The 144,179-nt window shown below is 37.8% G+C and overlaps 9 protein-coding genes, 1 long non-coding RNA gene and 1 other non-coding gene across 19 annotated transcripts in view; 6 read left to right on the plus strand and 5 right to left on the minus strand.

Moving 5' to 3' along the window:
• Positions 1-3,992: 3,992 nt before the first annotated feature.
• LOC136255621 (uncharacterized) lies at positions 3,993-8,584 on the plus strand. The gene is made up of 7 exons (XM_066048434.1): positions 3,993-4,110; positions 5,773-6,093; positions 6,293-6,407; positions 6,579-6,864; positions 7,147-7,310; positions 7,362-7,473; positions 8,433-8,584. The coding sequence occupies exons 1-6, from the start codon at positions 4,053-4,055 to the stop codon at positions 7,471-7,473; spliced, it is 1,056 nt and encodes a 351-aa protein (XP_065904506.1). The 5' UTR covers positions 3,993-4,052; the 3' UTR covers positions 8,433-8,584.
• Positions 8,585-25,170: 16,586 nt separating this feature from the next.
• On the minus strand, positions 25,171-85,101 carry LOC136255606 (ubiquitin carboxyl-terminal hydrolase 24-like). Of its 2 annotated transcripts, none has more exons than XM_066048409.1 (64): positions 84,977-85,101; positions 84,424-84,658; positions 84,179-84,370; positions 83,558-83,878; positions 79,719-79,862; positions 78,655-78,777; positions 78,145-78,180; positions 77,984-78,052; positions 77,636-77,776; positions 75,895-76,056; positions 75,722-75,842; positions 73,460-73,563; positions 72,377-72,484; positions 63,377-63,634; positions 62,911-63,000; positions 58,249-58,357; positions 57,850-57,890; positions 56,515-56,646; positions 53,943-54,054; positions 52,776-52,861; positions 51,608-51,652; positions 44,129-44,224; positions 44,018-44,071; positions 43,356-43,417; positions 42,757-42,937; positions 42,015-42,113; positions 41,839-41,952; positions 41,751-41,777; positions 41,569-41,690; positions 41,354-41,435; positions 40,688-41,007; positions 40,298-40,544; positions 39,936-40,148; positions 39,780-39,849; positions 39,652-39,722; positions 34,419-34,482; positions 34,325-34,363; positions 34,015-34,185; positions 33,529-33,708; positions 33,014-33,270; positions 32,786-32,905; positions 32,696-32,736; positions 31,860-32,040; positions 31,454-31,536; positions 31,262-31,400; positions 31,089-31,208; positions 30,861-31,036; positions 30,609-30,742; positions 29,492-29,633; positions 29,312-29,438; positions 29,038-29,130; positions 28,874-28,986; positions 28,677-28,790; positions 28,246-28,348; positions 28,071-28,187; positions 27,582-27,674; positions 27,421-27,529; positions 27,060-27,196; positions 26,771-26,887; positions 26,568-26,715; positions 26,416-26,494; positions 25,741-25,819; positions 25,594-25,686; positions 25,171-25,442 (listed from the first exon to the last, which is right to left on the minus strand). In XM_066048409.1, the coding sequence occupies exons 2-64, from the start codon at positions 84,631-84,633 to the stop codon at positions 25,251-25,253; spliced, it is 7,923 nt and encodes a 2,640-aa protein (XP_065904481.1). In that variant the 5' UTR covers positions 84,634-84,658; positions 84,977-85,101; the 3' UTR covers positions 25,171-25,250. The 2 variants fall into 2 exon arrangements, with proteins under 2 accessions (XP_065904481.1, XP_065904480.1); XM_066048408.1 differs by having other exon boundaries at positions 28,071-28,190.
• Positions 85,050-89,896, plus strand: LOC136255634 (intraflagellar transport protein 25 homolog). Of its 2 annotated transcripts, XR_010700992.1 has the most exons (6): positions 85,050-85,209; positions 85,292-85,398; positions 88,274-88,342; positions 88,392-88,435; positions 88,509-88,658; positions 89,465-89,896. XR_010700992.1 is itself a non-coding variant. In XM_066048450.1 (5 exons), exons 1-5 carry the CDS (start codon positions 85,118-85,120, stop codon positions 89,573-89,575), a joined length of 423 nt encoding a protein of 140 aa, XP_065904522.1. In that variant the 5' UTR covers positions 85,050-85,117; the 3' UTR covers positions 89,576-89,896. The 2 variants fall into 2 exon arrangements, 1 of the variants encoding a protein (XP_065904522.1); XM_066048450.1 differs by lacking the exon at positions 88,509-88,658.
• On the minus strand, positions 89,615-91,675 carry LOC136255611 (late secretory pathway protein AVL9 homolog). The gene has a single exon (XM_066048416.1). It carries the CDS (start codon positions 91,212-91,214, stop codon positions 89,700-89,702), a length of 1,515 nt encoding a protein of 504 aa, XP_065904488.1. The 5' UTR covers positions 91,215-91,675; the 3' UTR covers positions 89,615-89,699.
• A 2,995-nt stretch (positions 91,676-94,670) lies between these two features.
• On the plus strand, positions 94,671-95,890 carry LOC136255625 (transcription factor Jun-like). The gene has a single exon (XM_066048437.1). It carries the CDS (start codon positions 94,794-94,796, stop codon positions 95,733-95,735), a length of 942 nt encoding a protein of 313 aa, XP_065904509.1. The 5' UTR covers positions 94,671-94,793; the 3' UTR covers positions 95,736-95,890.
• Positions 95,891-96,788: 898 nt separating this feature from the next.
• Positions 96,789-98,836, plus strand: LOC136255620 (mediator of RNA polymerase II transcription subunit 26-like). The gene is made up of 3 exons (XM_066048433.1): positions 96,789-97,230; positions 97,421-97,495; positions 97,582-98,836. The coding sequence occupies exons 1-3, from the start codon at positions 97,168-97,170 to the stop codon at positions 98,500-98,502; spliced, it is 1,059 nt and encodes a 352-aa protein (XP_065904505.1). The 5' UTR covers positions 96,789-97,167; the 3' UTR covers positions 98,503-98,836.
• On the minus strand, positions 98,745-116,070 carry LOC136255629 (UMP-CMP kinase-like). 3 transcript variants are annotated; one of them, XM_066048444.1, is made up of 6 exons: positions 115,548-115,808; positions 115,346-115,489; positions 115,151-115,288; positions 104,664-104,740; positions 102,092-102,188; positions 98,745-98,900 (listed from the first exon to the last, which is right to left on the minus strand). In XM_066048444.1, the coding sequence occupies exons 1-6, from the start codon at positions 115,629-115,631 to the stop codon at positions 98,862-98,864; spliced, it is 579 nt and encodes a 192-aa protein (XP_065904516.1). In that variant the 5' UTR covers positions 115,632-115,808; the 3' UTR covers positions 98,745-98,861. The 3 variants fall into 3 exon arrangements, with proteins under 3 accessions (XP_065904516.1, XP_065904515.1, XP_065904517.1); XM_066048443.1 differs by having other exon boundaries at positions 115,151-115,489; positions 115,548-116,043; XM_066048445.1 differs by lacking the exon at positions 102,092-102,188 and having other exon boundaries at positions 115,151-115,489; positions 115,548-116,070.
• Positions 116,071-121,360: 5,290 nt separating this feature from the next.
• LOC136255609 (succinyl-CoA:3-ketoacid coenzyme A transferase 1, mitochondrial-like) lies at positions 121,361-132,618 on the minus strand. The gene is made up of 15 exons (XM_066048414.1): positions 132,397-132,618; positions 130,812-130,923; positions 130,437-130,570; positions 130,060-130,152; positions 129,444-129,593; positions 128,794-128,900; positions 127,662-127,830; positions 127,084-127,296; positions 126,982-127,030; positions 126,278-126,350; positions 123,800-123,875; positions 123,638-123,727; positions 123,507-123,587; positions 121,589-121,690; positions 121,361-121,533 (listed from the first exon to the last, which is right to left on the minus strand). Exons 1-15 carry the CDS (start codon positions 132,472-132,474, stop codon positions 121,498-121,500), a joined length of 1,563 nt encoding a protein of 520 aa, XP_065904486.1. The 5' UTR covers positions 132,475-132,618; the 3' UTR covers positions 121,361-121,497.
• Positions 132,619-132,854: 236 nt separating this feature from the next.
• LOC136255644 (uncharacterized) lies at positions 132,855-138,626 on the plus strand. Of its 5 annotated transcripts, none has more exons than XR_010701022.1 (5): positions 132,855-132,948; positions 133,004-133,644; positions 136,337-137,300; positions 137,350-137,633; positions 137,997-138,626. It is a non-coding gene; the product is annotated as an uncharacterized lncRNA (long non-coding RNA). The 5 variants fall into 5 exon arrangements; XR_010701020.1 differs by having other exon boundaries at positions 132,861-133,644; positions 136,337-136,386; positions 137,202-137,300; XR_010701018.1 differs by having other exon boundaries at positions 132,861-133,644.
• A 491-nt stretch (positions 138,627-139,117) lies between these two features.
• Positions 139,118-144,179, minus strand: part of LOC136255610 (succinyl-CoA:3-ketoacid coenzyme A transferase 1, mitochondrial-like) — a 6,467-nt gene continuing 1,405 nt past the window's right edge. The window contains exons 3-15 of the mRNA XM_066048415.1: positions 143,520-143,653; positions 143,384-143,476; positions 142,822-142,971; positions 142,515-142,621; positions 142,224-142,392; positions 141,431-141,643; positions 141,058-141,106; positions 140,725-140,797; positions 140,562-140,637; positions 140,424-140,513; positions 140,293-140,373; positions 139,298-139,399; positions 139,118-139,243 (exon numbers count right to left, since the gene is read on the minus strand). Coding sequence (XP_065904487.1) covers positions 139,208-139,243; positions 139,298-139,399; positions 140,293-140,373; positions 140,424-140,513; positions 140,562-140,637; positions 140,725-140,797; positions 141,058-141,106; positions 141,431-141,643; positions 142,224-142,392; positions 142,515-142,621; positions 142,822-142,971; positions 143,384-143,476; positions 143,520-143,653 — 1,373 coding nt within the window. The 3' untranslated portion in view covers positions 139,118-139,207. The remainder of the gene's footprint in view (positions 139,244-139,297; positions 139,400-140,292; positions 140,374-140,423; positions 140,514-140,561; positions 140,638-140,724; positions 140,798-141,057; positions 141,107-141,430; positions 141,644-142,223; positions 142,393-142,514; positions 142,622-142,821; positions 142,972-143,383; positions 143,477-143,519; positions 143,654-144,179) is intronic.
• Trnas-aga (transfer RNA serine (anticodon AGA)) lies at positions 143,812-143,894 on the plus strand. Its single transcript has one exon. It is a non-coding gene; the product is annotated as a tRNA-Ser (tRNA).

Raw genomic sequence — 144,179 nt, forward strand, 5'->3', positions numbered from 1 at the left:
GTACTTGTCATGAATTAAGTAGGGGTTAATGGCTAAAAGAGAGCTGTGTTCACCGGAGTATTTTCCTCAATTCGCTTGCTAGCTAGCTATTTGTGTTTATTAATGCTAATAACTTTGCCCTCTGTTCCTCATCTATGTAAACTATCTCTGTGCTGTGATAACTTTGTATACAACTAGTTAACTATGGCAAAAGATGCCAGGGACCGAGTTATAGACAGCCGGAGAACTGAAACTTTGTCAAGAATTGTTGCTTACCAACACTTGCTGATAAATCTTATGGTGAAATTAAGAGTGGTGAGGATCTTATTCTCTGACACTCTGGACTAAGCACAGGACAAACAGTTGTAAATAATTATTTTAGTTCAGACTTTTCTTTTGAAAACACTGGGATGTCGATTTAAGTTATTTAAATATTTTCGAGATTGCTGCATGGTAATCGAGCAGCTGTGCAATTATATGCTAAGTTGAACCTTTGGTTGAATGTAAGAACAAGAGTTATCAAACTGTGGTTGTATAATGTTAGTTTTTATGTTAGGTGGAGTAGTTAAAGTGGTTTCTTCAGAGCTTGTAAATAGTTCAATTATTTTAAAGAATTTCCCTGCAAGAATAAAACCACCCTCAGGTGTAGTTGTTATGATTCTGTGTTTATGTTGAAACCACAGTGCTAGCTGTTCTTGTTGTGATTCAATTTGTGATCAAGAATGTGGTAGCAATGCTTCAATCCTAAATTGTGGTAGCCCTAATCTTGAAGCTGTGGCCACCCCCCATCCTGATGAAGCCGTGGCTTCAAACCTGAAGCTGTTGCTTGCATATTAGCTGCAGTGACGCATCTCCCAAAGAATCTTTATAGCTGAAGAATGTTTATGCCAAAACAAATAAGTAGTTTCCAACAAGTGGTGATGTCTAGATCCCCTGAAAAATTGTTCAGGATAGTGAATAGTAAAATTGCTTTTCATTTCAGCCCTAGTATGGTGGCAAGGATATTTCCATTTATCCCAGAAAGACAGTAAGTTTATTGTCCCATTATTTGACTTCACTTCAACTAAATCTTACATTTCTCAGGACAAAACTCGGCTAAGTACAGGGTCAGTAGGTCGGTAAAGTAAAATTTTTAAAAATGACTATGTGCATGCATGCATGGGTGCGTGTGTGTGTGTGCGTTGTGTGTGTGTACGTGCGTGCACGCATGTGTGTGTGCATGCGTATGTGTGCGTGTGTGTGTGTGTGCGTGCATGTGTGTGTGTGTGAGGCAGCATAGCCAAGTGGTTAGGACATCTGCCTGGTGATCAAAAGTCCCAGGTTCAATTCCTGGTTACGCCACTTTGCTGTTGTTGTTGTTGTTGTTTCCTTGAGCAAGAAACTTTACTCACATTGCTCCAATCTACCCAGCTGTTAATAGGGACACATTGCTCCAGTCTACCCAGCTGTTAATAGGGACCTGGTGGCCTGGTGTCAACTGGGGAAGCAGCTCACCCAGCTGTAACATCAATGGGTGCCTGGTATTAACTGGGGAAGCAAATGCCCAACTATCCTTCTCTCGCTTAGCAATGTTGAAGTCATTGTGGAACTTTAGGTTCCGCGATCTCTCTCCGTGAGACCTGGACAATCCTCCTGCAGGTTACTAGCCTGCCCAGGAGGATTTTCCTGCACAAGGCTCAAGCGCCATAGTGATTCACAGGCATCCCAGTGCTGGTTCCCTGGGTGGCAATAGCTGTGCTTCGTAGGGCTGCTGTAGCTTTGTTTTGTTTGTGTGTGTGCACATGCATGCATATAATTATGTGTATGCCAATTTTCAACATGGTTGGATACAAGTTGGTGTTTTATAGCAACTTTTATAAAGTGTGCAATAAAGATCTATGCCAAAACAGCCAAGCTGTAAAACAGGGTTTAACCCCAAGAAGCCAGGATGTTAATGTCGTCAATCAATTTTAATAATGACAGATCACATGCAGTGTCATGTTGGTATGTGTGCAAGATTCTGTTTTGCTATAATTAGTGTGGGCAAGAGATCGGAATATGGAATTCAATGATACCAAATGTAGCATTCTTCTAGTAACCATGTACTAAACATCAAACAAGTAATTATGATTACATCATGTATGGTAACATTAGGGTATAATGCTAGACCATACATGAACCATCTTGACATCTTTACTTCAAAACTGTATGTCATAAAGCCAACTGCACACTAGGATTCCTTAAATGTACCATGAACAATCTTCCAAGGTACCTTCATGAATGTAGCCATAACAACTGATTCTAAATTACTGCTCCTTAGGAATAATGCATTTAAATTAGTAAACAACTTACTAATTGTTCCTCACCACTACCAGCCACCACTATCTTTTCCAAATACTATAGCTACTTATCAATTAAAGTTCTTTCACTGTCAAGTCAGAACAGATAATATTATATATCTCAACTCCTTTTCCCCTAAATCAATGGAATTTTTTACCCTATCTGATTTATATGAGGTTGACTGTATTATATTTATATATTAGCCTAAGGGTTTTGCTAATTATAATAAATTAATATATTGGTTAACGTTTCCTGTTAAACTATTTCATATGCAATATTATCACTAATTGCGTAAATGTTATTAACATATACATGTACATTGTTTTATTCTCCAGCTCTATGGGCACCCAATAACCTCACAGTAAACTATCCTGGGATGCCTCGTAACTCAACTACCCTGGTGGTCACTTGGGATAGACCATCATGTGATCGAGGTATCCTCTCTGGTTATGAACTCTGTTATGTTCCAACCTCAGTGGGTGATTGTGTTAGTAATGGAATGAAAGTGAACATCACTGGTCCTGATACACTGTGGTACACTATTAATGATTTATCTATTAATACTAACTACACTGTTGAGGTGAGAGGAAGGACTGGAACTTGTCTAGGAGATCCTGCAACTGCCATAGATATAACTGATGAAGATGGTAAGTATCATTGGTGGAGGAAGTAGTTGATGTGAGGGGGGCTGACCAGAGTATAGAATCTCTAGCAGCAAGCCATTTTAGTGTCTCAAAGTTAACAGAATTAATTTATAGGTACAATTTGAAGCATTTCAACTAAAATACTTAGTCAAAAGTGCAACAGGCTATTTTTACAGTCAATAAAACCTCTTTTGGCAAAGTTTTTAGCTGTTGACTGCATAGTCCATGAGCCACAAGGGTTGGTTGGTATCATTCAAGGTGACTAATTCTATCATGCATTAATGGTACTGATCAGTCAAATTTGGATGGTTGGCTCACAGACTAACAGGGTTAACAAACATACAGCATTTAAAAGCTGTACAAAACACACCTGGAAACACTTGGTAGAGTGGTAAGACACCAACTCTCAAAGTAAGACGTGAATGATTCAATTCCCACTGTAGGAAAAAAATGTCTTCGATTTAGACTACTTTTAGGAACACTTTTTTATGAAGCGCTTTCTCTGCTCTATTAGCGTTCTATTAGAGAGTCTATATCAATATTTTTCATGATTTTCAGCCCCACTACAAGAGTAATAATTTTGGCAAGATATCATTCTGAGAAGGGCCTCAGCAAACCGAGGGGGGTTTCAGAAATTAGCCCCCCTTTCTGCTGCCTATAGTAAAGATACTGCTCTCTTTAGAAGAGTGCTGTTGGTTAAACAATGCCCATCAATAGTCACTCTCCCTTTTTAGTCTTATGCATTTAATTCCTGTAGCACTAAATATGTAGCTCATATATCCTGTTTTATTTCACTAAAAATTATAATTATATGTGTACATATTAAAAGCATACGTTTTCCTTTTAGCTCCAGATCTTGTTGTCGATTTACAATCAGTTTTTATTCCATTCAATGATACCACTGGATTTTATGAAGTTAAATGGACACCTCCATCACCAGATAATGGATCATATTATCAAATTTTGTATTACTCATTCTCTTCAGCTTATACTATAGGACCATTATATAATGGCTCATCTAGTATCGTGTTGGACCAAGGACAAGGAAGTTACAATGTCCCTAATACTCTTTACTTTACTAACTATACCATCACCATCACAACTATTAATATGAAGTACAATATCAGTAATGGACCTGTTGAAATTATGGATCTAACTTCTAGTGCAGGTATATACTGTATGGTGGAAAGTATAAACTCTACATGACAAAGTTTGAAAGATTGCTAGTTAGTATATTGCTCAATCTTGACAGTTGTCCAAATCTGCCAAATTGTTTGACATTTAGTGAAAATTGCTATATTTATCTCCTATTCATCTGCTTAAGAGTGAATTATATGGTTTTAAAATGTTAGTTGGTTTAATATGGCAAGACACATGATAGTTAGTGACATTTTACTATAGTGTTAAAATCTGTACCAGGCACTTTCTGATATCTCTCCATGTAGAGCATTATGGAAGGTGTTGCAGATGTATAGATCATCAAGCTAGATCATCAGTCTTGATCATCTGGCAGAAATAACTGTCACAACAGCAATTTCAGAAAGCAAATGATTGCTTAAAAGAAGCAGAAGAATACAATGTAGCACAATAATCCAATCCATGTATCATGCATTATAGCAAGATGCAGCTATAGCCTTTGATGCTTAAGGCTAACAAAGTGCCACTAAGTATAGGAGCATACCATAAGCAGTAATCTTTTAAAACGCTCTTTGCTCAACATCCCTTGTTTTTTAGCCACTGCTGTTTAGCTATTCCTGTTTCCGTCTCTCAGCTAATCCATGAATTGCTTGGCAGTTTTGATACTGAGCTATACTAGAATAGTATAAAGTACAAACAAACTCCTGAAAATACTCTCAGATAAGAGAGCCTAGTTTTGAAAATTTTCCTGGGAGGGGTTATGTCCCCAGACCCCCTAGGTTTGGCATGCTTTGCATATTCTTACTAAATCATCCCATTTTTCCAAATCATTTGACTACAGATACTAGTTGAATCTTTTCACTTGACCTCTGCATCTGTAATATCCCTTGACATCACAAGATTTCTGACTATCTATATATGTCCTTGACCAGCTCAGTTCCCCCTATGGAAAATTCCTAGATCTGTCCCAGTGAGAATCCAGTTAAAGTGGTAGAATACTCCACCTGCACACTATAGTGTCTTTAATTGAGGCTTTCTGTGTGTATCCCTGTTGCACATAAAAATGATGTAACCAATGATATTAAGTCACTAACATAAGATGCCATGTTTGAATTTTACCCGTCATGTTAGTAGTGTATGGAGCCGCATGCTCCCTTGTCCATCTATAGGATTTGATGTGCTCCTGATCATAAATAAACTTCATAGAACTGTCAGAAATGTCACTTGGTACCTTCTCTACCAAAGCACCCTATTTTGTAGATATTAAAGATGTTATAATGATGCTAATTAGCAAATGCCCTATTTCAAATAGTTTGAATTTTTGAAAAGTGTTAACTTTTTGTTAACATTTCAAAATATTAGTTTGAAAACTTCACAGCATCATGAGACAGTATTCAAACAAAACTGTGAAGTCTTAGGTATAGATATGCAATTTTCAATTTTTCAACCCTTATTAAACATTTAATTAACTATATGAAACAAGTTACAGAATGCAAATATTCTATTCCAGTACTGAAATATGACTGGTTGTGTGGCAGGGTGTAGTTTGTGCCCATTTTCCCTATTTTCGTAGGCCCTGTCACAAAATTTTATTATGCATATGTGTGACTGTCTTTCCTGTGGAACATAAATCATCACATCATTAATTGCTGCATGATAATTATAAGCATGTCATTTTTTTATTATTTCACAGCGCCTACAGCTGTTCGTGACCTTGATGCTGTAGCATCCTCTCCAGAGTCGATTTACATCAGCTGGAATCATCCTCAGTATCCCAACAGTCAATTAACACAGTATATCATATATCACAGTGAGAACCCATCCAGGATCCAAATGTCACCAAACATATCAAATGATAGCTTTGTTGCAGTTGAAGTACCTGTGGATATGCTCAGCGTAAATCTGTCTGGATTGAACACCTTCACAAACTATTCTATCCACATGTCAGTGAGAGGAGAAGCGGTTAGTGATGCTCCTATAGAAATAGAGATCATTGACAGAACTAACACATCTTGTAAGTTACCTTATAAAGTTTGGAATTGTTGTTGAGGTAGAGAGCATGTAGATTATACAGCCTGTATAGTATGCTTCTCTGATTTTCTTCATTATGTCATTGTGTGTATAGGCAGCTAATAAATGTATGTAATATTATATAATGTTTGTACATGCAATGTAGTGCTACACAGTCATGATTAAGTATTTTTCTTTTGCAGTACCTTTAATTCCACCAACGATTCCTGTTATATTGAGTCCATTTCATGTACCTACTACTACCACTATCACTGTAGTACTACCACCACCTCATCAAATTGAAACTGGAGAGCTGAAGTGAGTTGATCATGTTGTGTCTATATAGGGCCTGGTGTGCTTTCTTGAAAATAAAAATAAATGTTGTGGATCTCCATTATGATCATGATCGTTGTAAATTTAGTAAATTGCATTGCTATTTACAGCAGATAAATTTATAACAGTTGCAACAAAATGCTTTATTGTTTCCAGTATATATGGAGTTATTGTGGTTTCTGGAGATGAGATCAACAACACTCCAAGGAATATTATTACTGGGAATGATGATCAACTACCACCTCCTTATCCTGGGAGAGATGGTGTCTATACTGCAGCAGTGTGGAACAATATAGAAGATGTACCATTAATATTTGTTGTTGGTGGTGGAGAGACCACTGTAGGTCCTGATGGAACAGAATATGTCAACAGAAGATTATCCAAGAGTACCAGATATGGAGTGTTTTACTATATTAGACTGCAGTCTGATACTGGAAATGTGGTAAGAGCACAAGTGACTAATGTGTGTGTGTACCATTTGTGAGAAAAGCATTTTTACAGTGTACATATTCATACCATATATTGTTTCCTCTCTTGGTTTCATCAAAAGACTTTATAGTCTGCCTTTTTTTACTTTTGTTTTCCTAAACTTGTTCTTGACATGAAATAAAGACAATACAAGTGTCATTGAAAAAAATGTCCTTGGGACCCTCAGAATGCAAGCAGGCTATAGGTAATGTAAATAATGCATCACGGTGTCACATACAATATACACATATTACAGGAGGATGGTCCACTGATAGTGGATAATGATTACCTTGCAGTGGAGAGGACAGCCTCCTCAGATGATGATGATGATGACAATACAGCTGGAGTAGCAGTTGGAGTCACTATTGCTGTCATTGTAGTGATGGTAGTTGGAGTAGTTGTATTAATATGGTACTACCGGTAAGTACTGCTAGCTGCTGATTGTAAATATAAATTTTACTAACGTTACAGACACCATCAGAAGAAGTCATCTTACCTTGGAGCAATTACTTATAATACAGGGTCTGATAATCTGATGGTAAATCCTACATCCTCTGATGATAAAACTACTAAGGAGAACTAGGTAAGGAAATGTTGCTGCCTTATAATATCCATAGTTGCCAGCCAATAACTTGCTTGTAGCTGAAGAATGGCCACTGCTTCTTGATAATCAATAATTGGGGTGAGCATCAAGTTGTGCAATTAAATAGTTTAGCGCTTATCCTAATCTCAGTCATCCAAACACCTCAAAAAGTGACTGTTCTATTAGAGTATTTTGTTGCTGTAAATGCTATTTCTGTCCTATTAGAGTCATTGAACAAAGCTCTGTATACAAATCAATGAGTTTCAGTTATATAAACAAACTCAGCTAACTGTAAAAACAAAGGTGTTTGAGGATCTGATGCCATTCTTTCTGCTCACCATACTGCGATTATAAGTATACAAAACAAATGTAAAGAAAAATCAACAAAAACAGAAAAAATGGTGCGGCCTTTATCAGCTTGGGTGAAAAAGGCTATGCAATCAAAGCCGGGTAGCAGCCAAGAAATGGTTGTAATGATGTTTTCTAATAATGACTGTAGCTATGCAGTGTTTTGTTAACATCATTGCAGCCATTTCTTGGCTACTACCTTTGATTTGACAACCATTTTTTGACAGTTTGGCTGTTTTGTGTGGATTTTACTTCTTTTGGTGTATTCTTTTTCTTTCAAACATTTCTGCTGCTGTTTCCCTGCAATCTGCCTCCAGTAACCAAATATATGGATACCTATCCTAGGGCCCTTACATATACTTTTCAGTACAAAATATCTAAACAAGTCTTCAAGTAACAACTAGGGCAATGCTTTGTTGCATAATCACACGTCATAGCAATTTATGAAGCTTGACTAACCTCCTCTGGACTTTACTGAAAGCTTCCCATTAATAGGACATTTTGCAGAAACTATATGATTGTGACCATTCATGAGGGTACTATATTAATCCTTTTAGTTCTTAGCTACCGTTACATTGTTAACTGAATGATTACATTCTCATTTTGTTCAGGATGCTGTGATTTTCTGCATTGAATAGAAAGTAACAATATGCAATATTCTGTGAACATTACATTATTCAACTAATTCTGCTGTATAGGAACATTCTGTATGTGATTACTGCTATGCACATGTACTATGTTTATTACAAGTTGTACTGAGTCTCTACTGTTATTTTAGTGCTATAGTGGTCATTCAGTGCCTTTTGTGATGATAGGTGTTTGCAAGATACAACTTGCATTGATATAATAGTACTATATGCCTCAGGTATACACGAATATATTTCTGATATATTAATGCAGTACCATACTACATGCTCAGGTTAATGGAGCAATGATATAAAAATAACTTTAAAATTATGTGTAAGGGGATTATATATGTCATGGCTTTTTTTCAAAGAGTTTCCAATATCGGCAGCGGGGGTCTGGAGGCAGTATATATCACCCAGAGTTACATGGTAAACCAATGAATAATTATATAAGTAATGCTTCTTGTAGAAATTGGTAATGGCTACCATTTCTGAGCCATCATTGGCTTGCTGTGTTTCATTATACTAGATCAGAATCAAGCATGATCTAACATAACAGATGCAAGCTGGTTGGGTTGAAGGCATGCCCCAAAGAAAATTTTGTAATTTACATGCTTACAAAAGAACCCAGCAATGTAAAACTGTCACATTTTGTGAGCACACTGTCATTCTGTTTTCACCGTTAAATTGGAGTGTGTATACTTGACTGTACTATTAGAGTACTTGGTTTTGAGTGTCTGGCTGTTCTATTAGAGTATTTAACTGCAATATAAGAATTTGATAGCAATGTAGTTAAGCAGTCCTTCCTTCAAGTGCAAAAAAGACAGTAACTGTCTGAAGGTAGATATGCAGTGGGACCTCAGGCAGACCATCCGTACCTCTGAAATGTCCATAACTAAGAATTGCATGCTAAAGTAAATGTAAGTAATGTTTGTTATTGCTATCAGTTATTGCTATGCAATTTAGTGGGCAGAGAGGGGAAGTCACTAAAGAGCATCCATGGTCACTTCCCTGGGCTGTAAAAATCATACTAGTATACAGGTACATTGCAATTATATAATATAATACAGCAAGCACTGAGATTGTAGTGCTAAGAGATTGTAGTGCAAAGCATGAATATACCTAAAATTAACTATGTCCTTTACGTTGAATAGACTAGAGAAAGGTTTTGGTTAAAGCTCCCAAAGAAACTAATCAAGTTCCCTGGAAATCAGTGAGTTGGTAGACATTTCTCAGTCACAGCAAGACCAAATACTGTATGTGGAGGACATACCAGGATGAGTACCTGATGTTGAAAGCACTGAAGCATGGGTCTAGTATGAGTAATACTATGGCATATTTATCACTCTTGTACCTTATGAAAAGTAGCTGGAAAAGTAGTACTTCGAATCAACCCTATTGTGGTTTTAATTTTACCTATTATATGCATAGTATGGTGCCATACTCAACCGATGGTGCTCGTGATTATGTTCAGTATGTTCACCTTTTATATGTAACAAAAAAAAACTAAATTGTGAGCAACTGCTTAAAAGTAAAATGTTGCCTAATGAAATGTATTCTCTGTTTTGATAATACAGTCGTGTCAAATAGCTACCTGACTGCTCTATAAGAGTTATTGACTGTTGTTTTATTAGAGTATGTTTGTCAATTTTCACAGGCAAGTAGGGCATACTTATTCTTCCCATCATGCCAGCATTTTGATGCTTCAAGCACCTGTCTAGTATCAACATAATCAGCAGGTGCCTAGGCAACAGAATTACTGGATGCTGTAAAACTATTATAAACTATACCATATAAGCTAGCTGTACAGTATTACATGATGAAGTGTAGATAGCTAATTCTAACTGGTGCCAGGTAGAGGTAACTGCCATAATTATAAGGTGTCAGTGATGCATCCAGGCATTTTGAAAAGGGTTCCACTCTAAGAAGTGGTCTACATGCAATGTTGTAGATCACATGTAGTTCATGATAATAAAGTACTTCTCAATGATATCAATGCAAATAATCACACAATGTTATAACAAATGGACACTTAATTGCTGGTCGTGTTGTGGTAAACAATCACTTAATTCTCAAGAATATTGAATCTTAGCCACCATTGTACCTTAGTAGAAAAGCCATTACTGGTATTTTGAGATTCCCCATGTTTTTATGCCAAAATCTTAATACAATGTTCACCCAATGCTGTGGGATGAACCACTAAACAGTATAGCCACTAACTTGTAAGAGAATATAATGTTTGGTGGCTTAAACAATTATTCTACTACTACAAACCACCTCATTCACCCACCAGCACCTTCACATCTGTTAAGATCCTCACACATATGGTGGTTACTGTCCAAGTGCAACTGCCATACAGTCCAATAAGGTGTTGATATAAATTGTATACTCAAAGGCAAATTAAGGTTTGACTTCTGTGGCTTTTAAAAATAACCACAGGCAAGTGCTGCCTACATAAAATAATGTTATGTACTTCATTATTGGTGCTGATGCTGTTGAACAGTGGCAGCAAAGACAAAGGTAATGGAAAATACAAACATTTGCATCATTGCATGAAATGATCCCACATGAAATTGTAGTGTTTGTAGATCTATTTTTGACAATGAGTTCCAAATGCATAGTAAGTAAATGATGAAAGTGACAGTGTTCTACTACAAATATATGTGATTGAATTTTGGAAAATCACCCATATGGGCACGCATGAAATAATTAGAATTTTCAAATTTAGTGGGTTGCTAACAAGACCAGGACACAGTTTTAAAAATATTTCAAGAATTTTCTTGTAATTTAAGGTATTGAGAATTAGAGCTTGGCGATATACCGGTATTGTTAGTAATCTGTGATATTTTGATACCGCCTGTTTTTTTTTAATACCGCAATACCGTCTGGGCACTATGGCCTCCCGTGGGCTTGTTCATCCCATATTTAGAAGGTAACCAGACATGTGACAATGTTTGTAGGCAGGTGCTGATGTAGTCAGCTAACCAAACTATGTAAACAAGTTTGTTTGTGGTAATTTGTACCTGAGGTTTGCTGAGCTACCATGGTACTTTTGTTGAGGTAAATGGCAGTTACTTTAATACCAATGGCTTTACAATAATACCATGATATTTAGTAATACCGTGATACTTTTTATGGAAGGTATACCGTTTGCTATTTTTCAATACCGCCCAGCACTATTGAGAATGGCTTACAACTATTAACAAGTAGATTTGCACTGTAAAGTAGGTTATTTGATCATTAAATATTACAGGTGTCAAATGCACCCATATGGGTGATTTTCCAAAATTCAGTCACATATAGCACTTTCTGTGTTTTCCACACCTTTCTTATAGTTTTAATATTATTCTACTCTTAATGTATTTTCAACATCACAATAATAGTGGCCATTGTTAAAACATGGTACATGCTCTAATTAATTATAATTATGTTCCTCCCCTTGTACAGAAGTGTCTATGTGGCTTACATGGAATTTACTGTTCTGAACATTCACCTCATGGTTCCAATGGAAAAAAGATAGAAGAATAGTAAAGGTGTCTAGCTGCCTGGGAACTTTAGCAGGGGTTTGTACACTATTATATATACAAAGATTTATAGTATATACAAACATTCAAAAGTAAACGGGCTAGCAGATCCCCCTCAGTCAAAATCACCATAAAGTCAGTCATGCAGTAACCAGCTCTCCCTGACAACTATAAATACATTCTAGGGTTGGAACGAATGTACAAATACATCCTCCGAAGCTTCTTTTCAAAATGTTACCGAAGCTTCGAAGCTTTGTTGCAAATGTCATGTCAACTATTATCGACCACAATTGATGGTTCTTAGGGTATACACTGTAGCACAAATTCCTACATTTTGTTATCGCTCCAGTATAACCATTGTTTAAGCTACAATTACATCAAAAAATATGTAAATGGTAGCTTCCACAAGGAGTGATAATACTTGTGCAACTGGTTTAATATGTTAGTATCCATGGTATCGAAGCTTTGGTGGGGTAAAACAGCATCCGAATGTTATGAGACCGAACGAAGCTTCGAAGCTTCGAACTATTTGTCTCAACCCTAATACATTCACACTTTATTAACTAGCAGCTGTACACAAGCTAATACAATGAAATAATATATGATTGTGGTAAAGACTCAGTTATACACAAACAATGTTTAATCATGTAGAAACTGCTCTGGTATACTGGAAGTTGAGATAACTGTTCCATTTGTGTCATAGAAGTTTTCAGAGCAGATGGACACCACACATTTGTCAGTGTCATGCAATAAAATATAATCTGTAGCCGATGACTGTACAAAACTGGATAGCTGTCCAAGTAATATAATACAGTCAGCACGTGTAGCAATTGTCTTCTCTAGTAATGCAATGAACCCAGTGTCCGTTACTCCACCTGCAGCTTTTATCAACATCTCTTTCCTTTGTTCAGCTTGCAGGCTACCTTTGAAAACATCTAAAAGTATTTGATCACGTAGTGGAATTAGTCGCTGATCACTAGTTGAATCATAATATCCAACACTACCAAATGCACCCAAATCATATGCCATAAATATTTTCCACCTATTTCTAACTTTGTCAAGTTCTTGACTTAGATTTTTGCTGCATTCAAGCAAGTGCTTGACTTGAGCTGGAAAACCACCACCATGGTAATAGTACAAAACAGTATGTGTTCTAAATACAATCCCAACATACTTGTTGTTGCCAAAGTTCTCAGATAGAAAAGCTTTATACGCTTTTAAAATTCTTTGGCTTGGTGAAATTTTGGGTACTACAGAATCTGGGTTGTAAGGTAAAACAAACTGTATCGTTATAGCATGCATGAATGTGTGTGGAGCTAATTTTACATATATCCTGTGCATTCCAATCCAATTAACAATTATTAAGGTGACTTCATTTGGTCTTAATTTGCCAAATACATTAGATTTAAATTCTTCCAGAGTCAAAGCAATATCATAATTATAAAGACTGCGGACACAGTTCACCACCTTGACAACACAGAAATTATTTTTGAGCCAAACAAAATCATCAATTGAAATCTGTTCATACTTACCAGGATTAATTCTCTTCATATCATTGATGCCATAACTAAATGTCAATGACTTTTTAACTGATCTCATTGCTGTGTAAAATATTATTGCTTTACGAGGAGCTTTGTAGAGAAATTCTTCCCACTTAGTTAATGGGACTCCATGGTACTTCATTACCTCTTCGTCCCACATTTCTATGTCGTAGTAATCTCTAAATCGTAGTGTTTGGTTAAAGTTGGGAGCTATCCCCATTATACCAAAAATAGAGTTTACAGCAAAGGGCTCTGCAACCTTCATGTCCAACAAATTGGCCCATATTTCTAGCTGCCATAAGTTCCTAGCTCCATTGGTCTGTTCTTCATAGCTGCTATAAACAAAAATATGGCCTTGTGAATCTAGTTGTGATGTCGAGTGTACTGGGTCCTGAAACAGCGTTAGTCCCGTTTGGTCCATCAAAACCAATTCATCCATCCCATCACTCACTGTTGTGGGCCTGTACAAGTAACAAGTGATGACCATGGCCACCACAAATCCAACCACTAAACACCCTGTGCTGTTTTTAAGCAACATTCGAATTACACTAACACTTCGGAACATAGCAGCAACATCCCGAATTAGAACGCCTTCAAGTAGCACCTTCTTGTTAGCTATAATACAGTGTCCGCAACCGCGCGCCGCGACCTTTATATAAAACAGAGGGTTCCGATAATTTCCGGCGAATTTGCCGTCAGATTTGTTTACAAATAACTTGACATGATTTCTTGGGATGTGACAAGGCCGGCTCAGCAGGGTGGGCCAGGTGGGCCATGGCCCACTCAATAATTCCTGCCTAAATATTTTAATTGAGCAATTATTCTGACGCCTGCTTTCCAATCAGGCCATACTTATGTTGCGCGGGCCCGACCGACTGCATTTTTCTTCACATGAAATATTTTTGAAAATCACGTGTACAGATCACGTGTACGTAATTAAAGACAACACATAATCAGCACCCTCGTGATATAGTCCAAAAGAGACCGTCCAATGCTCTAAAATTGTAGGATACGATGGGAACGCTCTTTTGGAGATATCTGATGCTACTAGAAGAGTATGAAACCTAGATTTTTAACTGTGTATGTACTATTATAGTTACATTTATTATTTACATTTTGTATGCTTGTGTTTAAAATTTTTTTCATTTTCAAACTGACCTACCTACCCAAATTTAAAATAATTTTTCCCACGCAACATAGGTATGGCCTCATCACTGAAGCGGCTGGCCATGTTTCTCCTTGTAACAGCTGCTGTTGACATTGTTTGTCATAGTTGTTGTAGGAGGCCATTCACGATTGTTATCTCACACCATGGCGGTAGCATCATGGACCTGGTAAAGTAACGCCCCTGGCCTTTAATTAGGACAGGCGTTTATGGCATTTATTTATTTAGGCGTTTAGCTATAGGGCCTCAACATACGTATGTGACAACTACACGTGTCGTCATTGAACTTTATTAGCTATTTATTTATTAGTGATGCACAAAAAACTCAAAAATGAGTGTACGTGTGCATGTACAATTTGTTCATCTAAACTAGAAGAATCAACTAGCTACATCTCTTGGCAAAGAGTTCCATTTGCATATGGTGGCTGGCAAAAATGAATGATGATAAGAGTTGAAGTTGTGTCTAAACTTTTGCTGGTGACCTCAAGTTTTTGTTCCAGATGGGTGCAGATAGTGATTAAAGTCAACTTCACTAAACTACCTCATTTAGAATTTTGTAAAACATAATAAGTCTTGTCCCGCCTGACTTCCAATGAATTCCACTTTAGTTCAGAAAGCACTGAAGACACACTTGAATAACTTGAACTGAACAAGTTAAACCATTATTAATTTTCATCCTCTTACTACTTTTACAAAGACATATGGTTTAAGGAATCACTCTTGCCAACATTCATGGTTTACTGAGTTTAGCTTTCTTCATTATGATGATAAAGAAGTGTTTTGCCACGCTTTCCAGGGAGAAGACTACCAGGGAGAAGAAAATACATAGCTTATAAAACAAGGTCTGATCAAGCCAGCAACTTTCAAGAAATGGAAAGATGGACTGGCAAAATTTTTAAGCTGGATACTAGCTAGCTATGAGAATATTAACAAATTTTCGGTCACAATTGTCATAATTTTCATTCTCAAACATCTAACTTCCAAAAAAATTCCTGGGGGATCTGGCAAAATGTTTTGCATTTGGGTCATTCCATGTCAAATCAACAAGGAATTAGGGTCACCTCTCCGATTTTGACGAAATTTGGTGTGTTTGTAGTACCTGTGGTGCTTATCACTCATGCAAATTTTTAGCTCCATACATCCCGTAGTTTTTGATTTATGACCACAAATATTTTGAATGTTTCGATCCATCTCTAGTTACAAAAGTGACTGTAACTTCACACTGTCTAAATATTTGTAAACATAACTTTCACTGATGGAAGACTGTTGATCGACCTTTCTAGTGATCCCTAAATTATGGGATATCTACTTAATTATGGTTCAAAAATACTTTATTGAAAACTATATTTCAAAAAAGGCTGCTTGAAATTCTTCAAATTTTTTGTAAATAATGATTGGGTCATAGTCTATATTTGATAAAATGTTTGTGGTGGGACCACAATGGGCTCAAGAGATATAATGAATTATGTTGTGGTATGTAGTGGAATTTTGTAGTCTATTATTACTGTATCGGAGTGTATACCTCCCTCACAACAAGAAGTTTGTCTTACAAAGTGAAGGTGTCTAGGTACACCACCTGTATTGAAAGACCACTTATGTGCTGCAGTTAATTTATGCTTTTTTAAATTGACATTATGTATAGCACCAAATAATTGGACATTAATGTATAGCACTAAAACACATCAACCTTTTCTAGCAAATCCAAAAATGGTCCTTATTAGACAGGTTGACTTTAAATTACAAATCTGACCACCATGTGTCCATAAACATGTACCATCTTTCAGAAATATCTTCTTTATTAAGTTGAATCCCCACTGGAGTGAACTTAACCCTATTTAAGTTGCATGTGTGGCTGCATAGTTATGTATATCAGAACTCCTCAAAGGGATACCTACACACCTTGATAACCAGGACGTCTGTTTATACTCCCACTCTATAGTGGTGCATATACCTTTGAACCAAGATACAGGGGTACTTCTGTGGCCTCTGTAATATGAGCACTTTATTATGGTCCTAGAAATGGAGGGTTTTTACCTTATACATGCATTACTTGTACCTTAATATGTGAAATTAATTTATATATTTGTGACCACTTTGAAGATCAAGACAAAAATTCATGCACACACTCACACAATAGGTAAACATGTTGACCACATTTTCATGTGTATTTAACATTTACTTGTACTGATCTTCAAGTGTAAATGCAAAATACTTTTAAAAACCATTGCAGTACTATAAATCACACATTGAGGTGCAAGCAAGTGTTTATAATAATTATAAAAAAAACTCGTGTTACAAGTAATGCATCTACACACTGTATACAGTGTGACTCTTCTATTCCCTGGATCATTGATAAAGTGTTCATTTTTGACAGACTTCTTAGGTACAAATGTACGTACTCGATATAAGAAATGGTACTCACGTGATAACTATTTACAACTTATGGTGCTCAAATCTATAAAAGACTGGAACTCAAGGCTGCATTACAGCATGGTAAGGTGACTTCTCGTTTTTGTTTAGAAGTAACTAAGTTTTTCTAGCATTAATCAACTTTGAATGGACTTGGTTACTAAGATAGATGGTGGGAAACAGTATATCACGTGCCAGAGCAGAGGCCAGATTCGGACCTAGTGAAAGGATTAGTGATACCTACAATCATCACAAAGATAAGCATAAAGCTGAATAAGCAGACTTATGATTTACGTGATGCTACGCCATGTTTGGAATTCCAGGTTGCTTAGATTCTATGTGTAGATTAACACCATAGAGCGTAGAAATAAGCTGCGAATAACAGCAGTATGCATGCAGTATAGCCAGTTCATGCTTGTTGACATTCTTTGTTAATAAAATGTGTGTGCGCGTGAACCCCACTGTTGCGTGAGGCCATGCACTTGGGGTGTCTCAAGGTTAACTCCAGTTCCAAGTTGAGAGGTCTGCTGACTACAGAAACCCTTCACGTGTTATATCCGTTTTTAGTAATTTACTGGTTGTTAAATGGCTGACCAAATGCAACTGTTATCCGAGCTGTTATCATCACTACTCTTTAGCGACTTGGATTCATGCGATTTACGCCAATTCAAACTGTGGCCAACTTTAAATCCTAAAGGGAGACAAGACCAAGAAGAAATAGATTGAAACACTTGAAATCCAGACGGAAGGCAACCGGAGTAAATTCAATACAAAATGCGCGAGCCGTCACCGTTGCAATAATCAACACCTTACCTTTGATCGGTATGGATTCATCTGGCACAAGAAGAACGAAGAGAAAGGGCAGATAAGCCTTCTAGGAGCAGAGATGAAAAGGATTTCTTATTATGGTAAAAGTTATACTGTTGTTTTACTGGTGTATGATCGTCTAAATTTCGAGAACGAATCTCGTAGAACGCGTTTTGTGCAAAAATGACTATTAGATCGCACCCTCGGGGTTCTGAGAGCACGATAGAAGTGTTCGTTTTCCATGTAAATGGTACTGATTGAAAGCTAAGACGTTAGCATATCCATTCATGTAAGCCAAAACCTTTAGTTCCACCATTCTGTGGTGAAATGACAGCGTGAACTGCGAAGTAAGAATTTTTGCAGTACTACAGTTCGGGGTTCACAGGCCTTTTTATAGACATTTTTAGCTAACTTTCTGACGTATTTCCAGTAATTCATACATATACAAATCAATGAGAATGCCTTTGAAAGCTATTTTCCTGTACTGTTGTAGTGAAATATTCGATTCTTTGAAGCACATTGAAGTATTTCAATTTAGCTACAACTACACATTTTACAATGATTACTATTCCCACTCTACAAATGACAGGAGAGGTAATAGAAAGCTTAGGCTTAGCAGTAAAAGCACTTTCAGCCTAAACCCAAGGGTTTTTTCCAGTGTCCATCTCACTGAGAGGTGTGTCAATATACTGAAGGATGGTGTCTCTGCTGCTGTCGCCTATACCTATGTCTTTCTTCACTGACACTGTACCTGATATTGAGTCTTTAGAAAGGTTGCATGCAGTGTAGAGTGAAGCGATGTACTGTCATCCCTTAAGGTATTATATAATGTGTATGCATATACTTTGTTTCCTACAGTGTGGATTGTGGATTGATACGCGATCCAAAAACTAATTTTCTATATTTATTATGAAGTTAAGATGAAGGAACACTTTTGTGGATGTACGTTATATGCAAAACAGAAATTCCGAAACATTCGGCTAGCATTAGAAGACAAACTGTACTGGAGTTGCTCCTGCAGAAACATTCCCTTTGTGTGAATATAGTTACTAGACTTCAATTTTTATTTGCACCAGTATTTATATCAATGTATTGCTGTAATCACAAAGTAGTATAGCATTGTGAACAACTACATATGGATGTTTCATATTTTCTTACATTATACATGCTATCGTAAAGTCTCTTATGTAAGCTTTTTAGTGCTGTTTTGGTTGATTTCAACCCATATACTTGCAATGAAAATCCGAGTCCATGAATTGATATGCATGGTTAGACTATTTCTTTGAGCAGTGTTTCATGTACGTTCTCTGTCACATTCTAATTTTCTTACATTGATGTCTACAGACATAGCCAACAGCATAACAAAGAGCATTGCCCTCACAATGTGGTATAACTGGCTTGGCAATTTTAAATCAAAACTGAAACTGGAGCTGTTTCCAGTTCAGCAGCAAAACACCAGCCGTCTAGCAAACAGGCTCTGTGTCACTTCCTTTTGCTATTGCCTCTGTGGACTTAATAATAAAGTATCATCCTCAAAAGTGTCTTCTGCCTTGGCACCTGTAATGAAAAGAACCAGAGACAGTATTTCATTCTGGCAGTCATCATACTGTCAACACTGATATCACACAAAACACTTAATTATGGTTTACAAACGAGTATTAAGCTACCTAATACTGTAGTACTTATCCCTATCATTTATTTAACAACGACAACGGACCGTCACTGTCATTCCCACGCGTTCATTTCTAGCGCGAGTTCTTTTCGTTCCATCTTAAATAACGCGGAGTAATGTAACGGAGTTACGTTATACTAAGTTAGCTCTTTGCAATGCTGAGTGAATCTGTTGATTGGTGTTAATTGCCTCTGTTTCCAATCCCGGGTAAGGTATATTAATAACTATGGTCATATTAATAACTTGCAGCATCTTTCTTTTATTAAGAGTATTTACACTGCGTACACCAAGACAATGGCGGATCCAGGATGGGGTATTTGGGTCTACAAAAATACTAAACTTTTTAAAATTCACGAAAATATGCACATTTTACTAGCATTTATCAAATTCACCTGAAACCAAAGTCAAACTAACTATGAAATTGCCACCCAGCACCTTCGTACGTACTAAGCGCCTCTAATAATAATTACGGTGTTGTTCTTTAAGACATTCAGGGCCTTTTAAACAGCTTTTAAGACTTCACAACCATCTGCAAAGGCCAAAATAGTAAAATTCAACAGTGAGATACTAAGAGGTGTATTATTTGCTGCTTCAAAAATGTAGCTACTAACGAGAATCTGGGTCTCCCCAACCACCTACAACTTGGCCTGTTTGTGCCCCTCCCCTTGCCAGGTCCTGGATCCGCCCCTGCAAGGCAACTGTGGACTCTGCCAAGGTACAGTATGCATAGTTACCTTTGTATGTATATTGAATCCTTACAAAGCAATTACATTTCTTGCTAGCTATATACATAGTGTCCGCAACCGCGCGCCGCGACGATATAAAGCAGAGGATTCCGATAATTTCCGGCAAGTTTTGTTTATAAATCACGTGACATGATTTACTACAGAGCTGTATAGCGCTTCCCTGCAGGCATATTTGCATTCACTGTGTCTCTAGCATACTACCAAACCTTGATTGCTGTGACAGTTACATACAGACAGCAAGAGTATTGATTCAGGTCATGATCAGAATATCAATGCCGGGATAGTGAAAAGAGGTAAATAATTTGATCTCATAGTAACATGACTAAACTTCATATGAGGCACAATAGCTACAAGGTAGTTTTACACTCCGGAAATCCATTTTTAGGAGATCACTTTAGCCGACCAGCTTCTGATCTGTGACATGTAGCTTATTCTGACTTGGTACCTTCCTCTAGGGTATGTACCAGCTACATAGAACTGTTAGCTATATATTATTATTATGTACAGGGTTGGATTATTACCCTTGTGCTGAGTGTGTGCATGCACTAATATCTAGGACCTAAAATGTCTTTAAAATTAATGTACCTGACAGACTACTACTGTTGCTACCATGTTAAAGTGCTTTGTTGTATTGCAAAATTGTGTATACTCATACCTCGTGTATCTAATAGGGTGTGATTGTTACATAGAGACAGTATTGATTCCAATGAAGTTGAAGAATTCCTGAATTGCTGACTGTTAGCTATAACAATCCATGCTTCCATGCTGGACACCAGATCCTGTCCCAGCTGACCATTTATACCTGTGAAATTGGTTATCTATTCCTGTTCGCTAGGGACCCGCCGATTATGCTGGCATAATATTGAGCATAATAGGTACCTAAAAGCATTGAGCATATTGCCAGCATAATAGGTTAAATATTTGTACGATAGTGTAAATTCTTGCTGACAATTGCAAAATAAGATCGATGTACTCTAATAGAACAATCATCAAATTGACTGTTCTATTAGAGTATATCGATCTTTTCTCTTACATGCAGCAAGAATTTATTATTTGTGTTCCAGCTACTCATTTTTTTCTTTCTATATAGTGTTAAACTAGTAGCAAAGCATATGAACTAAGGCATGAACATTGAGCATAATCGAGCATAATAGGTAAATATTGAGCATTAATTTAAGCATAATAGGTGAATTTTTGAGCAGTGCAGCATAGCATAATAGGTAAAATTATGAGCATAATCGGTGGGTCCCTACTGTTTGCTAGCGGTTATCCATTACCTAGTTGACACTAAATTCACTACCACTTCTCTATATAAGAGAATTAATAGTGTCCACACAAAAACAGCCAAGCTGTGAAAAAATGGTGTGGCCTTAACTTGACACTATCTACTCTACTGTATAGCAGATACTGACATGTATGTAGGTATACCCAAAAAACATTTCTCTCGTGTTAGGCACATGTGATTATTGTGATGTAATTTTCTATAACATATAGTGTGTGTGTGTGTGTGTGTGAACACACAAACTAAATCCCATCGCATTGCACAACTGGTTATATTTCATTAATGAAATGAAATGTCTGCATTCTGTTAATTGTATTACAATGCCATTTAGCTGTTAGTAGGAGTAGAAAATTGCATGGTCATAGCACAATGGCACACAGTGTGTACAAGTTTAAAAGTAGGTAAATTTAATGTGCCCCCATTACACAGAATAGTCATTAATTCACAATCTACATATGTTATAGAAAGTTGTATCACAATAATCAAGTGTGCCTAAGAGTGAGAGAAACATTTTTGGTCATACCTACATGTCAGTATCTGCTATACTGTAGAGTAGATACAGTAGAGTAGACACTGTCAAGCAGTGAATAGAATACATTTATTTGAACCAATTTGGCTTATCACAGAAACTTTTTAGGATCATAATTACCACTCAGTGCTGAAATGTTGTCATAAGTCACCCAAGAGTATTATAAATGTGTAAAACCAAAAAAATGTCAGTCCAGTAGTTCATTCCAGTATTCCAGTCTAGTAGCCCAGTCCAGTGATTAGACACTACCCTTAAAAAGCCTGGGTGAAAAAAGTTGCAAAATCAAAGGTAGTGGCCAAGAAATGGTTGCAATGATGTTAATGCTAATAAATTTTAACAATGCACACAGCCATTATTAATTTTTTTTTTAGCATTAACATCATTGCAGCATTTCTTGGCCGCCACCTTTAATTTGCAACTTTTTCACCAAGGATTTTTAAGGCTGCACCTGCACCATTTTTTCACAGCTTGACTGTTTTGTGTGGATTTCACTTCTTTTTGCACTTTATAAAGCCCCAAAACCAGCCTATGGCTGACTTTGAGGTTTGTTTTTACTCACATTTCTTCTTTTCTATGTAGATACAATGATGATTATTGAAGACAGACTTATAAATGTATTCATTGTATGATTTACTTCAATATTTGATAATATTATTGTAATACTCTAATAGAGTGCACATTTTTGAGGACTTCTAATAGAACATACATAGAATGTTCTAAAACAATCTAGTACTTCCATTGGTATATCTATATGAAATTACAAACGTTTGATTATAAGCAGAGAAACTTCATTAAATTAAGTGAGGTGATCAGCCAAGGTAGCAGTGGTTCAGTGGTTAAGGATGCAGGTGTTAGGTATGGAGGTGCCTGGTTCGAACTCTGGTAAGTTTTTTTTTCGACGTTATTTGCACACCTTTTTTACCCCACAGTGACTGCTCTATTAGAGTATCTCAATCCTCAATCCCACAATTTTACACTTGCTTGGTTTTTGCTTTATAACTTTGTCACTGTAATTCTGTTGCTATTCAAACTATCAAAAGGCACTGCTATGATGACCTATCTACACACCAATTTTCAAGTTATTTCTATTTTCGGTTTACCCTGTAGCCGTGACAACTTTGATCCTTTTTAACGTGAATAAATGCTCATAACTCCTTGAATATTCCTAAGATTCACAACAAACTTGGTGCATGAATCCACTGTTACACGCTCTTCCAAAGATCAAGGGAATCGAATTACATGTTTGCATGTTATAGCAATTTTTGTAAAGTGTGCGAAAATAAATCAAAGCCCCCGTAGCCCCCCCCCCCCCCCCCCGTACGGCATAAGAAAAAAACGAAGAAATTAAAACAAAACTTTGAACACCCATATCTCGCAAATTTGCTGTGTAGCGTACCCTACCTGGGGGACAGCTATTATGCAAAAATAGTTTGCTTTGGAGAAGGGGCCATGGAGCTATGCATGCATGAAAAAGCTGTTTTCTTTCTTCCTGTTAATATGCTCACGGTGTGGTTGCCAGCTTTCTTGGCCGCACGACACACTTACCGTGTGTCATAATATCTGTTTGGTGTAATATAATCTACTTCCTTTGAAATAGGTCAATACTCCCTAATAGAGCAGTCAGTGGAAATTATGGAACTGCAGTGAAACACTCTAATAGTGCATTCACCGTTTAAAATCATGATTTCAACTTTTTGCCTGTACAATTATACATACCTAGCTAGTATCTTTGTTATGACCAGCAGGTTACCATTACAGTGACTGTATTATACCTGTGGTGCCACGTACAACTCAGGTATTCATTATTGGTTGGGTTGCCTTCCTTATAAGCTTAACTGCAGCACTGCATGTAAAGAATTCTGCAGTGGTAGGTTGCAAGTAAATAGATTGTGCAGTTCAAAAAAGCTAATAGCATATGGGATACACATACCTACATAATGTGTTACTGTCTAACTGTATACACTGTACAAATGGTACAGGCACTATAGCTAGACGTTGTATAATTAACTTACAGTGGCAAGGAAAGTATCACGCAGTGTGTGCATGCTGCAAGGTATCTCTGTAACATTTTGGACACATTTAATACTGAACGTCAACCTTTCCTTGTTCAGATGTAAGAATGCCAAGATGGACAAAATGTTTTGTTAAAGAGGTTTCACTGTAGTGATTATGAACCTTTATGTTTGTGATGCTGGAAAACATTGTTGGTGACTACCAATGGTGGGTTGTTAGGTGCCTCTACACCAGTAAATCTCATATGCCAGATTCATGGTGCCCATTGGAGCATAGCTATTAGAAGATGGTTGAGTTGAGTCACCACCACACCCAAAAGGCTTTGTGTGAGAGAATATACAATTCAGTTCTGGTGTGCTTAAGCTAGTTGATATCTGAGGCTCTTAGGAAGACAACAAATACCAATGAATAATATTGTCATTTGACTTAGTGTACTGGTCTCTGTGTGCTTCAGATAGAGACCAGCCATTGACTAGCCTACTCCTTGACAGTGACTTCATTGTAGCCACTTAGTGAGTGTATGCATTATATGGCACATTTACTACTCATGTGTGGTGTAAGCAAAAAAAAAAACCTAACACCTATTACGACAGCTTAAGTACGTAAATGCATTACTATGTATACTATTGTATTTGACACAAGGCTATTGTGGTCATAAAGTTGAGCATTAACAGTGTTAGTCACCTATTATGCTTTTGAGAAATACCCAAATTATGTCATCATATCATCAATGTTTCAGCTTATAAAAGGCTAACTCTAGTGGGTTGCTATATTAGGATATTTCATATTTTCATCCTATATTTGTCATTCTAACTACCCAAATTATGTCATCATATCATCAATGTTTCAGCTTATAAAAGGCTAACTCTAGTGGGTTGCTATATTAGGATATTTCATGATTTTCATCCTATATTTATGTCATTCTAACTATTTCTATCATGACCGTTCTATTAGTACTACCACACACTACACTACACACAGACAGACACACACATCGTTTTCATCAAGTGTCACTATAACTTTTTGCATTGCGAGTTATACAAAAACACAAGCCCATTAAAAAGGTAAATTATTTATAATAATACAATAAATTTTAAATAATTACACATATATCCCTAGCCATCAATATCATCCATGTTACTAGAAGTGTTACTATCAACAGTATTGATGTGTTTATCAGTCTTAATGGTACTGCTACTGCCAACTGTGCTGCTGCTGGTGGTAGCTGGCTGGTTGGTGGGGTGTAAGCTGTGGTTACCCTGAGCCTCAAACTCTGATAGCAGTACAGTAGCTTCTTCTAATGTGTTCTGTTGAGAGAACAATAAGCATTTTAAGTACCCACATAAGTGCCCACATAGATGTAAATACATAATAGTCAATAAAGCATGTAGCTGTTTAGAATCAAGTAGTGTTAATTTATGACGTACAAAGACAAAAGAGACACTACTCACACCTCACCTGTACACTGATAGTTCTCTGTAGAGTTTTACTAGATGAAATATCATTAGAATAACCAGTACTAGTATGCCATGAATAGGTATCTCCACTCATCTAATACATACACATAACAAGTTAGTTAGCGGTACAAGCAGTACAACACCTTACCCTTCTCTTCAGCCATGTCACCGTCCTCTGCCACCAGTTTTGTGGTTGGTTTAGTAGGATCTGGTGAGCTGGAACACACCTGTAATAGTTGACCAGTAATAATCAGTCCATGTTTATAATACGGTCTTGTAACTGCCTTAGTTTTACTTCACACAAATACAAACTGCTTGCACCAAACTGTTCATTGGTAAGTAATGTATGTGTTTACATAAACACATACAACATGACATCTATTGAATAGGCCTTTTTGTTTAAGGCAGTGGAAAATGTTGTGGTTAGACTGTGATGACATACTTGGTTTATGACATTGCCTCCAGAGTGCGATGTTGCCTTCAATAACTAATGCATTACCATTGATACTGGGAATGATTTTTCTTTAGATGTTAGATGTAGTCTTCCTCTCTCAGGAAAGCATTGTCTCATTGCATTTCAGCAACCCGTCTTCGAGTTACAGAAGTTTACAGGAGTCAATGGGAACCGTGAGTTATGGTTAGCAATATTGCACTCCAGAAAAGTGAAGGAAGTAATTAATACTAATGACATATTTTGGTTATATAGTTAAAAGAAAAGGCCTACATGCTGATAACAGAATTTTTCATGTGACACACACTGAGATACTCCATCATAAAAATTACATATATACATAGTGAACTATTCAGTGCTTAATTTTCTTACGTGTTCGCAAGGTTAACTAAAAACTTTACAGCTTGATAAGCTCTTCTGTGGTCATTACCCATGTTATTACCGAAGACCTCTGCAATACAAAGATGAATATAAAACGATGTCATATACAAAATTAAAGCAACTACAATAACTGGTGTACTCACGTATAATCCCATTCTGAGGGTGATACTTAGAACCGTCAAGTGTAAAGTGGAGTCTCTTTATTTGCAGAGTATCTTGCATCAACATCATTTTGTTCAACACATCCAGGTATTGTTTGACTTCGTTGGACGGCAGTGTGGCAAAGCTGGACTGTTAAAACATGATCAACAAAGTTGTGGACATATCGTGTGGTCACCACTAGTACCTGTAGTTCTTCTAAGGTGATGGCAGAGTGACTTTGTGAGTTCCAGCACAGGTAACACAATAAGTTGGCTATTGATTCGGTTATGACAGCGTCTGCTTCTCTCAATACTTGTATACACTAACAGTCACAAAGACGGAGCATATAAAGAAGCAATACAATGCAACCCCTCTATTCTGGATGCCCCAGACACATGCTGAAGTGTCCTTATCAAAGAGGAGTCCTTATGGACAAGTTTCATGATTGTCAAGGAGTTAAACTTATAGTGAGACAAAGTCTATAGTGCATGTACCTCATGTAACAATCTCTTGAAGACGTTGTCAGCTCCAAACAGATGGTCCTCCACTAGCCTAGACGCTGGCAGGAGGTTATCAGGCCTGTCTACTAATGAGTAAGGATTGGGCAAATCATCCGCCTTGTTGGGTGAATCTGTATATGAATGGAATTACCATATTAGTATTGGCCTGTATGGAAAAAACAGTAATAACCCAGAACCATGAATAAACCTATCAAATTAGGTCACTGTATAATAAGGTCACCTGTCTAAACTGGCCCCCCTAATGTGACCACCTGCTTAATGCGGTAAAAAATGGTGACCAAAATACTGTACAGACCAACAGTCGAGCTATTACAGTTATACAATAATGACTTACGGTCAGTCTCATGGTGTGATATATCAATGTGACGTAATAGATTAGATAGTACAGAAAAAATTGAAACAAATTCCCTAACTTGAATGATATTCCAACGATGTGGATATTGCTACAGTCAGCAGGTATCATCAAAATGACAACAATCATGTTGTAATTGTTACCTTTGTTCCGGGGGGACACGTGAGTGGTCCCAATAGGAAGGAGAGAAATTGAATAAACCCATCTTTCTCTACTAACAGTCTGCAGCATTCCTCCTAAGTAATTTAACACGCAGAATACACAACGCAGTTACGAGACATACACGCCTATATACATTACACATATGCACCATGCACACGTGCGAAATGTTTGTACTCACTAACGCACACATATACAAACACCTCATTATAATGGCTACATAAATTTTGTTACATATTTTATCTGTCATTACGAATACACGTCAGTAAATTGTATAATAGGAAATTCCAGTGGAATAATGAGCATAGGAAGTTAATTTACAAAAAAATGCAAACAGTATTTTAAACAAAAGTATCCAATAAAAGCCTAGTGAGAAAACATTCATGAGTAAACAGAAAGTTGGGAAAATTGTGAATGTTTTTCTTTGGTCGTTATATGATACTCTTCAACTACAACCAATTGCTCATACGTACCTTGACACAAAGCATGTGGAAAAAGTTGAAAAATTCTGCGCAAGTTCGGAATGACTCAATCACTTCCTTATTTAGTAGTCCTAGAAGTTGGTCTACTATTATCACCACAGACTCCAGCTGCTGTTGTTATAGTAACAAACATACTAGCTAGCAACAATACACAATTAATCCGTACCTTAGCAACCAGTTGGTGCATGTAGCAACTGTGAAGGGTGGTGACTAGTATTTGAGAGAAGGCTGCTCTCACTTCCTTATTAGGACAGTCTAGTAGCAGTGGTCTAGTGGTACAATGAAAGAAGAGTACAATGAGAGTACATATACCCTGCAAGTAATATATGTACAAAACAATGCTGAATTTCTTGCAAGTTTTGATAGTTATTTATGTAGTAAAATCTGGCCCATAACAGCTACAAATGCAAGAACGAAATATTTTATGCTACAGATACAATGACCTACTTGAGCACTAAAGTACAGAAATATACCATAGCGGGATATTTTCAAGGGGGGAAATATTTCGAGGATGACCATTATTCAAAATTTCATGGAAATTTCCCGCTATACAGTATCATGTAGTTCCCAACACTACAGTACTACTCAATGACATACTTGAGGTAGGTAGGTCCTTTGTCAGAGCTCAACAACTCCACCAGCCATTGACATGCTTCACTCACAGTACTAACCAGTTCATTGATGTAACGCACCCAGTAATCACGATCAACCCTACACAAATGGGAATAAATGTCACAGGATCTCTGAAACTTCTTTAAAGAACTGCTAAACTCAGTAGAGACAAGGACACTCACCTAAGCTTCTTTCTTGTGTGGAAGTAAGTGTGAAACAGAAAGTTAATGGCCAGCTTTAGACTAGTGACAGCTATCTCTTTCCTCCCCTTACAAGTGTCATCTTTTAAATGATGCTGTCCAAGAAAGTCAAATACATAATGTTGTTGATGGTGTTGGGTACTTACATTGTTTATAAAAGACAGAGAGCGAATGAAGTGGAAGTAGTCATGGCAATAGACATCTCGATGTTGCATGAACTGCAAGTTTTCTTCATTGATCTGAAACAAGTTCACAAGTTCATAATATACAAGACACACCACACGCACACACACACAAACAAACAAACACACACACACATACACACAACAAACACATATACACACACACCACACACAGCGAACACATAGATATACCACACTGACACACACTAACACACAGACACACACAATCACAACTTACACTTCGTCTTATTTGTGGAGGCATTTCCTGTGAGAACATTCCTTTCTTCTCTCCCTTCTGTACTAGAGCAGTCAACTGACTCAAGCCATCTCCCTTGATTACTGGAGACACAGGAGAAATGGGAGGACTACAAGACAAAGTATACAGTGCAACCTCTCTCTTATTACCACTCTAACTAACCCTGTTGTTATCTTGTCTTGAGGGGTCTTGATTAGCGGTATGGGGCCTGCTGTGGTGCGTGACCGGTCCTTTGCAGTGTAGAACAACATGTAAGCATTCCAGAACCGCACCTTGTTCTCCATATAGTTGGAGTTAGTGGACACTACAATGAGGAATAATCAGTACATAACCACAGAAGCAGCTTCCATTCAGGACAGCATTAGGACTGTGCGGAACATACTAATGAGGTGTCCTGATTTTAAATGATGCATCTGTTACTAATACAAATGAGAGTATAGTGAAGTATCAATGTGTCCATATTTTAGGGTGTGTCTTACTGTAGGGTGTGTGTGTGTGTGTGTGTGTGTGTGGGGGGGGGGGTTCCACTGTGTAGGGTGTGTGTGTGGGGGGAGGGAGGCTCCACTGTTGTACTAAAGATCTAATAGCAGGAAATAACTATTGAAGATGGATAAGGCACTATTGAGACATTACAAAAAGTATGCACCAAAAGTGGATTTTTAAATACATTGCAACAATTTGACAACAAAACTGTTATAACCTTCATAGGTATTAATATTCAAGCAGTTAGTTCCCGGCTTATTTCTATTCTTTGTGCAAGCATAATTGAAAATCTGTCCAGAAAATTGTCATTGGTTTATTTGAAGAAGGCTTCAATATGACCACAAGGTGATCGGTCTTAGGTGATTTGTTGAACAATGTCATAGTGAACCACATTCAACTTGAAAATTGACTCAATTGATGAAGATAAAATGATCGGTGAATATCAATTTAATCACTTTAGTAGCTTATGTGTATATGGTACATGTGTTTTGTGCAGCATTAAGGGTTCTGCTGACACTTATGTGAAATCCTTTTGTTTTCCCTCTATTTTTAAACTATCAACATTTTTGTGAATATTTCAAAGGGTGTTTAGTATTTCGAAGCTTAGCAGCAATAAACTTTGGAATCCACTGTCTGTGTTTGTTACCTATAGGGACAAGCTAAATATATATTTTTGGAAGTCTGCTGAAACACTTGAGAGATTTCAAGTTTTACTTTAATTATTGAGCTTTATAATAACTTTCACATGCAACCATTTAACCACTCAAGAGATGTTGCATTGTGGTTCATCACTTACTGCCATCATTAGATCTGCTCTTGTAGGAGCCACCAAAACACTCTGCAGCCAGTGCCTCGTCGTGCATCACAAACTCATCCACCACAGTGTCATTAAACCGGTACCACTTGGGTTCCTCTGAATCATCCTCAAATCTGTAATGTACACATGACATATAACCAACACTTGTGTAGTGTGTGTGCGTGCGTGCGTGCGTGCGTGCGTGTGTGTGTTGGTGTGTGTGCATGCGTGTGTGCGCGCATAAAGCTATACCTTTTGCTCTTCCTGAAAGAATAGTAATGACCAGCAGATGCTTGTCCAGAATGGACTACCACTCCAACCAACTCATACACCATCGGCTGTTGCGTGGCTGCATGATCATCTTCAGATTTCTCTCTCTGACTGATACCAGCTGCAGTGTAAGGTTCCATATCCAGCTCCCAGGGGAACTACAGTACATCACATCACATTTTATTAGATACATTAGGTGAGGGTAATCACCTCAAAATAGTCGTCAGACTTGATTGCTCTTCCAGCCTCCCAGTCGAACCCAAATCTCTTCAGGTGGATCATTAATACTGGGGGAAGTCCCTTCACACACATGCGCTTCAGTGTATCTCTCTGAAATGATTACATCATAATGAATGATATCATAATAATAGTGGTGTGATTACCTTCTCTTCACATTTCTCACAGTAATAAGCGTTGTCACCTTCCAACCAGTCTCCTTTTACAAATTCCTTTAGTGACTCAGTTAGTGTCTTAGATTTAACAGGTAGTTGAAGTGACAAGAAGATCTCTTCTCTCTCATAGCTGTGTTACATAACACAAGTACTAACAAGGGATCCTTTAGTCTCTGAGCTCACCGGTGATCACATCCCCTGCAAATCTTCTGGTCTAGGAAAGTGCCACCAAATGTCTTCATGAATATCTGAGGATAACTCTTCTTCTACAATAGCAAAGAGAAACATCTTTAAAAAATGTAAAAGTTTTCTGGGATTGTATCATGCGCAGTTTAACAGCAGAAGAAAATAAATTTGCATAAAAGAGAATTCAGAGAAATCAGTGATATTATAAGCTAGATAAGCCATGGAACATCGATGTTTCCTTTCAGCTTTAGATAATGCTCATTTTGTGAATGTGGTTAAAAAATCAGAAATTTTAGGAAAGCATGTACACTAAATATCAACAGTTAGAGCTGATGCCTAAATGCTAAAAAGTGTGTGTCTGTATGTGTGTGTGTAATCCACAAATATCACAATTTCAGAACACCTTTAAAATCTCATCCACTTGATCAATTAGGTCGTTGAAGAACTCTAGAGCATCCCTCTGCTCTCGTACATTGATAGGTTGTCCGTATAGTTTGAAGTTCTTCCAGAACGTATCTGGAGTGTAGTATTGTAGCTTGCTCTCTTGAAGGTGACCAAATACAGTTTGCAGATCTGGTAGGATGCTATTAGGGGAAGACAACAATTATTCCACTGCAAACTGTTACCATAGAAACACTACATACACTTAATCACATCAATGGTGCATACACCGTCACAATGACAAAAGCAATGGAGTGAAAAATAAAATAGAAATGATCAAATATTTTAATTTTAAAAATAATAACAAGTAAAAAATAGGTCAGGGAATTATGGCAAATTAGGGGGGGGGGGACAGGATAAACTCTTCCATTCATTGCACACGTGTTCTGGTCAATCACAAATTCCTTTAGAAACTTAATTGCTACAGATGTACTATATCCAAACATATGGTAGATCATATAAAGGGTCACTCTGTTCTTTAGGTACAACAATTTAATTACATAACAAATGAAAACATACCGGGCATGTGCTAACTCAAAAACTGAACTTGTATTGTACAAATATTACAGCAAACTGTTAGTTGGGTGTTCACAACCGGACAACAGATTGCCTTATCAAACATTATGGAGATTTACCAAAACTATTTACACAGTATCTGGAGTATACAGTAGTGAGTAGAATTATAATTCATTATTGAGCAGTATTTTCAAGTATGTTTCACTCGACCACAAATTCAGTTATTACGTAATCTCACATGATTTAGTGCGTCTTGCACAAACAAATCATGTGTTAACTTACTTTTCCCTGTCTTCTTCAGTTTGTTCAACACTAAGTATGATCTATAAACAAAACTATTCGTACAAACTGTGGCTAATAGTGAAGGCTTACATCTCTGATTGTTGGCTCCATGAAGAGCTGTTGTAACACCGAGTTCATGTAACAAGTCGCTCCAGCATTCTTCAGTCCTACAAAGCCGCATGGGGGTCGACCAATCACTGGAGGAAGAAACTAGAAGAGACAAGAAGAATACTTTAAGAGCACTTGCTACCTTGTAAATAGTACATATATTGTGTAGCATATACAACACATACAAACACACAGACAACCTAGACTCACCTCCCATTCCTTGACAGTTTTCAGCCTCTCAGCATGATGCATAGCCACCAGTTGGTCGGCCACATACACCAGATTATCCAGACAGTTGTCACACAGGACAACTAGCAGGTTGTACGCAGCAACACGTGACTCACTGTAACAACATCGTGGACTGATATCAAGCACTTCGGTAGACTGAGACTCCTCCACTAAACTAACAATCAAGGTAGAAGCCGGGAACAGGAACTGATGGATAAGACTGCAACACAAGTCCTTCCCTGTGTGGGGAACAAAACAAGTAAAACTTCTTCAGACAAAAATAATTGAAAAGATGTGCTAAATAAAATAAAAATGATAAGATTAAAAGTTCATGGTTCAGTGTTAAAAGTTTTATCACTGAACCTATCAAGTGAAATCCCATGCAATAACAGTCTGGTTGTAACAAAGGTCACGTCCACAAAATTAATATAACCAGCAACACAACTCAAAAACACTGTCCTCTATCACCAGCTAACACTAGTAGTAGTTCTACTAACCATATTTTTTCTTCTCGATTCCTTCACAGGAGAACAGAGCAGTCACTAGTTTAAGATGGCCGGCTAGCAACATCTGCATTTCTTCCCCACTGTGTTCTTCTATCTCAACATTACGTAACCAATCTATCTCAACATCTAACTTCCTCTCAACGTTCACTTGTAGACGTTCTTGCTCTTGAACTGAGAACAATGAAATTGTACTAGCAACACTTAAACTATAGCATTAGATGACAGGTGTTAATTACACTATATTTAACTACTATACCAACAGGCATAGTTTAGATATTAGGGTGGCGTATGTAAGGATGGCAGCGGAATGAGAGAGGGTGGTTACCAATTAAAAGATAGCGTTTACACAAGTATGGGTACTATGCAAAAGTGTGCATGTAAGCATGTACTTAACTTCAGCAGTTTTAATGGTGAATGGTAACATAACAAAGTATTGCTAATATGCCTATTTGTGTAGCTAAAATTACACCCACTTACTGGTTAGGGAGCTGAGTATCTGACACTTTAACTGGAAGAACTGTAGACATCTTCCTACCAGCCTGAGGTCTTGTAGCACGTGTGGTTTCTTATGACACCACAGGGGGATATCAGCATTGAGTAACAAGTGTAGGAAGAAGTGTTGAGGTGTCTCTGCTGGGGCTAGCTTTGCTGTGGCAAGGAAAGAGTAGTACTCGTATAACAAACACTAAAAAACCAAAGTGGTCAATATTACAAGAAGGTTGTACGTAAGAATACACAACAGAGCTATAAACATTGTAATTTCATTTAAAACGTATACTACACTTACTTCTCTTAACTTGAGAAGGGTCAGTGTTCAGAGTTTGACCTAGAACAAAACACGACCATATAACCTCTTGTGACTTGTGGTGAGATTACAGTACCTCCTCCAGATATATTGACATCCTTGCATAACCTGTTGAACTGGTCACTGGCTGCTGACCGTACCTGTATGGCAGGTTTCAAACAAGAACAAATGCAGTTGTAGACTGTTACTATGAGATTACTTACATGTTTAAGGTGACTGCATTTACATAAATAGTTAGCGCAGCATGGGATTTAATATTTACAAGTATTTGTGTATTTCAAATAATATGGTGTTACTATGTAACAATGAAGGGTGGCAATCAACTTAACGAGGTTGTTGCTGAGCACCTTAGCGTGAAGCCAGTATAACCTTGCAGTTTTGAACTTTCTGTATATTTATTTGTTTACTAGCATTGGTACCTGCCCTACATGCAGGACCATGTCCACACACTAACTACAAGTCGTAAGCATTAAATATCAGCACCATGTGATCACACAGCATGCATCACTTTAAAGCCTGAAAGCAATACTGAAATGTTGTGACAATAGCAGTATTGCATGTATCTAAGACAACTATAGTAATGTGTATGTTCACCACACAGGTGTGTACATGTTTACCACACAGGTGTGTACATGTTCACCACACAGGTGTGTACATGTTCACCACACAGGTGTGTACATGTTCACCACACAGGTGTGTACATGTTCACCACACAGGTGTGTACATGTTCACCACACAGGTGTGTACATGTTCACCACACAGGTGTGTACATGTTCACCACACAGGTGTGTACATGTTCACCACACAGGTGTGTACATGTTCACCACACAGGTGTATACATGTACCTGTCCTAATATGTAAGCAATACCTGTAATAAAATTCAACGACTTTTAACTGACTGACCAGCATTAAAAAGAAATGACCATAGCATAGGTACCTGCCCTACAGTGCAGGACTTGTTGTATGGCATAGTTACACATTAAGCTTAAAATTACCCTTTGTGTACTATCTCCACATTAACTATATAAATTTAATGTAACAGGAAAAACTTCAGTACCATTTATGTATGTAGCATACATGGTGATGTCACATGGTGATGTCATATTAAACATGAGGCTGCATCCTGCAAGTACACTGAAATGATGTAAGCACAATGATGCAGGCAGGTAAGCTTAATAGCAGAGTTATATGTGTAGCTAGCTAAGCTAAACAACACTAGTAGTATTACCACACAAGTGATGATGCAATTAGTAATCTGCCCTACAGCAATGGCACCTGCCCTACAGTACAGGAGTTTCTCTATTAGTAAAATTGTGACTCTCACATGTACAAAGTTGTATAATTCACTGCAAGCCCACCTACACTGCAGCAGTACTACATCCATCACCTATCAGATCCTATATGTGAAGGATTTCATTATGACTGACAATGGTAAGGATACTCATTCTAAATGTATAATGCTGAAACGGTATCTACTCCATAGATACAGTATAGTCTCGTGTATGCATTTCCAGCTAAAGCTCACCAAAATTATCCTATTTCCATACAAAAGCAGATATCAAAGTATTTACACTGAGAGTGAAAATAAAATGGCACACTTTCAGAAAAGAATGTTGCACAAATAAGTCAGAGAGGATAACGTTACATGAAAAGTTCTTATAAGGCCACGAAAAGTTAATTATATGTTTCTGGTTCCCTTCCTGGTAATTTTTTGCTGGATGAATTGCACAATCACCAAACAATAATTTATATATTTTATATCTGTTGAAATGTTTTCATGTCTTGTAGATGCTTTTTTATATAGAGATGCACTAACTTTATACATCAACTTTGTGTTTCCCTGTAATTCCCTGTAATTCCCTGTAATTCCATGTACTGCTATGTCAAAAAACTAGTGTACCACACCAAAAGTTGCAAAAAAATTATTTGGGAAATTGGTAAGACCAGAAACATGTCACCAGCTGGAATCAAACTCAGACCTTGTATTTACAACACATGTGCCTTGGCCACTTAGCTAAACCTTTAAAATTAAGGGGAACACATTTAAAACCGTATTATAAAGGCATGTACACATTGACTGGAATAGGTGTTTACTTACGGTTTGCATGCAGTTTATAGAAAGAATTCAAGCAAATCTTTGTCTAGCGCAAGAGACCAACTATCAATGTATATCTATTATCAACAATATTGAGGCATGCGTAACGTAAACGGCAATGAGAATAGAATTATACGGATTAAGCAAGAAGCAAAATATGTGGTTTTCTTTACTGGTAAGTTTCTTGTGTACTCTCTACTAGTCCTACAGGAGGTGTAGGTCACAGAAATAAAGTTATTTAGAGACTGTGTGGCTGACCAGAGCATTCTCCGTAAAGAAGTAATCACGCAATGGTATTGTTCATAGTGAATTAACCAGAATTTAGACGCTTTGTTTTGTTCTATAGTTTTCTGTGTTTTTTCGTGCATTGACCACAAACATGTTGTCCCAATAGCCTTGTAAGGCTTTACATAATTCTGTTGCTTCACTAGAATTGTGTACATTATGTTATGACATTGTTACATGCTTACTCCATGTATTACCCTGGTGTATGGGTCAGACTAGGAAGCATTCTTATCAGGTGGCTGAGTATAGTAGAATAAAAAAAAGACATCTGAGTGCACAATGTGTGAACATGGTTTTGGCATTGCACCAAGTTATCTGAAGATGTGTTTAGCAAAATTGACACGGAGTCATAGATAGATAATCATTGACCGGTTCTGTGTCAGCTCCCATGAGCTGATTATAAGTTCAATCAACAAGTTTTCTGGTAGTGTAGTAAATGAGATATTGATAATATTCATAAGGGGCCAGTTCATTAAAGTTCTCACTGACACAACAAGCTAATTTCGACAATTTTTAATATTTCCCACACATCATGACCATGCATATTGACAATTCCAAATTCACCAGTAGAAATACTGTAAGTGCATACAATTAAAACAATCTATACATATTTATATTACATGCGAGGCTCATGCTCATGCGTATCGCCTAGTTTAAAACTTAATATTGTAGAGAGTCTAACAGTCTACAAAGTATAAACAAACACTACATATCGAACCGTTTGGGCAATTGCAAACAGAAACCGGAAATAGAAATGGAAACGGAAATGGTCAAATCATAATGTACATGTATCCTACAGTAAAATGGTCAAATCATAATGTACATGTATCCTACAGTAAAATGGTCAAATCATAATGTACATGTATCCTACAGTAAAATGGTCAAATCATAATGTACATGTATCCTACAGTAAAATGGTCAAATCATAATGTACATGTATCCTACAGTAAAATGGTCAAATCATAATGTACATGTATCCTACAGTAAAATGGTCAAATCATAATGTACATGTATCCTACAGTAAAATGGTCAAATCATAATGTACATGTATCCTACAGTAAAATGGTCAAATCATAATGTACATGTATCCTACAGTAAAATGGTCAAATCATAATGTACATGTATCCTACAGTAAAATGGTCAAATCATAATGTACATGTATCCTACAGTAAAATGGTCAAATCATAATGTACATGTATCCTACAGTAAAATGGTCAAATCATAATGTACATGTATCCTACAGTAAAATGGTCAAATCATAATGTACATGTATCCTACAGTAAAATGGTCAAATCATAATGTACATGTATCCTACAGTAAAATGGTCAAATCATAATGTACATGTATCCTACAGTAAAATGGTCAAATCATAATGTACATGTATCCTACAGTAAAATGGTCAAATCATAATGTACATGTATCCTACAGTAAAATCCCTACTTAGTGGCTATCTCTTAAAGACCACCTCTGTACAAAGACCACATTGTAATAAGATCCCAAGATAGCTAAGGCATACTTAACGACCTCATTAACAATCACCTTGTTACAAGACCACCTCTTTACAAAAACCACATGTATGTCAAGTCACTGTTCATGACCTCATCAATAAGACCTAATTAACAATTATAGTGACCACCAGAAAAAATAAAATTAATGGTCTACCTTATGACTCCATGGTAAGATCACTTAAGTATCAAGGCTATCTCTACCCCATAAATCAGCTAGTTTGTAACAGAGTATTGTCCATGCAAGTGAAATGTTGTATATAATACATAACCTAGAAAAATGTAGTCTCTTAAGATGACCTTACTGCTAAGCTTTTTAAGCCAAATCAAATGTATACAGTGAAGTTTTTGTAAAGAGATTGTCTTGTAAGAAAGTGGCAGCTATAATGCAATGTTCTTAGTAATGAGGCCATTTAGCATGCCTAGCTATCTTTTGGATCTATAACTACTTTGTGTAGCGGTGGTCTTTGTAATGAGATAGTCTTTAAGAGGTGGCCACTATGCAAGGGGTAAACTCTAGGATACATGCATGATGAAGATTTGACCAGTTATGTTTTCTATTTTCGGTTTCCGGTTTCTGTTTCTACTGTTTCCAATTGTCCTTCCTGTCTTTTTACAAGAAATAAAAAAAAACATGCTGCCTTCCCATATAAGAACATACTAGTGTAGCTGGTTGGTTAAGTATACAGCATACACAAGGTGGATATACATAACCTGGAAGTACACAGATTACTAGTATTACGTAGCCTCACTGTTCTTATAATAGGAAGTTCCAACAAGAGATCCTACTCAGGAAGTTTTAAATAGCCACTTAGAAATATTTTGTGCTAAGGGAAATAAATGACTGGGGAACTAAGGTGGCAATCAAGCAGTCATCCACGATTGTACAGTAATTATATTTTTAAAGTGCTACATCTCTATACAGAGTTAAGGGGACATCTACCAGAGCAAGGAGGAATGGACTTACTGTATGTTCCTGCTGCATGAAGAAGAGACTACTTCATCTTTGGTGCTATACTATAAGATGGCTTCTGAATCAAGTTTAAACAAACGCAAAGCGATAATCACCCCCCATTTTGGTAATCAGTAATTCTTAAATATTTGTGTAGCTATGTATTATTGCCAGTACTGGCACTAGACACACCAATAAAGATTAACAGTACTGTCTTGACTACTAAGGTGCACTTGCTTAGCTAATCTAACCATGTATATTTGTGGGAACAACTGACTTCACAGGTTATAAGATTTCTAATGTCACCTTAACAGGCTTTAAATATGGACATGCCTTGGTATCAGCTAAGTGTCTTGATTTTCCAGTTCACTATAAGGACTTAACAAAGTGTCTGGTTAACAAATTACTAGTAAGCAACTATATTATATAGGTTTAGAATACTCGACAACTTGAAATGTCACATGTACAGTACCTCAATATTAGGTGATCCCAACAAGACATCAATGATAAACTCCTTCACCATTGGTAACGTGTAGAATGCATCTGTGGGCAGAAATATGGGAAATCACACAATTGTATTATCAAGTAAGAAAGACTTACTCAGTAATGAACTTCGCAGTTGTAAGCATGTGACCAGCAGTTCTAAGGCTTCTCCAGCAATGGTAGCATCCTAGATACAAACACTATCTTATCCACAAGTCTCATAAATTTACCTACATAGTAACAAGCACCGGTACCTAGATACAAGCCACGCACCTTACTGGAGACATCAGTTTGAGCAGCACATATTCCACTGGCCAGTTTCTTAGATAATACAGTGGATGGTCCTATGGGTACGTTGATTTCTTTACTGGGAGTGGCAGGGAATGACTCCTCAGCACTGGCCAAGTGAAGTTGTCCTGCAGCAGCTGCCCATGACACTCGTACCAGATAGGCTAACATCGTAGTAAAGTCATCCACACCCATCATCTAGTGAATGATAAACAAAGCTCAGAGTATAATAAGGTCAACTGGCCATCTCAGCAGACTGACATTGCAGATACATAGAATACACTACATTGTACACATACCTGCATGCAAGCTCGCACCCATACCTACACACACACTGAACTACACACCTCTATAGTCAGTCTAGCCACTTCATCTTGCTGTTGCTTGCTATCACCGTCATTACGACTCTCGTTTCTATTTAATTCCTGTAAACTGTCAATGTCTGTTATGGGAACCTCCTCTTCATCCCCAGGGGGGGTGGGTGGGGAGGTGCTGTGGTCTCTGTCCTCAGAAACTTGTACAGATAGTGCTCGCTTGAAACTTGTAGACAAGTGATGTACCGCAGGCTGTGTGGCTTGGTTACAGAGTAAAAACCTGCAGACAATAACCACAGTGAAGAATCCCATAAAATAACTTCTCAAACATAGCACATATACTCATGTACCAACAACACAGTGTATACTCATAAAACACACACACACACACACACACACACACACACACACAACTTTACACACCTAGCTAGTGAGATGGCAATGGCGTAACACGCCTGACGCACTTCAATATCAACATCTTGAGGTAGTGACGTTCGCTTGAATACATTAACAACAAGTTGAAGTCCTCCAGCTGAGAGAAAGTTACGCCGAAACAGCTGAGTCAACACTTCATTAGAATCTCTGGCATGCACTGGCATCAGTCGACTGCTCAACACTTCTAGATGATAAAGTAGTTTAGTTGCTGGTACTTTAGATGGATCAAACAGGTTTTGCAGGATGACGGTCGGTGACTGGGTATTCCCCTTGCTGATATCATCACTTGCCCCATCAGTGGGTGGTGACTATTACACAACATGATGATGTCATTATCATACAGTGTGATGTCATAGTGAGAACAGTACCCTGATGATCTGTGTATTTACTGTACCAGAAGCAAATATTTGAAAAAAAGTGACTCTACTATTAGAGTTTTGCCATCAACAAGTGCAAGTAGTTGAGAAAAGCTGTGCATTTGGATTTCACACAACAAACTCACTAATCTAAATAGTTCTGTGATATAAATGGCAAACAGGTAGGTGTCCAGATAATGGAGGCCCCATCATGTTATAATATACATTATATAGCTAGAAATATAAATATCTAAAATCCTTATAAGGATGTGTGATAATGTACATGGCCACTCATTACCTGTGTTAGCCTGTCCAGTTCCTCCAATACTTTAGAATCAGTTGGTAATAACATGAGTAGATTACGTACTGCCTGAACAATCCTGAAGTGGAACAGTTAGTAAAAGTGGAAATGATAAACATGCATACACACAAAAAGAGTGGAAGTAGCTGCTTGGTAATGTATGAATAGTACACTTTTAGACACATTCTTACACTACAGCAGCCATAGCTTACCTAGAATCAGTCATACAAGAGAGTTGTTCTAATTTGATGAAGACACTACGTTCTGACGCCATCATCACTCCCGGCAGAGCTCGCTCAAATTCAGCAGCCAGCTGTGCCCTCTGTTGTTGTCCCTAGCAACAATAGCAAAACATTTTGTAGGTGTCTTATAAATAGAATATCACCAATCATACCTCTTCACGCTCCAGTTTGGCTTGAATCTGTGATATTTAATGTAGTGTTACAAGTCCCTATATTTTACACAATCAACAGAGAACTTACTGTATCAACTCGTCCATGGCTGGAAGTGACCACACCACTAGTACGAACTATCACCAATTGTTCATCCTGGAAGTCTAACTGATGTAGTAGCTTGTTGTCAAATGTCTGCATCAGCTACAGAATGAGAAATGATAGTATTACACAACAGTATCCTACAGTGTAGCCCACAAACTCACCCATCTATCGTTAGTTCCTAGTTGTACTTGGTCAGGAGTCATGTTTAACTGTTTTGCTATCTTTTGTCTCACAGACCCCAAGCTCTCATTGGAGTGACACTAAAACACATAAAACAACATAAAAGAGAAGGTTAATATTTGACACAAGTTATATATACACAATGAGACTGTGTAACATGGACATGGGAACCATCCGTGCACGTGTTCAACTGCAAAGTCAGTAATTATGAGTTCGTGAGTGAAATAGAAGTTTAACAGCATTCTGTTTCCTCAAGCAGTCTTACAAATACCTATCACTGTTTGTCAAATACAAAGAGTACTCTTACTGAACGCTCACATACATGCAGGGGTTAATCTAGGGGTGTGTGTGTGTGTGGGGGGGGGGGGCACAGGCCCCCCTGGGTTAGCTATTGCCCCCCCCTAAGTTTATACCCAAAGCCTTGAGAAATGGAAAGGTTTAATTGATCTCAAAGTTGTATAATCGAATGGTCAATATTCAATGGCATCACAGTAAAATTTCACCAAAATTGAGTTTATTTATGCCTAAATTTTCAAAAATTTCCTGGGGAAGCATGCCCCCCAGACCCCCCTAGAATCCAAAGTGGCTTGCTTTGCCTACCCCCCCCCCCCCCCCCCCCCCCCTTCCCAGCTTAATATTCTGGGTTGAGCCCTGCCCTGACATGTGCTTTGTATAAGATAGTGACACACCAAACAAACACACAGAGAGTACGTGGTCACTCACTTGAATGGTAAACTCATTCTTTGTAAACTCTTGTGAAGCCAACAACAATACTGGGTGACCATGGAAACAAGAGCCATGTGGAGGGTGCACACGAGGGAAGTGATGAGACTCCTCAACAGAGCTGACGTAACGTTGCATGAGCAGTAACAATCTCTCTATAACCTGCTCCTTTGGGGGAGACCTGTAGAGTACAGGAAAATATTGCGACTTCATGATAAAGTACATAGTTGACAAACAGAAAAAGACAAGTTGTGAACTCTATTTGAGGTCTACACCCTTTCACGCAGTATCAAACAAATACACTCACAAAAAACCAACTATGCTTTGGTGTTGTCTCAAAGACAACACCACACACAGGACTACAAAATGCAGATACTGCAACACAACACAACCAACTATACAAATAGATAACAGCAGTGGTATATATGTAACAGCCTAGCAAACATTATCTGCCACAATATAACAAACTTCAAGTTGGGTTAAATTGGCCACAATGTTTCACAAGTGGCATATGGCTTCACAATTTCAATAGTCATTTTTCCTAACACACAGACTATTGAAGTGCACTAGACTGAGTAATTTATTATCACCCAACTTACTCTTCTGGTGGTGTGCCAATTTTGTGGCTTGTTGCTAATGGTGGTTTCTGTTGGAGGGCTTCCTATTGGAAGAAAGAATAATATGAGACACATCTCACACATTTCTCAAAGACAGAATGACGGTTGCTATTTTATGGTGACTACACTGAGGTACATGATTGAACAGACTTTTAGTCTGAGGGATGTGGAATATTAGATACACAAACAATGCTGTGAAAAATCAAAATGGTAATGTACGTACCCTTCAAATTGTATGTTGTGTCCTTATATGTACTCCACACACATGCACCCATGCATGCATGCACACAAAGCCAAGCAAAGCAAATCCTACGGCACCTCACAGCTATTTCAGCCCAGTTAACCAGCACTGGGATGCCTGTGCACCACTCAGGTGCTTGGGTTTTGTGCAGGCAAATCCTACTGGTAGCCCGCAGGAGGACTGTCCAGGTCTTACAGAGAGAGGTCACAGAACCTGAAGTTCCACAACGACCCCAACATCGCTAAATGAGACGAGGACAGTTAGGCATTTGTTTCCCCAGTAAACACTAAGTTTCTTACTCAAGGAAACAACACCAAATTGGGTGGGAACATTCCGAATACCAGATTGATGTACGCACACATGCACACACACACACACACACTGTCCTGATATACAAGTATACCTCTAAACGATGGAAGCACTCATCAATTATTTTCTTGTGAAGCTTTTCAGTATCCTGTTAAAACACACAACATGTTATGGGAAAAGGTTTTACAGGAAAACAACTTCCCACCTTCTTGAGACGAGCATTCAACCCATGATAGTTGACTTGGAGGATGTTGTGGATTAACTCATCAGCTATTTTGTCATCTTTGACTGATAGAGCAGCCTACATAATAACAGTACAAAATATTGGTCACAACGTGAACACACACAAACACAAAACACATACTAAATCACATATGCTACATACACACACACACACAAACACACACACACACAAACACACAAAAACACTTCAGCTGCTATAATTAAACTAGGACAACTGTGCAAACAAATCCTGCTTGTGACACTCAGGCATGTGAGGGTCATACACCTTAGCCAAATAAAGACAAAGCATGTACAATGGGAAATTGCTTCCCTAGGTAACCCCAGATCCCCCATTAATACAGCTGGGTAAACTACAGTAATGTTGGTAAAGTTTCTTGTCCACGGAAATGATAGCAGTAGATGCAAAAACTGACACACAGTGATACCAAACAGACAGACGGACACACATGCATGAGGCCAAGAGCTCCACAAATAAAAAACAATACACACAGAGGGTACTGAATAGCGTTTGAATACTCACTGAGTTACTGTAGCAATCAAGTACCACAAATACTAGTTACTTGTATAGTAGCTATACCCATATTACATGTTTCATACCGACCTTAAGCAGTTTACAACAATAATACACACAGTAGTGCTGAGCGGTTTTGATATTTCATAAACAGTATGGTATTGTCAACTAGATATTGCGGTATAACTAAATTATTGACATGCATTAGATGATGATCTGTAGTTCTAGAGTTAGACTCTAATAATTTTCAATAATGGTAGAATTGTGTTGAAAGCCAATTGCAATATATATGTGTACTGCAAGTACACTTATTCAACCAGGCTTATTATTTTAGCTATTAGAAGATTTGTATTTTATGATCCACAGTATTTTTGGTGGTCAAAATATTGGACGGTATCAAAAACAAATACAGCGGAGTGACTATATTTCATATCACTCAGCACTAACAATAACACACACTGTATTAAAGTACTGATGGTAGTGTTACATCAATCAAACCCTACAGTCTACCATGGTATTATTTAATGGTGACTGTATGTGAGCTGGGTATGTGATCTTACTATTCAAGCACCAAATTCCTTAATGAGTACTCAAATATTTGCAGTGTTTGCTTCAGCCCTACTCACGTCTTATGACAGGTTGTACCATGTACTTTGTACAACATTTCATAGTTGGGTAGGATATTAAAACAGCTGGGAAATTCAGTACACAAACACATTACAGGCTTCTCTTCTAAACTTTCTGTTGTTTGAAAATGAGGGTATGAATTGAACTTGAGACAATTCCAAGTTTATCACCTAGGAACACATCTGTTAAAAATTATAATTTCAACCGTAGAAAATCATGCAGACTATTTTCAAGGAGGCTTCTATCATAGGGAAGTTCCTGTGGACAGACAGACATAGAAACACGTACACACACATAAAGACAGAAATACTAAAGCCTTATTCTGTTTATTTCCTACAGAACTTCTTACCCTACACATTATACAAACACTAACACTATAGAACATACAAGGATGTCTACACTAGCACTGGAACTAGCTAGGGGGATATTCAGGGTGGCATACAAGAAAAAGGCCCTTTACTAGGTAGCCTTGCAATGTTTCATGGTTCGCTAGAAAGAGTGCATGTATTTAAAATTCTGACAAAGAAAAACAAGGAGAATGATTTGTGTTTGTACTAGCTAAGTAAAAGCCCCACCTTATTACTACTATATACCTCTGTTATGTTCAAGACCTACATGACATGGTCACTTTACTAAGGTGGTCTTATTAAAGAACTCATGCAATGTCATAAGTTTCAGAGGTACTTGATATGGTCGCTATAATGAAAGTGGTCTTATCAATGAGGTTATCAAGTACAACTTAGCTATGACTGACATGGTCAAGGTGGTCTCGTTAAACAGGTGACTATTAATGTCACATTTAATTGTACTACAGCCTAAGCCAGTCTTATTGATTCTAGAATAAACTTTCATGGGCCTGCTTAGATTGACTATTCTATACAGACTGCTCTAAAATTAGCTGGTATATATATGGAGAGGTGGCCTATCGTTCAGGTAACAGATTCCAGTATATTCCGCTTTACAAAAATCCTACAAAAAAGATCACCCAGAAACAGAAGGCCTAGTTTTTCCTATTTCTAGCCTTTATCTCATGTTTTCAGAGAACTCCAAAGAACTTCAAGAAACTGTGATTCTCTTTGCGAGGATGTTGACACCCTACAAGATAGTTGGACACTTCCTTGGCCTGGACAGTTAACTGTGCTCAACACTGAGATACATGATTAGAGATATGGATACTGAGGTCAATAGCTGATTCTGACTACTCCCCTCTCCATCTTTCTTGTCCAGAAAGTGCTGGACAACCGAAAGTAGGTTGGCACTATTTTGGTAGGTGCAATTTCACAAGTCCAGCTAGGATGTTATACATGGCTGAGGCTTCAGGGGTATCATCAGGATTGGCTGTCTCTTGTTCAGGTTGAGACTCTCAAGTAATCCCTGCTGGTGCTGTGCCACGACTGGAATTCCCTTCATCAGGGAAAAAGAAATAGTGTGCAAGCACCTCAGACCAAGAGAAGCAGCTTTTGATCAACCAACTATATGTAGCACTTTGCTTAGTGTATTGCCTGTCCAGTCCTACCCTTCTTGGACTCAACTAAAATGTTCAGTAAGAATCTAACTTATGGCTATAGCTACACTTGCTGTGTCAAAAGCTATACAAATTCAACAGGAGCTGAATTTCCTTTCCACAAGTGGTCGTCAATCAGGATGATGACTGAACTGAGAGTACCTATATTTCCCACAATGGTCAAACTTTGGCTGTCTTCCTACTCACCATGACTTATTGCTTGCTCAACACAAGCTTATCAGCAACTATAACTTACTTCCAACAAGGAATAGTTATATTATAGACGAAGACATATACTATTGGAAGAGGTCAGAAGCCTCCAGATTTGCTGATGTGGAACATGGCATAAACCTACTGCTACTGCTACTACTACTACTTATTTATCAACATGTAGCATCATCTTTACTGTTGGAGAGAAATCATTGACCGACTACCTGTGGTCTAATTTCTTTACTATGCCATTGCTTTTTCCATGTTCTGAGCATGGAATTTACATCTGGGAAGGGATAAAGGATTATGAAGGGTTGTTTGCTGAACATGTTTGTTGACTTGGATGGGTGCGTTGTGACTTTCCTAAATACATATCTCAAAAGAGTAAGCTTAAAGAATTCACAATTTTCTGACTATCCAACTGGTACCCTTTAGACCAATGTAGCTCAGAATTACAAACCAATAATTCTTTCCCAAGAATCATCAGTTGGAAAGAGGGCACAGATGTACCTTTGCTAGTTCACTAACAGAGACATTAAGGACTTGTCTTTCAAAGTATTAATTTTCCCCGGCTACAAGTGTTCAGCATTAGCTTAACAGTAACATGACTTCACCATTAGTTATTTAAGGGTACCTCGTGATTGGATGACCACACCTGCTAATATCAAGGCAAACGGATGTAGTTTATTCCATAGCATAACAGTGAAACAAAGTTGAAAACAATGACCAAAACATGGTCCCAATTGTCTGTGTGATAAACATGTATACCAGCTGGCACACTTGAATAGCATTTTGGGCCCAAATCAATTTATTGAAAGATTGACTATTGGCAAAAATGCAAATAAAGATGAATTCATACTATATGCTAGCATGGGGAACTGTTTGTATAAGATTGAGGAAAACTGTGTTTGTATGGAATCACATGTAAACATACAGTCTCCCTTTTATCAGTTCTTTCACTAAAACTTTTGTATTCAAAATTATGTATTAACTCCACTGAAATACCATTTTAAAACCTGGAATCTTGTACTGACTGTCCAATATTACATTTTATAGCTCGACTAGAGCAGTCAGCTGTCCAAAATACACTGGCACTACACTTCTTTTTAAAAAGTGAACTCTACAGAAAAGGCCTAGGTGTTGTAGAATAACATTTCACCTGTTACGATTACAAATATTTTTAAGCAGGCTACACCTTTTCCTGTAATGATAATGATGCTTTTCCTCCACAGCATGTTTAGAAAGAATTTGCTGCATGTTCAAATGAACTCACTGGATGGAGGGCTACACAACATACAGATGACACTAAAGTGTCTTCCTTAGCTGCAGTGACTTTAACTGTGATATACAATAGTACAACTACCACTGGTGTTTGATCATAGGTGCAGTTTCTTTAAACAATGTACTTCATATTCTCTCAATTTCCAAGACAAGGAAAGTAATGCCCTGGATAAAAGCTGAATGACCATCCAGTTATTATTGGAACATAGCTGCAGGATAGGTATTGTTACGGCTGTATGGAAGCCACTGCAAGAATTGGAAAATGTTCATGCAAGAACCAAGATTGATACTTGTCCATATGCCATGCTTTGTCTGAAACAAAAAAATTGTATTCCGTCATGTTGTAACAATGAAGGAATACCAGGTTCAGTGTAAGGTTTGCTAAACAGAAGAAAATTTTGATGTGCAGTGAACCGTTTCTCATGACTATTTCACAGGCCACGGAGGCAGGATAGTGCAGACGCTTACTTGTGCTTTTAACTCGGGCAACAATGTAACTATACAGAAATCAGCATGCTGTATTAACCATAAAAGCAGACTCAAATTTCCTTTACGGCATATTTTCAAATTCCTCCCTTGTTAGCAAACATGGAATACACAGGGTAGTTTTTGACATTAGCATAATGAGAAACAAATGATCTAAAACTTGCACAAAATTTGCAAGTGTGCTCTAAAATTACGAACATCATAGGTTTGGAAGATCTAGTCTCAAAACACTAGTAAACAAAATATAAACTGTAAAGTCCTGTACGAAAAAGAATTTTAAAAAAAATTAAAGTTACAATTTTTAAACATATAGATAGTTGAGTCACAAAATTAGAGAGCCAAAAAAAAAGTTGATGTCTAGCATATTTTGTAATTCATGAATTATTTTGTAATTTGGTAATTACATTGCTATGCACTACTAAGGAAGCGTAACTATAATAAACCACTTTAAACCACAAATTGTCCATAGAAGTATCTTCTCAACTGTTTTATAGTGTCTATCATGTTTTCTTGTGCAAATTATATAGAGAAAGCTTTGAGGCTGCCCTTCAGTTTTGTTCGCATAAGTCTGGGTAATACCCCCCTTTCAACTCGAAGGATACGCTATCTCTGGTAGCCTAAGAGGCCTCATTGTTTTAGAGTTGTTAAACATCTATAAACCCAAAAGGGAAGACCATTCACGAAGTATATGAAGAGTCACCATACCTGTATTTCAGATTGCCAAGTAAGAAACCACCTCAGAGCAAAGTTTATGTGTGTGGAAGTTTAATACAGACTTAATTTAGCTTTCAATTCTTACATCCTGGCTGCTTTTTACCATTTTAAACGTTTTTGCTCACGTGGGTGCGTACGGACAAACAAACATAGGTAAGTACAGTTACACACGTTTTACGAAAACAATTTCAATGAACCAGGTGTGTGCCCACAGCTGGTCTTCGGCCAGCTGTGGGAGTGCATCTGGTTTAATTACACTATACCATGAAAGCAGACTCAAATTTCCTTTACAGCATAGTTTCAAATTCCTCCCTTGTTAGCAAACATGGAATACACAGGGTAGTTTTTGACATTAGCATAATGAGAAACAAATGATCTAAAACTCGCACAATATGTAAGTGTGTTCTAAAATTACGAACATCATAGGTTTGGAAGATCTAGTCTCAAAATACTAGTAAACAAAATATAAACTTCAAAAAGTTACAATTGTTGCAGGTTTTATTTCTAAACACATAGATAGTTGAGTCACAAAACTCGAGAACAAAAAAATTATACCATACCAGCTAATTATTGCTGGGAAAATATAGCTCATGAACCGACCACCCGACTGATTTGACCGATTTGACCTGCGACTTGACCCGTAAATGAATCAAATAAACTTTGCATGATGAGATATACTAACAGGAAAAGGCCAGAGTGGATGCTATCCACAAGGGGCATGGCAACTAATAATTGGCTAAGGTACTGAAGTAATTAAACTGTAAACCCTCACCCGAGCACATGCCATGCACACAAGTTACAATTAAAGGACAAACTAAAGTACACAAGCGTTGCAGTGTACATGCATAATCAGTACTACATCACTACCAAGAATTCGTGATACAAAAATAGAAAAGTTACACACATTTTACAAAAACAATTTCAATGAACCAGGTGTGTGCCCACAGCCGGTCTTCGGCCAGCTGTGGGAGTGCATCTGGTTTAATTACACTATACCATGAAAGCAGACTCAAATTTCCTTTACAGCATAGTTTCAAATTCCTCCCTTGTTAGCAAACATGGAATACACAGGGTAGTTTTTGACATTAGTATAATGAGAAACAAATGATTTAAAACTTGCGCAAAATTTGCAAGTGTGCTCTAAAATTACGAACATCATAGGTTTGGAAAATCTAGTCTCATAAACAAAATATAAAATTCAAAACCTTCAATTGTTGCAGATTCTATTTCTAAACACATAGATAGTCAAGTCATAAAACTTGAGAGCAAAAAAATTATACCATACCAGCTAATTATTGCTGGGAAAAAATATACTTCATGAACCGACCACCCGACTGATCTGGCAACTAATAATTGGCTAAGGTACTAATGTAATTAAACTGTAAACCCTCACCCAAGCACACGCTGCCACATGCCATGCACACAAGCTACAATTAAAGGACAAACTAAAGTACACAAGCGTTGCAGTGTACATGCATAATCAGTACTACATCACAACCAAGAAATTCATGATACAAAATAGAAAAGTTGAAATGCACAAAAATACGATTCTAATTTTTTTCAAAATAGTTTAATAATGATATCGACACAAGAGAATCAATGACTACTGCAAACTACAAACAGTTTTTCACTGAATTATCTTAAGACCATATTTGGGTATTATCTAGTTGGCCCTGACTTAATCCACACCACATATCATATAACATGTTACAACTAGTGATACAATTGTATGAATACTTTGAACAATGTAGTGGCTATGCTAATTGGCAAATTAGCAATTAGCATTACTTCATTTAGTACAGTACCAATGGAATGACTACAAATAAAGCTATAATATTTTTAAAAATGTGATAGACTTTTACATCATGGTTTATACCTTGCTTCACTGTCAGTTACTATGAGGTTATATATATGACCCTAACATCACCAATTATATGACCCTAACATCACCAATTATAATGTACTAATCACTGTCCTAGACACACAACTACACACAACCACACACACAAGGTTAAAGGCCAGTTTAGTATATTATAGAAAGTTCAGGGGCTACCATAAACCAGTCCAGTGTTATGAAATGATGTGATGTCATAGTGTGTGTATTTTACCTTCCACAAGTAATCCATCCCAGTTAGTTCCAAGCTCTCTACCATCTGTAAGCAAAATGAAGTGCTAAGCAACATGTATAAATGTATTCACATGTGTTTGCTCTGTGTGTAAAGTTGTGTAAAGTTGTGCATGTCTGCACGCACACGCACACAGTCACGACTCATACAAAAACTGTCCCAATAGTAGCCACATCATAACATTGAATTATTTTCACAAGAGCCATCCTTGGATAGGAGCCGTGGCTTGTATTTGAATATAATGGTTGATAGGGAGTCAGCAGTGTAACGGACATGTTTACAATAAATTACGATATAAAGCGGATACCTTACACATGCTTCCAGACCATTCTCCTTATACAGTGTGCGTAGTCCATACAAGTGTGTGTAATCATCCATTCCACAGAGGACTTAACTGCTTAGCCATATTTGGTATGTGTAATGGTTCATTCACGGAGCAGTTAACGGTGTAGATTACTGCTTAGCCATATTTGGTATGTGTAATGGTTCATTTCACGGAAGTTAACGGTGTAGACTACCGCTTAGCCATATTTGGTATGTGTAATGGTTCATATCATGAGAGTTGTTGGTGTAGATTACTGTTATGCCATGTGAGTGAGCCACGTGTAACTATTGAATGGATACGGAAGAATGTCTTTGACATAGGAGGGAGCAGTACAGGCTCAGAAGGGATGCAGAAACTCCTGAAGAGGCAGAAAGGAGAAGGCATAGAAATTTATGTGGCGCCAAAGAGCTGCAATGACGTGAAAAGAGGTAGTTAAAGTAGAATACTCTCAAATCAAAGACGTGACCTTATCAACAACTATCATACCATCAATGAAAGCTATGTAGATGTGTACATAGTGATTTTACACAGGCTACATTGATTCTTACACACTCTCCTCCATAAAATATTATGAACTCTGCAATTCCAGAATTCCTTACATTGTTTCTGCCATCAATACTTCAAAAATATACACTCAGGCTCACCCCACGATGCTGTTAGCATCTGTCTAGTAAGGCATGAAGTTGAAATCCAGGCAAGTGTGTGTGTGTGTTGTTGTGTGTGTGTATGTGTGTTGTTGTATGTGTGTTGTTGTGTGTGTGTGTGTGCGTGCGTACGTGGGTGTGACAGTGTATTTGATTGTTATAATCTCAAAACTACACATACCAAGCTGTACTGTGCCACTCCAATTTTCTTCAGCTTCTTCTCTTGTAAGTTAATGTTCTCAAAGAATGTCCTTAAACACCGGTACCCTGTGGTATGATATTAGCAGTGGTTAATAATACATACCTACTACAAATCTATAAACTCTCTAATAGAGCATTCACTTTTGAGATCATTCTGACGAATGATTTCTCAGTGGCCACCTCATTGATGAGACCATACCAATATAGCGGTTGTACACAATCACTGGACTGGACTGGTGGACTCAGTTTTTTTGCTTGTTTTTCATTTTAGCACATATTTGGGCAACTGGTCGTAGCTATTGCTACATTGAATGTAAAATATGCAGGTGAATCTGTCTACTTGGCACTGTCTGTTATCTTAGAATTGTGTGCAATTCTCTCTCTCTTGGCATAATCTGTATTGTACGACTACCATTTGTCTTATCATGAAGTACAAACCATACAGTACATGTGTATGTAGTGTTGTAGTATCCATGCAAGTTATAGTCATGGAGTCAGCTAAATTAAGTGGCGACAGTTAACTGTCTTGCTATTCAATAGCTGATAAAAAGGTTCTATAGTTTTTGCACGACGGCAATAACAAGTGAAATCACATGCACAAGATTTCAACCAATCAAATTGATCCATTTTGAACTTTAAACTATAATTACCGCATGTGACTTCTGTTTTAGATTTGTTGACATGCAAGAACTATTAGAACCTCTGTACATAGCTGAAGCTGGGCAATGTTGACAAGTTTGGCATGATCACACCTTTCTTTGGTTTGTGTGTGGGTTTCTTTATGTGTGGGGGAGTGGTCTAACTACATGAGACTAACATACTTTCAACCAGTTGCCCAAATATTTGGTTAAAAAAAGGGAAAATACCTGAGTCCAGTAGTCCAGTCCACCAGTCCACTCCACTAGTCCAGTCCAGTGATTGTATACAACCCAATATAGAGGCCATAGGTCAAGAATTTTATAATAATCATTTGAATGGGTAGAATGCTATGAACTCTAGCTAAGGCACATGTCACAACCTGTCAGTAAGACCACCTCATTACTGAGGCCATATCAGGGTCCGAGACAGCCTGCCTCACCATTGAGACCATACATTATTTGCTGCATCGTTTCCTTAGCCCCGCCCACTCCCAGCTCCACTCACTCACCTGCATCGTGCAGTTTCACAGGGTTGACCTTCAGCACCTTCTGGTTGAACAGCATAGTCTGTGTGTCTGGCTCCAGGTCTACTATGCCCTTGTCAAACCACCTAAATGCCAGCTACAGGAAATGACATCATCAACAGGTCACATGACTCAACTGCACTATTGCTGAGTAATAACAAGAGTATATAATAGTAATCAAGAATATCAAACAAGTGTATTACCCAGTGATTAATGATTGCGTGAAGTAATTGTTCGTTTATGTTTCCATTAATGGTTGCTGTATTTAGCTCAATTCGGCTACTAAACCAAGTGAAAACATGATAGCGTTAAAGGGAAATGACTAATAGTTCTGGCACTGCCAAGCGGATCCCTGAAGGCGTAGTAACACGCTCGATTGTGCAACCGTTTTTTAGTGAGTTGGAGTTACCTCGGGTCCTTACTACACTTTCGTTGTACAATAAATGTTGAATAGTTGGTTGAATAACATGGAAAACTGGCGAACAAAGACCCGTTGCCATATACGCATTTCAAATTACCATTTCACATAAACGAACAATTACTGATTACTTTACACAATCATTAATCACTAGCTAATACACTGTTCGACATTCTTGGTAATAATGACTGGCATGAAATTGCTCAACCAGTAATAGCTGACATTACTCTGGCATGAAATCTGTTCAACCAGTAATGGCTGACATTACTCTGGCATGAAACCTGTTCAACCAGTAATGGCTGACAGAGACACTTGTATAACTAGTAACCATAAATTTTAAGCAGGTAATTTTTTTATATCCTGTCATTTTTCCACAAACTGGTTGGTCACAACAATAACAAAAAATTGTCTCAAGACCACCACACATAGGATTGGACAGGCTTCACTTCACATAAAGGCTGGCTACTATATACACTATACAGACATGGTCAATACACAGACAAAAACAACATGTGACTATGTGTGATAGGTCATGCAATATTGCATGTTATACCATACAAGTGCTGTCATACACACAACTACAATGGCTAACTGAATAACATGGACCATGCATGTAAACACATTCATTGTAGCAGGACAATTTCACACATATCTCTGACTGACTGTGCAGTGATTAGACTTTACTTGCTGTACAGGTATCATACAGCACCTTGCACTTATCCAGCTTTAAAGATACTATTTTGATGTGGTAAAAAGAATGTGTATAATAAACAAATTGACTTTGATGTTGGTAGCAAACTGACAGTTTTGCCACTCTACTGGGGAAAGCTCTGGATGTACACATATTTACAGAAAGTACAAGCTTGATTTAACAGGTAATGACAAGCCCATTATGCTAAGCCACTATTGACCTATGCCAAGGGGGCCCTGATCTATGTACTACTATTAATAAATGGTGTCCTACATTTAACAGTCCATAAACACACAAAGTTCAAATACTCAGGGGGCAGGGCAGCCATAAAGCTCAAAGTTTAAAACTGACCCACTAATGGACACACACAAATTTTGTCTTGGCAAGTGGTTATTAGCAACATGGCCAAACTTTTCCATCCAGAAGTTCACCAATCTGCTGAGTCAACTGTGGTGGCTCACATAATTTACAGGTCTTCTCGTGGCCATTGTCATCTTTACAAACCAGGGTCTTCCCTAAAGAGCAATGCACCAAAATTCTTTTGATGTGGTAACAGGAATGTATATAATTAACAAATTGACTTTGATGTTGGTAGCAAATTGACAGTTTTACCGCTCTACTTCATTTTGCTGAGGAAAGCTCTGCAAACTGCTTTGACTTTGCACAGAAGTTAAAGAATAAGGCCAACATGTTTGAGTAAGCCATAGGGTTTGTTCAGAAAATGTATCTCGGGAAGGCATTCCTAAAAAAAAATCTTATTCCAAATCCAGCAATGTAATTTACTCCAATGTTTATACCAATCACTATATAAAGATATTTCTATACAAAATGCAGGGACAAATATCAACAAAATTACTGAAAAGTATTTTTTTAAATCCCCAGGGTGCCTTACAATCAGGACTACAACACTAGTTTAGACATTGCTTTTAGCAATCAGATATAAAATCCTTTTAATAGTGGTTACTTCATGTCGGCCTTTATTCAAGCACTAAAAGTTCTAATAGTACCAAGACATATGAAATGTGTGTGTGCAACTCTCACAAACAGATTAGTCAAATGCAACATCCAAATTTCAATGTTTGTTTGCTTTGCAAGGCCATTATTATTGCATCAGACTTTTAAAAAAAATTGCTATGGTGTCTTAGATTAACAACAGTTGTGTGTGTTAATCCACATGCACAGTCAGCAGAACAAAGGACAAACTATAACTAGCCTAACCAGGTGGACAGGAAGGTTAGTATATAGGTAGTCTTAGCTCTATAGTGCATGGTACAGGAAATAACCAACCCACACACACTACACACACACACACACACTACACACTACACACAAATTGTGGCAGATTTACACTATACCAGTAAACTTTGATAGTCAAAGAGCATTTGTGTGGGCGGCAATTTAGATCATTACAGTTATAAAAGTGTAGATGTCAGCATGTCACTACTCACGTCTCTGTCCATCTCACAGGCCTGTGGATTCTGTATTAACACTTCCCAGACTTCGATGGCTCGTTTGGCTGGCAGGTAGAGGGCTCCATCACCTAGTAGGAAGGCTAGGAACTTGAGGTGGGCCTCCACACACTAAATATGATACAACATACGGTAAATATGATACAACATACGGTAAATATAATAAAAACTACTTAAAATGTAAGCATGCACAAGCATCCACACACTATACATACATGCATAGTGCACACCCACACTATACCATTACAGACATCAAACCACTTAAAACATTCAAAGCATTTCTTTTGAGGTGATGGCATGCAGCTATCACAAGTCTTGTTACAGTACACACAATCACATCACACATAATAACATCCTTTAATGTTAGCAAGGACCAACTAAGTTTCCCAGCAAACATATTAATCGAGGAAATAACACTGCATTCATTAAAGGATCCCAAAGTACTAAGTCCTACCAATATCCTTTTCAAGTAAAGACCAGTACATTGAGGTCATTTCCCATTTCTGGCAAAATCCTGTAGGAAAACCTAGGAACCCAGATGGAAAGTCATTAACAAAAAAATTTTTTTTTTAATAGAGGAAAGACATCTAGTGGCTTCACTACTACAGCCAGGCTGGCAGTCAACAATATGGGTTCTGTGTGTGTGTCCAACTGGTTAAAACCACAATTTATTGTACGCTAGTCAAACTGTCTACCAGATAGTAAAACAGACCAGCACACTTTAGTCTCACAATTATAATATTCATAGAAATCCGTCAAGTTTTGTTTGGTGATTATGTAATGTATTGTATGCAGAGTGTTACAAGTTTGGTGTCCCATAATTAGTTTAGTGTGTTTTAAATCTTTTTAAACACCCTTTGAAGTTTGATATCACCTTATTAAATAAAACAACAGTTAAACACACAAAAGAAAGACCAATTGGTGTAAAAACTTTTTTTCTTATTCTGTTGTAATAACTAAAGAGGTAGTGAAGTCACAGCATGAAGTGGAGTGGTTACTAGGTGGGCTTTAGTGTAGGAGTAAACAGCTGCTAAGGAGAAGAAAGAGTTCACTTCACACTTAGGTGACAATACCACCAACACAAACCACTACACCACACATTGGGTTAATGTGTACCCACACAAGACAAACAGATTGGAGACAACTTGTTGTGCTGACCTAGACAATAATAATTGCTGTCAACAATACAAGTACAATTTACACTTTCAATGAAACACTTCAAGGGCTTTTCCCACCCTTACAACTCTCTGTAGTGGCCTTACAACTGTGGCAGTGTTTGCTATACAGCAGCTGCTGCTGAGCAGATGTACTGACCTCTGAATGTTTGTATCTCCCATCAGTCATGGTTTCACCACCTGTAATGGACAAAGGACACTCAGTAAATGACACCAATTAGCAGTTTCAGTGGTGACAGCTGACATAAGTCACTTGTGTGCTAATTGAGGCATGTTGTAGCAGGATTAGTTAATGAATAACAAATTGGTATTTAATTCATGTTGTAGAAATATAAATTGAATTTTCATATGAAGACATCTTGAAGTTCATTGTTGTATGTAATCATTAAACACAAGTGTGTATGCATATATGTAAGTGTGAAGTATTTGTGTAAAGTATTTGTGCGCACTCAAGTCAAACGAACATGAACGTGACCAGTTCATAAAGTTTGTGTATGTCACAAAACAATTAAAGAAGACACCACGCCCAGCTACTAACTTAGCCCATCCTTGCCAGCAGCTTCCACAGATTTTGTGTGGCAGCGACTGAGACTCAAACAAGTCAACCTCAGCAAGTCATGTTGTTTCTGTAATTCAGCTATCTGCACCTGTAGTTGTAAATATGGAACAGGAAAAATTACAAATTTGGAGGGCAGTCAATATATCATTTTACCCTAGCAACAACCACCATAAAATTTGGACAACTAAAAGTCCCACACAACCCCAAGTGAAGAACTAATACCACAAAAAGGAGCTACACTTGAGTGTGGGAACTATCAATTAAACACCCATAGCAACCAAAAAGGATTAAAAGTAGGACAACACAGAGGTACACCCCCTATATTGCCTTTCCTTGTGTTTATCCACTTCTTATCAAAACAGTTGTACACAGCATTTAAGTGATAAACAACTAAATGTAAACAATTTTGGGGATGTTTTTGATTAGATCAGACAAAACACAAAGGAAATGCCCAAAATAACTACATCTTCCTGTGCTAATTATAGTAGTGGCCAGCACAAACAACTCTAACTGATAGCAAAACAAGGAAAAGAATGATCAGGCAAAAACAAGGTTTTAAAAACAAAGTGAATGTATGGTATATTGTAGTCTTAAAGAGGCAAACTTCTAAATGGTTAAAAATGCATTTATATTTGGCTAGAAGTAAAAAAGAAATCTGTTGACAACCTACTCAATGAAAATTTGTTTGACAAAGTCGACTGCTTCGATAATGTGTGTCTTATCAGGAGCTTACAAGCTTCGGCGCTTCAGCGCTTATAAGCTCCTGGTCTTACAGTATATAGTACTGACCCAATAGGTGACTCATGTAGAACATGGATAAGCAAATAATTTACCAAGTAGTAAGAGTATGGTTTCACAGGTTCAAAGTTTGCACATGAACAGGTATTTCTCTGTCTGTAATGCATCAAGGGGTTTAATGCTAAGGTGACAAGTTACCAGAAATGTACATCAAACAGTTTTTGTAAACCCACTTACACAGCCAGTCAATTAGCTGTATGGTACACCACAGAAATGTTCTTGGAATGTACAACAGATTGTTGTGGGAGCTATCAGACACCACACAAGTCAGAGACAAGCACTCACAATGGATCAAATAATTGTTGACTAATTCCTATAATTTCTGTATCAACACAAGCCTATACAACCACTAACTACCCCTAGATACTAATGAACCACAGTATTCCAGCTATGAAATGGGAAGCCTTAAGCAGTAGCGTGTGATATGTTAGGAATTGTAACCACTAACCACACCTAACTAGATTAGCAGCCAACTGGACTGTCTAAAAAAATAATTTTAAAATCACTGGAAAAAGTATAGTGCTTTACCAGGAAGACAACTGAATGGAACTACAGTATGCTGTAGACAGTGACTATTATTAATAGCTTACTGAGTTACATATACACACAGACACTTGTACGCATGCACATACACAACATAGCACACACACACACACACACACACACACACACACACACACACACACACACACACACACACACACACACACACACACACACACACACACACACACACACACACACACACACACACACACACACACACACACACACACACACACACACACACACACACACACACACACACACACACACACACACACACACACACACACACACACACACACACACACACACACACACACACACACACACACACACACACACACACACACACACACACACACACACACACACACACACACACACACACACACACACACACACACACACACACACACACACACACACACACACACACACACACACACACACACACACACACACACACACACACACACACACACACACACACACACACACACACACACACACACACACACACACACACACACACACACACACACACACACACACACACACACACACACACACACACACACACACACACACACACACACACACACACACACACACACACACACACACACACACACACACACACACACACACACACACACACACACACACACACACACACACACACACACACACACACACACACACACACACACACACACACACACACACACACACACACACACACACACACACACACACACACACACACACACACACACACACACACACACACACACACACAAAACAAAGCCTCCGGCAGCCATGAAAAACATAGCTATTGCTACCCAGTGAACCAGCACTGGGATGCCTGTGCACTACTCAGCAAATCCTCCTGGTGCAGGACTAGTAACCCGCAGGAGGAGCGAGATCACAGAATCTGAAGTTCCACATAGATCCTAAGAAAGAGATAATGACAGTTGGGAGTTTACTTTCTCAGTTAACACCAGGTAGTGGAAGGTACCCATTGATATGTACTAGGGTTGGAACGAATGTACAAATACATCCTCCGAAGCTTCTTTTCAAAATGTTACCAAAGCTTCGAAGCTTTGTTGCAAATGTCATGTCAACTATTAATGACCACAATTGATGGTTCTTAGGGTGTACACTGTAGCACAAACTCCTACACTTTATTATAGCTCCAGTATAACCATTGTTTAAACTACAATTACATCAAAAAATATGTAAATGGCAGCTTCCACAAGGAGTGATAATACTTGTGCAACTGGTTTAACATGTTGGTATCCATGGTAACAAAGCTTTGGTGGGGTAAAACAACATCCGAATGTTATGAGACTGAACGAAGCTTCGAACTATTTGTCTCAACCCTAATATGTACTACATCTGGGTATACGGAACAATGTGTGGTTGTTGTGTACTCTCATGACGTGTGCTATAACAATATATTACACGCTATAATCCCTACCAATGCAACTTGTCGTACAGTCTGAGATGTGATTTGGGTACCCACAACTGCTGCTAATTTGAGGTGGATAAATCGCCTGTAAATACACACGTGACATATGCAGCCACTCTACAAAATTGCAAGAAATGCTGAAAACCACTGTACACCAGACTTCCACTCAGTTTCTTGTAACATTACAATACAATGCAATGGGATACCAAACAAAACTTCTAGGATCTCACACACACACACATGCTGTGGGAATTCAGAATACCTACAATAACTGCAATAGCCTTATCAATTGATGGTCACTACTACATTTCACCCCTACATGAGCTAGACCATAGCACCAGTATATGAGGCTTCCATGTACTGTGTATTCAAGGGATACAATTTTCATGGATTTTGTGGTTGCTCAACTGTCCTATTAATGATTATCAGGATTGGTTCTATGCTAATACAATACATAGTCTGAGTAAGAAACAAGTAATATTTGAAAACAAAACAGTGAAACTACTGAAATTTGTTAATCTGTGTACCTCAAAAATACCTCAGTGTACCTCAATGCATCCATCGTACATTTTCTCCACCCTACTGAGTAACCAAGGACAATCACAGACCAGAGACATGTACAAGTGCAAGTAATACGATAAAATTTCTAGGCAAAAGTTCATGATATAAAGTACAATAATTCTTGTCCCAGTTACTCCCAGTTACTAAGCAACAGTCTATCCTGGCAATAAGATAACCACTCTGTTCTTATCATATCAAGCTAAACTAGTTTATTAAGTTTATTAGCATAACAAACTGGCTTCTCTCCAACTCCCTGTCTGCACATTGGCACTCTTCACAACATGCAAAAATAAAACTCCCATCAGCACTATTTGAGTATTTTAAAACTTGCCTAATAACCACTAACATGACCGGCTCAGTGAATTTGCGAAATTCTATTGTAAAAATATGCACGCTGCATAAAAAATACTCACGTTTTAATCGCTTCAGTATGCACTGAAAATGCTCAAATCAAATACACCATTGGATTTGCTTTTTCATGGAGAGTAAGAAAATCTCTGTGCCATGTTTGTACAGCAAGCCAGCAAAATGTGTGAGAGTTATGAGAGAATTTGTAAAACACGGAATAGCGGAATAACAGAATAACCTCAACTACAATGAAATAACACCTTGTACGGTAAAAACAAAGTTTACCATCATAATTTCTTTGTTGGAATGGCCTTCTTATTTGTCCACACAGAGACGTACAGGGATTGCACTATACCTTGATGGACATGCCAGTTCATAGTGAACAGATTGAGCATCTACATAGTTGTGAGCGTCTTGTAATTTATTTGCTGTATTGTTGCTGTATTGTTGCTGTATTGTTGCTGTATTGTTGCTGTATTGTTGCTGTATTGTTGCTCTACAAATCAAACTTATTGCTGCTCCAACTGTCCAGCGAGTGCTAAGATTATTCTGGCTTTGTTACTACAGATAATGAGAAGTAATTCAAAGAATGTGCAAAAACGACAGATTTTGAAAGAGAGGGATAGTAAGCATTGAAGACTCAACAAGGATCCCATACAGTGAAGTCTGCTTCAAAAAATAAATAAATAAATAAATTGTCGACAGTTTTGACTGACAAATGAATGCTCTTCAGATACAAACAGTCAATTCTAGAGCAAATAAAAGATGACAGAAAGAGTCAACTTACATCAACAGGAAGTAAGTCACTAATTATTATTATTATAAACTCAGACCTGAAAGTTCAAATACACATTCAATTACACAAAAGAAGTTCAATTACACAATATGATGAAATATGACACGTCCATACAACTCACATGTTCCTTGGGTCCATACATGGACTGACTCTTACAAATGCCCTTGGCAAGTTTGTGTAGTTGCCTGAAGGCGGCCACAACACAGACACTCTACATAGCAACAAATTCACACACATTAGCTTGCATCATTACACACATGTATGTAACAAAGTGTGTAAACATGTCATATGACATCACAACGGTGACCATTAAAAAACAGTTAGTGGTTTAAAGAATTGAATTAATTACTGCTAAGCTATGAAGTAAATGTGGCACACACTGAATCCTTACTATGTAAACTGACATACAATATTATAATAAATGACATTATACAACATGAGCATATCAAGCTGTTAGGTAGTTAGTTGGGTTCTGGTGCGACAACACAATTGTTAAAAAGAGTGTTACTATATTTACCGACTAATTTGGGATAATAAAACAAACAAGGACACTAATCCAGTCACTGATATGAATTTATGAAACATACTTTCTTTATGTCTTCCACACATTTGCTGATATAGGCTTTCTTTTCGGAGTCTCTAGCACTGGTGGATTCAATTAGAATTGCTGAGTGAGCATCCAGGGCTAGTTCTACCATTGCTGTACTGAGCTGTGGGGTGTGTGCTAGCCCCCAGAGCAAGTCGAGGATCTTCTTTGCTGTGTTCCCTTGGTGGTCGTCCTTGCCAATTTTACCCAAAAAGTCAACCAATTTCTCTCGGTAGTGATCTGAAGCAGACTCCCAACTCTGTAAAATGTTTAACCAGTGTATAATATACATGTTTGATTAGATAGCTAGAAACTAGAACCTTATAGCTATGAAAACGTAGCCTCTATACAAGCTGTAGGACCAAATAGCTATAGTATGAACATCATGTACAAATGCAGGTATACACACACCGAACACCCACAAATCAATTCACATCACAAAACCCCCACAAAACAGATCAACAACCACCCCAAGTACTTGATAACAACATGTCAACACATCAGTAGGAGACAACACATACATTAAAGGACCTACAAGTCTACTTTGTACAACGCAGCACATATCATTCTCCCACTGAGCTAATTCATGTACTCAAGAGGAAGTCTATACACAGATGTTGTTTGTTACTGAATAAGGTATAAACTGCCATTGATGGCTATTTGTCAGATTACAATCTTAAGGGAATTATCAACAACATAACAAGCCATTCAATAAATTTACTCTGACTGGCAGTAAACACACACAACACAACACACACACACACAACACAACACACACTATACACAACCATGCATGTCTGCACATTACACACTGTATACAGCACAAAAACAAATACAGTACTAATTCAGAAGTTAAGGATACCACTTGTAAACTTTGACATCAATTGACCTGAGTCTGAGATATGCGATACTAAATGTTTGAGAGGTGTCCAGATTTCAGGAAATGTGTACTACGGAATTTAAAAATATAATTATATAGAACTTTCTACTGACTGACTGACTGACTGACTGACTGACTGACTGACTGACTGACTGACTGACTGACTGACTGACTGACTGACTGACTGACTGACTGACTGACTGACTGACTGACTGACTGACTGACTGAGTAACTGATCAATTCAGACAAGTGTAATTCAATAACAGCTAAGGCTACAGGCTTGATTTTTCTCACTGTTTGACGTCGCTTCAGCCGGACATGTGCCTTTTGGCATACCACAGTACAATGCATTCTTCATGGACTTGCCAGTATCCTCCTTTGTGTCCCATTCATCTTTGCTGACAGCAAAAGGTGTCGATTTGGCAGTAGCACATGATGGCTTCCCTTCATAATGGAAACCATCCATATTTTTTTGTAGTGGCTACTTTGATTGCAGAGGCACTTTTCGAACAGTTCTTGATTCGTAATGCTGTGTAACGGGTTGAACATAGCCAACAACGAAGTGTAATGGATACTTCACTTTTCAGACGATAATTGGTAGCTGGGGCGCACGGCACCATTTCCTTCGTTAGATGAGGTATGCATGAGTTCACCAGTCATAATAATTTTATTTTGTAAAAAAAAAAAGTTAACAAACAAGTACACAAAAAAAATTTTCAACTAGAGCAGGGACCATAGCATAATCCCTACTGGGGGGTTACTATTCAGTGGACTACTGGACTGGAACACTGGACTGGACTACTGGACTGACATATTTTTGATTTTGCACATTATGTGGTTGGATTTATGGAGTCTTGCTAGTAAGCACCCTTGGGGCACCTGCAGCCCACTTCTAAACGCTGAAGACGAACAACGGAATATGCGAAAACTGTCTCTTATCTTAATAATTTCGCTACTGTTCATTATGCCACTATACAATACTTATTTCTTACCCTGGTGTGTAGTAATGCTGCAGGCAGTGCAGGGAATTGATTGTGACAGCAATAGTTAATCAGCAATCAACTAGCCAGTAGACGGTATCCTTCGAGTTATATCTTTAGAGCAAGCTTGAGGAGCAAGTAAGCTAGTCTCGCTGCCAGACTTCTGTCTCAGTGCAGGGGCTTATCTATTAAAGATTATAAGCGCCCATACTGAAAAATCTCTAATTGGTAAGCCCCTGCACCGAACTAGAGGCAAGTCTAGAGGTCTGGCCATGCTGGCGAGACTAGCTTACTCCTCAAGCTTGCTCTAAGGATATCTTGAAAGTTATTGTCTACTGGCTAGTTGATTGCTGGTTAACTATTGCTGTCACATTCAATTATTACACACCAGGGTAAGGAATAAGTGTTGTATAGTGGCATAATAAACAGCAGCGAAATTATTAAGAGACAGTTTTCGCGTATTCCACTGTTCGTCTTCAGCATTTAGAAGTGGGCTGCAGGTGCCCTAAGGGTGCTTACTAGCAAGGTTCCGTAAATCCAACCACAGAATGTGCAAAAACCAAAAATATGTCAGTCCAGTAGTCCAGTCCAGTGTTCCAGTCTAGTAGTCCAGTCCACTGAATAGTAACCCCCATCCCTACTGTGCTCAAGATACCACAAGGAAGAGCACAGTAAGGATATAACACTTCTTATTGTTTTACTGTGATTTAATATCGTGCACTATTCCAGCTTGTTTCAAAACTTTTTTTCGATGTGCCATGGTCCCTACTCTAGTTGAAAATTCCAAATTCTTTTGTGTACTTGTTTGATATGATAATGTCCAATTCTCAAGTTATGAAAGAAATTAATTGTACTGCAAGTTTCCATACCATCAGAAGTTGATGGTAAGCACTTATAACAATCATGACAAAAACACCAAACTATGTCACCTAAGTGAGAAATGTTTACCAGACCACATGTTTATGATGACAACACTAACCACAATGCCTGCAACTTCCAGCCACAGTTTTGATAGCACACCTAAGGAATTGTGTGGCATTTTTCATTGAATATCCATTACTAAAATTGTCTAAACAATCACCCAACCCAGTACATGCTATTTAACATATGTAATTCTTTCCAGGTAGAAGAACTGTACATCAATATTATCATAGGGGAGTGAGATAAGGCTAGTAGCCATGGTGACGGAGAATTAGCAGAGTACAATTAGTAGTATAGAGGACATCATGGCACCACGGACATGTTGGGCTTCACATGCCTATCAAGAGTAACACAATATCAGGCAAATGTTAGAATTATAGACTTTTTGGCAATTGAATGGACTCAGGTAAAGGTACCCGAGGTCTGTTTGCACCCTCGCCCTTATTTAAGCCTGTTATATTGGAGAAAATTATGGTACTCATGAACACACACACAGACACACGTTACCCACAAAATGTACTACATATTAAAGTTAACAAATCACTTCTACAATTGATAAGGACCACTTCACTAAACAGATGGTGAACAATTATCAACACTTCATTAAATGAGTAATGAATCTCAACCACTTCCAGTCAGTCAGGCAATACAAGACTGACAAATGAAAACAATATAAAATATTTTCCAACAATTAAAACTCTTAGCAGACAAAGCAAATATCGTAGTTACAAGAAGTGACCACTGCCATGGATACTGTGTTGTTGACACTAAACACTACACCCCACAACAACGTGTGCCTAGACTGTTGCTAGGGGAGAATTAAATAATATTCTGTGATGCCTTACTTGGCAGCTACCTCATTAACAAGACCACCTCGTGGCGTGGGGGCGTGGGGGACACTAACATAACGATGGCACGTACTATTATAAGAGCCAAAATTTTTGGTCCCATAAATGCATGGCCCCATTGCAATTGAAGTTCAGAACCCAGATAAGTACAAACTTAACAAAAAAAACAGCAAAAAAATATATAATAAAATGGCTGAGCCCCTTATCCATGGTACCATTCATATCAACTACATAACCTTAAGATTTCTGGATACCTTAAGATTTCTGGATACCTTAAGATTTCTGGATACTTCACTAATCATTTCTAGAATCAATAGGCTCCACTACATATCATACTAATTTGACTTTTTTTTTCCCAAATGGATAACACCAAACTAGTAAATTGTTATCTGCCATAGCTGTATACGTATACAAAAAAAGCAGTGAATAAACCAATCAATTTCTTCAATGCAACAGTTAGCCTTGTTACAAAAAATTCACAAAAGTTATGGTAGCCAGATCAGTCATAATATTAGATAGCACGTATATTATATCACAATAATTGAACCCTGCATAATTCAAGCCATAATCATCTCCAATAGAGACCAAACACCTTCTTCCTTGTCATAAAAATCTTTCAAAGACAAAACAAGACAAGGTGTGCACAGACAAATTATTACTAATCATTTAAGTAGTGATGTCACAATATGTCATACCACTTTACTGAAATAAGTCTGTGTTAATTGATGGTAACCTAGTAACTATGTTAGCAGTGTTGGACAACTTGTAGAGTATGTCTAATAACAAATACCCACACACACTACACACAACACTTGTAACTGTCAGTACATTTAGTACAAAGTGTGCTGGCTATAATGAACTGTAATATGTATCCTGGCAAATTTGTTATCTACAAGTGTAGTGACTGCATGTATAATACAACATTTCCTGAGTTAGTTTCAGGTGGGCAAAGTTTAGAACTGTACAGTAGTTAAATGTTAACTAGCTCTTTGAAAGTGGAAAAAAAAACTTCATGAAAAAAATATGGGAGACTTCTCGGCTCATAAATAAAAGCTGGCAGATAAACACCTGTCTGTCTAGTCTGACCAGCAAACCAATGCTGCTTTGTTAGGAGATAAAACTGTGACTAATTATATGGTGGTTTTGAATTGCACACATGTGCAGTGAACAGCAATAAAATTTAAACAGTACACGTTTAAATTTCATGTTGATATAGGTTATAAAATTTACTTTCATGAAATTTAAGCAGCAACATGAAATTTAAACGTGTACTGTTTAAATTTCATGTTGCTGCTTAAATTTCATGAAAGTAAATTTTATAACCTATATCTGTTGTATGTGTGTAGTGTGGCAGACTAGCTTCTCAATATAATTCATGTTGAATACTCCACCAACAAAAATCTACAGCCCAATCCACTTGGCAAGTCTGCACTTTGAACTTTTGCCTCCACTAGTCTATACCTGTATGCTTAACACAATACCCAAAGCATAGTCCATGCAGCTTACCGAACATTTTGTTCATATGGAACTTCGAGGAATATAAAGAACAACTGAAATCTACAAAATTTCTGATCAATTTGATGAAACACTACCTTATGCCAAACAATGCAATTTGGTTGTACATGTGTATACAAGACCACAAGCTATGTACGTCAAGAGCAGCAGTGAAACCCACTACTCCTGTCATAATGACACTTTAGCAACAGGATCGACCATATGTAATAATTTACTGCAAGTACATCCTAAAAGCACTTTAAAAAGTAGCATACAAGTTACGTCAAACTCACTTTAAAACGTTGTTAGGATAAAGCACACATGTTGGGAAAAATGTAAGTTACATTAAAGTCAATTTAAACGTTGTCAGGTTGAATCACAGATGTCAAATTACAGAACACATCCTTTAAACCCATTAAAAACCTGGACGTCCCTATAATATTAATTGGATAAAAGGCATATAACCGACAAATATCCACTACACATCCTTAAACCCCTGGATACTAATAGCTACTGATGAGGTTAGCTGAATGGTTTCAAATGAAGGATGCGATTAAACAAGCAATAGTTAAGCCTTGCATGACATAAACGATTTAAGGATAACAACTTCAATTCAAAAGAAATGCTAAGGAATTATCCTTTGAAAGAAAATTCCAATGTAATACCTTGTCACAACAGACAAATTTTAAAAAGCAGGTATCCAGTACTGTAAGACATATCCAGGATCTTATAAAGAATCTGTACTTTTACCAAGACACATGGTAGCATATAATACATTATATAGGACAGCAATAACAGACTCTACAATAAGATATATATCTCAACCAAAACTAGATTTCCACAAATCCAATACTCTTAACTCCTTACACATTATAGGTAGCATGTTTACATTAATAAATGCAAGTTGCACAAAAGAGCACTGAATAACTGATCATCAAACCCATTAATGTCTACTACCCATGTCTACTACCCATGTCTGCAAGCACAAATAAAAACTCGTACTATATTAAAGTGAAAGTATCACTGAACTATAGTACAACTGAAATATAGTACAACGTAACCTGAAACTGGCTCCTAATCTGGTTACAGTAATATGACAATATTATTATTATAATCAACTTTAACATCATCACATCCCAGCTCTGATGTCATTTGAGGTATATGATCACCCATTTAGTGAACTATGTGCTGGTCGTTCTGATGAACCATGTTACACTCTAACAGAGATGGGCAATTATTCAATTATTATGATAATCATGATTAATAATCAACATCGTGTAATGTTCATCAACTAATGATAATCGAAATCGGCAGTAATTGTGAAAATTGTATCAATCCTTTTGAATTTTTAAATAAAACTGTCATATAATTTACTTTTAACATATTGTATTCAGTGTTTTTCTAGCTTCAGTTGACAGGGCAATAATTGTGATATTTCATCATGACAGCAAAAATATTGAAATCGCCAATCACTACACTGTAAGTGTTAATATGCATGTCCCACCATGCAAGGTCATCAATGATTATCAGTACTGGGCTCCATGAATTCCTATTGTTGCATGTTTCAATTCTCACGTCAATGCAACATGTGCTATTGTGCACTTGTCAATACATCAGTACCATAATGCATGTATGTGTGTGTGTATCAGTCCATAAATGTTGTATGCGAACAACATATTCTATCTGTGAAAAGCCATAAGCTAGGTATCCTTTACAAGACCTAAGCGCCGAATGCCTTGTAGCACTTATGAGCTCACCAAGAGCTTACTGTATATGTGCCAAAGTTGCGGGAAACCAACAGATGGGTAGTCAACTTATTGCAGGCACAAGACAGTGGAAACAATCACTGCTGATTTCCTCTCACTAAACCATCAAGTGTAAAACTATTAGCTGTATCCATCCAAGCATGTATAAATACTCAACCACTAGAAGGCTAACCAACTTAACAAGCCACCTCCAAAATACAACACAGGAAGCTATATGGTGAGGTCTATGTATAGAAAATGTGACTGTGTAAATCTATATATATAAAAGTTAAGGTCAAAGAGTGTATCATGTACAAGGTCACAGGTTGGTAGGCATGATTACACACTGTTGTTAGGCTGAAATCAATGATACATGTGGTGATCAAACCATAGTAAAATAACTATTTTTTAAAGAGTGCAAACATGCACACGCACACATTGTACTACACATAAATGTGAGTGTGCATACACACACACACATATATTGCAAATCTCAGAAAAACCTCACTTGGCTAATGCCAATAACTTTCCCAAAAACAAACAAACAACAAACACACACACACATTGGAAGATACACTATCTTGTTAGACGGAGACTTTGTTTAGCCTAAAGGGTATGCATGGTTTGTTTTTTATTACAATAAGGTAGACGGAAACAAGATTGTCTTTATTTGAAATGTCTTCATACTTGTACATGAGTGAATACAGGGCTAAAACTATACCTCACTGGTGGATTTGTGAATTCATTACAAATACACCAGTCTTTAGACCAATATAAAACAAAAGCTATGGCTGTGAGTTTAAGCACTTGTAGTTTAGTCACTGCACACTTCTACTCTCTAGCACTACATTTCCAAAATAAACATTTTAGTAAGCTGTTCCTTGAACACTGTAGAATACCACTGAGGCAATGAAAAGAAATTTGCAAACTGCATACCACACGCACGCACGCACACACGCACGCACACATGCACGCACGCACTCACTCACTCACACACACACACACACACACACACCTACAAGAAATGCACGGCTAAGAACATAGTACCAATAACCCATTGAAACAATAGATCGTCATGTGCGAATCCATTTACAAAAAATAATACGCAATTCCAAGGATTAAATTGCTGTACATCAAGACTGCAACCATTACAATGAGCAGTGTAACACAAGCTTACACCATCCTGTAAACCAGTATATTACAACATGGTATAAGGTTACAGGGTATTGTAACCCAAACCATACACATTATTCAACTGAAAATATAACAATGAAGTTCCAGATAATGCATTAAACACTTGTGGCTATTCTATTACCCTCAAGCTTACTTACTCACTAATTTATTTACACTAACCATCCTTCTTAGTAAAGTACTTTCCTTGAACCTTAAACTTGTTTCTACTCTCAGAAGACCATAGGGAAAAACATCACAGAATTCTTATATGCAACAGCTGTCATACTGTATACACAGTACCAGTTAATAGTTGTCTGTGGCTTGTACAATACCAAGTAATAGTACCCATGAGTGTCAAGTGGCATATTAGTCTGTACATGATGATGATAGTATAGAACATGGATATTTCAGTAATTGTTCGTTTTATGTGAAATGGTAATTTGAATGCAGTATGTGGCAATGGTCTTTGCTCACCAGTTTTTTTGTGTTACTCAACCAAGTTGTTGTATAAGGAAAGTGTAGTAAGGACCAAAGATAACTACAGCTTGCTCTTGAAAGTGGTGACACAGACTAGCATGTTTGTCACACCTTGTTTGGCAGTGCCAGAACTCTGACATTAGCCATTTCACTTTAATGCTATCGTGTATTCATTTGGTTTAAAGACCAAATTGCACTAATACAACAACCATTAACAAACAATATACTGAAATATCTGTTACTTCACGCAATCATTAATCACGAGCTAATATGCCATTCGATACTCTCGCATACTCTTGGTATTAACCATCCCAGATAGCAGCTACTTCACAACTTTTTCCTAAAACAAAAAAGCCCTCCGCTTTAAATGTAAGGAGCTATGCCTGTTGGGACCAATCCTGATCATACAAACATTTTCTCTTCTGTTGTACAATACTGGCCTATCGGCACATGTACCGCTGGTGCTAAAAGGTGGCGACTTACTTGTTGTATTAGTTGAAACAAATGGTCTACTTGTTGTGCTGAGAATCGGAAAGCTGCAAACGTTAGTATACTATGGATGTTGTCCACCTGCACTGGATTCTTGTCAACCTGAGAAAGTGTTACAAATAAGATCAATACCCATATTATTATCAATACCCATATTATTATTTTAGAGGCTAACTAGAATTTTGAGACACAACAGTAAGTACGACTAATGTACAAAGTTATACTACAACATTTAACATCAAAAATGTCTTCATATGATTATACACTATAACCTGATTCATTTAGTTGTTTTTCACAAGGGATATTGTAATACTATAAAGTCATTGAAACTGATGCAACTCTAAATTGGGAGTACTGTATGGTCTTTTACATGGGTGACCATTTTGAAAATAACAAACTTACTAGTGAATTTCTCCAACTACAGTATACAGTAAACATTGTTATTTGGACCTCTAACTTGTGTGTGTGCGTGTGTGTGTGCGCGTGCGTGTGTGCGCGTGCGTGTGTGCGCGTGCGTGTGTGCATATAACCTACATAGAAATGGGATTGAATCTAACACAAGCAGTGTATACTTAGGTACACTGACATAAAGGAGCTACATCTTAGGGCAATGGGTGTTATTTCCTCAGAAACCAGTTAACAGTTAGTTTACACATGACTAGACATGAATGTTAAGATGGTAGGAACTTAACTACACATTAGCACACAATGAGGACCACATAATGGATTCACCAGAAAAGTGCAAATAGTTGGTTTCACTGACAAATACCAACACACAGTTTAGTCACACACTGTCATCTCAGTTGTAATGTTGATATGCCAATGATAATGCACAAGCCATACATGAAGAAGAACTGGCAGTTGAAAGTGCACAATATAGAGTTTCTCACATACCATTTGTCAATAGAAAAGCCCAGGAGGAAAACAGCCCTAAGGTGTTGATTTTCACTGTGCTGTTAAGTGGGTGTTAGGGAAAACACAATGGGTTTGAGGAAATGGCTAGGAGACAGGCTGCCTGAAGGTGAGGCCACACAAATACCATTGCTATCAGTAGAGAAAAAACACACAACTGCACACCTGCATTTCCCAAATAGTAGATAATTCTTCAAGAGACAACTTGATATTAAGGAACTCCACAATGCTCTTAATCTTATCACAATATTGAGGATGGTGTAGGTTACCTACATGAACAACAGAATAACTTAACCACGCACGCACGCACGAACGAACGAACGAACACACGCACACAGATAAAATGAAGACAGTATATTTAACAAACAACTGATGTGTTATGTATACCCTGTTCACACTACGTACCTTCTAGCCCAGGTATAGCACGGCACAGATCGAAACAAAATGCAGTGTGAATCAATCAGGCAGGCCCAGCATGGCATGACATGGGTTAGCCTGGGATAGGATGCAATTGGGCTGATCAACAATAATTTGCTTCTGCTGGCCACACAGCAAGTATTTTTCTAAAAGTATTCTACAACCTTGACTACAACATACTGGTGTACCGCGAGACACACCATGCTTCTAGTAGACTCCCAACCGGCAAAAGAGGCACCCACTGGCTACTGGCTATAAAAGCGTACAACATAGTCTTCATGTCATCGATACAATTCAGTAGTTTTATTACAAGCATAAACGAAGAACGGCTTAACATTGTGCACTTGTTCTAGCTCATTATTATTCAGCACACTCAAACCCTCAGCACACTTGTTGAGTAGTAGTGTGAACAAGGGCTGGCTCGAGTTCAATAACACGGGATGAAAGTAACCTGGGATAGTGTGAATGGGCTGTTATGTACACGATACTATGGAGCATATACCATACTTTTAAAAGGGACACCTTGATAAACAGGACACTAGTCAATGGTCTATATTCATAAAAGTATACGCACATTTGGACACTTACATACATCACTACATTGGGATGGTCCCAAAGTTGGAATAGAAGGGTCCCAGTATATTTACTATAAATAATAACGATGGGACGGTTAGTGCATTCTAATTCAGCAGAATTTCAATGCCTACAAGTACATGGGATTAGTAATTATGTAGTGGGAACAAGGAATTTGAGAAATCCACAATTACAGCCCACTCTTGTGGTAGTATTGCTGAGAAATCTGCATTTTACCAATAATAACAAACTACAGCCCACTACTGTTTAGTCTACTAAAGATGGGTTCCTCCTGTAATGTGACCCAAATGGTACTGTATCTTTCCCACATATTAAGTGAAGCTGTACTCTAGTAACTACTGAAGAACAACAACCTTATAATTACTTGTCTATTCCCCAAACACAATCCTTCCTACTGGTAACCATGTAACAATACATGGATTAATAACCAGTGAATACACTTAGTCTTGCAGTATATATATCCTTGTATGGCCAACTAGCGATTCCCAACAATTTCGTATCACCATGGATATGGGACAACACCAGGGAGATGACAAATTTGAAACAGATTCCTTGCACAGTAACAGCAGGTGTTATAATTGTATACATTGTGAATGTATGCATTGTGCCTTGACACAAGTGCCAGAACTCTTGAGCTGCCATCGTGCCATTGCTGTTCTAATCTAGTCTGGAGGACTTTAGTTGCCTCTTGCCAGCCTAGCTTTGCAAAAAATAAAATACCAAAAATGAAAATATATTTTTGTATTATGAAAAAGCTTCAGACAGCCTGTTAGCTTCAAAGAGCTTGTAGAGAAATATAATTTAAAATCCCAACTTCACTGCTAGAGAGGTAACTTAAAATTATGGACAGAAACCTTCCATGAATCAATTTTCTCTCAACACACTCTGTTACAACTACCTGGAAAGGAGAGATTAAAGAGAAAACCAAGCCACCAAAGTGCCTACATAGAAACAACCCATTAGGAAGCTCCACAAGTAATAAAATTGTGAGGAAAACCAAAAGCTAGGCTTGTGGGCTACCTTCTAATGAAATTAAAAAGCTAAGCCATAGAAAGTTGTCACCAATAAAAAACTGTTAATTGATCTGATAAAAAAAATAAAATAAAACTGAAAATGAAAATGGCTTAAGGCAAAATGTTTTATATCACATTGTGCATAACTTTGTAATGAAATTCAAACTAGATGTGACACACATGGCATGCGCGCAACTACATTACACTACACACATGCACGCACGCACGCACGCACGCACACACACACACACACACACAAACACAAATGCACGCATGCACACATGAATGCACGCATGCATGCAAATGCACACATGTGCACACACACGCACGCACGCACGCACCCACGCACACACACACACACACACACACACACACACACTCACACTCACACACACACACAGACCTCCAAGAGCAATTGACAACACTTTATTGTCAATGATCCACTTCATGATCTTATCAGCTGGAATTGGTCTCTTTACTCCACGACTAGCTGGCATGGTTGGCTCCTCAGTCAACTTAACCACCTACAACAATTAACAGTATTCCACCTATAGAACACAATACTACAGCATCTACCTCTTTAAGAGCATTCATCTTAGCATTAAAGTGTGGTGTCTTCAACATTTTCAGAGTGGTGTCCAGTCTTAGCTTGTCGATTTTTAAAGAGTCCTCCACGCTCCAACAATGTAAGCACAGTGTCTTCAATGTGTGCAACAAGTCTGACACACATCCAACTTCCTACATACATGGTACAGAAACAAGCTAAATGACATATATAGCACCTCTACACTACACAATAAGCAGTACATGGTGTTTGGTATAGGATATGTCGGCAGGGGTAAAAAGGCATCCTTTATAAGGAGGCACAGGATTCTGCTGTATATTCATATAGTTTGTGTTTGCGTACGTGTGTGTGTGTGTGTGTGTGTGTGTGCAAGTGGGCGTGTGTGCATGCATGAGACATTACACAACACAACACATGTACACCCACACACTGTACAAGCGCTGCAGACATAAAAGTTTCAAGACATAATTATTGTATTTCAAGTAACATGAAACATTAATGATGCAAAATGACGCAGGCACTTTTCCACCTATATTTCCACAGATTGATATCTTAGTTGAGTACAACATGATATCTGATACAGAACACTCTCTTCCCTTCTTACACAAATATACTGAGATACACCATATACACTTAGTTAGTTAATTGGAGGGAATTAAATTGGCAGGCTGATAATTTGGCAGGTAGGTTAATTACCCATTCACTTATAGCCACAGATCAGCCGAATTAAATTCTTTGGTATGATGAAATCTAGTTGGTTCCTTGTTAGTATTAAAACCTTTACACTGCGCTCATTTAAAGTACAGTTCAAGTAGCTGTAAACAGTAAACAGGGGAAAATCCATCCCAGGTCAAACTAGTTAAACACGTCAAACTTGTTAAACACGTCACACTTGCTAAGAGCATACCACAGGCTACAGAGTACAAGCCCACACTACCTTATAATAAATTCACAATCAAACTACTTCCTAAACCACCAGCAGTTTTGGCAATTTGAATTTTAATAGCACACACCCACCCACACATAAAGTAGATTCAGTGGTTGGATGGTTTCCCACACAGTTTGGTTAGTGAGTGGGCAATATAGATGGCAGTTGAGTGGGTGAAAATAATAAAATGTTAACAGGAAAACTTGCATGTGACTGTGTGCACATACAGTTTAATGAAACCACAACAGTATATTGGACTTTCAGTCTTAGTACATCATGCAGCATGCACAATTAAGATTGAATTTTATTCTACTTCTATTAGTAAACGTTTACTGTAGAGCTACAAGGCTTCCGCTGGAGGAAAAGGTGTATTTGCTCTAGTGTAAATTCATAACTGCAAGTTTCATAGGAAATTTGAATCAAATTCTGCAACCACCAAAGATTTTGGCAGTGATACTTACTACGTGTATGGCTTAAGGGATATAGGATCTATTACACAAAATGAACATGCTTTGCACAGGTGTGTGTGTGTGCATGAGCGTGCGCGCATGTATTGGGCATTTGCTTTCCCCAGGTATTAAGCAGATGTTTTGTCTTGCTTAGTGGCATTGGGGTCATTGTTAAACTCTGGATTCCGCAGCCTCTCTCTTGAGACCTCCTGCAGGTTATTTGTCCTACCCCAAGAGGATTTCCCTGCACAAGACTCGAGTGCCTCAGTGGTGCACATACATGGTTTACTGGGTGGCAATAGCTGTATTTCACACAGCTGCCTGAGGCTTTGCCTTTTTGCTTGTGGCCACAACTGCAACAAAGTACATCATCACCTTATTCTTCATATCAGCTTCAGGCATGTTCTCAACAAAATGGATGCCATATAATACACACTCCTTGAAGGCCACTTTGAAGTAGTTAGCATTAATGTAATCATCACATACACCAAATGGTTGGAACAGTGCAGTCAATTCCTACAATAACACCGAAATGTTGAATATTTCAGATAAATACACTGAAATACCTTAATATATACTAAATAGAAATTACAACAATAAATACAGAATAAATATTCTAAATACAAAATTACAATGAAAAAAATATTTATACAAAGGTATGTATTGTTAATACAATATTTTCTCTTTCCTTTCATAAAGGAAACAGACTAGATTGACACCTACCTGCAATGTAAGATTGTCAGTATGGAGGATGTGATCAATTATCATCTCCACTCCATTATGCTTTGCAAACTAAAGAATTAATAGTATTAATCTATTTTTGTCTTATTCAAAACACAGGTGTATGACAAATTTCATTGATCATTTCATTGATCATTTCTTACATTATTCATGATGTCGACAAGCCATCCCCTGGGGTCCTATAGAATACGCAACACGACACATAACATGATATTAACATGGTGGTAACAATTACTGGATTACTTTAAATGCCTAGAGGTCACTTTCAACAAGCCCAGTGAACAGAGACCTCTACACAAGGGTCAGTTATCTTAGTAACCATTTAGGATAGTATGGAAATTCTATACTTATTAGTTCAAGGCTTCTGTTCAATGGTTGTGCCAATTTGTACCTAGCACATTTTTCAAAACTATTTGACCAAACTACACACATTTGAACTTGAACATATTCAGAATTTGTATTCTAATATCATGCGCAGCAACAAAAAGAAGAGTTCTTGACTTCAACCTACCACATAGCAGTATCCTTAAATTTATTTTTGGTACAAAACATACAATCACTAAAGTACGTAGCTGCCGTGTTTAATGATACGTACGTGCATGCAGAAATAATTGATTACAAAATTATAATTTGTACAACTAGTTGGTCGTTACCTTTCCAGAGCTATAACTGGGCATGATGGCAAACAACTTGTCATGAAGGAGTCTATTCCACTGGTTGATGTCTATACGACGTTGTCTGTTCTTAGAGTGGAACCTGCAGTCCGCTCGGAACACCTGAACAAAAATAAACACACCTTTACACAGAACATTTTACATAGAGAATACCTTGGGTCAAATTGTCTGTATTAAGGTCAATACGTTACACTGCAAAACATGGTCTGCAGGCTATTCTCAGAAATCATGAAGTTACTGACACAAATTTGTGAATAATAATTTTAGTCAAAGAAAACAGCTTTGTTAGGAAAACGTCTACACTATGCTACACACCCATTAGGAACTTGTACATCTCCACAGCACATTGTACAGTTTCAGCTTAGTAGATATACACCCACACTACGGCAATATATCTGTATAAGGCTCTGGAAATGATTAAGAGGCTATAGATAGAGGATGGTACACCATTACAGGAAACACACACAGAACACACACACCATTAAAATACTGTCACTCTTTTGGCTGCTGCTGCTACTACTCCTTACTAACTCAAGCCATTGAGAAATCGTACAGGTAACAATGCCTTATTAAGGTATTTCACAATCTTGCAGCCCTTGCAGTAAACTATGGCTACACAGAGCCTTACAAATTATTTGGTTACCAAAGAGATGACTTTCACTTTAGTGTAAACTGTATAACAAAGGTGAACAGCAATTACTTGTCTATTCTAAAACACTAAACTGTTACTCTTCAGTATAGTGTCATGTGTTTAGGAACAATGACCCTTTTGGGGAGTAGTAAGGCTGCACACACAGTTGGGGAAATAGTTTACAATTCCAAAAAATAAGGTGCAAGAATTATTGTGTGTGTTTGTGTGCACAGTGTGTGTGTAGTGTGTGTGTAGTGTGTGTGTGTGTGTGTGTGTGTGTGTGTGTGTGTGTGTGCGCGCGCACGCGCGCGCATGTGATTGCGTGCATGCGTAGTGTGTGTGTGCATGTGTGTGTGCGTGCGTGCGCACATACATATAGTATATATACACACTGCATTCGTGTACAACATACCAAAGTCAGAAGCTCCAGCATTTTGATGGGTACTGGTTTGTGTCGCAGACCAACAGCAATCATCTCCACCAACAAGTTACACATGTCATGTATCCCCTCATAAATTGTCTGGTCCCATCGCAATACAGCATCGTGAGCCAACAGCTACAGTAAAGAGTGAATAATAAATGCATGTGTGTGTAGCATGCGTGTGCATGCCTGTGCGTGTGTTGTGCAAGTACATAGTTTATGTATGGCATACTGATACACGAAACATACAGTACAGCTCGTGGGTGTAAGTGCACAGTGCACTGTCCATTATACACTCGGTAAACAAAGTTCATTTAAAAGTTCCTACAAGATAAAAATAAAATTCTGAAGAAGGAAACCAACAAGGATGTGGCAAACACACACCCACACAAACACAACAGATACACAAACACTACCACTATCACTAACTGCCATACAAGCAGGATAAGGAAACAATTAGAAAATACAACTCAATTCCCACTACTATTTTTATCATATTCCTAACATGCTCCAACACTACAGCAAAGGTTACAGCAACACTACAGCAAATACATTGTGTTCTTCTCACACTGATATAGTAGTTGTTTAAACTTTAATTACACAGGAAATAGAACAACTAAGATAACCGAGAGTCAATATTAATAATATGGAGAGGAGAGTATCTATGAGAAGTATGTCTGAGAAACCAATAACAGAAAGAGGAGTACTGTTTGGAATTTCAATGGCGTCGCCATGTTAACAAGTGTCACCTGCCTTTGAGTGTCCTGGAATTGTCCATTGTATATCCTTGCTCGTTTGCTGGCTCATGTAAGCCTTTGAATATTAACATTCTCAAAAATATTCATCAACATGCAGTTAAATTTAAGGAAATCAACAATACCAGAAATCTGTGTTACACGGAAAAGAATTAGCCATTAACTTCTGCACAATCATCTTTTACAGGACTATATGGCATTAGATACTCTACTCTCCATATTATTAACTCTTGATATAACAAAATTTAGAAAAAAACTTGGAAGTAGACCTTTTTCAAATAGGTTTTTGTCACCATACAGCTAGCACCTAAATATGGAAGGCTTTCCTCTATACTTCAGAATGTCCTGTTAAGAGATTCTCAAATCTAAATACTCTACATAGTTTCAACAGGATTAACATGAGATTCAGATAACTATTGAAAACATTTCCTTGCCACATAACTCAACTAACTACAACATTACCTACAAGGGTTATTTGAACTAAGGGAATGCCCACAATTCACACACACAATTGTTCGCTAGCTTCCTCAATACATATACTAATTTCCTGTTTCAAGTTAAATATTAAAATAGCACAGGAAGTCACACACGTCATCATGCAGGCCTGGAGGTACTATTTCATGATACATATACCATGTCTATATAGACTGACATGTGTGGTGACTGGTGTTGCTGTTTGTAGCTAGGTAAGCAAATGTGTTGGAGTGAGGGTTGTAAGGACTCCAGGATCCCATTGCATTAGAATAATGCCACACTGAGGTGGTAGATTGAGTTAGCTGGACAGAGATCACAAGATTGGTGATGACTGAGACCAACATATCATCTAAACCACTTATATCAACACTAACACAACCAAAAGTTCCAGGAGTTCATAATATTTGTATAGGAGTGAGAATATAACTGGACTTCATTAATACAAGTGTGTTAAAGGAGCATCTTGATTCCAAAAATAAATTAAAGCTTAACCTTATCAACACAAATCAACAGTTCTCTGTCACCAGTACACCTATTAACTCATCAAAAAAAAAAAAAACTTAACTCTGCTTGCTTCAATACAAAATAATCTTGTTGTGTCATTAAGGCCAAACTTTCTCTAAATCCATGTATATATATTACTATTACAGGAAGTGAGAAATCTTTTAAGACTCCCAAAGTCAGTCCTGTGAGTGTCAACGCATACAGGGGTATTTACATTTCGTTTTGTTTGTTGTTACAAAAATATGACACAGCAAACTTAGTTTTTCCATGTGACACCAACCAAGTTCCCATTTGACAAGTGGTCACTCTAAAACTTTATCAAATAAACATCACAAGACTTGACCACAAATTTCCAACATCCTCAATCAAACATTTGAGAATGACAAGGCACATCACATGCTTAATCTAATATAAATGACCGAAATATTATTCATTACCACTAGTAGAAATTCATAGTAATTGTAATGGTAACACAATTTGGAGCGGAAATGCTTTACAAGCCAAAAATTTGATTGCGGATGAGAACACTTCTATATTCTGTATATTTTAACAATTATTTTTAAAACTGAGTTCCTGATACCACACTAGAGATTGGGAGAAATGTGAAGTGGAGCAGATCAATGGTTATATTAGCAGTCATGTGATCCTGTACACCACACAGCTATTTATAGGAACCTGTCATTCAAAAAGCCAAAAAATGACCAAATAAGGCTTCAAAATCTGGAATACATCATTTATGTAAAAGAAAGAAGAAAAAAAAGACAAATTCAGAAACCAAAATCCATTATTCATTTATTGTATTAAGCAGCGTTAAATTGAGCTACGCGAACTCTTCCATTTATTACATGGGCTTCTGATACAGTACTCTTCTGGCCCTAAGGTGCCCGTAGTATTGTAAAGAAGCTCTCAGCAAACCATAACACTGTAAATAAAATTTTCTTCCATGGTCAGATAAATGGACAAACAGGCCCAGACATAGAGATGCTGTCTGGTGTTTCAAAAGAACAACAACATGTTTAGTAAACTATCAACTGTGACATTCATAGGTGACTAAACAACACACACAGACAAGACATAGTACTAACATGCTATTGAGATGTGACAAAACACACTGGGGAACATTTTATCATGTGAGAAATGAACAGCAACCAACACATATGTACATTGGGAGTATCTGAAATATACTGTTTCAACTTCCACAACAGATACCAATGTAAAGAAACATTACTAATTCCAAGCTCGTACACTATGAATATAGCTCAAGCACATTATTACAATCAGTGGTGCCTATGTGGGGAGTATGGAAAGAAAATAAATGGACAGCTCAGCACTGCCTAACTGAAAAACACCCTTAGGGCAGATCAAATTAAACCAGATTCTGCACACATACAATTACAGTTGGCAAAATAGACACATGCTGTAAGACACATGCTGTAAAAGCCAGTCACAACAGATGGTAACTGCAGTTCTTCACTACCTATCACATGTCCCTTACATGCTTGAAGTTTATATATTAGCTGCACACATTTGTTCTGGAAGTGTATAACACAAATATATTCCCATCACTTACCGGCCACCCGACTCACTTTATTGGTTTCATTTCAATTTTTACTAGAAATAACACCTCAGCTTGTTGCACCACATGAGTACTTGAATACAAGTCACTGAGCTTCTATTAGAAGAATCTAAATACATTGACTTCTAGGAAGGCCAGCAGTACTAGTGTAAACGTTAGCCAGGTTTAAAATCATTTAGTTGAAAAATCAATTACCAAACAATGGCTTCTATTTCTAAGTAACCTCAAAGGAGTTCTAAAGAACCTCCTGTCCATTATCAGGCCACTATACAGAATCCTCTACTACAGACATTTAGTTACATCTCAATAATTTTTTGCATGCCTGTTGATCAAGCAAATCAATTTATAACAGCTGTATGGCTGCAAACATGATTCAATTAACAGTCCACAGTGATGATAGGAAAACTAGCTAATTATATGTATTTAGCAAATTAAGTAAACATGTTAGCAAACAGAACATTACCTCACAAATCAAATCTTATTATGACACATAAACAAGCAATCCCACACGAAATTTATACCTTATAGAAAGCATCAGGTAAAGTTCTCTCCATAAAACTGATGCACTGTTCATCCGAGTACGCTACGTCGTGGTGAAGCATCTTAGTGGCAGCACGTAGGCAAATTGCAAGTGACTCATCCTGACGAAATGGGATTGTCCACTGCTCAGTGTGTACCCGTGACTCCAGCTCATAAAAGTTTGTCAGTGGAAACTCCACCTCTGGATTCCTCATGGGTTGCGCTGTTGTAGCACTGATTGTGGGCGTGGCTGCTACAGGAGTGATGCCAGTACTAACAGACGATTTTCCTGGTATAGTGGTCATGGTTGTTGATGGAAGAACCTTTAACAAAATTATCACAATATCACAAAACAGAGGAACATGAAACAGTAATGAATTTAGGGAATCTCACCTAAGGCTTTATACACACACTACATTACCACATGCACACAATATACAGCTCTGAAACTATATGTAGAATATTCTTAACCCTACATCCCTTGGAATCTCCAAGGTAGGACAAACTTGGGAGAAAGGGAAGTTACACTGTGTTAAGAAATAGTCTCCCTTTACAAAACAATAATCGAGATATTTCTCAACATGGAGGGGCCCCCTGGTCCTTGTTAACACATGTTGACATACTGTTACTCCACTTGTTCTGTTGTTAACAATGTCATCATATCTGGGTGGCAGGTCATCTGGCTCATCATCCTTAGTTTCTTGTGTGCTACCAAAGTCCCCAGAATCATCATCATCAACTGCTTCGTCCACGTTGTAGCTGACTGTTAAGGGACTGGAACCAGCTGGAGAAGAGCTTGGCTGAGTCTCCATATCCTTAGGAAGGGTAGAGAATTACAAGTGAGACAGATAGACACACACACACACACCTTCATTTCAATGTCATACGAGTCGATACGTTCATAACTTGACTGTGAATCAATGCCACTAGGGGGATTCCCCTCAGTATCTGGCAATAAGATCTGCAATGCAGCATCTACATCGTTTTCAGCCTGATGAAGAGCATCCCGAATGGCCTCATCATCAGTGAGGCCCATCTGCTTTATCAACTCAACATTTTGACTTGTAGGAGAACTCATCACGATCTATTTCAACTTTGCATGCCTGTGGGTAAATAAATGTAGCAACCATCAAATATTGCATTGTGTATAATAAAAAAAATCAACTTGTATACGCCATTGTGGAACTGTTGATTTTACAATCAGATTTCACACACATACAAGTAGCCATTTTAAGGCTGCATTCTAAATAACGCGCATTTAACAAATAACGACTGACTCTGAATTATACTACGTACGGAAGTGCTTTATGTAAACTTTTGTGCACAAATGTTGTAGTTTATTGGAGTAAATATAACGTGAGACACTACAAACGTGCCTTAGCAATTCGGGCGATAAACGCCACAATGAACAAAGCACTCACCCGAAAGCAAACGAAATGTTCGTCAAGAACTCTTTTCTACTGACGTTACTTCAGCGGGCGCAATAAGATTTCTAAACGGATACCTCCTTCCCCAAATTATTCATTCCAGTTATTAGCGCAGGCGCTTTCAACTTGTAAGCGATGTTTGACATCGCAAATAGTAGCACAGGGGCCAGCATTACACTAGCTACCTCTCACGATGATGATAACCCTCCCGAAAACATAATTGATGGGTAAGCTATGGAACTAAATAATTTTAAAATTCTTTACTGAGCATTAATTAGAATAATTGTTTTGTTTTTTTCCCTCACACAGAAAGTCGCACACGTTTTGGTCAACTACGGGATTGTTTCCACAAGAGTTTGTGCTGTCATTTTCCTCCCTCATGTCCATGAACAAGATCATACTAACTACTACAAATGGTACGAGTGTCTTCTCTCAACTTTACTGGTATTTATATTGCAAGCTTATTTGAGAATGTTGTATTAATTTGTTATTCATAACTTTCATACACTATTCTACCACACAGATGGTACCAGATGTATTGGGTACCTTGTGTAGTAAAAGTTGAATGGCCACCCTGTATATAAATGAATGATGGATTTGTCAACTATGAATTTGCGATGTCAGTATCTTAAAAGCCTTTCATTGGGTGCCTAAAATATTTTCAGTATATTCTTAGGCAATGAAACCTGCTAAATGTTACCAAGAATAATCTTTTAGACTAGCTATCAATGATTTCTCCATCAAAGCTTTGGCTGACACAAATCCAATTTTTTCTTACAAATAATTTGAGGTTCCTAACAAGAAAGGATATAGGTGTTGTGGCTGGACTGTGAAATATATAGAAAATATTTTGAGGGAATTTTTATAAGAGCTACATTCCTTGATAGAGGAAAGAAGACGGTGTGTAATTTGTTTGACAGTGGAGAACCACTTCCCTACCAATTATAGTTTTTATAGGGAAAGTTTGTTTATGGAATTTGACTCTGTTGCTTAGTGGTATTTTGGGAAACCCTCTGTATTTTATTAAATAATAACAAGAGTTCTTAAACTCCATAATTTATTAGCTAGCAAATTAAAGTAAATAATCAAGGCCAGTTTAATTTTTTTTAATGGTAAACAAACCTTGAAAAATTTCCAAGTAGTTTGCCAATATTATTATTATCAAGAGTTCATAATATATATACTGAGGAGAGTATCCTACTCTTGTATACCCCTGTAGGAGGGCATATCATGAAGTTATGACGTAACGACAAGATGTAGTGGTTTGTGACGTACGAGCAGCCGTAAATGTGCAAGAATCATTAGCACCGTTTCATACTCGCGATGCTCAGGATAGCCATATTCACGAATGGCCTAGCAAGAAACACCTACGGAGCAGTCTTAACTCATGAAGGAACGATTGTAGTTCGGTGAGAAGCGCTTAGAGCTGGAATTAATTTGGTTGCTAGCAACGTTGTTAGGCACATGCAATCGATATTATGTTCAATTAATGACATCATTAATTATACAAAGAAAAACGGGCGAACTCAGAAGTTCTATGTCGTAACTTCACGATACGCCCTTCTACAGGAGTATTTGAGAGTAGGATACTCTACTCAGTATATATATTATGAACTCCTGTTATTATATATAGGAAGTACTAGTTTAGGCAGTAAATGTCTAACTGTTTTAGCTTAATGTTTAGTAATTGTGTACTACTAATAATCTCAAACTTGAGCATACATATGGTTGTTTTAGAAGTAGACTCTTATCTTTTTTTTACAGAATAGTTTGGCATTGTTATGTCAAAACAACTTGTAGTCACTGATCTTTCTACATAATGACAGTTGGTGGTTTGGTAACAATTTAGCTATGAATTATCTTTCAGTTCAATAAAAGTGATGTGTTTTGAAATTGTCAAATTGAACAGTATAATAAACAATGTCTGTAGAAACTTGACATGTAATAATTTCACCCACACTATTACTGAGACCTAAGTTTTTGTGTTTTGTCTGTCGATTTCAACAGTGTTTATGACAAGGCTTGTGACTGTTTTCACAAGGCTGGAAAATGCACACATGTTTGTAGCCATGGAAATGAGGTCACCAGTCGAATTGGCTTGTCAGATACTAGCTGAGTGTGTAGAAATGAATACATTCATAGCACAAAGCTGTCCTGTTTGGTTTGTTGACTTTAGGATCAAATGTCTGGTGTAGCTATATCATCCATTGTCACCTAACATTAGAGTGTCATTGTTACATTTCAGCAGATGGTGTTGTGAATTTGTTTACTAAACATAGCACCCTTTGTGATTGATATGTCACCTAAATGGTAAACAGTTTTGTGTGTGGCACACTGTGTTCCTAAAATGTTCATTGAATCTTAAGGTTTCTCTCACTGTGTGCTTTTATAGCCATTTAATAAATTCCATTCATCAGTGATTTATAGATGTCTATTAAATGTTGAGTACTTTATGATTGTACACACGTTAATGCCATCAGAAAATTTGGGCACAGATATTAAGTTTTTAAATGGTACCAGTGATTGCCTTAACTGCATTGTTCTTATGTGATCCTCAATCTGTGTTATATTTCTTACTGAACTTTTCTGTGGAAATAGTATCATAGCAACATAAAATGGGCTGTTTGTTTACTGCACAAAATATGACAGTAAAGGCTAGGAAATGGAACTATAATTTAAACAACAAAAAACCAAAAACAATACCACATACTAGTTTGGTTTATACAAAAAGGGCAGATGGATGGTTCTAGTACATTCCATGCCCCAATATGTCTTTGTGGTTGATGTTTATATAACATGCCATTGACCATGTGACTGCCTCTTTTAGCCAAGTCATTTCCTTTTGTAGTCACTATGGTATGTGGGTATGCTAGTAATGGAGCTAACCTTTCAACCTAGTTTTGTTTTGGAATTAAGCTTGTTTTCATGTGATTGAAAATACCACATTTTTGCTCCTGTTTATTGGACCTTAACTATTTTGGTTCTATTTTTAGTCAAATTGATTTCTGTATAATGTTACTTACTTAACATATTTCCATTTATGGTGTGATATAGTATGGTATTCATGCAATGAAATAATGAATCACCATAAGGGAACATTATCATGACAAGGAAGATGTTGCTAGGTGATAACTGTATGTGTTGTATGCCATTTCTTGTTTCTCAAATGTCACCTGTTACATGGTAATAAAAAAAAATTTCACTGGCTTGAAATATTTCTTTTGTCTTCTCCTGTGATATCATTCACTAACATAAGGCTATTATTCATAATCTTTGCTTCTTCCTTTCTAGTGAGGAAGATATCTATTGAAAAGACTGTGAAAACTGATCCAAAAGATTTTGAGTTTGTTGTTGAAAAGGGTAAGTTTTTTTTCTTGTAGCTCTGCAATGAATTTCTGTTTCAATATAGAGTTTGAATTTTCAGATGGCCAATTGCAAAAGGAAGAATTTAAGGTGAGGGATTTTTTTAACCATTTGTTGTTTACCCCATTCCCTTTTAATGTCTTTTAATCTTCTTCACTCCTAGATATTAATTTTTCTTGGGAGGTCATATTTGGCTAAGGCTTAATAGTTCAAAGTGTAGATTAAAAGTCTTTTCTGTGAAGGTGAAGGCATCAGGAGCCAGTCAGTTAAGTGGGCAGCCAGATATAAGAAACACAAGGACATCTTGGCACATGTTAGCTTGCACTAATTTAATACACTGAAAACCTTACCATTGTGGGATTATGGCTTCAGTGTTGCTCATCCCTACTAATGCCTAACTGTGAATGGGTTCTTGCAACCCACTCAAGAAACTATTTGTCTGTATGTGAGTATGTCCCACACACGTGTGGAAGTTGCTTGTATATATTGAAAACTTTATCATCAAATGGTTGTATCAATGGGTTCTGTTGTATTTGTGTTTGTGTGTGTGTTTGTGTGCCTGTTACATTAATGGTACTTGCATGTGAACTGGAAGACCTGATTCTATACAATGTGTCTCAGTATTCCAGGTCAGTTTATGTACTAAGGGAGACTTTAGCTAAGTATCCGGGTTGTACTAGTGTGACTGTTCATGTTGACAGGTTCCACTGCCTCGGGAGAATTGATGTGGCCAGCTGAAGGCTTTGCATGCATCCAGAAACTACTGAAAGTTTTTAAAAGTAGACTGCCTTAGACTATAGCCAATAACCTAGCTGACTAGAATTAGTGACAATGTCTATTTATGTAGAGATGGTATGGTAAGAGTAACACTAGTTATGGTTCAATACATCTTTTGTTATTGATAACAATTTAGTCGCAGTGTTGGCAAGCTATCAAGTTTCAGTCCTATAAAATTAGTGTATTAAAACTTTTAATTCATTGCTAAGCAGGCTTCCTGCCAACTGTTTCTACTTATGTTTGTATGTGTGTGTAGATGCGTATCATTTGTGTGGAGTCTAGACATGAATTTAAATAAGCATCACTTCAAGTGTTATATATCTTCCTTCTTCCCCCTTTCAGCTCACCAATACTCCTGCTGTTCATCTACGCTTCACAATCCTTGAAGGCTACGACCATTTTGTCTCTGTCCATCAAGTGAACATTGATGGAACTGCTGTAAGACAGTCTTAAATTAGCTACTATGATGTATAAGGCACCATCACTCATCACTTAATGTTTAAAACAATTTTAAGAGAAATGGATATCTGTACAATTAACACAGAATTATATTGATAATTGTAGATTGGTGTTTTTTTTAAGATGTTGAAGGAGGCTTGGTGGTTTCTTTTGCTGTCATCTGTGGCATTTGCCTTTGTTCCTGTGGGGACTCCTCCTGGCCTGTACTGTTCCACCATGACCAGATGCTAGTGGTAGCTGTGTTAAAAATTTTACCAACAGCCGTGCCAACTTTGCTTGATTTAACTTGCTCAGCAATTTCAGATGCAACAACTTGTATATCTGATGTATTAGACGTCACCTTTCTTCTGATATCACCCCAAGTGTATCTACCAGCACACATGTGGTAGGCTGGGATTGATTCCAATAAACCAACATGTGACGAGCCACTTGGTACATACTTATTAACACAGTCCAAAAAGCATTCAGATTTAAGCCATAGTCTGATAAAGTGGGAATTGAAATCGTCTTTTGAGGCGGTGTCACCTCGGATACTGGTAACAATTAGAGATTTAGTGTACTCCCTGAATTGTGCTCTAATCCATTCATCACTGCCATACCAACTTGTAGGAGAGGTCTGATCTATCTTGCTACTGTCTCTCCCCTCCGATATTCCTCTGCTCAACATTTCACAGAAACGTAGGTCAGCAGTGGTCAGTTGTAGTGCTCTGTGCAATTCTGATTCGTTAGCTACAACGTTACCATCAGTGGCTGAACCAAAAACATCACAATAACTTTTCTGTTGAATGCCAAATAGTGGATTAATTGCTCCAGCCAATGTCCATTTATAATGCTTGGACCTTAATGCGTTTGTCTGAGACAAGCATACAAATGGTCTTAAACAATTTGGATCTGAGAAGGCACTGAAGTAGATACCACTGTTCATAGCTAGCTGTTCATTGAGTAGTGACTCAAGAGCATTTGGAATAAGTGAATAAAGGGACAATGTGTGGCAACAAGTCACTCGTGCACAACTGCCCACCAGCAAAACCTTTGACTGTAACAGTAATGCTTTGAACAGCTGTAATGTAGCACGGTCGTAATTCTTCACAATTAATCCAGGGTTGGCACCGAACTGAGATAAGTCTGCTGTAGGAACAGCAGTTAAGGTTGTGCAGAGACTGTGATATAGTTCTTCAAGAACTGATACTTTTCTAAAGTCTCCTTCATTGAAGTATGCATGTGTCACTACGTTTAGTCTTGTTTCAATTGTACCAAACAAGGGCTGAGTGCAAAGAACGCACACACTTTTAATCATGGTCGGGCGAATTGCTTCGTCCGGGGTGTATTTCAAGTCCCTGGTGGCTGTTTGTCTATAACAAGCAACTCCGTAATAAACGCTGCTTGCAGTGGAATCATTTTTACGACCAGGTAGAGTAAAATATACAGTGTCCTGGTCGCTATTGTGAGCTCCGTCTGGTATGCATAAATGAACCAGGTCCGACCATTCTTTAGGAGCCTCTATCACTCCGGATTCTTCTCCGCTTTGGTTGGTAAACTTTGGGTAGGCATATTCGATGACGGACCCCTTGCTGTGATGAAAACCCACAACAAGCAAATGAACTATAATAGGAGATTTGCCCTCCACAGCCATTCTATATAACGCCCTCCATAGATCACGTGCGCAATGTACATTTTGTTGTTGTAAACATGCCTCTTGTCACCATGTTTTTGCCTCCTGTGTGTAGGCTATTAACGTATTCATGATAAGGGCATTGACCAGAGTGATAAACATAATTATGACTACACTAGCCTACCCTCAAAAGCCTTTATTGTGGTTACAATGTTGGTCCTTGGGTTCTGAGACATACTCCACATGCCTTCACACCAATTCACTCCCTACTAATAGTGTGGCCACTAATTGAACTGTTATTCTAAGAAGAGTTGCCCTTGCTTTGATCAACAATCCACTAGTATGGGCTCAGCTCACAATGTGAGCTAGAATGTAGTTTGTGGTTTTGACTCAAGCACAATAGCAGGAAAGTGTAATACCACAAAACATGCTGCCTTGAGGCAACAAATCTGCACACATGCAGTAACCAATTGTCACCAGCTGAGACACATGCAACAGAGACACATGCAACAGAGACACATGCAACAGAGACACATGCAACAGAGACACATGCAGGCAGCTGTTTTGAACCTTTTATTGTTAATTGTGGCGTTAATGGTTTCTTACTAGACACACGGTGTGTATGTGCTGGTTCTATGACAACTTGCTGTGGTAAGCAGAGTTGTGCGATTTTTAAGACTTCTTGTTTCATGTAACATCTTATGGCTTCGCCAGACAATATTGTACACATTTGAGCTGTATAAACTTGTAGCGGAACTAGGAGATTATAATTCCCCACTAGTAACGGCACTTTGGTAATACCATGTCCATTCGCTAAGGTCCAAGCAAATGGCACAACATTTGAAACTTATGCAGTAGCTAGCTAGCTGAACTGAAATTGTCAAAACATGTGGCTACTTCTGGAATTTTTATCTTGATACATTCCAACTCGTAAAAGTATAGTGTTGTTAGCTATAGCTGCTAGTTATCAGCCAATTGTGCAAACTCCACTGAAATGCTAATCAGATTGTGTACACACAGTCCTATGAAGCCAATGTTTTGATAAATTGTGCTAATTACAAATTCATGCTCCAGTTCTAAAGTTTTCAACATGTGAAATCATTTACACTTTGTAATTCACTTGACAAACAAGTATAAATTAAATCTCATAGTTACCTTACAAAAATAGGTGCTGTTAAATGGTTATTGACAATTGTATAGCTACACATGTACATAGTTGAGTAGGCCACCTTGTACAGGTATTAAACCAGCAAAAAGTACAAACAGTGAACGGCATGTGTCCCATACAAAGAATCACAAAGTCAATTGTACTGTTTTATAATTGCATTTTTTGACATACTTAAATGCCAAAAAAAAACTGAGCACTGCCATGAATGAGAGCGCCTAAGTCCAATAAAATTGTCCCATCACATATTTGTATGGTTAATTTTGTACTATTGCAACATTGGCTAGTGATTCTAGAACTAGCTCTAATGCAATGGGAGACTTCATTGTTTCTATTGCTAAGTCTAGGGACAAGAAGGTGCAGTCCCTACACTAAAACTAACTGATGATAACCCACTATAACATAGCACTTCTCACGAGCAGCATTGGACCCATAGCTATCGTACACACATTGACAGACAACTTTAATAGATTACTCACATAAATTTCATATAAATAAGCTGCAGCATGGAGAGCCAAGCATGTACTCGAATATTCTATAATATACATCAATAACAGGCAACTGATATATAACACTGATGTGCTTGGGTGGAGACACCTCATTTCATATTATTTACAAATAGTATACACATGCTAACACACCATGATGACATAACTAACTGCTCTTAGCAACACACCTACACTGTGTCTGGCTATGTCTAATTGGTTAACATGAAAATTATAACACTTCATTATCATGAAACAGGTTGATATCATAGAAATTAGAAATGGTCTCCTTCAAATCTCTTAGGAAACAAATAGTAGCTAGATGGTACCTGTAACAGCCCTACCCTGGATGGTCTGGCACTGTCAACCCTTTTATACTGCTAGCTAATTACAGCAAGCTGGAATCACCAAAACACATAAAAAAGCAAGCGGTCAGCAGCACCAGGCTATAGTGGTGTATGTCGCAAGTTCCATGTACAGAAGAAATTATAACTAGTTAGAATGTTCATTTAGAACTATGTAGTTAACGGACTGAGCTAGGATGGAAGTTGTTCGACATTTAGTAGCACTGTGTTGCTGCCATAGTTGCTAGCTTTACAAATTTTCAACGCCTCCCCATATGCATATTATAACTCTTGCTAGTAGATCTGTACACACAGTCTGTGAAGCCAACAGACAAAATTTTGACTTTTTGATATAACGTCCTAATTTCAAATTCATGCTCCATTTCTAAAGGTTACCTGCTTACAACATGTGAACTCATTGACACATTGTAGTTCACTTGACAAACAAGCCTGAATCAATCTTATTCTCCTTCATTACCATATATGGGACAAACAAGGTAGGTGACAATCGTATGACCCTGTGGAATGCCTTAAGACACATATACTTACTGAGAGGATGCTACAGAAAATTCTAACAACGTCATGCAGGGTCCACGGCTACTTGAGGCACTACTGCAACATTGACTGGTAATTCTGGAACTGTAGCGCAATGGGAGACTCCATAGTTTTAATTGTTCACTTTAGAATATTAACAAATCCAGTGTGAGGGACATGAAGGTGCAATCCCTAAATGTTTACCCACTATATTAAACTACACCACTTATCAGAATAGCAGAATTGGGAACAGAATTAAATCAAAGGAACAGCAGCATGAAAAGCCAACCCGGCATGCATTAAACCTCACTACCATGCATATGACACTGTTACGTTTTTTGCAGTAACGTATGCTGCTGGTAAAACAGGATATTATAACTGACATTTAACTAACTAACTGACCATCTTTATTGGCATTAAGTATTATTTCTTTGTATTGGCTTTGTGTGTGTGTGCATGTTTATTTTTGGTGTTGTATCTATAGTTGTATCGGTAGTGTTTGGCTACTGAGTGGACCCCCTGCATGCCAGTTTAAAATTACAATTACCATTATAGCAATACATCTGACTATTGTCTGGATATGATAATTGCCTTGGTTGGTTGGTTAGCATGAAAATTGTGACAGTGAATTATCATTAGGCAGCTTATGTCATTGAAATTAGAAGCAGCCAATTTCAAATCTCTTAGGAAACATAGAGCAGCAGTGGTAAACCTGCCGCCACCATGGAAGCAGCTAAACTATGTAAATAAGCCCTTTAATGTTAAACGTAAATGGAACCATACAATGGCAATGAAAAATGCTTTTGTGGTCGTGCGTGTGCGTCATAGTTTAGTGTTGAAGTCATCAGGTGATTAGCAACGAAAAACCACAAAGTTCCACGATGGCTTCGTGACCTCAAAACAACGCGAAACAGGAAGTAAACGCAACCTATAAAAAGGCACGCATGCTAGCTGCTCAGATCATAAAACTTTCTGAGATTATAGTAAATAGTAAAGTAAAGGGTTAAGAATTATATCTTGGATCTAACCGTTAATAGGAAGATCTTTATTCTTTTACTAAAGCGTTTTTACAATGATGATGACAGCTAGTCCGTTTTATGGGCACATGAACATGAGCGACAAACTACCCAAATACATGTACGGCCTAGACTACCCCTCAAATCCCGACTCGGTGGTAGTGAAACAAGAAAAGGCTTTGGAACATCATTCAGCAGCAAGCAGCTTGTCGCTGGCTCCTGAAATGGAGAACACTTTTATCACCGCCCCGCCCATATCCACGAGCTGCGATACGCCGACATCTACCAGGTTTCTCAACCAGCCAGTAACTACGGAGCAAGAGTTGTACGCACAGGGATTTCTGGACGCCCTGAAGCAAATACAAACGAGGACTGAACCCGAAAAGCTACCAGTAAGCAACGTGTACTCGCAATCCAATGCTATGATGTCTTCCTACGGACCCAATCCCAGTCTAGCTAATGTAGCAAACACTTACGTTACGGCCACCACTTCAATTATCCCGACTCACTTGGAAAGAACATTGTACAATACTCCAGACTCCGGCACCAGTTCACCTTATTCAAGTCATGAAGATTTACGGATTGTAGCTGCACCTTACCACATGGGATCTCCTGCTAGTTTGAACTGTTCTCCAGCTACTAGTGAATCAGATATCTATGACAAACTCAATGGACCTATGGGACACCATGAAATGTTTAGAGATGCAATGGCAGTTGTTCCAGACATGAGAACTCAAGAGCAGCTCAAGTCTGAGAGAAAGAAGGCAAGGAACCGTGTGGCTGCATCAAAGTGTCGTCAAAAGAGATTAGCACGAGAGGCGACACTGCAAGATAAAGTTATCCAGTTGAAGGTACAACACAATGAACTGCAATCTGAAAGAGTCACTTTGAAAGAATCTATCGCAGAACTTAAAAAGCAGCTTAGTGATCACCTAAGAAAAGGATGCCAAATAGACTTACCTCACATTGTCAACTCAAGAAAGAGAGCAGCTTCATGATTCCATAGCTCATGTATTTTATTTTTATTAGTACTTATTTCATTTTACACACATTTCTCCAATGCCCTTATTTTTGTATTTTTGTTGTGTATACAGATTGAATTTTATCTAAAATGATATATTTTATTTAAAGAAATTAACTCTGTTGAATGAAACCACAGTAATGACTAATGCTGTTATGGCTTCCCTATTAACACAGGAAGTATCCATGGTGTACCATCTTCCTGGCATACTTGGGTTACCACATCCTGCTAGATAATATTTTTTTTGCTTGACCTTGCAGCAAAGTCCTTGCCAATCCAGTTGTAGCATGTATCCCTCGAAAAAACCAGTTCATAGAGTGCATGCATGCAGACATCTCTTGCATCAACAGTTCATAGTATTATGAACTCTTGCTTGCATGTTCAACCAGTGTTCTGATTATAAAGGTGTCCTGATTTTCCATGTCAACTAAGTGCAAAAGATACTTTTGAGACCATTACAAAGTGTCCAGACTCTGCAGGTAAATTCTCATTACCGGTTTTCATTGCTGACACTAAATGAATGCTAAAGAATACTTTGAGACCATTACAAAGTGTCCAGACTCTCCAGGTTATTCACATTAACTGTTTTTCATTGCTGTGACACTACATGCATGCTTGGTCATTCTCAACTGCATGGGCCCAATACTTTGTCTCTTCTACACTTTTAACACAGCATTCTGCATGAACAATCTTCAGATCAGTGACAGTTAGCTAGCTATAGACAACTTGGCTGAAAGGAAATAATGATTTAACCCTCTTCTGTACACTTTGCAATAGTAGTCTAAAGTGAAAATGTTGTGTGCTGTTTGGAAACACAAAGCAACATTGCGGTTGTCTGTGTGGTAAAGCGTGGGTCATGGGATTTTCACCACAGGAAATTGGTTTACTTTGCTGACGCAAATAAAAAAAAATTTGTTCTATGCACTTCAACTACGTCACATTCATTACAAGCCAATAAAAACTTTGAACCGACACGCGGTGACACGTCTATTGACGTAATAACAATATTCGAGAACACAGTAACATTTCTAGCCAGGTCTAGAGATTCCGAGTGAAATTCTTTTTTCCTAGTAAACTGACTCTATCAACTACACTTCTTTTCTGTCGTTTTTATTTTGTTTATGTTGAGGTTTACGTACGGAGCAGACGGGAATTAGCTGGAAATAAGTACATATTCTAACCAGCAATTACAACATTGTAGGAATAAAGCACGTATAATAATAACATTAATAACAAAACTATTACTTGCTACAACGCACCTATTTGCGTCAAACAAAAAACATGAGATTTAAAATTATTCCAAATAGAGCGCATTGGTAATTAATTAGATAGCAATCCGTAGTTTTACTAGACAACGAAAGAATTCGGTCCAGTGTTTTGAGTCGAGGGAACAAGCTATAAAAGATGCAATGCCCGAGACAATTTTCGAGCTAAAAGACAAATTAACGAGAGCCACGGACCCCGAAGGAAATGTTTGTAACGAAATTTGTTCGTATCTATCATTATGATAACACGTTGTGCCGACCTCGCAAAGCCCAGTAAAACTAAGTGGTACCTTTATATTAAATCTGTAACCTCGTTCAAATGATTTTTACTAACTTTGTACTAGTAGATAGTGATAAACATATAATTGTTAACTCTATTTAATGCATATCTTAACAGGTTCTGGATACAGTTGCTGTCAATCACGTGATAGTATCATTAGAAGGAATGACAATTACACCAGAAGATTTACAGGTAACTGGTAATGTAATTCATGTTACGTGGTATAGTACGTGTCTATCACGAGGAAAAAAAGTATAACTGTTTATTATATCGCTTAGGCCACTCGTATAGGCAAACAGGTAAATGATATACGTAAGAACACTAAGGACAATAAACTTGCTAAACGGATCAGAAAGCTGGTTAAAAAGTGGCAAAACCTACTGAACTTGAAACAACCCAATGGTACTACTATCCCAGTTGAAAATGGTGTGGATAAAAGACCCGGTCTTGTTACAACGTCTGTGTTACCAAACACCAACAACAGTAGTAGCTCTTTCAGTGGCAGTGTCAACAGTAAGAAGTCGCTAAAACTTAAGGAACAATTGACTGGTAGCTCATTATATCATCCTACTATCACCTCAAGCACAGTTACAAATAGTGCCCCACATCCCATCAATGCCAGCACACATCTTCAACTACATCATACAAACTCAATGTTAGTAACATTTGTTCACCCTCCACCAGAACCAATGCCGTCATCGCTTATTGTCAGTATTGCTCGACGCTCGGTTAAGTTAAAAAGTGACAACGTATCGATACCAAGTCTGTCTGTGTCATCTGAAAACACTGATGGTTTTTCACTGGTTAGTCCACCAGCTGAGTTTGGGGGTACCCCAGACATGTTTGGCAGCGTTGATCCTTACATTATGGACATGTTATCCACCTATGATAGTAGTAAAACATTTGAAGATGATTTGTTGGACATTAGTAAGAGCCAGACATCAACAGGAAGAATCACACCAGCTGAAGAAACTATTCAAGCTAACAACTACCTATTGGACATGAGTTATGACAACTTGACTTCATTAAAGAAAAAAGATAGTCAATTATTTCATGTAGACAGTGTGGACGGCAAAGGTAAGATTGAAGGTGTTGATGGTTACTTTAGTAATGAGGGGGCATGGTGTGACTGGACGCAGCCAATACCACCTAAAAGTGATGATTCAGTTGTAGTACTGCCTTATGTCTACATTGACTAAACCGATCCGTACTATTTACTGGACTCGTGCAGCAAGTCTAGTCTATTGCTAATTTAATACTACGGTACAGAAATCAGATATGAAGAAATATGTAACAGTATTTATTTTAATTTTCATGTTTTTCTTGTATCGTGTGGCTATTTATCAAATACTTATCAGATAGCTACAGAACTGTTCTTTTGTATATATTAAATACAATGATGTCATCTGTTTGATCTTGTACAATAATGTTCTGTAACATGTGAAATTTTATAATAATAATTAATATTTGATGTACGTCAGTTAATATTGTACAAAAATCCAATGTTTTACATGAAACAATTGTGTGATGTTCTACTGGTAAATACATAACACATTCCCTACAATTTGTCAAAGATCTTCTTCACTTCAGCAAATACCTACACAAATAAAAAGCACAGTGAATAAGTTGTATGGGTATCCACGATTAGAGCACAGAATTAGTAAAAATCAGACCATGGTATTTTGGCTGAAGGCATTAGCTAGTTATATTGTTGGCAGAAAATTTGGCTAAATAAAATTTTGAATTTGCTTTTTACTGCAGTTATAGTAATTTGTAAGTCTCTTTGATGCAGACTTAAAATTACTGTTCGCCCAAAATGACATCGTTTCACATTGCCGGGAGCCCACACTTGTTTGCCTGTGGTGCTGATAACCTGATATTGCTGATGAGCAAGTTAGTCTTGTATAGCACTACTAGCTTATGAAACCACGGCAATTAAATATGGTCTAAAGGGGGATCTAGTACAAACACAGTTATGTTGAAACAACAGTTATTGCACAACATTTCACTGTACTACATGACTTCCAGCTATTTTGTTAGATATTGCCTGTAGGTATTGTACAACAACAACACCTATGGGCTATTGGTGACCTTTCTCACAGTCACTACATTAAAAACCAACCAAGCTTCCTGTTTACTAAGAGATTTTATTTTATCTAAATATATTCACAGGCCTCCCTGAGACATCATCTTCCTGTATCGGATGCCCTCTAGATGACCAGCTACCTCGAATACACAAACTCAAATACACAAAATTGCACTGCTAAGTAGCACAGCAAATGACAGGTGACATCCTCTCGTATAATACTGAGCTGTGCAAGTCCCTTATAAAAGTTAGTGGCTTCACGAGCCATCCCACCAAAAACTAGGGGAGTGAAAGAACCATGCTCTATATCTGAGCATACTCCCCTTCTTATTTGCTTCGTGCTTTCGATACACAGTAGACAGGGAAGCTAGATACATTCAGATAAAACACCCTTACATCAAGGTGTCCTATTGTCAAGACTGAAAATCCCATGCCTTCACTGGTGTTGGTTCCCTAGTGAGAACTATTAGAGTACAATGGAACAACCTAAGAGGACTACAAGGTGGTCCCAGGGACCTCTAGTTGTCATAAAGTGCCCATGTTTATTGTATGCAATCCAGTATGGTCACTCGGTACACAGGACCCTTTGGGCCATGGGAAAACAATTGGTACCTGGTTAGTGGTTAGTAACTTGTTAGTTTTGGAGGCCTTTTACATAATCCAATAACAAAAAAGACCCTGTAATAGGTCACTGTGTAATAAGGTCACCTCTCTAAACCAGTCAACTTGAAAATTCCCTAACAAGTCAATAGTCTATAGGTGACCTAACTAAAGTAACCACCTTCCTAATAAGGCCAGAATAAAATTGGCCCACACAATGGCCAGCTAAGATTAGAGCAGGCTTCACTGAGCACAAACTACTGTACAGTTAGCTATCTGCATTATTACCAGCCGCTTGCCAAATAAGGCTATTATATAATTTTGCAGTGACCAGGCTTCAATATCTAAATCTCAGGATGAAAGTGTAATGTGTTGTAAACAGAAAACATCTGGCGTCAACATCGATTATTACCAACAGTCATTCAGTTATCCAGCCAGCCAGTCAGTCAGTTAAAAAAATGGAAAAGGGAAAAAATTTGTTGCAACTTATCAGAAACATTTTGGGTCACACTGAGGTACTTCTGGGGTGTTGTGCATTTTTTAGGAAAAATTCTGAGCAATAGTACAACATAGACTCCAGAATTCTTACAGTAGAAAATTCATTAATAGTACCAGCCTTGCCATCCAGCACTCAAAACTCTGCTTGTTATTAAGATATTATCAAGAAAGAAGGTGTACTAGTTTTTTATTGGTGGACTTATAGTTAAAGCACATCCATTATTTCATTGGATAACAAAAAAAGTCAAGGATGAATTGCCTCGAATTCCACATAAATGCTACATCATTAATGGCCAAATAAACAAAAGCTACCACAAAAATCCTCTGGCCTAATGACTTGCTATAGGACAGATTTCCATGGCCTATCTTCCATTACTCTTAGACACACAGTATTAGTTTATCAACCATTTTAATGGCATTAGAAACAATCACGCTTATTGTTGACAATACGACACCATTATTTTATAAGTGGTTTTGAAAACATTACGCCATAGCTAATGTAACAAACACCTTGGAGTCTTTGTCTGTAATATCTGTTATGTAAACATTGTCCTTAATTTGGAAGTGAATTACGTTAAAGCAATTCCAAATCAATTGAAGTGTTGGTTATGTGAATGTGTCCTTAAACACCAATAACTTTTGGACCAAAAAAAATATTTTACAAGACAGCTTCATGGCTTCGGGATTAGTGGCAAATAAAGGATTTGTTTTTAAAAAAAAAAAACAGGTTACAAAATAATGATTGAGAGATTTGTCACTCGTCAAGGAGGGTATTCTTTCACAAAAAAAAATAAAATAAAAGAACTCCTATGAAATAGGGTCACCTTAGCAATCAACGCATGACCTAAGACACTTAACCATGTAGAAAAAAGGAGATATGCTGAGGGTGAATCCTTATCACGGGCACCGATAAGTCTGGTGCTAGCAGTAGGTAGTTATTGTATGGTTGAATATTGACTGCTCTAAAAACAATACACTGAGATCAGAAATCATCTCCAGCCACTTGTGAGGCTGTACAGCCAAATTTGTGCATGGGAAACTGGTAGAATCCATTGTATGGAGCGTGTGGGTATTGTCATGAGCTCAACTTAATATATTCATCTGGTCTGTGTAAGGGTGCACTGGCACCACAAGTAGTTTGCTTATAACAACTGGTACATTCTTTAGGAAAATAGGAAGGAAATGCTAAGGTAAACTTGAGAAATTTGTCTATGATTTTCAATATTATTAATAATATATGTAATGGAAGAAGGGAATGGAAGAAGGGGTACTAATACACAACACCATAGGAGGTTGTCACAGTCCACAACATCAGAGTCTCTTGTCAGTCACCATTAATGAGAAGCATCTGTTATGTTCTTGTTAGTTGTAGCTAACAAGCTGCACACATAGTCTGGCGGTGCCCGCCCCTTCAATACTATGCAAAGGGGCGAGCACCACCAGAGTACTGCACGCATATGTGTGGTCTTTACTGCTATGGATTTGTGCACTAGGATTAATACTAATTGACCATCAATTAAGGAATCACAAGAGGTTTGATAAAGCACATATCCAACCTCTTCTAATACTGTAGTACACACATGTACTTATACATGTTTACATACTTCATCTGGGGGTGGCAGGCCTGATATAGTCCTTAGTTTTCCCTTGTCCTGATATATCTTCACTATCGGCATCGTTTCATTGATGTATGTGTGATACCTGTGACAAAAATAGATGATAACACTAGGGCTGTCAAATTTTACCCTCCAAAGCTTCTTACAACAAGAAAGTCACCAAAGCTTTGAAGCTTTGTTGATTATGTCATGTTAGTAAGTAATGATCATAACTGATGGGTGTACACCCATATGGTCTCACCCTTTGTCATAGCTGTAGTACAGGCTCTAGTACAACTGCTTAGACTACAAATTTTTGTCAATGATAGTTACATGCTTCCAAGAAGTACATGGCTTTTAGACTGATTAGACATGCCAGTCTCCATGGTTATGAAGCTTTGGAGCGTGAAAACCACCTTCAAAGGTTACAAAACTCCTGAAGCTTTGTCCCAGCCCTAGATCACTCACATGCACACACGCACGCACGCACGCACGCACGCACACACTGACAAAATAAAGCTTTCAGTTACCCAGTGAACCAGTACCGGGACACCTGTGTGCTACTCAGGTGCTAGGAGTCAGTGCAGGAAAATTCTCCTGGGGCAAGGCTAGTAACCTGTAGAACGCTGTACCATGTCTCAGAGGCAAGGTGACCTGAAGTTCCACCTGAACCACAGCCAGTTGGAATTTGCTTACACACACTAGTGATCACATCTTGGTATTTCCTCAACCAAGGTGGCACCCAATTGATAACAATGAGGTAGTCGTGATACTTAATATGTTATTGTTCATTGTTTAGTATAGCCCACAGCAATGTAACAACATCAATTGCAAGTAATCAAAAATTATTATAAGAGAATATAAAGAGCATAGCAACAGGACAGGTTACCATGATGAAGAAGGAATAACAAAGCAACCATTTATATTAAGTGATAATTGACAGACACCATACACATTTCATCTACACTTCAAGTGTGGATTGCTACTAAATTAACACTACCTCAAGCACCCAGCAAACACTTTAACATTGTGTAAGACACTTTTGAAACTGTACAGAATGTTAGGTAGAGATAATTTGAGCAAAATTAAATGCCAAGTCAGTAGTCTGTCCTCAAAAATAGCCTATGGGGATGTTTGTATTTCTGTTTACACCACTCATACATACACACTCATACATACACACTCATACATACACCACTCATACATACACACTCATACATACACACTCATACATACACACTCATACATACACCACTCATACATACACACTCATACATACACCACTCATACATACACACTCATACATACACCACTCATACATACACCACTCATACATACACCACTCATACATACACACTCATACATACACCACTCATACATACACACTCATACATACACACTCATACATACACACTCATACATACACACTCATACATACACCACTCATACATACACACTCATACATACACCACTCATACATACACACTCATACATACACACTGTACTAGTTTAGGCGGTGAAACCTCGTTACATTAATTAGGAAGCAGACAATTGTTATTTTACTAGAATTGCTCTAGATACCAGCATGTCTTTTGGACTTGTAATTTGACACTAGATCAAGGCAATGTCCAACATACTTGTATATAAACATATCATTTGTGACTTTAAAGGAGTCCTATTTAACATGGCTTCCACTGTATATCATGTTCCCTTTGCCTTAATAATATCTGGTGTTTTCATTTTCAAGAATTTTCTCACCAAGTCTTCCCTCCATATGTCACACACTACACACACATACCTCTCATTGGAGGGGTAATATTATTTGGATAAAAGATCCAAGATGGCTGATTGTGGTGAAAATTATGGAAAAGACTCGTCTGACTACAATTGCAAAACAACTTACTGTTTACGACCATGTCTACTGAAACTTTAAGAAATGTGTCACACAAAATTGGTAAACCACTTTCTTATGGACTGCTAAGCAGATTTCACTATTTTTCCTGGATGGGAAAAATATCTAGTACAATGGACTTAAAAATGAGCAAGCAAAATCTCAAACCAATATTTTGGTCCTAGGGTTAAAAACAGTGCTATTACAACAGATAACATGTTATTGTATACACTTAAGAATTTTGGGGGGAAATCACAAAACTGAATTCTAAAATGATATATACACCAAATTAACATTGGTTCCCCAACAAAGACTTGGCAATGATTGTGCAGAGTTCCTCTGAGAGAAATTCACAATGGAAGTTGTGAAGTTATGAGCAGTCAAACAGTCAAGCTAGTGGTACATGGACTCTTAGCTCAACAGTGCTACCCAGAAATGTACATATGATTACTAGGTACATTGCAATTTGTACTATCAGATATTTGAAATCCAAACTATTTGACTGTTTGCAATTGATCACATCAAGCCTGCATACATACTTATTTCTTTGCCCACAAACTCTGTAGCAACTGAATTAATGGTTCAAATAAGAGTTGGTGTGTCTTGTTATTCAACGTGCTTAACTTGTGTTCAGAAATATACAACAACAAAAATTAAGACTGGAATTCAATGCTGGGACATTATCATTACCTTTTCCTAAATGATTCGATATTGTCATCTACTCTTCCACTAGTTTGACCACGCTTCATGGCTCGTTCTAGACACACCTGTGTGGACACATACATCAATTATGATATTACACGCAGTGTCATGTATACATGTTTATACTTGCACGCATGTACACACGCACGCACGCACGCAGGCACACACGCACGCACGCACACACAATCTGGGTAACTATATGGTTATGGAATGCTGTAAAGAATCATAGAAGGACACTAATGTTCACTACACCATTATAAGTATCCAGAAGGCCAACAATACTCCATTACTATGACAAGTCATTTCCATCAAGTTAAGTTACTAAAATTACCAGACAAACACACCAAATATTGAAAAGTTCAAATATTTCGTGGCTAATGGTTTGTCGTGTGAAGTGAGACCTCACTTAGCAGCAGCGGTGTACTTCACAAGCCAGTATAAAACACCTTAGGGACGTACATGATATGGCCACAACAATGAGGTGGTCTTCCAGTACCAATGAAGTAGCCAATAGCAAATAGTTTACTCCATGGATAAGGCTATCAGAAAAGTGGACACTTAAAATAATATTTGATATCCATACATACACCAACTCTGTTCACTTTCATGACAAGTTGGTATAACTTGTGTTCTACAAGAGATACTTACCCAGCCCAAAGGATATTACTATAATACTACAAGGGTCATTCCATACCAAATCAACAAAAAAAAAATCCAGACCCCTTTCGTTTTCGTGAAATTTGGCACAAACATGGACCCTTTCAAGAAACTTTCTCGCACCAAAATTTGGCTCATTTTATTGATCTCCCTTTAAGTTATGACCACTCAAAGTTTCTGCTGAAAATTTTATTTTGCTTACATGTCTTCAATAAAATGGCCATAACTTTGTGTGTGATTAACGTAGAAACTTCTGGATTGGATTTTTGAAATCTTTATTAAATTCTCTTTCAGGTGATAATGTTTTATATTTTATAATTGTTCAAAGGAAAAGGCCAAACCACAAAAATGTAGCTTTTTCCTTTGATCTTAATTTTCAAAAATTTATATTCTTTAATTAAATTTATTTTTTGGTTTACATGTTACTCTAATACCCATCATTCATCACTGTGAGTTTAAAGTTGGGACCAGTAGTAGATCATGAGTTATAAGTGTTAATGTATAGTGTTGTTTGTATGGTTCAAGTATGCAAAGATGCAATACCAATTGCAAGTAACTTTATATAATATACTATGTCACAATCATTTTATACATTGTTGGTTTGTAAGTAAAGTTAATTTGTTTATGTTTTGTAAGAAAACCCAGTAAAAGCTTATACTTAAATACATATACTTAAGTAATTTACCCCTTATCAAGCTTGTATATATTGTTTCTGATTATGACGCCAAGTCTATTATATAGTAATGAAATATTGAACTTGATGACATTTTCACTAGCTCCAGTAACTGCTACTGTTAGCATTTAATGCTGACTGTTGATAAGCAAGTATGAAACTGTCTAACTAAGCCAGTCAGGGCCAATTTTTTTGGCCTCAATATTCAGGTGGCTATTGATATAGTTCAATGTGTATAAATGTCTTGAAACACTTACAAATAAAACATGATGTTAAGTAGCTGCATTCTTTGTTCTTAACACAGACATGAATGTTTCAAATATTGTAATCTACTAGAGATTTTCTAACAGGTAGTAATGAATGACTGATGCAGTATTAACAGCCTTTTCAACTTACACCTTCAAAAATTCAATTGTGTACTGATATCAATGCATCAGATTTCATTGCATATCAAAGTTACATGTGAATGATTGTAGAGACCATCATGCAATATGTACCACTTTCAGTCTCAACTTTTACTAGAACAATCTGATTTAACTTTGAAGTTAATTGCCTTGACCCTTTCTTTAATCGATTGTTAATGTATTTCACTTAAAGCTATAGATATGTATCAGTGAGCAATTGCTGTAGTGAACCTTTGTACAACGTAATTTCTATGGAACATTTCTATCATTCTATGATTCAGGTACCTTAGGGCCACAATTTCTGGGCCTTAATGTGCAGGTAGCTGCTTAATACAATTGCATAAGTGTATAGCAACAATTTAAAATTGGCCCTTATGGAGTGGTGGCCTTTCTATACAGGTGGCCACTTTCCACTCTATTCCATCAAATCTTGATGATTCAGTGGTTTTAGAAGTGTACATTTTTCCAGCAAAGGCATTGTTTATAGGTACAAACATACAAAGGTGGTCTTTAAGTGGTCAGTAGTAGGCTTGCCCTTTCAAAGTATGATTCAAAAGTGATATACAGTGTAACATATCTTAGCGGCTACCTGAAAGGCCACCTTTTTATAAGGGCCAACTTAAAATAATACTTTAATGCAATGTTAAAACAGGACACACCAACACGTCCATCATTTTACGTCACTTCAAAAATTTTCAAGACACGTATACACTGGAAAAAGACCAAAAAAAAAAACATTTTTAAAGAAGCTGTCAATGGGACTGGTTGATGTGGACACTTGATAATGAGGACACGCACGACACCATTAGTTGGTCACAATATGTCCTAAGGTTCCACTCTAAATAGGAATTTAACTTTGGAAACATATTGCAACAGGAAATAATATACTATCAACAGCCAAAGTGTTTACTAGGTACCTAAACCGTTTTTGTTTTACCAGAGTCAGATAATCCATACATGTCATACTATTACTGAGATAATCAATATACACCTGCCTTTATTGCTAATACATTTTAAAGTGAAAGTGTACTTGAGTTGCAAATTTCCATATAAAACCTTGTAATAAATAATTTACAAAATTAATTTTCAACAGTCTAAGTACGTATATAGGTTCGTTGAACTCAAAGAAACTCTCTATATAAGCATTGTATATGTCTTGAATAATATCGTACTAAAAAAGTGGTGCTTCATCTTGTATATGTCCCTTGCATTTTACATGTAGTACCAGAGCCGCCAAAGGAGCATGAAACTTACACTGCCTGCCAGGTGCCATCACAATCCAAATCAATCGCCAACTAATTTCCATATAAGGAAAGTAAAATCTTGTTATTTGAAGCCGTATACGAAATTGCACATGACCAGTGATACATGGCGATGGTAAAATTGGCTGAGTCTTCCTCGAGGTCTTTCTCTCCTTCAATGGTGGTGAACTCATCTCTACTTTGTGTGGCTGGAGCGCCCTTTGTACGTGACGTAAAACAAACACAGTGGATTACCATGGAACTTAGTTTCATGCTCCTTCGGCGGTTCATAAGCTCCTGGTAGTACCTATGGCAGTGCTTCTAATAGTATCATAACAAAATTTAGTTATAGTTAAAGCACCACCATAGGAAAATACAGTACAACAGGGTGTGTCGAGAGGCTAATACAGCACAAGGCGAAGCCAAGTGCTGTATTTGCCGAGACCCCCCCCCCCCCCCCCCCCCTCAAGTGCTGTATTCTTTGTACACACAAGCATAGGCAGTGCTTTAAGTGATAATTATGTAGTACTCCCTAGTTTTCTTGCTCAGAGCATTAATCCCATGTGCCCAAACCGCTTCAGTATTTGGTGACAAACTATCAGTAAGTGGCTATGTAATCACAAACAGCCAACTGGTAGGATTAGTCTATTTACAATGTCACAACATGATAAAAATCGTGCTGTCTCAGTAGGGGTGTTTTCCTTATATAACTGTACTATAGTTGCCCAAGTGTATTTGTCCAATTATACACATAACTAGTGGACACTTAATCCCTACATCAGTCTATACCCATGACTGAATTAAGGATTAAATGTCCACTAGTATACCCAAAGGTGTAGGTGACCTCTCTTGTTTCACTACTTTTTATTTCCATGACCCCTAATCAAACTTAAAATTCCTAATTTTTCCTTGCACTTGTCTATTTACTTTTTTGTAACATTATTATTCCTGATGAACCAGTACTACTGTATATACTGCATCAAAGAAAGAATGGAGCCAGAGTTAATATTCTTTCTGAACTATCAATTACTGAAAAGTGAAGTGGCCATTACACATATGATGGTCAGCACGATACACAGTGTTACAAAAAAAGAACAGTACAAGAAGCACCTCTGCAATCAATCCAGTGACTATGGAAAATTCGGACAATTACTGTTTTAACTGTACAGGGTAGCTATCACACACTAACATGAATCGACACTTTGCACTGTCAGCAAAGTGAAATGGGGCACAAAGGAGAGTCCATGATACATACATTACAGTATGCCAAAAAGCACCTGTCAGGTTGAAGCAATGAAAAAATTAAACCTGTAACCTTAGGTATATGTTAAAGTATAGCCGCGAGTGCTATATGAAAAATAAAGTACGAGGCGCGCGGCCGAGATGCTAATAAAGCACGAGGCGAAGCCGAATGCTTTATTAGCATTGAGGCCAAGCGCCGAGTACTTTATTTTTCATATAGCACGAGCAAGGCTATGCTTTAAATGATTTATGGAACTTTCTAGTCGTGTAGCTTCACCATACACTAGGACTCGTAATTAACAAGCGTTGCACGAACTATTAGCAGCCTGAACGCACACAAACTAGTTTAACAAAGTAACTCACGCGTATTTCACCATAGTTTGGCATAGTAGACGTTCATCGCGTATTTTGGCAGGTTTTGCTCACAACCCACAATCGATTCTATTGTGAGTCACATGGTGAAGTATTTCCGTGATATCTCCAGGACTTGTCCGTTTACATTAACAAACGTAACAGCAACGTTACCTTCTCCCACCCATCATCGAAGCATTTAGGTATGTCTATAAAAGCAATCCAGTGGTCGAACTCGTATTGGCTGGGGTGATTGATCACTCAGCCGGCGAGGCTATCAGCCTTCACCGGCTTGGGTGATTAGTTGTACTGGCGCGAGCCCCGTAGGCTATTAGCCTACACTAAGGCACGTGGGCAACTGTGCTTTATTGCCCACAAAGAGTGCTTTATTGCACCGCAAAGAGTGCTTTATTGAACGAATAAAGCACTCTTTGCGGTGCAATAAAGCACTCTTTGTGGTCGATGAAGCAGTTGGCCGGCTGAGAGTGTACTTTATGAAATTTAAAGTACACTTTTTCCTTTGATCTCGCCCACGCAAAGTTCTATAATTGCTATTAAATTACACTTGCCTGAAGGAATCAAACAGGAAGGTAGTTAGTTATCAGTCAGTCAGTAGAAAAACATCCCAATGAATAAAATTATTAAATTTTGTAGCAAAATACCTTGTTTCGGATTTTACCGAAGGTACTTTTGTGCTTGGTTATATAAATCAAACCAATACTGCCAAAGTGCCATGAAGGTATTTTGAGGCTGGTTTCTGGTCAATGGTTTTTTTTGTGAGAAAGTCCAAGCCTTTACGATCCCTAATACACAGTACTACTGTACTGTATGGTTAAAAGACTTGCTAATTTTCTGAATCTCTGGTGGGTTTGTTTGTTCACTGCTCTTACCAGTCAGAGGAAGCATCGTGGGATCAAACACTTGTTGAAAGTGAACACAACTTGTATGGTGACATGATCAAGATGGTGTGTCCCAGCACTGGGATCTGTTCTCCCATACCCCGTAAGATGTGATCGTGTACAATAAATGTGGAATATATCTATGGCTTCTTTACACTTTCAAACTGTCAACATGGATACACAAATCATGGCATATACTAATGTACATTAAACTTTGTTCAACATATCCAGACATTAAAAATCACTGGAAATCTCTTCTGAAATACTTTACAACATGCGAACTTCAGTAAACTAGCTAACAAGCTTTCCTGACACATGTTAATACTCAAAAGTTCTCCAGATTCAGTGGTCTTACATTATTATCCTTATGAAACAGACAACCCAATACCTTCTTGTGGACTGAATACTCAGATTGTCAGCATAGTTCACATTTTCGTTCGTTCAGTTTTGTTCCACAATGCATATGATACAATAGCAAATACCTTACATATTCACAGCTTGCATGAATCCAGTTTGAATGATAATGGGATTTACTGTGTTCCATACGAACTTACATAAAAAACTGTAGCTTTGAAATGATTTCAAAAAATGAAGACACCACACACACACATCCTGTGCACACAGCCTGTGTTTACATTGAGTGTTTCCTTTGTTTCTGAAGGGACATACATTTCTTTTACATTTCCCTAGCAACTAAACAAATTCCAATTCAAATTTTGATATCACATAAGGAAATCTCACCATTCTTAGCATTACTAATGATTACCTCATTGTCTCAAAAAAAAATTACCTGTACTACAAAATTACCTATACTAAATGGGTATTGTGGTTTTGTATATATTGACATTGACCAAAAAAGTGTAGCATTTTACATGTACAATGGAGATTAAACATTTCCTTGCCATAACTCACTGTATAGCTGCTTGAAAGAATATAAAATGCAACAACCGACTGAAATAAACCTCTGAACATGAGGTCATTTCAACTAAATCTTTTGTTTCTCGGACTGAAACTAGTTGAAAAGTGGGTCGGTAGGTATAAAAATAGGTGGTAATAATTTTTTAACTGAAGTTATGGCAGCACATGTAACTACGGCATTCGATAACAAACTATTAGTTATGGTTAGTACATCTAAATGATCAAACGTCCATCCATAGTCTGCTCTTACAACTCTTCTTGTAATAACCAAGCTCGCGCAGATATGGATGGCCAACAATACATCAATGCCACAAATTCACGTGATCAAACATGTGATCTTATAAAAATGAATAAAAACATCACATTTTAGGGCTGGGAGATAATTTAGATAAAAAGATAATTTAGATACCTAAATCACCTATTGTAAATTAGATAATGATTTTCATTATCGAGATAATAGTAAATCTCCGTAATCTGGTGTACATCAACCACAGTTAGATGAAAAACCTTTGGAAAGGTATCGAATTAAATGAGGAACAGGTAAAATTTCTTACTTGACAAGGACTTTACACCAACAAATATGCAAAACTGTGCTCACAATAATACATTACTATCGAGATAATATTGATTATCAAGATAAATGGTTGTCACTTATCGAGATAAAATGGTTGTCACTTATCGAGATAAAATGGTTGTCACTTATCGAGATATAGGTTTTACTATTATTGCACAGCCCTATCACATTTACAAATTTTATGGGTCGGTCGGATCCAAGAAACAAGAAATTTAGTTGAAGTGGCCTGACCTCAAAGTGTGCTCAAGCTCAAGCCGTACAGACACTAGCCCTGGGCTAACTGTAAAAAGTGCCAGTGTGAACGAACAGGCCATCTAACTACAGTAATTTCAACAATTAACCAGAACACAAAATCCAAGTACAGCTGTATCATCAAAGCTTGTGTCTTGTCTTATTTACATTCAAAACACAATGGATAATATAGCAATGTAGCCCCCCAAAAATAGTGTACTTTTTCATAAAACCATGAAACTTTCTCCAATCAATTAAGTTGCTTCGTTCAACAAGACCTTTGCTTTGGTACCATGTTTTAACAAGTCAATTAATGCCTCAAATACATAATCAATTTATGTGCAAAATTGGCCATAAAGGTCACCAAAGGTCAAATATACAATGACACATATCAAAAGTACATGTCATGAAGAGTGCTATTTACAGTATGTGGAAAGTTTCACTTATGAAAAACTGAATGATTTTTGCGTTGCACCACTATACTAGAGCACACTTTTAATCAAGAACTAAATTGAAGATTACAAGCGCAGGGGACTTTAGCACACTTCGAGATTGTGTTCAACTTTAACACAAGATGTCCTAATCTATTTTGCGGACTGGACTCATGGACTGAGCTGGAAATAGCTTTTAAACAATAATCCAGGCATTATCCATACCTTGCAACACCGGAGACACCACTATTGAGCTACAACTGTTGATACTGCTCTTCCTTACAAGTACTGCACTAATTTATTAGAATATACTTACAATACACATTTACTAGCAGTTATAAAGCATGATAGAGGCTATCACTGCAGTGTAAATGTTTTCCTTTGTTGCTTCAGTGCTTAACACCAGTGTTAGGGCTGTAGTGATGAGCCAGTATAGCCCCATCACAAGGGGGTGTCACGAAGGTACGCACTGTAGATAGTAGAGGTGTACTGATATAAGTGTTTGGCATATACCGATATCCGATACTGATGCCACCAAAAGAAGCCGATAACCGATAGTTGATCCGATATTTTGCATTATAGTTTTAAGCAAACAAAAGTGTACAACATGTGCATGTATTCATTGCTAACTCTGCCTGTGGTGATAATATAGCTTGCAAACATTTTTATGTATATTCCCATGAAGCCTTCAATGGACACTTCTGCATTACTCCCAGTGTTGCCATGTTATGAATAAAGTTCATAGATATATGAACTTTAATTTTGTCTTGTTTGTGAACCTGAAAGAATCTATCAACTTGTTATGAAGTTTTGGCAATCTCAGGCTACGACCTTTTTTTTTTTGCTCTTTAGTGCCCTACTAACCCAGAGATCGATCCACCTATTTATAATGTGTGGGCTTGGTACATGCTGGTTCGGAGGGTGACCATTGGATTTATGAACTTTTTATGAACAAATTTGTCTTTCACATGAGCAATCAACTGGCAACACTGATTACTCCGCATTTTAATGGCTTGTGAGAAAATTGGTTCCTTGGTTATCCTGTGACTCTTCTTTTAAAGGTACTATATACGTAACTGCTATAGACCATCAATACACCTGTATTGTAAAGCATTAATAATAGTAAAATAAAGACTGTGATAAGCCATATAGTAGAGGTAAACGGGATTGGAAATCGGCAGATTCCCTCTTTATAATCTATGGATAAGCCTTCCAGCAAGACACTAGAATCGTGTGTATTTATATGGCTTCTCATGGCGCAGCATTAGTTGTAGAGTGAACAATAAACCACTGGTACTAAACAGTCACATGGAAAACCAATATTATATAATCCATTTATGTACAAACTATTGCTACTGTATAATTATCGGTAGCTATATCAGTCCTCCTACTGTTCTGTACCGATACCAATATTGGTCAAAAAATACCATATTGGTGGCCGATATTTTAGCCAATCTGATAATCGGTACACCTCTAGTAGATAGATCTGTGACCACGGTCAAAGTCTTGACCCACAGAAATTTCGCTTTGACCTGTGACTAAGAGCCTTTTTTCAATCTTTGACCAGTGACTTAGCGACAATATTTCAGTACTTTTTCGATTGTAGGCTGGAAATTTTTAAAGTTGACTTGGCATGAATTTGGTGACCTTGACCGTTGACTTAGACCGCAGTCGCAGATCTACCTACAGTGAGTGCCTGTGTGTCACCCCCTTGCATCACCTCACCCAGTGGTGCCACCTCAGCTACCTACTAACTCATCTCTACAACCCTAACACTAGTGCTAAGAAAACATCTATGCTACAACAATAGCCTCTACAATGCTTTATCACTGCTAGTACACATGTATTGTAAGTGTATTCTAATTAATTAGTGCACACACTAGTTTCATGACTTGCAAGGCCAGGGCAAACTTGATTACTTGTTTCTCATCCACAAAAATTCAGATTTCCATGTGGGCGGAGGCCAATCTTCGTTATTGACAATAGTCCAAATCAAGCCGTCTAGGTTAGCTACCGTAAAGCTTTTTAAGAACTAGTACTTACATTTTACCACCGTTTCTGAAGTGCAAGTGACATTACTGTGCTGCAAAATGATAGACAGCCTTCCTAGAATCAAAATACATGTGCATGTGATTGATAACAGCAATAATGAAATTAGAGGCAGTGAGATAAAAAGGGATGCAGGCAGGGATGAGAAACAATTAAATCAAGTTTGCCTGGCCTAAAGAAGAGCAATACCAGCAGTTGTACCTTGATAGTTGTGTCTCCGATGTTGCAAGATATAGATAATGCCTGGATTATTGTTTAAAAGCTGTTTCCAGCTCAAGTCCGGTCTGTGAGTCCAGTCCGCAAAATAGATTAGGCCGCACAAAATCGAGTTTGGCTTTTGCACACTTCTGTGCCTAGAGGTTTGTTTCAGGCCATTGTTGCGTTTTATATTCATTCCACATGTTTTCAGGAAAGTTCCTTTCAGTCCCTATTTTCAGTCCATTCCGTATTTTAGTCATGTCTGTTAACACCAGGTACCCATTGATGTTAAAGCAGGGTGGGCTGCTCCCCAGTTGACACCAGGTCACCTTAAACAGCTGGGTAGACTGGAGCAATGTCAGTAAAGTTTCTTGTACAAGGAGACACAATAGCAACTGGGGAATCAAATCCGGAACCTTTTACGGTTTCTCTTTCTCTCACGCACGCATACATGCACTACACATACTACAGAGCACACACACAGCACAACACACCACATAACACACACGTGTGCACAAACGTTGCCCAATTAAAGGTTGCCAAACTGTCATCAGATACACCATGTACACATTTTAACATACAAGACACTACACATACACACACTCACTTCTTCAGGACAGTCAAAGAACAGTACTAGTCCAACATTACACCTATCCCCCATGTATTTCTCCCAGCCAGTATAGTTGTCCTCATTACGAGGGTAACCATCTACCAGAAACTTGCCCTTCCCTGATGCTTCAATTGCCTGCAAGTATTTATAATTAAGTGTATTTATGAAATTGCACATAATAAAATTAATTACCTTTCTTATAAGGTTGACTGTAATTTCAACTGGTACAATTTTTCCTTCCTTCATACAACTTTGTATCAAGTCACCATCTGGTGAGCCACTCGCTCTCTCAGCTCGCAACAGATCACCAGCAGAAAGATGAACAAACCCATATTCCTGTAATTTAAGTGCATGCACGTGCAACCTAAAAAGGTCTAATAGTTTGCACGCTTACTTCAACTATTTTTGCGCACTGCGTCCCTTTACCAGCTCCGGGTCCTCCTAGTACAAACACCACGAGTGGTTTAACGGCAGCCATAATGCGCTTACAAACGAAAGCCAGACCGGATCAACGCGAAACAATTAGAATACAATGGGAACCTGTTGCTCTTCCTCTACTAACGAACATTCAGTAAACACGACACCTCTTATCAGCAATAGTGAGCCAAATAGTGATGCAATGTGGGAACAACAAAGACGTGAAGAAGAGGTACAACCTTTTGGGCAGTATGATGCAGAGCCTTATGTAGCAGGCGCTGTTAACACGGGAAAGAAGAGAACTACTCCGCCAGAGATAATAGACGGGTCTCTAGGACAGCAAGAAGGACCGCCAGAGAAGGCACCGACGATGTGCGAGGATGATGTAGACGAGTATGACGGAGCTCCGTTACACTTACCGGTGGACGCTGCAACTACATCAGACTCTACAGCACAATCGTTCTTTGCTGGATTGGTAGCTCTTAACACGCGTACCGTGACTGTAGTAGGCGTTAGCAAGAACCCACAAAAGTGTCCATATTGCAATACAGAGGGAGGCAATGTATTCTTCTATCTTACAATGATGCGTTGTAGTCTTAGCTTGTTGGACAAGCTCTACCAGGCAGGCTGGTGGCGTACTGGTACCATTTGCTTCAAACCAGACATACGATCTGTGTGCTGTCCTAACTATTCAATAAGATTGGAAGTCAGCAGGTATATTGTGTCTAAGTCACATCGTGCAAATATCAGACGTTTTAAGAACTTCCTACAACATGGAGATTCTCGTTGGAAAACAGACACTTCTTCCAATAATGCCAATCAAAATATTGAGACTAAGATTGTGGCAAACAAAATAAAACAGAAGCGTCCTGTTCAAACAGGTAAGGGTCCAGACCCAAACAAGCCCCCTTGTAGAAAAGCCAAAGAAATAAAGCGGGAAAGGTGGAAAGAAAAGCATGGAGAGGCCAGTGTAAAACAGCAGCCTAAAGCCAAGACTCTGGAAGAATATCTTCTTGGTACTGACAATAGCGCAAGTAATCAAAGGCATACATTTCGACAGGAGCTTCATTCTTGTAATCCTCCGTCTGATAAACTCCAAGCTATGCTCCCACGTGAATATGAACTATACTGTATGTTCCAAGACACCATTCATTTGGGTAAATCAAAGTTTCAATCGTTTGATGAATATGTTTGGGGCTTTGTAAAATCACTTGTTCCTAATAGTGACTACGCCAGCTCTGAGAGACTTGGTACATTTCACGTTCACTATTATTTAGATGATGAACTTGTCATGGTAACCATAGTTGACATTACTCCCAGCTGTTTTATTTCCATATATTTTTTCTACGACCCTGCCATACGTTTTATCCACCCCGGAATATTTACGGTTATCAGAGAGATTGCTTTAACCAGAAAGCTGCAGAAATCCATGCCATCTTTGAAATACTATATTCTTGGCTACTATAATTACACCTTACCAAAGGTTTCGTACAAGAGTCAGTTTCGACCAACAGAAATTCAATGTCCAGATACTTACCGATGGCTACCAATCAATGATGTTATGTCGAGAATTAGTAGCAACAAATACATGCGTCTTTCTGATGATGAGTATGATTCAAAACTAGACAAAGCTGTCGATGAGTTAATGGTATCCTTCTTCTCCATGCCTCCTCAACCTTATCAGGGCGGACAAGTAAAGAGAGACTTACTGAAAAAAATTGTACAAGAATTTGGACCATACGGTATTTCTGACGAGATTATTATCAATCTGACAGCCGAAGTGAATATTTGATAATCTTATGCTTTTATATTTAGAAAAGTACTGCATTGCTTTATAACACATATATATATATATATAGTGCATGGTTTGGTTGAGTTATTTTATAATAGTACTGCTGGTAACATAAGTCTAGTTATCCACAGTTAAAGAACTTAACTGGCAGAGTTGGGGTAGTTACTTCAGAAATGTAACTAGTTACTGGTTATGCATTACTTTTATCCCATATGTAACTCAGTTACAGTTACTTTTCAAAGGGTAACTAAGTACTCTAGTTACTAGCTAATTTCGTAGTATAAATTATGACCTGTTTTTAGCTTTTGTAACATGAATTTTGCTCAGATATGATTAAGGGATGCAATACATATGTGCACTTGACATAACTATTTCAAGTCAGTTTTAATTATTGTTACATCTGTTACTCAAGCTGAATCAGAGAATGGTATACAGAATCTGTCTACTTAATGTGGCTGTAACATACATGGCACAAAAATTGAAGTGCTCTTGCTTTTAAAGCATAATTAGTTATAGTTACAATGTAACTTAGTTACCTTTCAGACAATTACTAGTTAAAGCATAATTAGTTATAGATACTATTGTAACTTAGTTACTTTTCAGACAATTACAAGTTACTAGTTACAAAGCAAGTAACTTGTTATATTACTAGTTACTTCAGTTATGTAACTTAGTTACAAAAGTAACTAGTATCCCCCAACTCTGTTAACTGGTAAGTGTACATATCCTTTGTGGGTCTAAGCGCAATGTCCTACGGAGTACCTCTAAAGCCTGTCAGTACAGATAGTCATTTCTTTCACATTAAACCTATACCTGAATGCAAAAATTTGGTCATGTAATTTTACCCAAAATTGCATGTTTTCTCTGTTATGCTTCCAACGTCCATTAACAATTTTAATCAGTGAATGCACTGTTAGAGTATTTCACTGCACATATTCCACTATTGTAATATCCTGATCTTACTATACCCCACAGGCAGTGTTTGATGTTGATCATCCCAATAATGGGTTGACACTGGTAGAAGTGGTAGAAGGTGTGAGTGAAGATTGATGTAGGCAAAACAACTGGATGTCCATTTAAGAAGTTCATAATATTTTTAATTTCAGTGTTAAGACCAATAATGCATACAGTCAAATATTCAATCTTCAATCTGACATGTTAATTAAATGAATGTTAAATGTAGGTTTGTGTGATTTCCCAATAGCTGTCCAACTGGTTGCCATTACTGTCCAACTGGTTATGATTATATCCATTAGCTATTCAACTAGTTATATAACTGTTACCTATGGCTGGAATATTATGCTGGCCTACGTATTGTTGCCCAGCAATGAGATGGTCATATCATGAAAGGGCATATACCATACCTATACCCGTAAACCATCAATTTCAACTGCTTCTTTTTCAATGAGCATTAGTTTTGGTTTGCAACAATACACTCTAATAGAACAGTCACCTAAACCAAGGTTCACCAAAGCTATAGTGAAACACTCTTAATAGTACAACTACATGTAGTCTTGATAATTATCCTAATTATCTTTGTAGTCTTTGTAATTATCTGTGTAGTCTAAACTATTAGTAATAATAGTTTAGTGTACCAGACGGTTTGTGTGTGTATGTGGGAGGGGGGGAGGGGATGCATTTTCCACCCCATACAATCCATAGATTTATAAATTTATGTACAAACCATCTGGCACATGAGACTACATCTTTAAGCCTAAATCACATGCAAAAAGGATTAACCATTGTAATTCATTTGGAGTAGCCAGCTCATACAGCTGAATATTCTTCTAGAGAGCATTCACTACCATAATTTGCTTTTTTCATTGTAAAATAGTTTTCGTATGCAAAACTTGTACAAAAATTTCTTACAAGAAAATTTTTACATATTAAAGTTTGAACTACTCTAATACAGTAATAGAGCAATCACTCATGTAAATCACACGAAAAATTATTTATTTTTTACGGATTGTTTTTGCATGAAAATAAAGCGAATTATGGTAATTTCATTTCACAACGGTAAATTTTATACAAGCACACATTTTGAAAAATATTTTTATTTCCCCTGTACACAGATCTACAAATACAAGGGTTGCCCATGAGACAAAAAAATAATCAGAACCTTATTTGTATCATACCTTGCGTTGAATAAATTATACTGATCTCACTGAAAAGAATTTATACAGGGACTGTACATGCATGATAGCTGATTAGAGATGTTGAAACTACAATGTGAGATCAAAGAAATGTTGCAAAGACAAAACAATCTTTACAGAAGTGTGAAGCCTTAAGCCAGTTGTATTACATGAGTCCCAGTAGTGGTTCATGATAGAGATTTATTTCCCAAACTAATAGTACAACACTCACCAAAAGACCATGTACCTTAGAAGGACACTCAATCTTCAAAGAAGTTTTGGAAGCTATTTAAAATAAAGCATTTTACATTTTGTTCATCTTTGTTGATATTAGGTCTAGCTATATACAAGGACATTATTAATTTTGTTGACTTTTCAGGGAAAAATTGTCCATGGCCAGCCTCCTTAACTTTGTGAGAAGCCAAATCATGTAATACAAGTAAGGTTTGGAAATGTATATTTTTAATCAAGGTTTGGAAATATATAATCAAGGTTTGGAAACCCAATAGTGATTGTTACATTGGCTTTGACAATTATGTATGCTGTTTATGTAGCTTCTTCATGATTTCTGCCCCGCTCCAATGCAGATATTGTATTCCAAGGTGGCCTGTAAAGGATGAACTCAACCAATTTCTCAAACTTCGATCTACGTTTGACCACAGGAGCAAATGATGAAGCTGTTAGCTGCACACTCCGAAGCCTTTGCCATAAACTGTTCGGAGAAACGTCATGATTGGCAGTAGCAGCAGCTAGCTCAGCAGCTTTTGCATCACTAACACACAGGGACTTGAGGAACTCTTTACAGATGTCATGAAGATTTTGTTGACTGGTGATGTCTGGAGCAGTGGCATCTGGCCCATAATCTTCATCTGGAATTGGTGGTGTTATATGATACTTTTTCTCCAGATGTACACGCTTGTATGACTCAGAATTTTTCCTGGTTTTGTCAGTCATGCTTTCTTTTACGTTTGTAAGCATATGATTGAGTTACAAGTGATGGCATACCAAAAAGGTGCCTCCATGTATCTGTACACCATGTTGGACCCAGAGTAATGGACAAGCCTGCAGTCATGCATCTATGCTCAAAGGAGCCAGACTGGATTCTATTTATCTGTTTACTTCCATCTAAGTTATAGGGAGAGTTTTAGTAGTCTGGCAAAATTCATCAACACATCTATAGTAGAGGTGCTTAATGATGAATATTCTCAGAGAAACTGCCCCACCTACTACAACACCAAGCGGTCACTTGGCTTAATCTTGGTGGCCTGCTGCCTTATCCATGAAGTCTGAATAAGAGATCTGTGGATGTTATCCTCAATTGTAGTATAAATAATTGTTAGCACGCATGCATGCTTTTATATATAGGGGGGTAGAAAACTGCAAGCATAAATCGATAAGTTCAGGATCATAAAGCAGCACTAATGCAAACAAAAGATTGTGGTGTACTGCATCGTGTACTCCATCATTTCTAAGATTGTTCAGGGTCAGCACTATTGATATGACAAATTATCTGCTATACTGGTTTGTGTGACAAAGTTTAAACTCAAAATTGTATATGTACCAGCTGCTCCACCAAAAGCAAATACTACAGTCATAGAAGAGCTAAAAATGAACACCTTTTCAAAGTTGCAATTTACTATTTCCCAAGAGTGCCTGTCACCCATATACCCAAGATTTTCACAAACTTTAGTTTTCAATGGAAAAGTGATGAAAATTTGGACAGCAGCAACTGTTGTTCATTTTCATCACACTTGGTACAGATACTTGTGTGACTCCAGTGCATTAACTTTAAACAATTCTGATCTAGTTTGATAATAATAATCTGTTTAGTTTGGTTGTCTCCATCAAAACATAACAAGCAACATATTTCAATGACTACTCCCTATAAGAGTGTAAGCATGTATATTTTTCCTTGAGAACACAAATGAATAATTCATAGTACAATGTAATTGGTTTATGTATGACCTGATTTATGTATGTATACATTAACGTGTTGTTATATTTTACATTTGAGCCATCGGCCGTAACACCTCAGCAACCTGAAATAAAGAACAAAAACATGATAAAGTATCATACTTTAAGAAAGGTCAGCACCTTAAATGGACATCCGGTTGCCTTGCCTACATCATCTTCACTCACACCTTCTGCCACTTCCACTAGTGTCAACCCATTATTGGGATCAACATCAAACACTGCCTGTAGTTGTAACAAAACACTCTAATAGAACAGTCAAGATGTAAAAGTGATGTCTTTTGGTGTTTGGGTATGCACTATCTAATTGCATAGGACCCAAAAGCTCTTTAAGTATGTAACTTGCTTGAATGTTATGTCAAAATGACTTTCCTATTAGAGTTGGGAGCCCATCAGTACAGCAAAGAGCCTTGTAGTACTTACGGACATTCATGTGATAACTACAACCAGAGGATTTGCAATATTATTTCACTGCCTTTGTTAGTATACAATAATTAACCCTTAAACCCGCAGAGAACTTTTCGGAAATGCGTGTTTACACAATATGGGCACGCATGGCGATACTAGGTGGGATAACTTAATTCTTACGGCCTACAAATACACATAGATTAAAAGTGTGTTCACTGGGCTACTTGGAGAAGGTTAAAACGAACACTAACCACAGTGGCTTACTTTTTATGAAGCGATGAACAGTGACGAGTCGTGTCTCTGTGTTTCAAAATTCTTGCCACAAGTTCAATTTCGATTGTGGGTTTACTCACGTGAATTGTATATGGCCTGATAAAAAATTTCACGACAAATCGATTGGAAGTTGTTACAAGATGATAGGAGTAACTACCATTGAGTTATCAACTATTTTGTAAAGGTATGTAAAGGGTTTCTGTGTTTCGTTACCGAAAAGTTATTTTCACGCCTAGTTTTGGCCTCGCCATTTAGCATTAGGGTAAACCCCTAGGTATCATTTTAATCTTTGTTACATCACAAGTAGAATGACATTGTTATAGGATGGACACTTCAAAAGTTACAGTGTTTTGTGCAAGGCATGCGTATTTATCAAGTTTAAATCCAGTTTTCTGGATTATGCGAGTTTAAGGGTTAAATCCGCAAGGCACTGTAACTTTTGAAGTGCCTGCCCTATGGCTATGCAATTTACGTCATTCTACTCAGGATGTAACAAGGATTAAAATGATACCTCGGGTTTTACCCTAACGCTAAATGGTGAGGTAAAAACTAGCCGTGCAAGTAACTTGTTGGTAAGGAAACACACAAACCCTTTACGTACCTTTATAAAATGATCCATAGCTTGATGGTGGTTGCTCTTATCACCTTGCAACAAGTTCTGCTCGATTCACCATCAAATTTTCTATCAGGCCATATACAACTCACGTGAGTAAACCCACAATCGAAATTAAACATGTGGCTAGAATTTTGAAACACACAGACAATATTTGCTGTTGTTAATTGCTTCTCAACAAGTAAGCTACAGTGTTCATTTAACCTTCTCTAAGTATCCCATCCCAGTGAACAGACTTTTAATCAGTGTGCTGTTGTAGGCTATAAGAATTAAGTTACCTCACCTAGTATTGCCATGCGTGCCAATACTGTGTAAACACGCATTCTCTGTGGATTTAAGGGTTAAATGTAGCCAGTGCATGAAACAACCACCTTGGGGGAGGCACCAATTGGGATTGTGATTAAACTGGCTAGTCAATGTTCCCCTCACTGATATAGCAGTGATGTCATTTGTGATGACACCTGCTTGCCCAAAGTAAGGGGGTGTGGTATGGTTTAGTACTTATGTAAGTCATATGACTGCTGTATGACTAGCAATGGATTTGTTTTTTATTTCCTAACACCTTCCTTTCAACAACTAGTATACTTGAGTTATGAGATGTTCAGCATAAATACTGTATGAAAACCCAATGGTACAGATCCATATGTTATTCTGCAGAAACAAACAGAATAAGAAGCCAGAAACATTACAGAAGTTTGAAACCAGTTGGATATAATAGGTATCTTAGTTATTGCATAGACTAGTTACCATTTCAGTGATAATCCTGTCCACACATCTCGTACCAGTTAATGGTAGATTGCAATCTCCAACTATTTTGTGTGCTCCATTCTGTGAAGGTGACAACACATCATTTAATTCTCCACCACAACAAAGACGACCTTTGCAGTGTGTTCCATGGTAACCACAACTTTGGTGTCACTACTGGACACCAGATCCATCGCTCCTCCCATACCCTTCACCATTTTCTTCTACAGAGAACAACAAACAATAAATTTAGAGGAGGGAAACTTTAGCATTGAGGAGATAGACATTACACTCACTGGTATCATCCAGTTGGCTAGGTCTCCATACTGTGACACTTGCATTGCTCCAAGAATGGTTAAGTCAAGGTGACCACTAAAAGTGTGATGGAAATGGTTTACAGAATTATCAGTAGATGTAACTACGCAAGCTGAAAACATGTCTAAATTATTGCAAGGCATACTACACAAGACACAAGGAATAAATCAATTAATACTACCATAGGGTAGCAAAGCAAAGCCTCCGGCAACTGTGCAAAACACAGATATTGCCACCCAGTGAACCAGCACTGGGATGCCTGTGCACCACTCAGGCACTTGAGTCTTGTGTAGGCAAATCCTCCTGGGGCAGGACTAGTAACCCACAGGAGGACTGTCCAGGTCTCAAGGAGAGAGGTCACAACACCTGGCGATCCCAACACCACTAAGCGAGACAAGGACAGTTGGGAATTTGCTTCGCCTGGGGACCTAATGTCAACTGGGGAAGCAGCCCACCCATTGGGTAGACAAGCCACCAGACTACCAACTTAAGCCTTGGCAATCTTCGTAATAGTTAGACACTCGTAATAGGTATCTTCGAGGATTTAAAAACCATCGGTGACGTCAATAATTACCTTGGCTGCACCTCGGTACTTATTGACGTCATTGATGGTTTTTAAATCCTCAAAGACGTCTATTACTAGTGTCTAAGTGTTTTAGACAATGGCGTAGAAGAAGTGAGTTAGTAGAGAGTTCCCATTATAAACACCAAGGGTATTTCAGCGAGCAAAAGATGCGAGGTCGCACGTGAATAAAGGTTTGTGAAGTCAATAAAAAGTATATTTCAGACATTATAGATACATGTGAATGGCAGCGAATGTGAATTAATAGCCAGTGCTAGCATGGCTGTCTAGGTCTACAGAGTGTGCTTTAATGCGAAGGCCACAAACTGAATTAATGGATTTTTTTGATTAACCAGCTACTATGATGGTCTAATCTCCACTGAGCTAGCCACAAATAACAGCATAGAGAAGTTGCATAGGAAACGCGTGTCGCAAAATGCTTAGTAACCATTGCTGGTTAGCCATACTTGAGGGCAGAGGACGAAGGCTGCAGTCATTCTCAATGGTTAAGCGGAGAACGGGACATATTCTCTAGGTTAGTCACTTGTACTAGGATAACTATAAACTAGGATAGCCATGGTCAAAAGTTTAGTATATGTTAAAGTATAGCTGCGAGTGCTTTATGAAAAATAAAGTACGAGGCGCACGGCCGAGATGCTAATAAAGCACGAGGCAAAGCTGAGTGCTTTATTAGCATCAAGGCCAAGCGCCCAGTACTTTATTTTTCATATAGCACGAGAAGGCTATGCTTTAAATGATTTATGGAACTTTCTACTCGTGTAGCTTCACCATACACTAGAACTAGTAATTAACACGCATTGCACGAACTATTAGCAGCCTGAACACACACAAACCAGTTTAACAAAGTAACTCACGCGCAGTTCACCATAGTTTGGCATGGTAGACATTCATTGCATCTTTTGGCAGGTTTTGCTCGCAACCCACAATTGATTCTATTGTGAGTCACATGGTGAAGTATTTCCGTGATATCTCCAGGACTTGTCCGTTTACATTTACAAACGTAACAGCAAAGTAACCTTCTTCCACCCATCATTGAAGCATTTAGGTATGTCTATAAAAGCAATCCAGTGGTAGAACTCGTATTGGCTAGGGTGATTGATCACTCAGTGCGGCGAGGCTATCAACCTTCACTGGCTTGGGTGATTAGTCGTACTGGCCCCGTAGGTTATTAGCCTACACTAAGGCACGTGGGCAACTGTGCTCTATTGCCCACAAAGAGTGCTATATTGCACCACTCTTTGCGGTGCAATAAAGCACTCTTTGTGACCGATGAAGCAGTTGGCCGGCTGAGTGCACTTTATGAAATTTAAAGTACACTTTTTCCTTTGATCTTGCCCACGTAAAGTTCTATTAAAATTCGTCAAAAATTAATAATTCGCTTGTCTGTATTAAACCTAGTTTTCAATATTTGTTTCCAACTTTATCCTAGCGTCTGACAGCAATACTCATTGTTGGCATCTTGCAGTGACGAACCAAGGGCATTCATCTCATTGAAACCTGCCCCCAAGTATGGCCGACTAGCAACAGTTGTTAAGGATGCAAGCTCTCTGTACCTGAGTGTAATTTCTTTCTTACAATCTGCTCACAATCACATTGTTTCCCTTGGTGTTTACTGATGTGCTAAATACTAATTATCCACAAAAGGCTAATTGCATTACTGTGGACCACATTGTGGTTGTAAACAACTGTCAGGTAAGACACCTGAGGTAAGACACCTGATACCACGTTTCTTCGTAAATAAGAGACCTCCACACATCAAAGGAAATGCTGCATGCCATTGTCTAATACTTATTTGAGTGCAAAAGTCATCTTCTGACTTGGTACCAGTTTCTTTCATATGATGCAATACATCTCCAATTGTAGCATAGATACTCACCCTCGGATCATTGCAAAAGATTCATCACTGGAGAAGAAAGATCCTCCTTTCATCACTGTACTAGTCTCCTTGCCTGTAACATAGCACAAACAATGACGTGACGACTTATAACCATAGATACCAAGAAAAAAAACCATAGATACCAAGACTACTTACTCTCTACATCACAAAACATCTTCAAGTTTTACAAAGAAATCATAATTGAGAATCATGTACAGATAAGTCACCAACACATTTTTTTATTACATTAATCTCTGTGACACTGTATACTGTAACATCTTTTTTTAATACTTTGTATGTTGTGCATTGTATAGAATAAAACTAAATTTGCAATCATGCACATGTGATGAATACTCTAGAACAGAATTGGAAAAAAACAAAACTGTTGATCACAACAAGTGATACATGAGGGCTGTTTAGTTTATTCAGCTGTTTATACAACAACAGCTGAATAACCTTCCCAGCAGCTGAATAACCTTCCCAGCAGCTGAATAAACTTCCTATTCCATAAATATTCTCTAATAGTGCACATGCTGGAAATCCAGCATTATAAGAAAGTTAGGCAATGGCTACTTCCAGTAGGGGTCACAGACCCAACTATAAAAGCTTTCACTAACACAAAACCTAAATAGCAAATTTTAAGAGACTTTTAAAGACCTCCCCTTTCACCACAGTGCCATCCAGTCTCAGTTATCAATACATACCAGCATTGATCAAATCAGCATCTATTTCTTCTTCTAATGGATAAGGTCCCTATGAATATACATTACTAACTAGTTGCCCTTGATATGTATATAATAGTATACCAGTCCCAGTACTCCATTCTCGCTGTGCAGAGTAACTTTGATGTCAACTGGGATGAACTTTAGTGCCATCATGGGAATTCCAATTCCCAGGTTGATGTACATTCCATCCTTCAGTTCCAATGCTGCACGTCGTACAATCCTCTCCCTTGCTAGAGCAGCTGGTGAGTCTGGTTGTGCTGATGACTCCCCTTCTGGTGTCCTGGTTGTCTTCCTCTGGAAAATACAACTGTACCTAAAACCAATACACCCAGCAAAGAGATTCTGCTAACAATAAGTTCTCAATTACACAATGGACTATCATGTGCTGTGGTAACAGCAAAAACATAAATGTTAGGGAAACTGTAGCTCTAATATATATGTAGAAGCTGGTCACTTGTGTAACAAGGTCACATGACTCTCTTTGGCAACCGCATCAGTGTGCCATTTGAGTACAAAATGACACTATACTGCACACACACATACAACACACACACATACAACACACACACACACACACACACACACACACACACACACACACACACACACACACACACACACACACACACACTGTACCTAACTAAACAGTCTTGCATTACCTCAATTTTTTTATCGTAGTTTGATCCCTTGATCACTCGATCAACATACATCCCAGATACATGGACCTGATCAGGATCAATCTCACCAGTCTCAACAATCTCCTCCACTTCAGCTATCGTCACTTTACTAGCTTTAGCCATTGGAACATTGAAGTTACGTGTGGACAGCCTATTAAAACATCAGAAGTGTATGTGGTGTATATATGTTGCAGTGTATAATGTAGCCAATCTTATTGCTCATCGTCAGAGGAAGTATGACACACATTAAGCACTATCAAAAGAATTTTGTTAATTATATACACTGTATTTTGACCTCTAAACTAAATCTGGGACATTGAATACAATTTCCAAATCTATCCTGTTCCATTGTTGCTGTTTGCTGTCTGTTTCATGCGGTAAGCTCTTCATCATGTGATGATGTCTCCAATCATCCTGTATATTAATATCAAACCACTGGGGTTCAGTAGGGTTCACTGCACCATGGACTTTATCCACAATGACGTCACGAGCACAAGATGGCCGCGTTATTTGGGGTACTAATGTACAGGCGCCTATGGAGAAATTCTTTTGATTGATCATATTTCAGCCAGGGAAGAAGATATCGAGCTCTAAGCAACAGGTACGGTTATAAGACAGTACAACAAATGATTTGTATCGCATGCTGGAAAATTTTCGAGATAACGCTTGTTTGCAATAGTTTTTGTTACTTTATACCCATACCTGTTGGTTACACCTTGGTATCTTTCTTCACGAGTGAAATACGATCGATCAAAAGAATTTTTCCATAGGCGTCTGTACATTAGTACCCCAAAATGCAGCCATCTTGTTGCTCGTGACGTCATTGTGGATAAAGTCCATTAAATCATATATTAGAAAAGCTTTTAATTAACATCTAGTTGTCAATGAAACCCTCCTAAAGTTGATTTTTAAATGCTCTATTCAAATCTGATGAGCCCACATGAGTGTGTCGTACCTCCTCTGGCTCATCATGACAACAGGTTTGACTTTGGGGACTAAATCAAAATTTATAAGAGTCAAATGTTAGTCATCTAACCTAAGCTCTTCCTCACCCATTAGAAACACTACAAGTCATGATACATTTATCACACTACTCTACTGTATATGTCATTACCTAAACACTAAGTTGCCTGCTCTATCAGCTTTTTGCGCTTTGACCAGTGAGAAGTCTCCAGTAATGGCTCTCTCCATTATGTACCTCCTACCATCAAACTCTCTACACTGGAGAAACAGAGAGAGAGTGTGCATGTGTTGTTGTTGTTGTGTGCGTGTGTACCGTATTTCCTCGTATATAAAAGCCTAGGCGTTTATTTCTTATAATCCATTTGTGAACCAGCTGAAAAATCTTGTTGCTGCTGCTGTTGACATACTTTTGACAAGTCCCGGGTTTCAATAGTTGTAGTAAGGCTTGTTCTACAAATTACGCTATTGTCATCTCTACTACCCCTTGCATTAAGGTAGCGCCCCCTGGCCTTAATTTAGGATCAGGTGTTTATTTGAATGTGGCTTTTATACGAGGAAATACGGTATGCGTATGTGTTGTACTGCACTGAATTCTGTGCTTCGCTAGCTACACTGCACACACACACACACACACACACACACACACACACACACACACACACACACACACACACACACACACACACACACACACACACACACACACACACACACACACACACACACACACACACACACACACACACACACACACACACACACACACACACACACACACACACACACACTACACTGATTCACCTCCTTCTCCACACTCTCAATCATAGCAGTCCCATCCTTGTTATACTTGATCACTAGACCACCCTTGTGTATGAGAGTACCATATCCTGTGGGAGTATAAAATGCTGGGATCCCTGCACCTCCTGCTCTGATCCTCTCTGCTAGTGTTCCCTGTCAACAAACATCAGTAATAGCACCAGATGACAGTGTACATTTACCTCACTAGGGCAGCACAAGAAGGCTGAAAGCATGTTAACAGGGAGTTATGATCAATTCTGTTCCCTAAATTATCTGTTCCCTAAATTATCCTTTGAATTAATCGGGGGTTAAATATGTTTTGTACAACTGACACAGTATGCAACATCAAATATTGCTTCTATACAGGCCAGTACAAAGATCGATACATACATAGTTCAATTACTCTAATAGAGCATATACCTTTACTAAAATATACTCCAACTAAGCAGTCAATCTCAATCTTATATAGACAGTTGAAAAATAATCTCTAAAGAGTCCAATAAGGTATGATGCATGTCTATAACCTAAACAGCAGGACTATGGGCTACATGCCACATGTATGTACTATGCACACACAGCCACGCGCGCACACACACCCACACCCACACAACACACATACTTGAGGGGCCAACTCCACTTCAAGGTCTCCAGTCAAGTACTGTTGTTCAAATAAGGCATTTTCACCGACATACGATGAGTACATTTTCTTGATCTGTAAAACACACTTGAGTGATTGAAAGACACTACAGTATCAGTACATACTACAGTATCAGTACATACTACAGTATCAGTACATACTACAGTATACACCACACAGAGTAGTTTCAATTACACCACACTCTCAAAATATTCACACCCAACATACCAACTTTTGAGCAAAATCGCCATAATTATACATTCATAAAATACAAGTCCTCAAAGCTTATTGGCTTAATTTCTTCATTTAAGGGATGGACACAATCTATCATACACAAAATCGTTAGATTATTAACACACCTGGTTAGACTTCAGCAAGATTCCTAATCCATGTCCCTCTATCCCAGCGTTGTTACTGACAATTGTAAGATCTTTTATCCCACAATCCTTAATTGCTGCAATTGACTTCTCTGGAATGCCACACAGGCCAAATCCTGCCAATACAAATAACATAAGGGATGTATAGTGGAACTCAGCAACACATTGGAACAAGGCTATTTTGACAAAATGTTATTGTTACACAAAAATATTGTGTTAAATGATAACTCTACACCTGAACACATATGATCATGATTACATCACAGATTTACACACAAATGTACTTGGCTCGCATGACAGCCCACACAAAAGTTAAAAAGCAAATAGTGGGCTGGTCATGTGAGACTACCTACGTACCTCCAACTAGAAGAGTGCTCCCATCTTTGATATCTCTAACAGCTTCTCCTGCAGTGTGGTCATCATAGAACTCTACTGGACGGCATAGTCTTGTTGACTGGGACAAACCTCTCTAGGATAAAACAACATTAACTTGTGATGGGATAGTCCATGCTTGAGGATATACAGTGAAACCTCTTTAATGCAATGTTCAAAACATTAGTGACGATGTTGAAGTCTTATTGGTGTAGCAAACAGTGTCACATTACATCTAGATATTCTGGATTACAGAGGTGTCACATTAGAGAGGTCCTGTGTGTGCACATGCACGTGTGTGTCTGTGTTGTGTGTGTGGAGAGAGACAGAAAGACCGAGAAACACTGCTATTGTCAACCAACACAAGACCTGATGCAACACAGCTAATTGCTAAGGGATTAACACAGTTAGGGATCACAGAAAAAAGTAGGGAAACAAGGGAGGTCGCCTACACCTGCAGGTATACTAGTGAACGTTTTATCCTAATTTAGTCATGGGTATGGACTGAAGTAGAATTAATTCTAGCATATCTGTGACCTCTCTTAATTGTTTCATTACCTCTAATTTCTGTGATCCCAAATCCAACTTGCTAAACCCTAGGATATCATGATTTCATAGTTTAACTAAATCTCACTTTGAACTTTATATATGTTTAACCATGTGATAACGATGATATCATAGTGTTATGGCACACCTCTTTGAAGTAGTTTAGACTTCACAGACAACTCTTGATAAACAAGTTGGTATGTATGGTTTCAATTTTTGCTGTGCTGGATGATATGACTTCACATGTGGCCAATACTGAATGTGCTTGTCTTTCATAATCAGACTCTCCTGAGGGTTTAACTCCTACCAAGAGTTCATAATATTTCTAAGGGAACTCTTGCTACTTGCTTTACATATGGATGAGACGTACATAGGTTAGACACTAATAGACAGCAGTAGAAATTTCACAGAAATTGTAGGGTACATAGGCAGCTGGCCAGTAACTTATGAACATTGATTAGCAGTGATTCACACATATACAATAGTGTAAGGCAGCAATACTACAGGCAGGACATCTTTGTAAATGTGGAACACATATCAGGGCTATATGGGAATGAATGATACAGTTGTAGTCACACCTTGCTGGACTGTTAATTGGGGACTGAAGTCTGGTTTCATGGAAAAGCAGTCCAGCTGAACAAAATAAATCAGTGTGATATGGCTTCTTAATTAGCCACAAACATGCAATTGTTTACTGTTATCATTCTAAATATGGACAGTTGGAAAACCAAAGAAGCTACATGACGCTTTACACTTCTCCCTGTTGCAAGTAGTGAAAATGTTTGTTCACATTTGAGTGTTATTCCACTGGGGACCTGTGAGAAGCTAAGGCCTAGTCACAATTTTGAGATCAATCAAAACTAGTACTATTGCATCATGTTCTATCATATCGATATCGGACAACGTGATACTTTTAGGGTATGGGGGGTTTGAAATGGCCACGAAGAGCCTAGCTTGCAAGAAAAATAATTGGTTCTACACAGCGACTACCACTAACACACACGCAAACACATTGCTTTAATACCTGTAAAATATGATGATGGACACTCGAAAAAATCGCCGACTGTAAGGGACGCTTCTGACAGCTAAGAAATTTCAACATGATTGCCTAGGACATTGCCCATGACCGAGGGGTCCGACAATCCTATACTGAAATCTCGTACGCTAGCTCGTGTGGTAGAAACGAGGGTCGACGAGGGTAGAAACGCGGAGCGGAAAACGAAATCCAATTAAGCCTGTGCCCTCCGTGTTTCTCTGTAAATTGGAAAATCCGTAAACTGTAGCACAATTAATGACGACAAACTAATCTATAACAAAAGCTACAACTATACTACTTGATAAAACCCGCACTACCACCGAACCAAAGTCCAAATCATCCTCTGAACAAAGAACATAATGTAAAACGTTTCAATAGTGATGGGGCAAACCTTAATCTAGTCTCGTCCTCGCGCTTATCGATTAGAGATTATAAGCGCCCCCTTCGAGAAGGGGGCGCTTATAATCTCTAATCGATAAGCGCCACCCCGGAGGGAAGGGTCTGCGAGGACGAGACTAACCTTAATCAGTGTACAATTGGGTCAGTATAGAGTTGATAATCTTACAAGCAAAAGAAATCCCCTTATTGACTGCAGATAAAAAAGTTGAAATGACAGCTGTCCTTAACCTCTTCATTGGCAGCAGCAACCACCCCAACCTGAGAAGCAGCAGAGTGCGGGACATGCATCTGACAGCCAAAGCCAAAAATAAGTGGGCGAGTGAGATGGAAACTGATCTGGATGGCAAACATCCCCTGGACGAGAATGGTTGGAAGATGCAATACCTTGCACCAGGGTGATCTTGAAGCAAGGCATGGTGCACTACAGAAACCAGCTCATATGAATAAGAAGTTAAACAATATAATTATCATCTAGAGTAGATTGAAAATCATTGTGAGAGCAAGCATCATGTTGGACATAGAGATAGATTAGTGTTCAAAAAAAGATATGTCAGATTCCTCTCCAGGCAATGGTATATGATGACTTAACAAGTCCCCACCAGATGAGACACCAAAACATGTACCGGCAGAATTACAATAGCCTATAGAAAGGCGAATGATATGAGCCACTTGATTCCAAGCCTCCCAACTGAAAGGGCAAGTGGTGAAAAGCAGTAGAAATCAACTTAGAAATCAGAAATCCACCCAGAAATCTTGTATCAAGAGTTTCTAATAATTTTTTAGAACTCGTGCTTGTATACAATTTCAGCAGTTCCGGACCACTCATCCAGGACAAAGGTGAACAACTAAGCCATTGAATTGCAACATTTTCCTTAGCACATGCCCCTATAGTGTCCACATAGTGTAATCAGTAATTGTACCTGCACAAAAGTGGCAAAACCACAGACAGGGGTGGATTAGACAGGTAGTTGTATCAATCAATTGCCACATTTTTGAACTCCCACAATAGCTAGTTGCCCTCTAGCTTAGCACCCCTTCCCTTTGGAAATCCTAGATCCGCCCCAGTAGTACAGTGTGCAAAGCACACTCAGCATGAGGACCATGCTTTATCCAGGGAGGTCTTGGATATGCCCCCACAGGAGTTTAGCTCAGTTTCTGAGATTGAATTTTGTCAATAATTTTGACTGAACCTTATTGAATAAGCATTGCATTGTTAGTCACTTTACTGGCTTTGGCTATTTATTTTCTAGCATTGCATGGTATAGTAACTAATTCATAAAGGGCACAGCATAAATGCTGTAGTACTATAAGTTCATTATAAGTATGTATAGGAGTTGGTCTTTGTTCTTTATACTTTTAAGAAATTTTAATAATGGATGTTTTATTAGAGTAGTTGATTGTTCTATTAGGGTATTTTAATGTTATAGCAATTTTTTAGCATTTTTATCCTTGAAATACAACCCTCTTGTTGATTCCTAGAAAAGACTAGCTCTTCTCACTCTTTATTGCCTATACTGTAGCTTCTACTATCTTTCTAGCTAGCACATAGTAAAAATTTGGCCCGGGGTGCTTCAGCCCTCCATGCATCCCCCTAAATCTACTCTAGGACAAAATACACACACACACACTTTTACTTGTACATGGTAGTCTCACAGTGCCCGAGCCCAAAAACCTTTTTTGGGGTCACTATGTACATAGCTAAAGAATCATCAACGGTGATCAACCTCATGATGATGATCATGCTCTGCAAAACAAACTTGAGAGTGCAAAATTGAAGTACTCCAGAGGTGGCCACATTTGAAATAGACTGTTAAATTGGCTCTAATTTACACTGATTATAATACTAATAGTCGATTTTAAGCAAATCTACCTGTATATGCGTGCATCCATGTCATTTTTCCAATGTGTGTGTATGTGTGTGTGTGTGTGTGTGTGTGTGTGTGTGTGTGTGTGTGTGTGTGTGTGTGTGTGTGTGTGTGTGTGTGTGTGTGTGTGTGTGTACATGTGTGGCAACATAGCCAAGTGTACGTGATTAGAGCATTGGCCTGGTAATCGAAAGGTTCCCAGTTCAATGCTCAGTTATGCCAAATTGGCACTGTTGTTGTTGTTTCCTTGAGCAAGAAGCTTTGCTCACATTGCTCCAGTCTTTAAATGGCGGGGGATCTGGTGGCCTGATGTTAATTGGGGAAGCACTGAGCCCACCCAGCTGTAACATCAATGGGTACCTGGTATTAACTGGGGAAGCAAAAGCCAACTGTCCATGTCTCACACAGCAGGTGAAGGTCTAGGTGGGATTTCAGATGTCCAAATCTTCACTGGTGGGACATGGCACAGCCTTGAGCTCCTAGACCTGTGATTTTCCTGCACTGACTCCTAGCACTCCTGACTCCTCCTCCTGTAGGTGGTAATTTTTGCATAATATATAGCTTAAAGAACAGGAGCTGGGAGAAAGCATGCAGAAAGATGCATAGATATCAGACGCAGATGATGCTAGCATTTTATGTTGTTGAAGTATTTTGTCCTCTCAGCTATAGTGTCATTAATCAATCTTAAAGTAACCAAGCACATGATTATACAGTTATATGGCTGGTGTGGTAAAGTGTCAGTGAAGGGACTATACTTCAGAGGGAATGCTTACCAGTGTACAAGGCTAATGCAGCATGCATAGCATGATTCAGCTTGACAGTTCTGGAGGTAATGTTCCCCAAGAAAATTTTTGAAGAATGACAATCATGAGATTGAATCTGGAAGAGATCTGGAAGTAATAAGGGGTAAAGGATGCAACTTTTTTAGGGGGTAGCACTTGTTGTGATGCCAGGGCCTAGGGCTCTTAATATTCACATTTTAGGGCACACTTTCCATTCATTTGCCCATAACTGAAGATAATCCAGGTCATTTTGTAATATTTCAATGGTAAAATTGGGTCTATAAAGTAAGATGCTGTCAGCATGCATATAGCTTCACTGTTGATCTAAAATTTTGAGTTATGTCATTGATGTGACGTAGAAACGGTAATGGGGTGCCTTAGGAACCCCACGCAGATGTTACTTCAGATGGTGCACTAGTATGGCCATTTACTTCACTTGTTGGGATGTTTCAGAACCCAATAGATGGCCATACAGTGCACCATCTAAAGTAACATCTGGGTAGTAGTCAGAGAGAAAAGTCGAAAAGATTTTGTTTGGATCAGTTTTGAGCCAGGTCAGATTTTACTTATAGCTACAAGGATAAGAAAAAATTTGGAATTTTAAACTAGAGTAGGGATCAACTAGAATATAGTGCAACAATAAAAAGTACTGAAACAAGTTTGAGTTAGTATATTATTATGACAGCAAATTACTGTAACACAAAAGAAGTGGATATCCATACTGCAGAGTTTCCATAATTGAAATGCATACTATAGATATTCACTTTGTTCACTAACTCAAACTTGTTTCAGTACTTTTTATTAATGCACTGTATTCTAGCTGATCCCTACTCTAGTTTAAAATTCCTAATTTTTACTTGTTTCTGTTTTTTTTTTTTATAGAAGTACCAATGCTGCACGTCGTACAATCCTCTCCCTTGTTAGAGCAGCTGGTGAGTCAGGTTGTGCCCGTGACTCTCCCTCCGGTGACCTGACTAGAAACATATAATATATGTTACCAATGGTCTATGTGGTCACACAATATGTTAGCTAGGAAAGAGTGACAGCTGTTGTAACTTTAGTTTCAGGTGACTTTGCAATAAATGGTGATAATATGCAGATTGATTTTGGTCTGACAACTATGACAAGGTGCATAGTATCTCTATCAAAAGAAATATGGCTCTTCCACTGATGGGGACATTTGCCCCAAATGTCCAATCCTGGATCCGCCATTGACTACATTAACCAAGAAAAATTATTTTTATAGGCCCATAATAGGTTATATTATGTGATACTAATGATAAAGTGCATATAATTTAATTATAAAGATCTAAAAAGAAATGATGAAGCATGCTACAATCCAAAAGCTGGCAATACATTATTGCATATATCATACCCTTTTGGTTATCTGAAATTATCTGTTATCGGATTATTTTGTTGCTCGTATTTATACTGGCGTTCTATTACAATATGTGTTCTATTATTAGACTATATACATGCTATATTAGGATAGGAGTGTGTTTTATTACAGTATAAGCTCTGTTTATAGATAAATGGTCCACCATTAATTTTGTTCACTTAATTGCCAAACCCCAATGTTGTTTGGATATCTGCTCACTGAACAAAAATTCCAAGAGCAAATATCTAAGCTGCAAGAAGGATACAACCTTCAGTTAGTTTATAGAAACTGCTACTGGTCAGCAACGTCATTGCAGCCATTGATTTTTATTGCTGCTATTATTGATTTCAATGCTATTTTTTATTCAAGGTTGCACCATGCAGTTGGACTGTTAAACATATATAGGCGCTAAGATCTATTGATATAGTTGATCAAGAAGTGTAGCCACAGTACCTGACTGATTTTTATGTGCGTTATATACAGAAGTATTATGTGCTGATGTATTACTTATATATAGGACACAGGCAGTTCTTCTGATAGATGGAGAGAATCATGTCACATACGTGGAGCAAAAAAATAAAGTAGTCATCTAGAGGACACACATCATCACACTTCTACTAAACCTATTGAATATGATATTTTAACAAGAGCCAAACCTATGACGTGATATATACTGGCTGTTAATACTATTTAGCATTTTTATTACTGCAGGGGCGTTGGAGCAGGTCAAGGAGTGAGGGGGCCAGGCCAGCTGTAAGCTGAAGACCAAAAAAAGAATAGAAAAGAAAAAAACAACAACAGGTAACTAACTACCTGCTGACAATAGCTGTCCTCCAACAAGTATATCTCCTTATTTATAACTACGCATATGTAGCTAAGTAGCTTGCTACACTGCTTCTCTGAATACTGTGACTGCTCTATTAGAGTATCTAGATCCTGACTGTTCTATTAGAGTATCTCGATCTTTTCTTGCAAACATTGTCCCATAAAAGTCCACCCCCCCCATCTATGTAAATTACTGTATAATCATTTTAAAAAAAAATCTTCATGTTGTGCATAATGCATATGCTTTGTCTTTTTTTTAATAATGACATTATGTTGATATCGTTGTATATAACTCAGGCGAACCCTCTGTTGCTTTACTTGAACTAACCTGCCTTCTAGACTCAGAACACAACACAACATTCAATCTGCTAGGTCCAGAAAACAGAACAAGGCTGAGTATCATCAACTGCTTGCGGAATTTGATCACTTACAGATCCCAAACTATTATGAACCTATTGAAATTAGTGTGCTAGGTCACTACCTACCTTCTTCCATTCAGAACATCAAGAACTTTATTGACTTTGTACAACTTTCTGTAGCCACCAAATCTTCCATCCAACAGATCCTCAACAATGCTATGTATGACATGTTCGCAAAAGATTTTCTTAGCCAGGAATTGTAGTGACTGGTCATCAGAGCACTTAACTTAATTTTGTCTTGTAATTATTGTTGTTGCTGTTGTTGTTAGTCTTTTTTTTTTTTTACATGTACACACTCCTTGCCGTGCCCACAAGATCACATTTTGCTTGATCTGACTGTGGTCGCACAAGACCGAGGACTAATAATGTATTGTATCATCTTATTACTATTGATGGTTCTCTCTCATACTCAGTCAGTCAGTCAGTCAACCAAGCACTTGCTGGAAGGTATTTTTAGTTATCCTTTATAACTTAATTCAATGACGCTGCAGTGAATGATATTATGTTTGCCACATTCAATATTGAACAACTGAATTATATTATGCTTTGAAATATGAGCTATGCACAACAGAGAGGTCATTAATAATGAATGGGTGATTGGAAATAATTACATCAGCTGACAGTATATATATCAAGCCTTTTGGGTACACAAATCTTTGGTCATCCATTTAACCTTATAATCATTTGTATGCATGTTTGTATATATTATTTGTGACCGAATTTGCAAAAAGGTACCTTTTTGCATACAAAATTTGACCCAGATTTTGAACTTTGAAACTCCAAAATTTAAAAATAATTTTACTTACTTGTCTAAAATTTTCCGTGAGTAAAGCTACACTATTTGGCTATGTTTTGATATAAAGAGATCAGTGCTAGGAGTCAACTTACAACATTTTGTTTTTATGGTGCAAAATGTATGAAAAAAGTTCAAATCTGATCCTGTCAAATTTGCATTTGTATCTGTATGCCAAGCATTTATAGTGTACGGTAGAAAATTAACCCTAAACTGTTGTATAATGTAGCATGCATTTACACAAAGGATCATGAAGGATTGCTATATCATAAATACAAATATACAGACTTTGCATATAAAAATAAATTTTCAGTGAATATATACAGATACAATAAAGTTCATACTTGTGACATTGGTTTTAAATTATCGGCAACCTAAAAAAATATAATATTACAACTGTTAATGTAGGTACTTATTATGACGCATACTTTATAAGAACATCCGGTTGCCTTGCCTACATCATCTTCACTCACACCTTCTGCCATTTCCACCAGTGTCAACCCGTTATTGGGATCAACATCGAACACTGCCTGTATTTTGTAACAATACACTCTAATAGAACAGTCACACATGCTATAGTATAATACATCAAATCCATGTTAACAATGACAGTGCAGGTATCCCTATTATTCTTATATTATTATATGTGGTAAAATTAATCAGTGTTAACATCACTACAGCCATTTCTTGGTTGTAGGGCTGAAACAAACACTAATACTTGACGGGTACTCGTTAAGGATTTTGGTACTCGGATAGTAAAATTGGTACTCGAGTACTTGTTAATATCTCGTGACCCAGATCACATAATGTATTTGTCATCAGGGAGTAAGGTTTGAATGGCATAATTTTTTTGTCGGACACTAACATCAGTGTGTGTATCATTGATGTGTGTTGCTTGAAAAGCTATAAACTGTTTAAGGTTGGTACAAAGCATGTCAGATGGGTACGACTACATGCAACTAGTATTCGTGAGTACTCGATTGTTATCTCTAGAGAACACTTGAATACTAAAAAACCATGATCGTTTCAGCCCTACGTGGTTGCCACTTTTGATTTTACAAAACCTTTTTTGCCATAAATATTAAGGTTATACTCTTTCTTCACAGCTTAGCTATGTTTAAAATGGCATGAATATCACATTCTTTTGTAGTTGCAAGCCCCGAATCATGCCTTTTGCCAGCTTCTGGGATTAAACTTTTACTTGCCCTTTTGTTTTCTAGAATCAGAAAACGCACATCACTTTAATGGAAGACTCAATGGAATGGAATTCTGAATGTTATGCATAAACCTAACTTGTATTTGTAAAAAAATGACAGGACCTGAATAACTGGTAGCAGTGGTACAGAGTTTAGGGCATTGGTAGTCTAGATGTGGAAATTCCTGGTGACAAGGTTTTTATTTCTAAATGACCCATTTGTCCTACCATTTCAGTGATAATCTTGTCCACACATCTTGTACCAGTTAATGGTAGATTGCAATCTCCAACTATTTTGTGTGCTCCATTCTGTGAAGGTGACAACACATCAACTAATTCTCCACCACAACAAAGACAACCTTTGCAATGTGTTCCATGGTAACCACAACTTTGGTGTCACTACTGGACACCAGATCCATCGCTCCTCCCATACCCTTGATAGATTTACCCTAAACAGTTCCCTAACATGTTAGTGTAAATGTTCTTCGTTAACTAACCGGAATCAACCAGTTAGCCAGGTCCCCATACTGGGATACTTGCATGGCTCCAAGGATGGTCAAATCAATGTGGCCACTATGAGAAACACGTGATTATTTATTTCAACAAAACTTGTAGTACATAATATTATATTGTGGTATTGTGATCTGAGTGGTCACTCACCCTCGGATCATTGCAAATGATTCATCACTGGAGAAGAAAGATGCACCCCTAATCACTGTACTGGTTTCCTTGCCTATATATAGCAGTTTATAGTAAATAAACAGTTTAATAGGCCTGAAAACTACATAGCCATAGCATAATGGCATAGAAAGTTAATATGAGTCATGAAATTTTGATAAAATAGGGCAGCAAAGTTTCAGTGCTCACATGCTAAATACACACCCATGGCCACTAGTACATGTATGTATAATTGTAACCTGTGCACTGCATGTACCATACCAGGAGCTTATGAGCTGCCGAAGGTGACTTCAGCGGCTCATAGACCATACTGACCTGCATTAACTAAATCTGGGTCTAGTTCATCTTCATAAGGGTATGGACCCTACAAAAAGAAAAATACAACATTTGTTCACAGTTTACTAGTTTAAGACATTAGACAACCACAAATTAGCTAAAAGTTATGACTAAGCTGTAGCTTTGATTGCTCTGTTAGAGTATCTCAAATTTTAAGATTAAAGTGAGAACTGGTTTTATAATGGAAACACAATTGCATGCATGCTACTGGTATATGTGCTATGCCAATGCAGCAGTAATAAAGCTACTAAGACTGCTAACTTTGAAAGGGGGTTCTGTCAAAACCACAGAAACCCACCTAGATCCACTACATACAACATTTAAAATCATAATTTATTTAGTACATCCTCACCAATCCTAATATTCCATTCTCACTGTGTAATGTAACACTGCTGTCCTCTGGAATGTAGTCCAGCAGTAATGTGGGAATTCCAATTCCCAGGTTGACGAACATTCCATCCTTCAGTTCCAATGCTGCACGTCGTACAATCCTCTCCCTTGCTAGAGCAGCTAGTGAGTCAGGTTGTGCCCGTGACTCTCCCTCTGGTGACCTGACCTTTCTTACCTAGAAACATATAGTTATAGGTTACCAATGGTCTATGCGGTCACACAGTATGTTAGCTAGGAAAAGAGTGACAATAGAATGATGCATTCAGTTAGCTGTGAAAAAGTGCAACACTCAAATGGCTAGGAGAACATACATACTACTAGCTATCATTGAGAAATATATTGAGAACTTATGGACACTAAGGACCAAAGTGCTCTGATTATCAAAGTATACTGATTGTCTAGGTCAGTTTACACCACTAGTACTACTAGATGAGCCAGCAGGGAGATCTGTCATCAATTGCTAAGTGTTTAGATTATAACTCAATTTCAAATATCCACATTAACAGAATGCACTGTACAAAATAACTTAAAAAAATTATTGAACCACTACAATTGCCAATACACTTTTTTATACATCAGAAAGTGTTTTGTAGCCTCCATGTTCAGAAACACCGGCAGTATGTGAGTACCTGATGTTACAGTGAACCTTCCTGTTTTAATCAAAGTGTTACCTGTCTTAATCAAAGAAAACGAAAATCTTGTATTTATCAACCAGAAAGCAACCTAGTGTTGCTGTTCACAAGCAGAACACTTACTGATAATGCCTTCTCATAGTTTGATCCCTTGATCACACGATCAACGTACATCCCAGGTACATGGACCTGATCAGGATCAATCTCACCAGTCTCAACAATCTCCTCCACTTCAGCTATTGTCACTTTACTAGCTTTAGCCATTGGAACATTGAAGTTACGTGTGGATAATCTATTGTATAATGTGATAACCAAATGTGACATCACACATAGTTAAGGTGATGGTGTACTGTAGAGTTCTTATGCAAACTGTATTATGAGCGACAAACTGCATGCAATCATGTTAGCCATTACCTAAACACTAAGTTGCCTGCTCTATCAGCTTTTTGTGCTTTGACCAGTGAGAAGTCTCCAGTAATGGCTCTCTCCATTATGTACCTCCTACCATCAAACTCCCTGGACTAGTTAGGAAAGTTAATAATTATTTATAAAGAGCAGTGTTTTGTACGTAAAACTGTGACATTGAAGGTACACAACCACACAATAAAAACACACAACCATACTATTCTGTTCTATATACTGCTGAACACACACACACACAGACGCACGCATGCATGCACACACATGTATGCATGTACTACATTACACAACATCAATTCACCTCCTTCTCCACACTCTCAATCATAGCAGTCCCATCCTTGTTATACTTGATCACTAGACCACCCTTGTGTATGAGAGTACCATATCCTGTGGGAGTGTAAAATGCTGGGATCCCTGCACCTCCTGCTCTGATCCTCTCTGCTAGTGTTCCCTGTGTAATAGAATTAACGAAACACCAGCTATTGGTAAGTAAGAATATTTACAACCTGCTTGTCATTTCAGTTGTACAGAGACACCTGTTACATCAGCACATGCACACACAGACTCAGACTCAGACTCAGCCTCAGACTCTCTCTGTGCCTGTGTGTGTGTGTGTGTGTCTCTCTCTCTGTGTCTCTCTCTGTGTCTCTGTGTGTGTGTCTCTCTCTCTGTGTCTCTCTCTGTGTCTCTCTCTGTCTCTCTCTCTCTCTCCCTCCCTCCCTCTCTCTCTCCCTCCCTCTCCCTCACACACACACACACAACCACGCACACACACACACAACACACACATGTACACACGCGTAAACACACATGCACGCACGCACGCACGCACTCGCACACACACACTATACTACACTACACACCTGAGGTGTAAGCTCGACTTCTAAATCTCCAGACAAGTATCGTGGGCCTAAAACTACATTTTCACCAATGTGAGCTGCTACTATTCTTTTAATCTACAAGGATCAATATAAATAGAAACACAAGGCTACACACAACCTGGTTGGAGTTGAACAGAAGTCCTACACCATACCCATCTTTTCCACCATTGTTACTGACAATTGTCAAGTCTTTTGTTCCACATCTTTGTAGTGCTGCAATTGACTTCTCAGGAGTACCGCAAAGACCAAACCCTATAGATGAGAATGCAATGGATGATCATAGTAACATACATTGATTAATAAAATACTATGTTACATAGAAAAGGTTCGTGCTTATAGTTGCTTATTCCATATGATAGTTAGACATACACACATATGAAAGTAAGAGTAACAGCTCAAATTCAGCATCAGTAGTTGTGGCCGAGCGGTTAAGGCGATGGACTAGAAATCCATTGGGGGTCTCCCCGCGCAGGTTCAAATCCTGCCAGTTACGAAGTTTAAAAAAAAAAAAAATTTCAACTATTTTTTGTTAATAGAAAGAGCTATATGGTTTCAATCCTCTACAAGTTTTCATTTTAATTCTTCTATGACTTCATGACATTGATGTAATTAACTGAGGTATAACTACCCAAGACAAGTAATTTCTAATGTTTCATGGTTAGGAAGTCATTGGTGCTATAATGCATTACAATAGCTTATAACTTTACAGCTTGGCTCTATAGTGACTTGATCATCATGGGCAATATGATACACATGCAGAACACTGGGTATTGTGCAA

This window comes from Dysidea avara, chromosome 5 (assembly GCF_963678975.1).
Source record: "Dysidea avara chromosome 5, odDysAvar1.4, whole genome shotgun sequence".
Taxonomy (NCBI): Eukaryota; Metazoa; Porifera; class Demospongiae; order Dictyoceratida; family Dysideidae; genus Dysidea; species Dysidea avara.

Bases quoted from the DNA above. Each gene is read 5' to 3' on its own strand.
- LOC136255621 (XM_066048434.1), top strand. From the start codon at position 4,053: ATGAAGTACAATATCAGTAATGGACCTGTTGAAATTATGGATCTAACT. The intron at 6,408-6,578 runs GTGAGTTGATCA...TATTGTTTCCAG, and splicing joins ATTGAAACTGGAGAGCTGAA to TATATATGGAGTTATTGTGG. The intron at 6,865-7,146 runs GTAAGAGCACAA...CACATATTACAG, and splicing joins AGTCTGATACTGGAAATGTG to GAGGATGGTCCACTGATAGT.
- LOC136255606 (XM_066048408.1), bottom strand. From the start codon at position 84,633: ATGAGTTCTCCTACAAGTCAAAATGTTGAGTTGATAAAGCAGATGGGC. The intron at 41,008-41,353 runs GTAATGAGTGGC...GTTGTGTAATAG, and splicing joins AACTGGACAGGCTAACACAG to TCACCACCCACTGATGGGGC. The intron at 28,987-29,037 runs GTAAGTACCCAA...TTTCTTGGACAG, and splicing joins CTCTGTCTTTTATAAACAAT to CATCATTTAAAAGATGACAC.
- LOC136255634 (XM_066048450.1), top strand. From the start codon at position 85,118: ATGTTTGACATCGCAAATAGTAGCACAGGGGCCAGCATTACACTAGCT. The intron at 85,399-88,273 runs GTACGAGTGTCT...CTTCCTTTCTAG, and splicing joins CATACTAACTACTACAAATG to TGAGGAAGATATCTATTGAA. The intron at 88,343-88,391 runs GTAAGTTTTTTT...GTTTCAATATAG, and splicing joins TGAGTTTGTTGTTGAAAAGG to AGTTTGAATTTTCAGATGGC.
- LOC136255611 (XM_066048416.1), bottom strand. From the start codon at position 91,214: ATGGCTGTGGAGGGCAAATCTCCTATTATAGTTCATTTGCTTGTTGTG.
- LOC136255625 (XM_066048437.1), top strand. From the start codon at position 94,794: ATGATGATGACAGCTAGTCCGTTTTATGGGCACATGAACATGAGCGAC.
- LOC136255620 (XM_066048433.1), top strand. From the start codon at position 97,168: ATGCCCGAGACAATTTTCGAGCTAAAAGACAAATTAACGAGAGCCACG. The intron at 97,231-97,420 runs GTTTGTAACGAA...ATATCTTAACAG, and splicing joins CCACGGACCCCGAAGGAAAT to GTTCTGGATACAGTTGCTGT. The intron at 97,496-97,581 runs GTAACTGGTAAT...TATATCGCTTAG, and splicing joins TTACACCAGAAGATTTACAG to GCCACTCGTATAGGCAAACA.
- LOC136255629 (XM_066048443.1), bottom strand. From the start codon at position 115,631: ATGGCTGCCGTTAAACCACTCGTGGTGTTTGTACTAGGAGGACCCGGA. The intron at 104,741-115,150 runs GTGAGTGTGTGT...GTGTCCACACAG, and splicing joins TCTTTGACTGTCCTGAAGAA to GTGTGTCTAGAACGAGCCAT. The intron at 102,189-104,663 runs GTAATGATAATG...TTTTTGTCACAG, and splicing joins ATCGAATCATTTAGGAAAAG to GTATCACACATACATCAATG.
- LOC136255609 (XM_066048414.1), bottom strand. From the start codon at position 132,474: ATGTTGAAATTTCTTAGCTGTCAGAAGCGTCCCTTACAGTCGGCGATT. The intron at 123,728-123,799 runs GTGAGTGTAATG...TGTTCTCTGTAG, and splicing joins TAGCCAACTGGATGATACCA to AAGAAAATGGTGAAGGGTAT. The intron at 123,588-123,637 runs GTCGTCTTTGTT...TCACCTTCACAG, and splicing joins CCATGGAACACACTGCAAAG to AATGGAGCACACAAAATAGT.